The sequence below is a fragment of the Aegilops tauschii genome, chromosome 6 (assembly GCF_002575655.3).
Source record: "Aegilops tauschii subsp. strangulata cultivar AL8/78 chromosome 6, Aet v6.0, whole genome shotgun sequence".
Taxonomy (NCBI): domain Eukaryota; kingdom Viridiplantae; phylum Streptophyta; class Magnoliopsida; order Poales; family Poaceae; genus Aegilops; species Aegilops tauschii.
Genome location: NC_053040.3, coordinates 409822332 through 409966510, shown reverse-complemented (window position 1 = coordinate 409966510; position 144179 = coordinate 409822332).

The window sequence follows — 144179 nt, the reverse complement described above, 5'->3', positions numbered from 1 at the left end:
CCTGCAATCCTACATGCTTAGTATAGGATGCTAGATTTCCATCAGTGGCCCTACATTCTTGTCCGTCTGCTGTGCTATACTATCGGGCCGTGATCACCTGGGCGGTGATCACGGGTATATACTTATATACTACACACATGACACATGTGATGACTAAAGTCGGGTCGGCTCGTAGGAGTACCCGCAAGTGGATCTTTGTGGCGGAGCGACAGGGCAGGTTGAGACCGCCTAGGTGAGAGGTGGGCCTGGCCCTGGTCGGCGTTCGCGGATACTTAACACGCTTAACGAGATCTTGGTATTTGATCTGAGTCTGGCCATTTGGTCTATACGCACTAGCCATCTACGCGGGAGTAGTTATGGGTATCCCGGCGTCGTGGTATCAGCCGAAGCCTTCTTGACGTCAGCGACTGAGCGGCGCGCGCCGAATTGGACTGGAACGCCACTAGGCTAGGTCTGCTTCCGGCCGCGTACGCAACGTGTAGGTGTGCATAGGGCGATGGGCCCAGACCCCCTGCGCGCATAGGGTTAGACCGGCGTGCTGACCGCTCTGTTGTGCTTAGGTGGGGCTGCGACGCGTTGATCTTACGAGGCCGGGCATGACCCAGAAAAGTGTGTCCGGCCAAATGGGATCGAGCGTGTTGGGTTATGTGGTGCACCCCTGCAGGGAAGTTTATCTATTCGAATAGCCGTGTCCCTCGGTAAAAGGACGACTCGGAGTTGTACCTTGACCTTATGACAACTAGAACTGGATACTGAATAAAATACACCCTTCCAAGTGCCAGATACAACCCGGTGATCGCTCTCTAACAGGGCGACGAGGAGGGGATCGCCGGGTAGGATTATGCTATGCGATACTACTTGGAGGACTTCAATCTACTCTCTTCTACATGCTGCAAGATGGAGATGGCCAGAAGCGTAGTCTTCGACAGGACTAGCTATCCCCCTTTTATTCTGGCATTCTGCAGTTCAGTCCACTGATATGCCCCTTTACACATATACCCATGCATATGTAGTGTAGCTCCTTGCTTGCGAGTACTTTGGATGAGTACTCACGGTTGCTTCTTTCCCTCTTTTCCCCCCTTTTCTTTTCTATCTGGTTGTCACAACCAGATGTTGGAGCCCAGGAGCCAGACGCCACCGTCGACGACGACACCTACGGCACTGGAGGTGCCTACTACTACGTGCAGGCCGCTGACGACGACCAGGAGTAGTTAGGAGGATCCCAGGCAGGAGGCCTGCGCCTCGTTCGATCTGTACCCCAGTTTGTGCTAGCCTTCTTAAGGCAAACTTGTTTAACTTATGTCTGTACTCAGATATTGTTGCTTCCGCTGACTCGTCTGTGATCGAGCACTTGTATTCGAGCCCTCGAGGCCCCTGGCTTGTATTATGATGCTTGTATGACTTATTTATGTTTTAGAGTTGTGTTGTGATATCTTCCCGTGAGTCCCTGATCTTGGTCGTACACATTTGCGTCCATGATTAGTGTACGGTCAAATCGGGGGCGTCACAAAAGGGTGATGCACTAAAGTAGTGTAAGTATTTCCCCCAGTTTTTGAGAACCAAGGTATCAATCCAGTAGGAGACCACGCTCGAGTCCCACGCACCTACACAAACAAATAAGAACCTCACAACCAATGCGATAAAGGGGTTGTCAATCCCTTCACGGTCACTTACGAGAGTGAGATCTGATAGATATGATAAGATAATATTTTTGGTATTTTTATGATAAAGAGAAATAAAGATGCAAAGTAAAATAAACGGCGCCACAAATAGCTTGTTGTTGGGAGATTAATATGATGGAAAATAGACCCGGGGGCCATAGGTTTCACTAGTGGCTTCTCTCAAGATAGCATAAGTATTACGGTGGGTAAACGAATTACTGTCGAGCAATTGATAGAATTGAGCATAGTTATGAGAATATCTAGGTATGATCATGTATATAGGCATCACGTCCGTGACAAGTAGACCGAAACGATTCTGCATCTACTACTATTACTTCACACATCGACCGCTATCCAGCATGCATCTAGAGTATTAAGTTCATAAAAATAGAGTAATGCTTTAAGTAAAATGAAATGATGTAGAGGGATAAACTCATGCAATATGATATAAACCCCATCTTTTTATCCTCGATGGCAACAATACAATACGTGGCTTGCTGCCCCTGCTGTCACTGGGAAAGGACACCGCAAGATTGAACCCAAAGCTAAGCACTTCTCCCATTGCAAGAAAGATCAATCTAGTAGGCCAAACCAAACTAATAATTCGAAGAGACTTGCAAAGATAACCAATCATACATAAAATAATTCAGAGGAGATTCAAATATTGTTCATAGATAAACTTGATCATAAACCCACAATTCATCGGATCTCGACAAACACACCACAAAAGAAGATTACATCGAATAGATCTCCAAGAAGATCGAGGAGAACTTTGTATTGAGATCCAAAGAGAGAGAAGAAGCCATCTAGCTAATAACTATGGACCCGAAGGTCTGAGGCAAACTACTCACACATCATCGGAGAGGCTATGGTGTTGATGTAGAAGCCCTCCGTGATCAATGCCCCCTCCGGCGGAGCGCCGGAAAAGGCCCCAAGATGGGATCTCACGGGTACAGAAGGTTGCGGCGGTGGAAATAGGGTTTTGGCTCCGTATATGATGTTTCCAGGGTATATGGGTATATATAGGAGGAAGAAGTACGTCGGTGGAGCAACGAGGGGCCCACGAGGGTGGAGGGCGCGCCCCCTGCCTCGTGGCGTCCTCATTGATTGCTTGACGTCCACTCCAAGTCCTCTCGATCACGTTTGTTCCGAAAATCACGTTCCTGAAGGTTTCATTCCGTTTGGACTCCCTTTGATATTCCTTTCCTTCGAAACACTGAAATAGGCAAAAAAACAGCAATTTGGGCTGGGCCTCCGGTTAATAGGTTAGTCCCAAAAATAATATAAAAGTATATAATAAAGCCCATTAAACATCCAAAATAGAATAATATAGCATGGAACAATAAAAAATTATAGATACGTTGGAGACGTATCAAGCATCCCCAAGCTTAATTCCTGCTCGTCCTCGAGTAGGTAAATGATAAAAATAGAATTTTTGATGTGGAATGCTACTTAGCATAATTTTCAATGTAATTCTCTTATTTCTGGTATGAATATTCAGATCCGAAAGATTCAAGATAAAAGTTTAATATTGACATAAAAGTAATAATACTTCAAGCATACTAACTAAGCAATTATGTCTTCTCAAAATAACATGGCCAAAGAAAGTTCATCCCTACAAAATCATATAGTTTGGTCATGCTCCATTTTCGTCACACAAGAATGCTCTCATCATGCACAACCCCGATGACAAGCCAAGCAATTGTTTTATACTTTAGTAATCTCAAACTTTTTTCAACTTTCACGCAATACATGAGCGTGAGCCATGGATATAGCACTATGGGTGGAATAGAATATAATGATGGGGGTTATGTGGAGAAGACAAAAAAGGAGAAAGTCTCACATCAACGCGGCTAATCAACGGGCTATGGAGATGCCCATCAATTGATGTTAATGTGAGGAGTAGGGATTGCCATGCAACAGATGCACTAGAGCTATAAATGTATGAAAGCTCAACAAAAGAAACTAAGTGGGTGTGCATCCAACTTGCTTGCTCACGAAGACCTAGGGCATTTGAGGAAGCCCATTGTTGGAATATACAAGCCAAGTTCTATAACGAAAAATTCCCACTAGTATATGAAAGTGACAAAACAAGAGACTATCTATCATAAGGATCATGGTGCTACTTTGAAGCACAAGTATGGAAAAAGATAGTAGATTGCCCCTTTTTTTGGGCCTTTCTTTTTTTTTTGGCCTTTCTTTTTTTTTTGGGGACAATGCTCTATGAATGATGATCATCACACTTCTATTTATTTACAACTCGATACTAGAACAAAGTATGACTCTATATGAATGCCTCCGGCGGTGTACCGGGAAATGAATCAAGAGTGACATGTATGAAAAATTATGAACGGTGGCTTTGCCACAAATACGATGTCAACTACATGATCATGCAAGGCAATATGACAATGATGAACGTGTCATGATAAACGGAACGGTGGAAAGTTGCATGGCAATATATCTCGGAATGGCTATGGAAATGCCATAATAGGTAGGTATGGTGGCTGTTTTGAGGAAGATATAAGGAGGCTTATGTGTGATAGAGCGTATCGTATCACGGGGTTTGGATGCACCGGCGAAGTTTGCACCAACTCTCAAGGTGAGAAAGGGCAATGCACGGTACCGAAGAGGCTAGCAATGATGGAAGGGTAAGAGTGCGTATCATCTATGGACTCAACATTAGTCATAAAGAACTCACATACTTATTGCAAAAATCTACAAGTCATCAAAAACCAAGCACTACGCGCATGCTCCTAGGGGGATAGATTGGTAGGAAAAGACCATCGCGCGTCCCCAGCCGCCACTCATAAGGAGGACAATCAAAGAACACCTCATGTTTCAAATTTGTTACACAACATTTACCATACGTGCATGCTATGGGATTTGCAAACTTCAACACAAGTATTTCTCAAATTCACAACTACTCAACTAGCACAACTTTAATATCACTACCTCCATATCTCAAAACAATCATCAAGCATCAAACTTCTCTTAGTATTCAACACAGTCATAAGAAAGTTTTTACTAATCTTGAATACCTAGCATATTAGGACTAATTTCTCAATTAAAGCAAATTACCATGCTGTTTTGTAGGACTCTCAAAATAATATAAGTGAAGCATGAGAGAACAATAATTTTTATAAAACAAATCCACCACCGTTCTCTAAAAGATATAAGTGAAGCACTAGAGCAAAAACTATATAGCTCAAAAGATATAAGTGAAGCACATAGAGTATTCTAATAATTTCCGAATCATGTGTGTCTCTCTCAAAAGGTGTGTAAAGCAAGGATGATTGTCGTAAACTAAAAAACAAATACTCAAATCATACAAGACGCTCCAAGAAAAACACTTATCATGTGGTGAATAAAAATATAGCTCCAAGTAAAGTTACCGATGGACGAAGACGAAAGAGGGGATGCCTTCCAGGGCATCCCCAAGCTTTGGCTTTTGGTGTCCTTGGATTTACCTTGGGGTGCCATGGGCATCCCCAAGCTTAGGCTATTGCCACTCCTTGTTCCATAATCCATCAAATCTTTACCCAAAACTTGAAAACTTCACAACACCAAAACTTAACGGAAAATCTCGTGAGCTCCGTTAGCGAAAGAAAACAAAACACCACTTCAAGGTACTGTATTGAACTCATTCTTTATTTATATTGGTGTTAAACCTACTGTATTCAAACTTCTCTATAGTTTATAAACTATTTTACTAGCCATAGAGTCATCAAAATAAGCAAACAACACACGAAAAACAGAATCTGTCAAAAACAGAACAATCTGTAGTAATATGTTACTAACGCAAACTTCTGGAACTCAGAAAAATCCACAAAAATAGGACGACCTAGATAATTTTTTTATTGATCTACTGCAATTTGAATCAGTATTTATCACGTTCTGGTGATTTTTAACAATTGTTTTTGTGAACAGAAAGTTTCTGCAATTTTCAGCAAGATCAAATAACTATCATCCAAGAAGATCCTATAGGTTTAACTTGGCACAGACACTAATTAAAACATAAAAACAAATCTAACCAGAGGCTAGATCAAATATTTATTCCTAAACAGAAGCAAAAAGCAAAAAACTAAAATAAAATTGGGCTGCCTCCCAACAAGCGCTATCGTTTAACGCCCCTAGCTAGGCATAAAAGCAAGGATAGATCTAGGTATTATCATCTTTGGTGGGCAATTCTTCAATAAGACACCTATAACCCCTAGGAGTTTATTTCTTTTTATTAATTATCAAACTCCAAGGCACAAAATCAAGAAAATCATTTGTAGCAAACGGTTCCTTAATGATAGCAAAAAGATTGGGATGAACACTTATTGATTTTAAATCCGCAGTTTCCTTACTAGAGGATTCACCCTTATTTTTAGGAACATAAACAAGCTTGGCAATTTTGGTAGGAGGATTTGGAGTATTTTTAACGGAAGAAAAAGCGGACCCCAAGTTGGTGATAATTCCCTCAAGTTTATCGATTCTAGTAGAATCTTGATCTATTCTTTCATTAACTATGGGTTCTTTTTCCGTAAAACTTTTCAGAGTAACTCCCACCTTAGATCCATATTGGGTAATTTGGTTGTGGATATTTTTATCCAAATTCTCAATCAACTCTACAATAGCAACATTATTTTCAATAATTTCAAGCCTTTGCATCACATGTTCCAAAGTTAACATAGTTCCATTAACCAAAAGAGGTGGTGAGCCAAACAAATCTATCATAGCATTATAAGAATCAAAAGTATGGCTACCCAAGAAATTCCCTCCGGTAATGGTATCAAGAATATATCTGTACCAAGGAGTAGCGCCTACATAAAAATTGCGGAGAAGAACGGAAGTAGATTGCTTCCTGGTAGATCTATTTTGAGCATTGCAAATTCTATACCAAGCGTCTTTTAGATTTTCTCCCTCCCTTTGCTTAAAATTAAGAACTTCATTCTCGGGAGACAACAGAGAAGATAAGGGACTAGCCATAACGACAAGGCAAGCAAGAAAGCGACGAACAGAAAAGAGAGGGCGAATAAAACGGCAAGGGTGAAGTGGGGGAGAGGAAAACGAGAGGCAAATGGCAAATAATGTAATGCGAGGGATAAGAGTTTGTGATGGGTAATTGGTATGTCTTGACTTGTGCGTAGACTCCCCGGCAACGACGCCAGAAATCCTTCTTGCTACCTCTTGAGCATTGCGTTAGTTTTCCCTTGAAGAGGAAAGGATGATGCAGTAAAGTAGCGTAAGTATTTCCCTCAGTTTTTGAGAACCAAGGTATCAATCCAGTAGGAGACCACGCTCGAGTCCCACGCACCTACACAAACAAATAAGAACCTCACAACCAACGCGATAAAGGGGTTGTCAATCCCTTCACGGTCAGTTATGAGAGTGAGATCTGATAGATATGATAAGATAATATTTTTTGGTATTTTTATGATAAAGAGAAATAAAGATGCAAAGTAAAATAAATGGCGCCAGAAATACCTTGTTGTTGGGAGATTAATATGATGGAAAATAGACCCGGGGGCCACAGGTTTCACTAGTGGCTTCTCTCAAGATAGCATAAGTATTACGGTGGGTAAACGAATTACTGTCGAGCAATTGATAGAATTGAGCATAGTTATGAGAATATCTAGGTATGATCATGTATATAGGCATCACGTCCGTGACAAGTAGACCGAAACGATTCTGCATCTACTACTATTACTTCACACATCGACTGCTATCCAGCATGCATCTAGAGTATTAAGTTCATAAAAACAGAGTAATGCTTTAAGTAAAATGAAATGATGTAGAGGGATAAACTCATGCAATATGATATAAACCCCATCTTTTTATCCTCGATGGCAACAATACAATACGTGGCTTGCTGCCCCTGCTGTCACTGGGAAAGGACACCGCAAGATTGAACCCAAAGCTAAGCACTTCTCCCATTGCAAGAAAGATCAATCTAGTAGGCCAAACCAAACTAATAATTCAAAGAGACTTGCAAAGATAACCAATCATACATAAAAGAATTCAGAGGAGATTCAAATATTGTTCATAGATAAACTTGATCATAAACCCACAATTCATCGGATCTCGACAAACACACCACAAAAGAAGATTACATCGAATAGATCTCCAAGAAGATCGAGGAGAACTTTGTATTGAGATCCAAAGAGAGAGAAGAAGCCATCTAGCTAATAACTATGGACCCGAAGGTCTGAGGTAAACTACTCACACATCATCGGAGAGGCTATGGTGTTGATGTAGAAGCCTTCCGTGATCAATGCCCCCTCCGGCGGAGTGCCGAAAAAGGCCCCAAGACGGGATCTCATGGGTACAGAAGGTTGCGGCAGTGGAAATAGGGTTTTGGCTCCGTATATGATGTTTCCAGGGTATATGGGTATATATAGGAGGAAGAAGTACGTCAGTGGAGCAACGAGGGGCCCACGATGGTGGAGGGCGCGCCCCCCTACCTCGTGGCTTCCTCGTCTGTTGCTTGACGTCCACTCCAAGTTCTCTGGATCACGTTTGTTCCGAAAATCACGTTCCCGAAGGTTTCATTCCGTTTGGACTCCGTTTGATATCCTTTTTCTGCGAAACACTGAAATAGGCAAAAACAACAATTTGGGCTGGGCCTCCGGTTAATAGGTTAGTCCCAAAAATAATTTAAAAGTGCATAAATAAGTCCATTAAATGTCCAAAACAGAATATATAATAGCATGGAACAATAAAAAATTATAGATACGTTGGAGACGTATCAGGCCGCTTCAACGCCGATGGTCGACGCGAGTGGTGGGGCGTGCCAGGCCGCACCCTCGAGGCAGTCCTCGACCACATCGAGATCGGCAACGTGCCGCGCCTCGAGTACCCGCCGCGGCCGTCCTTCTCTCGATGCCGTGGTAGCTCTTGGACCCCGCGGTGGATGGAGCCGGGTTCGTCCTCATCGTCGGGTTCCGGCTCACCGGCCGCCCTCTGCCCCGTCAAGCCCGAGCCGGAGGAGACGCCGCTCGGGCGCCGCACCCGCAGCGGTGCCCTCGTCATCAACGAGGGTGCCCGGCCCTCCCCGCCTGGTCCGGCTCCGGGGAGGCGTTCCTTCCGCCTGGTCCGGCCGAAGCCCGAGCCGGGACTGCTCCCGGTGAAGTCGGAGCACGTCGAGATGGCAGCCCCGACGACGAGTCCGCCCTCAAGTTGGCGAAGGAGGACTATGTCCATGAGCAGGTTCGCCGCCAGCGCTGGGCGTATGCGGAGCTCCATGCCCGGCGCGCGGGCGCAAGGAGGGCGGCGTCATCGTCCTCGACAGTGACGAGGAGGGCGAGGCTGGGCCGTCCAGCGCGACACCGCGCGTCGCCAACCCCGGCGAGGGCTGCAGCAGGGAAGTCGCCGGCCCAAGCCAGCCGCGCGACGATGACGACGACGACTACACCCGCTTCTACAGGCTTCTCGACATGTAGACGGCGGCGGCGGACGGTGGCGGCTAGGCATAGTTTAGGCGTACTTTAGTCGTAGTTTGCATGTTTTATGTATAAATTTGAATGAAGTTTCGCCGAGTTCGTGCAAATGTCGCCGAGTTTGCATATATTTTGTACACAACATCTGCACCCGGGACGACCGGTGGGCCGATGACCGGGAGCTAGGTCGCCCCCACGCGCCAATCTAGCACCGGCTCGCCCCCAGGGGACTCTTTTTCGCCGCCCTGGGGGGCCGAACGGCTGGAGATGCTCTTAGGAAGATGCAGATCAATGGGCACCACTAAGGATCAGACTACTGATCCCTAGCAGTATATTAGACCAGTGGACAACCATTAGATTGATTACACTTAAAAGGCATGATTAGGTGCCCAGCGTGTGGCCCACTTCCCTCTAGTTAGTTTTCAAATTATACCCCTGTGATTACGATGCTTCCATATCTATTCCTATTTGCTTCCTCGAATTAACTTGTTCAGAAAATAACGCAAGGATATAATTTAAAGTCCATCTAAATTCTTACGTTTTCACACTTTATTCAACATCTTTTCTAGACAACTATTATTTTTTGCTTCTAGTGCATAGCAAATTTGCTCGATGAAAAATGCATCACATGTGCATTTTATTTTGTTTATAATGCAGCAAAACCTTGCTTCCACCAATGTGATAATTTGCTTCGATCTCAACCAAACTTTTTTGGACGTAACAATTTTTTTCCAAATACTTACTTCCATGTAACAAAATTTTGCATCTAAGAATATGTTTCCATATCATAAATTTGGGTCCCATGTATCTTTTTATCAAGTTTCCAACAAGAAACTTTGCTTCCGTCCAATAATAAAAGTGCTTCCATGGTAAAATTAATTTGCTTCTACTCGAACATAAGTTTGTTTCCCTGCTTTGTTCGTTCTTACAATAAGTTTCAGACATGGTACAAATTTATTTCGTTCAAATCACCAATAGTGTGTACTATGCTTCCATAAGTCAATAATTGTATGTTCCCTATAAACCGTAGACATGATTCCCTTCGCTTGCGGTCGACCTCATTGCAGGGCAGATCCAAGTGTCATGAGTCATCACATTTCCTAGTGCATGCATCAACCACCTCCATATATGTCACCGCTTGCGCCCATCAGTCCCAAAGCCAACACACAACTGCTTGAGATATACTCCCTCGGTCCCATAATGTAAGACGTTTTTGCAAGCTAACATAATCAGTTAGACATGATGCATAAGTATAGAAGGTATATAAGTATGAAGCAACAACAAGTATTACATGTATGGTATGGTAGTGATGAAGTAGAGATTCTCACATTCCCATGTAAGGAAGCATGAACTGTCGTTGATTTTTTGGATTTGATTTGGCAACAAGAAAAAACAAAAAAAATTGACTTGCCACTGTCAACCTGTAGATGAAATATAGGAAATATGATGGTTTTTTTTAAACACAAAATAATTCTCTACAACACAAATAGTACAAGTGTGTCTCTATTGCCCCAAACTATCTGGACTGAAGAATACATACAACAAATTTAGCATGGATATTAAGAAGCATCAATTTGTTGTTATCTCAACATAATTCATGCCTAGTGGGAGCATATAATGTTGTAACTAGAAACTAGCAATGAATGTTGCCACCATGTGTGTGCATCAATCAATTTGTAATCTACAAACCAATTTCACCCGAGATTCAAACAAAATGGGAAAGCACATATCTGATGCTTACAAAGCATGGTTACTAGAAATATCATAATGATAAGAATATGTGCGTGGGACATATGATGATGATGGGATGAAAGTTGGTTCAAGCAATGCAACGTGTCCTCACTCTCATATCGTTCTAGTAGTATCATGCTCATCATTAATAATCAACCTGTAAATGCCATGCTATTGTTTGTCTTGATTGCTGTCAGCTTGCGAGTACATTCAAAGTACTCACCTGGCATGTCATGCTAGATTGCAGGTGATGCCCATTGCTTGTCGAGGATCCTGATTCTGTGAGCTAGGTTGTGCCCCAGCCAGTGTCCTTGCGGAGTGGAGTCCTCCACCGTCGTCACCACTCCACTGCTATGAGTTATTCCACTGCTATGACGTTGTTTCACTGTTAGCATAGAGCTACCTTAGCAGGCGTAGTGTCACCGTGCCCCTGTAACCCTTGTAATATCAGAACTCTTGTACCCCTATTATTTCTAAAGAGTTGTTTTTGTATGCCAAGCAGTGTCATATTTCAGAAGACTGGATCTCTGGGTTGGAATGCGGGGTGTTCCGGTTCCTCTGGGCCGGGGTGCCATACCTGAGGCCGAATCCGAAGTAAGGTCCGACTCGAGGTCGAGTTTCGATGGGACAGCGGTCGGATCCGTACTCAAGGCGGGGTCCGATGTGGGGTCCACCCCTGATTCTAGATCAGAGGTTGGTTCGGAGATTGAGGTCGTGGTGTCCGAGGAGATCCCAAGCCGATCTGGACTCCAGCTAGAGAGGACGAGGTTGTTGAGTGAATCGACAGTGTATTCCAAGCTGCCAAACATGATGACTTGATTCATGACGAAGCTCTCGACGCAGTCGATGACCGGTCGTGTTGGCGTAAAGAACAATGTTGCCAAACGCAAAGAGCTGGCTGGGGACAAAGATGTCACCACAACCGATGTCTTTGTTGATATGGAGATGAGCCATTGATCATTTTCGACCACATAGCGAAACCTATATGGCCACCAATTTGGTACTAAAACAGGCAGATCTCGGGTAGAGGGTCCCAAGCTATGGATTTGGAATGATGGATAACAGGAGACGAGGGACACAATGTTTACCCAGGTTCGGGCCCTCTCGAAGAGGTAAAACCCTAATTCCTACTTTGATTGTACTGATGATGAAGTATCGAGTACAAGATGATCTACCTCGAGATCGTATGTTGTGTTCTTAACCCTAAGGTTGGTAATTGTGATTGTCCCTCTATGGACTAAATCCTCTGGCTTATATAGGCACCAAGGGTATCTAGGGTTACATATGATCGGTTGGCAACTAGGAATAAACACGCCGATAGCTGGAGTTATCCTTGAAGTATACGCCAAGTCTTCGGTAGTGTCCATCTTGATCATGCATGTGTTCGAGGCATCCGGAGTCCTTCCTTATTGAGATCGGCGGGTCATGAGGTCGGGCCGTGGACTGTGGGCCAACTAGGTTAGTGTTGGGGAACGTAGTAATAATTCAAAATTTTCCTACGTGTCACCAAGATCAATCTAGGAGATTCTAGCAACAAGAGAAAGGGAGTGCATCTTCATACCCTTGAAGATCGCTAAGCGGAAGCGTTACAAGAACGCGGTTGATGGAGTCGTACTCGCGGCGATTCAAATCGCAGAAGATCCGATCCAAGCACCGAACGGACGGCGCCACTACAAGAAATATGTCAACTAGTGACCTTCTGTCAGTGACCCTGGAAGAATTGGTCATAGATCTATGACCATTTCAGACCAATTGGTCAAAAGCTGTTCGGGGGGCTCCAAACCCTAAACTATAACGACCATTTTGGTCAGAAAGGTCGTAATTTCCTTACACGAAATGGTCATAAAGCAGATAGCACTAGTCCGCTGCCTTATTTCTAGCTGATCATGACCAATATAGATGGTCATAACCTTGTAAATTGTGGTGGGTTGCTATGACTAGGTGCCACCTCATCAGTTTTGCCTATGTGTCATGTCCATGTGGCAGTTTTTGCCCTAGGTTGTGAAGCAACCTATATTTCTGTCATTCCCAAAATTCCCAAAAAAATCTCATAAATTCTTTGGGTCATATCTTCGTCAAATATGTAAAAAACCTTCCTTGCCTAGTTCAATAATATTCATTTTCCTATTCTGTTCAGAAAAACACTTTGTGAAGGAAGTACCACTTTGGCATGTCCAAATGGTATCCATTTTCTACAGTGCTTTCCTATGCCCAAATAACCATCCTCCACCAAATGCCAGCTCAATCCATTCATTATTTTGAGCCCAGCTTCAACATTTATATTTATGTCTAGTGTGGTACTTTGCAAAGCAAGTACCACCTAGGCTCCTCCTTTTGAGCTGAAAATTTGTGAAGATGGTCTTCTTAGTAACTGATCATCCTTAGCCAAAACTCACGCCCATTAGGCATGTGCATTTCCCGTACCGCTAATCAAACACTTGGTTGCTTATTCATATTTGAGCATCGATCGGTCTCCTCGTGAGAATCTTATGTTGTGATTTTCTTCCTAACACCTACCTGGGGAGTGCCCAATCCACTAGACATGCCTAGGCCGCCCAGAACACATGGCAACGCCATGGTCACGCGGTGACCACGCGGCGGGCATGAGAGTTTACGCGCTCTAGAGTTGGGGCCCTCGGCCACCGTCCAAACCTTGACATATCGCGAACAAACCATGCATTTATGATTAAATAGGTACTTATGTAACTAGAAATGATTTTTGGAAAAAATAAATAACAAACTATGAGGCAGCTGCAGTTCAAATTTGACCTGCTTCCTGCTGAATCGGCGGAAATTTGTCTTCTTCACCAGAGGTGGATCAAAACTTTTGACACCCAACCATTTTGTCAATTGTGCATTAAATATGGCATAGTATTTTAGAAAATTGATTTGGTCCAATTTTGCAACAAATATATGGTAGGTCCTTCACAAAAAAACTCATTTCAAGCACTCGGAAAATGGAAAATGAATTTTCCGTGCAAAGAAAATGAAAACTCCCTTAGGCAACATTGTTTGGAATTCCAGGATGCACCCTTGTGCACAATATGAGATCATTTGAACAAACTATGCCATGAATGTGGCCATAAGATTGATCATTTGGCTTGTTAGCCATGAATCTTCACGCATGATAGCTCATTTTTGAGAACACTTTTTTAAAATAATTTCCGTATTACAAGTTTATTATTTTTCCTGGAAACTTGGTCACATATAATGACACAATGCGAAGGTTTTCCAATTTTTTTTTGAATTTTTTATGCCGGTTTCAAAATGCGGTCAAAACGGCAGGCTTGATCATTCCTAGCTAGTGGTTGAATCTTGGAAAACTTTTGATGTTTCTCTGATTAAATAGATACTTATGTACCTAGAAATGATTTTTGGAAAAAATAAAGACCAAACTGTGAGGCAGCTGGAGTTCAAATTTGACCCGCTTCCTACTGAATCGGCGGGAATTTGTCTTTTTCACCAGAGGTGGATCAAAACTTTGGACACCCAACCATTTTGTCAATTGTGCATTAAATATGGCCTAGTATTTTATAAAATTGATTTGGTCCAATTTTGCAACAAATATATGGTAGGTCCTTCACAAAAAAACCTCATTTCGGGCACTCGAAAAATGGAAAATGAATTTTTCGTCCAAAGAAAATGAAAACTCCCTTAGGCAACATTGTTTGGAATTCCAAGATGCACCATTGTGCACAATATGAGATCATTTGAACAAACTATGCCATGAATGTGGCCATAAGATTGATCATTTGGCTTGAAAGCCATGAATCTTCACACTTGATAGCTCGTTTCTGAGAACACTTTTTAAAAATAATTGCCGTATTACAAGTTTATAATTTTTCCTGATAACTTGGTCACATATAATGACACAATGCGAAGGTTTTCCAATTTTTTGATTTTTTTTGAATTTTGTATGCCCGTTTCAAAATGCGGTCAAAATGGCGGGAATGACTGTTCCTAGCTAGTGGTTGAATCTTGGAATTTTTTTGGTGTTTCTCTGATTAAATAGATACTTATGTACCTAGAAATGATTTTTGGAAAAAATAAAGAGCAAACTATAAGCTAGCTGCAGTTCAAATTTGACCCGTTTCCAACTAAATTGGCGGAAATTTGTCTTTTTCACCAGAGGTGGATAAAAACTTTTAACACCTAACCATTTGGTCAATTGTGCATTAAATATGTCCTAGTATTTTAGAAAATTGATTTGGTACAATTTTGCAACAAATATATTATAGGTCCTTCACAAAAAAACTCATTTTGGGCACTCGAAAAATGGAAAATGAATTTTTCGTCCAAAGAAAATGAAAACTCCCTTAGGCAACACTGTGTGCCATTCCAAGATGCACCTTTGTGCACAATATGAGATCATTTGAACAAACTAAGTCATGAACGCGGCCATAAGATTGATCATTTGGCTTGAAAGCCATGAATCTTCATGCATGATAGCTCATTCTCTGAGAACAGTTTTTTAAAATAATTGCCCTATTACAAGTTTATAATTTTTCCTGATAACTTGGTCACATATAATTACACAATGCGAAGGTTTTCCAATTTTTTGAATTTTTTTTGAATTTTGTATGCCCGTTTCAAAATGCGGTCAAAACGGCGGGAATGGCCGTTCCTAGCTAGTGGTTGAATCTTGGAATTTTTTTGGTGTTTCTCTGATTAAATAGATACTTATGTACCTAGAAATGATTTTTGGAAAAAATAAAGAGCAAACTATAAGGCAGCTGCAGTTCAAATTTGACCCGTTTCCCGCTGAATCGGCGAAAATTTGTCTTTTTCACCAGAGGTGGATAAAACCTTTTAACACCTAACCATTTGGTCAATTGTGCATTAAATATGTCCTAGTATTTTAGAAAATTGATTTGGTACAATTTTGCAACAAATATATTATAGGTCCTTCATAAAAAACTTATTTTGGGCACTCGAAAAATGGAAAATTGATTTTTCGTGCAAAGGAAATAAAAACTCCCTTTGTCAATATTGTTTGCAAATCCACGATGTAAACTGGTGCAAAATATGATATCATTTGAACAAATATTTGATAGGACTTTCACAAAAAAAACTCATTTTGAGCACTGAAAAATGGAATGAATTTTTTTTATCTTGAATCGATCACGACCAATTTATATGGTCATAAGGTCATCAAATGGTTTGCTGCATTCTGATTGGACCATGAGCATATCATGCGGATCACGCATCAACCACCGTCGGATGCTTCCGGATCCAACGGCCCAAACCCACCCAAGCCGAAACCCTAGGTCAGTCCTCATGGACATTTTCCACCCACCCCCACCTCCATTCTTTCTCTCCCTCCCTCCCCCGCCTCCACCAGCGAGCCCCTCTGCTCTCCCTCGCTCTGATCTGGTGGAGCCGCCGCCCCCAACCTCTCTCCGACTTTGATCCGCCGCCGCCTCTAACCGCTCCCACCCCACTCCTCTTCCCCTCCTCCTCGGGCAGCCCAGTCATCGTCGCGACCGAGGACCAGAGACGCGGGCGGGGAGCTCAAGGCGGAGGAGCAGCAGCAGCGGCGGCGGCGGCGAGTCAGGGCAAGGCCAGAAGCGATGGGGTTCGTCTCCTTCGTCGGGAGGGTGCTCTTCGCCTCCGTCTTCTTCCTCTCCACCTACCAAGAGTATGTGCGCGTGCACCCCCCTCTCCCCCCTCTCTCCCCGCCAGATCTCGCTCCTGCCGCCTCCCAGGGATGCCCGCGTGGGCCTCCGGCGGAGCTAGGCCCCGCGCTCCTATTCGTCGGCACCTGCGCTTGGGAGAATCGAGGGCTGGCTCGCGCCGACGCGGCGCCGTGGCGAGATCCGGCCGGGCGCCACGTCGCTGGATCCCTCCCGGCGCGGCAGATCTGGCCGACGTAGGGTAGGTGTCGGCCCGCCGTGGTAAATCGTAGAGGCTCAGAGGCGCACGGGGAGCACGCTGATGCAAATCATACATACACCTTACATATTTTTCCTGTTGCGTCGAGTGTTGACACATCAGTGGCAGGTTCACATCAGCGCCAACTAGTGCATCCGTTTGTGTAGGTCGCTCTCTGTGAATTGTCTTGGCCCCGTAGTGGGTTTGGTGATGCTTACCAGTTGCTCATGCGCATAGTTGGACTCTCTTTCCTCCACATGCCTGTGATGGAAAAGTATTACCGGGGCTTGTGGATCAGAATATTAGTTTAACCTGACAGCCCCTGTACTGTTTTAACCGAACGTAGACTAATCCCTGCACAGGTTTGTTAATAGAGTAGTAGGTTATTGGAGGAGACAGGCCCTGGTAGCTTTCAGTGGCACCGGCTGTTGACTGCTCTCCTGTCTGCACGTTAATGGCCGTCCCTTTCGGTTCGCATATATACACACGCACAAGAGAAGGCAAAGGCAAAGCACCAACCCCTCAAGAGACACATCCTTGCCTGCCTCTTGCGTTCTCTTCTCCGTAGCTTGTAGATAAGTAAGCTCGATTATGTGCTAGTCACTTCCTTCTGTCTTCAGTGTTTGCTCGGTGTCGTGATGACAATGTGATCGCCCCTGTGTTGGTTTCCGTGTCAGTTTGGCTAGTGCTCCACCTAGTTTGTCAGTTAGATTTTGAATTCAGTCGCTATGCAATGGCAGATCTATTGCCTGTGCTCAATTCGGTCGTATAAATCAAATATGATTACTGCTGGCTGTGGAGGGGCTTTTTTCTGGAGCAATCAGTCAGTCGGAGGGGCTTTTTTCTGCTGCTTGTTTTTTGCTTCAGTTGGTACATGAATCTCTGGTTATAAGGATTTCAGAGCCAGGACTTGTTCTGAATCTCTGGTTGTTTCATGATGCTAGTCCGCACTTGCAGTATATACTCCTAAGGTTATGCATGCCTGATCAGTACCTGTGTGAGATGTTGATTCATGTATCCTTGTTTGGTGCGACATTCATGCACCTCGTCGTGTGTAATTATTCAGTGTGTACGAGACCTACGGTATATACTTACCAGTACTGTCTACTGTGATTGAGTAATTATTGATGGTGCTCCGACTGCGTATTATTTACCCATTTGCATCTTCTTAATCTAGCATCAAAGGCCCCCCAAAAAACAAATAATCCTTTAAATCCTTATTTGTTCTATATGTATGTACTGTTGGCTGACATACTTACGTGTTCTTTTTTGTGGATTAACAGAGGAGGAAGCAAACTTGCTGAAGCAAACTTGCCCGGCAAGAAGGGACCCCTCAAGGTAACCCCAACATCTTCCAGTTTGCACTTTGCTCACCAACAATACTGATCGATCGATAGGTAGATGCTGACCCTCTCTTTTTGTGATGTGTGGCTATTGCAGCTGGACGAATGGGTGCTGTGCCGGCTGTACAAGAAGAAGAACAGCTGGGAGAAGGTCAAGGTGGAGCAGGACATGGCTGTGGAGGCATGGCCTGGACACTCGTCAACCTCGGCCACTTCTTGGTACCCGCCTCTCCCCCTCCCCTCCCTCCCTCGCTTACACATCCTCGACTCCCATGGATCTGAAGGCTTGCGGTTTGTGTTTGTTTACCTCGATTGCTTGCTTCGTGTAGTCAGGAATTGGGGTAGATCGTTCGCATCTGCTCACCCTTCGCCTCCCCTAGCTACAAATTGCTACGACACATTCGCCAATCCTGCCAACTAATAAAGTGTATTCTAGTTTGAAGGTTTACTGTTTCATAATAGCCAAATAAATAGCCTGCATTTAATCATTCTTTTGCTACTTTAAATATAATAATGTAGTGGCAAAATTCATGAAATCATTATGGTAGTAAATACTGCAGTTCTAGTTGGCCCAACCTCAATTCTGGAAGTACAAATTATTGCTATTTTTCTCATAAGATTATAGCATGAAACATACTATCTAGAAATTATTTCTCTATTGTCATTACTTTCCTAATCGAATCTTCATTTCAGATTACATACCACTTCTTCCCCTGGAAGAAGGGAACTCGATTCGCTGATGATCAGGGGATGTATAATAGATTGACTTGGTGGGAGCAAATGGACAACGGCAAGCAGCTTACTCGCAACAAAAAATTTCTTGTTATGGTTCCTGTAGTCCTGTATGTGTTATTCTGTTTCAATTTTATTAATACTGCTTTTGGGAGCTTACTTGGCAAGGAACAACATGGCAGGATGTATGCACAAAGATTGATTCTGGCTAGTCAGAAATACTACACTTATTCATTAATTATGCAAAGAACACTTGTTAGTAACATCTAGGTCTAACTTGCATATTCACGCCATTATACATGTGTAAGGATTGGGCATTGCTCTATTGCTCTATTCACGCCATTATACATGTGTAAAAATTGTTCAAGTAACTTCATTATCTTTAATAATTGATTATTCACTTCCGGTTAGTAGTAACTTAAACTTGGCGGCAAACTAGTTAAATACTTGGCTGTGATCACGTTTGTGGTTGGTGTGCGAGCAAGCAAAATCAGAAATGATCCCAACTGATCATATTATTTTTGCGTTTGCTAGAATTGTCCATGGACATTTAATCTATTTTGTGTATAGTAGGTAAAATAGCACAGTACACTAATTACCATTTTGTCTGCTGACATACACTTCCAAAGACCTTTTAGCGCAGAGTTCATATAGTTACACAATGCTTTTTAGCTTACATATCATACAGCTATGCAGTGCTCCCTACACTGTCTGTTTACTATATATATCATTCATGTATTCTTGGATAGTACTGACTACATACCAGGGCAATTAACCACAATTTGCCACAATTTGCAGCGGCCGTGCTCCACCAGCTGTTTTGTGGTTCTTGCAATCAGGGGAGTTCCTCGCAAGACAGGGCCCTCCCTCTTCTGCTTCTTCTACTACCTACTGTTGCTGCTGTTGCTGATTGGTCTATGCACGGTGGGTAATCCATTAATGTTTGTTTGCTACTGCTGTAGTAGCTGGTATGCTTGATGCGTGTATCTCTGTCTCCTTACTGTTTTGCTAGAACCATAAATCCTGATGCATGATGATTATAGTCTGGTTTGCTAGATCTGTTCTATTGGTGCTTAAAATTTGACATGCCTAGATTCTGAATGAACTTGTTCTTACAGTTCTTTTCATTTCTATGATCAATTTAGTTAGAGTTGCACATGTCAGTATACTATATACCAAAAAAATCCTAGCTAGTGAGAACATTTCACTCCATGAACATGTACTGGTTAGTGTTAGTCATACTATTTATCTACATGGCATTTGCTGTCAATTCTTGCTTATAAGTTATTGGATTCCTCATTGGCTATTGTTTGATGTTCTGTACACATTCTTATTCTTATATTTTCATTCTTATTCTTTGCACAGGTGAAGTGCGAATCAAAGTCCGAAGCTGTGAAGCATATCAACAAGTAGTAGCATATTATGTGTTGTAATTGTAGGCAGTAGTAGGCATATCTGGCTTGTAGTATATTGTAATGATTGTAATAGACTAATGTAGTGTTGTTTTGGATGAATTTCGATTGCTCTCTGGTCTGATAATTATTGTGTATGTGGTTTGAATACCTGTGAAATGGAAACCTGACAATGGAGTCCAAGATATAATGGTTGTTTGGCAAAGTTCAAATTTTTTGATGTGTGGGACCAATTTTGGGATAAGCATGACAAGTGGGACAAATCTGTGGTGGGACCAGCTGCAAAATAAAATGGCTGAAAATAGAAAATCAATAGACCGGCAAAAGGCCATGCCCTAGAAAATAAAAGGCCAAATTGTTGGTCCAGGCCCATGTAGCTAGAGAAAATTAACAGAAAAATATATATTAAAAAGGCTGAATTAATGGGCTCGGCCCATCTAAAGCACCGAAAATGGACCGGGCTGATTCCAAGTATCGACCTTTTCAGTTGGTCGTAATTTTGCCACATCAGATTGCCATGTCGGATCCGACGTGGCCTGGGCAGACAACCAGTGACCAAAACAAAAGGTCATGGGTTCAACGACCTTCTGTTTTGGTCGTAAACGTCTACGACCTTCTCACAGAGAAGGTCGTTAATTTCAGTTTACGACCGCCAGCTTTTGACCTTTTGTTTTTGGTCACAAAAAGGTCGCAAATGAAAAACAATGACCTTTCAGTGACCAATAGTCAAGGTCACAAGTTGACATATTTCTTGTAGTGCGCCTCCAAGTTCAACACACGTACAGCCCGGGGACATCTCCTCCTTGATCCAGCAAGGGAAGAGGAGAAGTTGAGGGAGAGCTCCGGCAGCACGACGGCGTGGTGGTGGAGCTTGCGGTTCTCCGGCAGGGCTTCGCCAAGCACTACGCAGGAGGAGGAGTTGGAGGGGGGAAGGGCTGCGCCAGGGGTAGGGTGCGGCTGCCCTCCCACCCCCACTATTTATAGGGTGAAGAGGAGAGGGGGCCGCCCCCTAGATGTTGGGGAACATAGTAATTTCAAAAAAATTCCTACGTACACGCAAGATCATGGTGATGCATAGCAACGAGAGGGGAGAGTGTTGCCCATGTACCCTCGTAGACCGTAAGCGGAAGCGTTATGACAACGCGGTTGATGTAGTCGTACATCTTCACGATCAACCGATCCTAGTACCGAAAGTACGGCACCTCCACGATCTGCACACGTTCGGCTCGGTGACGTCCCACGAACTCATGATCCAGCAGAGTGTCGAGGGAGAGCTTCGTCAGCACGACGGCATGATGATGGTGATGATGAAGCTACCGGCGCAGGACTTCGCCTAAGCACTGCAACGATATGACCGAGGTGGATTATGCTGGAGGGGGGCACCGCACACGTCTAAGAGATCAATGATCAATTTGTGTGTCTATGGGTGCCCCCTCCCCCGTATATAAAGGAGTGGAGGAGGGGGAGGGCCGGCCCTCCTATGGCGCGCCCCATGGGGAGTCCTACTCCCACCGGGAGTAGGATTCTCCCCTTCCCTAGTTGGACTAGGAGTGGAAGGAAGGGGGAGAGAGGGGGAAGGAAAGGGGGGGCACCCAATTCGGATTGGGCTTGGGGGGGGGGGCGTGCCCTCCTAGGCCTCCCTCTCTCTTGTCTCCCACTATGGCCCAATAAGGCCCATATACCTCCCGGGGGGTTCCGGTAACCTCCCGGTGCTCCGGTATATGCCCGAACTCACCCGGAACCATTCCGAAGTCCAAACATAGTCATCCAATATATCGATCTTTATGTCCCGACCATTTCGAGACTCCTCGTCATGTACGTGATCATATCCGGGACTCCGAACTATCTTTGGTACATCAAAACACATAAACTCATAATACCGATCATCACCACACCTTAAGCGTGCGGACCCTACGGGTTCGAGAACTATGTAGACATGACTGAGACTCATCTCCGGTCAATAACCAATAGCGGAACCTGGATGCTCATATTGGTTCCTACATATTCTACGAAGATCTTTATCGGTCAAACTGCATAACAACATACGTTGTTCCCTTTGTCATCGGTATGTTCCTTGCCCAGATTCGATCGTCGGTATCCCAATACGTAGTTCAATCTCGTTACCGGTAAGTCTCTTTACTCATTCCGTAATGCATCATCCCGCAACTAACTCATTAGTCACATTGCTTGCAAGGCTTATAGTGATGTGCATTACCGAGAGGGCCCAGAGATACCTCTTCGACAATCGGAGTGACAAATCCTAATCTCGATCTATGCCAACTCAACAAGTACCATCGGAGACACCTGTAGAGCACCTTTATAATCACCCAGTTACATTGTGACGTTTGGTAGCACACAAAGTGTTCCTCCGGTATTCGGGAGTTGCATAATCTCATAGTCATAGGAACATGTATAAGTCATGAAGAAAGCAATAGCAACATACTAAACGATCAAGTGCTAAGCTAACGGAATGGGTCAAGTCAATCACATCATTCTCTAATGATGTGATCCCGTTAATCAAATGACAACTCATGTCTATGGCTAGGAAACTTAACCATCTTTGATTCAACAAGCTAGACAAGTAGAGGCAAACTAGTGACACTTTGTTTGTCTATGTATTCACACATGTACTAAGTTTCCGGTTAATACAATTCTAGCATGAATAATAAACATTTATCATGATATAAGGAAATATAAATAACAACTTTATTATTGCCTCTAGGGCATATTTCCTTCAGTCTCCCACTTGCACTAGAGTCAATAATCTAGGTTACACAGTAATGATTCTAACACCCATGGAGTCTTGGTGCTGATCATGTTTTGCTTGTGAGAGAGGCTTAGTCAACGGTCTGCAACATTCAGATCCGTATGTATCTTGCAAATCTCTATGTCTCCCTCATAGACTTGATCGTGGATGGAATTGAAGCGTCTCTTGATGTGCTTGGTTCTCTTGTGAAATCTGGATTCCTTTGCCAAGGCAATTGCACCAGTATTGTCACAACAGATTTTTATTGGACCCGATGCACTAGGTATGACACCTAGATCGGATATGAACTCCTTCATCCAGACTCGTTCATTTGCTGCTTCCGAAGCAGCTATGTACTCCGCTTCACACGTAGATCCCGCCACGACGCTTTGCTTAGAACTGCACCAACTGACAGCTCCACCGTTCAATATAAATACATATCCGGTTTGTGACTTAGAGTCATCCAGATCAGTCTCAAAGCTTGCATCGACGTAACCATTTACGACCAGCTCTTTTTCACCTCCATAAACGAGAAACATATCCTTAGTCCTTTTCAGGTATTTTAGGATGTTCTTGACCGCTGTCCAGTGATCCACTCCTGGATTACTTTGGTACCTCCCTGCTAAACTAATAGCAAGGCACACATCAGGTCTGGTACACAACATTGCATACATGATAGAGCCTATGGCTGAAGCATAGGGAACACTTTTCATTTTCTCTCTATCTTCTGCAGTGGTCGGGCATTGAGTCTGACTCAACTTCACACCTTGTAACACAGGCAAGAACCCTTTCTTTGCTTGATCCATTTTGAACTTCTTCAAAACTTTATCAAGGTATGTGCTTTGTGAAAGTCCAATTAAGCGTCTTGATCTATCTCTATAGATCTTGATGCCCAATATATAAGCAGCTTCACCGAGGTCTTTCATTGAAAAACTCTTATTCAAGTACCCTTTTATGCTATCCAGAAATTCTATATCATTTCCAATCAACAATATGTCATCCACATATAATATTAGAAATGCTACAGAGCTCCCACTCACTTTCTTGTAAATACAGGCTTCTCCAAAAGTCTGTATAAAACCATATGCTTTGATCACACTATCAAAACATTTATTCCAACTCCGAGATGCTTGCACCAGCCCATAAATGGATCGCTGGAGCTTGCACACTTTGTTAGCATCCTTTGGATCGATAAAACCTTCAGGTTGCATCATATACAACTCTTCTTCCAGAAATCCCTTCAGGAATGCAGTCTTTACATCCATTTGCCAAATTTCATAATCATAAAATGCGGCAATTGCTAACATGATTCGGACGGACTTAAACATCCCTACGGGTGAGAAGGTCTCATCATAGTCAACTCCTTGAACTTGTCGAAAACCTTTTGCAACAAGTCGAGCTTTGTAGACAATAACATTACCGTCAGCGTCAGTCTTCTTCTTGAAGATCCATTTATTCTCGATGGCTTGCCCATCATCGGGCAAGCCAACCAAAGTCCACACTTTGTTCTCATACATGGATCCCATCTCAGATTTCATGGCCTCAAGCCATTTCGCGGAATCTGGGCTCATCATCGCTTCCTCATAGTTCGTAGGTTCGTCATGGTCAAGTAACAAGACCTCCAGAACTGGATTACCGTACCACTCTGGTGCGGATCTTACTCTGGTTGACCTACGAGGTTCGATAGTAACTTGATCTGAAGTTACATGATCATCATCATTAGCTTCCTCACTAATTGGTGTAGAAGTCACAAGAATAGATTTTTGTGATGAACTACTTTCCAATAAGGGAGCAGGTACAGTTACCTCATCAAGTTCTACTTTCCTCCCACTCACTTCTTTCGAGAGAAACTCCTTCTCTAGAAAGGATCCATTCTTACAACGAATGTCTTGCGTTCGGATCTGTGATAGAAGATGTACCCAACAGTCTCCTTTGGGTATCCTATCAAGACACATTTCTCCGATTTGGGTTCGAGCTTATCAGGTTGAAGCTTTTTTCACATAAGCATCGCAGCCCCAAACTTTAAGAAACGGCAACTTGGGTTTCTTGCCAAACCACAGTTCATAAGGCGTCATCTCAATGGATTTAGATGGTGCCCTATTTAATGTGAATGCAGCCATCTCTAAAGCATAACCCCAAAACGATAGTGGTAAATCAGTAAGAGACATCATAGATTGCCCCATTTCTAGTAAAGTACGATTACGACGTTCGGACACACCATTACGCTGTGGTGTTCTGGGTGGCGTGAGTTGCGAAGATATTCTGCATTGTTTCAAATGAAGACCAAACTCGTAACTCAAATATTCACCTCCGTGATCAGATTGTAGAAACTTTATTTTCTTGTTACGACGATTTTCCACTTCACTCTAAAATTCTTTGAACTTTTCAAATGTTTCAGACTTATGCTTCATCAAGTAGATATACCCATATCTGCTCAAATCATATGTGAAGGTGAGAAAATAATGATACCCACCGCGAGCCTAAACATTCATCGGACCACATACATCAATATGTATGATTTCCAACAAATCTGTTGCTCGCTCCATTGTTCCGGAGAACGGAGTTTTAGTCATCTTGCCCATGAGGCATGGTTCGCAAGTACCAAGTGATTCCAAAATTCCATCAGAATGGAGTTTCTTCATGCGCTTTACACCAATATGACCTAAACGGCAGTGCCACAAATTTGGTGCACTATCATTATCAACTCTGTATCATTTGGCTTCAATATTATGAATATGTGTGTCACTACTATCGAGATTCAACAAGAATAGACCACTCTTCAAGGGTGCATGACCATACAAGATATTAATCATATAAATAGAACAACCATTATTCTCTGATCTAAATGAATAACCGTCTCGCATCAAAGAAGATACAGATATAATGTTCATGCTTAACGATGGCACCAAATAACAATTATTCAGGTCTAAAACTAATCCCGAAGGTAGATGTAGAGGTAGCGTGCCGACCGCGATCACATCGACTTTGGAAGCATTTCCCACGCGCATCGTCACCTCGTCCTTAGCCAATCTTCGCTTAATCCGTAGTCCCTGTTTCGAGTTGCAAATATTAGCAACAGAACCAGTATCAAATACCCAGGTACTACTGCGAGCATTAGTAAGGTACACATCAATAACATGTATATCACATATACCTTTGTTCACCTTGCCATCCTTCTTATCCGCCAAATACTTGGGGCAGTTCCGCTTCTAGTGACCAGTCCCTTTGCAGTAGAAGCACTCAGTCTCAGGCTTAGGTCCAGACTTGGGCTTCTTCACTTGAGCAGCAACCTGTTTGCCGTTCTTCTTGAAGTTCCCCTTCTTCCCTTTACCCTTTTTCTTGAAACTGGTGGTCTTGTTGACCATCAACACTTTATGCTCCTTGTTGATTTCTACCTCCGCAGCCTTTAGCATTGCGAAGAGCTCGGGAGTTGTCTTATCCAGCCCTTGCATGTTATAGTTCATCACGAAGCTCTTGTAGCTTGGTGGCAGTGATTGAAGAATTCTGTCAATGACACTATCATCAGGAAGATTAACTCCTAGTTGAATCAAGTGATTGTTATATCCAGACATTTTGAGTATATGCTCACTAACAGAACTATTCTCCTCCATCTTGCAGCTGTAGAACTTATTGGAGACTTCATATCTCTCAATCCGGGCATTTGCTTGAAATATTAACTTCAAGTCCTGGAACATATCATATGCTCCATGACGTTCAAAACGTCGTTGAAGTCCCGGTTCTAAGCCGTAAAGCATGGCACACTGAACTATCAAGTAGTCATCAGCTTTGCTCTGCCAGACGTTCATAACATCTGGCGTTGCTCCTGCAGCGGGTTTGGCACCTAGCGGTGCTTCCAGGACGTAATTCTTCTGTGCAACAATGAGGATAATCCTCAAGTTATGGACCCAGTCCGTGTGCTACCATCATCTTTCAACTTAGCTTTCTCTAGGAACGCATTAAAATACAACGGAACAACAGCATGGGCCATCTATCTACGACAACATAGACATGCAAAATACTATCAGGTACTAAGTTCATGATAAATTAAAGTTCAATTAATCATATTACTTAAGAACTCCCACTTAGATAGACATCCCTCTAATCATCTAAGTGATCACGTGATCCATATCAACTAAACCATGTCCAATCATCACATGAGATGGAGTAGTCTTCAATGGTGAACATCACTATGTTGATCATATCTACTATATGATTCACGCTCGACCTTTCGGTCTCAGTGTTCCGAGGCCATATCTGCATATGCTAGGCTTGTCAAGTTTAACACGAGTATTCTGCGTGTGCAAAACTGGCTTGCACCTGTTGTATGTGAACTTAGAGCTTATCACACCCGATCATCACGTGGTGTCTCGGCACGACGAACTTTCGAAACGGTGCATACTCAGGGAGAACACTTGTACCTTGAAATTTAGTGAGAGATCATCTTATAATGCTACAGTCGAACTAAGCAAAATAAGATGCATAAAGGATAAACATCACATGCAATCAATATAAGTGATATGATATGGCCATTATCATCTTGTGCCTTTGATCTCCATCTCCAAAGCACCGTCATGATCACCATCGTCACCGGCGCGATGCCTTGATCTCCATCGTAGCATCGTTATCGTCTCGCCAACTATTGCTTCTACGGCTATCGCTACCGCTTAGTGATAAAGTAAAGCAATTACATGGCGATTGCATTTCATACAATAAAGCGACAACCATATGGCTCCTGCCAGTTGCCGATAACTCCGTTACAAAACATGATCATTTCATACAATAAAATTTAGCATCATGTCTGGACCATATCACATCACAACATGCCCTGCAAAAACAAGTTAGACGTCCTCTACTTTGTTGTTGCAAGTTTTACGTGGCTGCTACGGGCTGAGCAAGAACCGTTCTTACCTACGCATCAAAACCACAATGATTTTTCGTCAAGTATGTGATGTTTTAACCTTCAACAAGGACCGGACGTAGCCACACTCGATTCAACTAAAGTTGGAGAAACTGACACCCACCAGCCACCTGTGGGCGAAGCACGTCGGTAGAACCAGTCTCGCGTAAGCGTACGCGTAATGTCGTCCGGGCCGCTTCATCCAACAATACCGCCGAATCAAAGTATGACATGCTGGTAAGCAGTATGACTATTATCGCCCACAACTCACTTGTGTTCTACTCGTGCATATAACATCTACGCATAGACCTGGCTCTGATGCCACTGTTGGAGAACGTACTAATTTCAAAAAAATTCCTACGCACACGCAAGGTCATGGTGATGCATAGCAACGAGAGGGGAGAGTGTTGTCCACGTACCCTCGTAGAATGTAAGCGGAAGCGTTATGATAACGCAGTTGATGTAGTCGTACGTCTTCACGATCGACTGATCCTAGTACCGAAAGTGAGGCACCTCCGCGATCTGCACACGTTCGGCTTGGTGACGTTCCATGAACTCACGATCCAGCAGAGTGTCGAGGGAGAGCTTCGTCAGCACGACAGCGTGATCACGGTCCTAATGAAGCTACCGGCGCAGGACTTCGCCTAAGCACTGCAATGATATGACCGAGGTGGATTATGGTGGAGGGGGGCACCTCACACGGCTAAGAGATCAATGATCAACTTGTGTGTCTATGGGGTGCCCCCTCCCCTGTATATAAAGGAGTGGAGGAGCGGGAGGGCCGGCCCTCCTATGGCACGCCCCATGGGGAGTCCTACTCCCACCGGGAGTAGGATCCCCCTTCCCTAGTTGGACTAGTAGTGGAAGGAAGGGGGAGAGAGGGGGAAGGAGGGGGGGGGGGGGGTGGGCGGCCCCCCACCTAATTCGGATTGGGCTTGGGGGGGGTGTCCCCTCCTAGGCCTCCCTCTCTCTTGTCTCCCACTATGGCCCAATAAGGCCCATATACCTCCCGGGGGGTTCCGGTAACCTCCCGGTGCTCCGGTATATGCCCGAACTCACCCGAACCATTCCCAAGTCCAAACATAGTCATCCAATATATCGATCTTTATGTCTCAACCATTTCGAGACTCCTCGTCATGTCCGTGATGATATCTGGGAATCCGAACTATCTTTGGTACATCAAAACACATAAAATCATAATACCGATCATCACCGAACGTTAAGCGTGCGGACCCTACGGGTTCGAGAACTATGTAGACATGACCGAGACTCATCTCTGGTCAATAACCAATAGCGGAACCTAGATGCTCATATTGGTTCCTACATATTCTACGAAGATCTTTATCGGTCAAACCGCATAACAACATACGTTGTTCCCTTTGTCATCCGTATGTTACTTGCCCGAGATTCGATCTTCGGTATCCCAATACCTAGTTCAATCTCGTTACCGGTAAGTCTCTTTACTCGTTCCGTAATGCATCATCCCGCAACTAACTCATTAGTCACATTGCTTGCAAGGCTTATAGTGATGTGCATTACCGAGAGGGCCTAGAGATACCTATCCGACAATCGGAGTGACAAATCCTAATCTCAATCTATGCCAACTCAACAAGTACCATCAGAGACACCTGTGGAGCACCTTTATGATCACCCAGTTACGCTGTGACGTTTGGTAGCACACAAAGTGTTCCTCCGGTATTCGGGAGTTGCATAATCTCATAGTCATAGGAACATGTATAAGTCATGAAGAAAGCAATAGCAACATACTAAACGATCAAGTGCTAAGCTAACGGAATGGGTCAAGTCAATCACATCATTCTCTAATGATGTGATCCCATTAATCAAATGACAACTCATGTCTATGGCTAGGAAACTTGACCATCTTTGATTCAACGAGCTAGTCAAGTAGAGGCATACTAGTGACACTCTGTTTGTCTATGTATTCACACATGTACTAAGTTTCCGGTTAATACAATTCTAGCATGAATAATAAACATTTATCATGATATAAGGAAATATAAATAACAACTTTATTATTGCCTCTAGGGCATGTTTCCTTCACTAGATGCATCTAGAGGGGGGGCGGCGGCCAGGGGGGGAGACTTGCCTCCCAAGCAAGTGGGAGGCGCCCCTACCCCTAGGGTTTCCAACCCTAGGCACCTTGGGCCCTTGGGGGGAGGGGGGGCACCAGCCCACTAAGGGGCTGGCCACCCATATTCAGCCCAGTAAGTCCTCTGGGGCAGGTGGCCCTACCCGATGGACCCCCGGACACCTTTCGGTGGTCCCGGTACAATACCGATGACCCCGAAACTATTTCGGCGACTGAAACTGGACTTCCCATATATAAATTTTCACCTCCGGACCATTCCGGAACTCCTCGTGATGTCTGGGATCTCATCCGGGACTCTGAACAGCCTTCAGTAGCCACATACAATTTCCCATTACAACTCTAGCGTCACCGAACCTATAGTGTGTAGACCCTACGGGTTCGGGAACCATGCAGACATGACCGAGACATCTCTCCGGCCAATAACCAATAGCGGGATCTGGATACCCATATTGGCTCCCACATGTTCCACGATGATCTCATCGGATGAACCACAATGTCAGGGATTCAACCAATCCCATATACAATTCCGTTTGTCCATCAGTATGTTACTTGCCCGAAATTCGATCGTTGGTATCCCCATACCTCGTTCAATCTCGTTACCGGCAAGTCTCTTTACTCGTTCCGTAACGCATGATCCCGTGACTAACTCCTTAGTCACATTGAGCTCATTATGATGATGCATTATCGAGTGGGCCCAGAGATACCTCTCCGTCAGACAGAGTGACAAATCCCAGTCTTGATTCGTGTCAACCCAACAGACACTTTCGGAGATACCTGTAGTGCACCTTTGTGGTCACCCAGTTACGTTGTGATGTTTGATACACCCAAAGCATTCCTACGGCATCCGGGAGTTGCACAATATCATGGTCTAAGGAAATGATACTTGACATTAGAAAAGCTCTAGCAAACGAACTACACGATCTTGTGCTAGCTTAGTATTGGGTCTTGTCCATCACATCATTCTCCTAATGATGTGATCCCATTATCAACGATATACAATGTCCATGGTCAGGAAACCATAATCATCTATTGATCAACGAGCTAGTCAACTAGAGGCTCACTAGGGAGATGTTGTGGTCTATGTGTTCACACATGTATTACGGTTTCAGGTTAATACAATTATAGCATGAACAATAGACAATTATCATGAACAAGGAAATATAATAATAACCATTTTATTATTGCCTCTAGGGCATATTTCCAACAGTTAGTAACCCCTAGTCCAGAACACCGTCAACATTGGAGACGTATCAGGCTTCAGATATATTCAAGGGTTCAACGACAACGACTGTGACTCAAGGGCGCTGGTTCTTAGGGCACGTGCATGAAGACTTCCGGTTGTCATCGACAAGGTCAAGTCGGCTCCGGTAAGGAAGCAGTGACAACGGTGCATTGACGCCTCGTTATGGTAACGATAGCGGTCGTTCGTGGTCTCACAATCTCAATGTAATTTTTATAACATTTGAGGTGCTTTGTATTTTCTGGTGAACTTTGATCTGGATCATTTTTGTAAAAAAAATGTAAATAGAGGAAGGAAGCTGATAAATTTGTAAGGCCAACTCCAACGAGGCGACTGTCGGTGTCAAAACCGGCATATCTCGGGTAGGGGGTCCCGAACTGTGTGTCTGAGGATCAATGGTAACAAGGGACGATGGGGACACGATGTTTACCCAAGTTCGGGCCCTCTTAAAGGAGGTAAAGCCCTACGTCCTGATTGATTGTATTTGATGAGTATAGGGGTTACAAGAGTTGATCTACCTTGAGATCGTAATGGCTAAACCCTAGCATTCTAGCCTATGCATGAGAATTCTGATAGCCTCTACGGACTAAATCCTCTGGTTTATATATACACAAGAGGGGCCTAGGGTTGTACAAAGTCGGTTTACAGAGAAAGGAAACAACATATCTAGACACCAAACTTGCCGTCCAAGCATATAGGAGTCCTACCCGGACACGAGGGATAATATTCTACTTTATCTTCACGGCCCATCAGTCTGGCCCATATCAAATAGTCCGACACCCGAGGACCCCCTAATCCAGGACTCCCTCAGTAGCCCCTGAACCATTCTTCGATGATGATGTGTTCGGCTCGTGTATTATCTTCGGCATTGCAAGGCGAACTGTATCCGGCTCTGCACAACCCTTAGCCACGAAGGCAAGATGTCAAAATAGGAACAGTGTCTTTTACTAACAACTTTTTTGGCGAAGCGTCACACTTGATTCTTTAACAACTTGAACCGTTTTCACGCCTCCCATTTCGCGTTTCGAGGCCTAGCCCTCATTGGCACGTCTTGTCAAAGTAGAGATCATGCCCGCCCATTACGGGATTCACATCAATGTGGTTTGGGTAACCCAACCGCGCCTTACGCACGATCTTGTTGGGAACAGGTGAGTTTTACGACTCGATAGGGGGACGTTTGGCATTTTTACTGTCTATAAGAGGAAAAATGCCTTCTTCTAGCTCCTGCCTTCCCACCTTTGAGCTCTAGCGCCCAAAACTTCAACCTTTGCCACCGCCACTACCCTTCTTAGCCATGGCCAGATCCGGTTCCAAGGGCAAGTGGGAGGCCTTTTTCGTCAATGAGAAGGACATCAAAGATCTCTGGAGGGTGGGCTATCTGTCGGCGGACATCGCAAAGGCTCCCTGACAAAGATCAGGTTATCCCCACTCCGGAGCCTAGCGAGAGGGTCGTGTTCATCCCTCATTTCCTCCGAGGGCTTGGGTTTCCCCTCCACCCCTTCGTCTGGGGCCTCATGTTCTACTACGGGCTAGATTTCCATGATCTAGCCCCAATTCTTTCCTCCACATATCGGCGTTCATCGTCGTGTGTGAGGCTCTTCTCCACATCCCCCACACTTCGGACTATGGCTCAAGGTCTTCAATCTGAAGCCGAAGGTGGTCGACGGTCAGCATGCGGACTGCGGCGGGGCTATGGTAAGCAAGCTCCCCAACACCGTCTGGCCCAAAGGGGCATTTGTCGAGAATGTGAAGGTGTGGCAGCAGGAGTGGTTCTATATCACCGAACCCCGCGACGCCAACTGGGCGGCCACACCTGATTTCAGATCCGGCCCCCCCCACGAGACTCACCTCGTGGACTGCCAAGGGCCTTGATTGGGGGTCTAAACCGGAAGTGCAGATGCTGCACAAACGCATTTCCAGCGTGCTGGGCAAAAACACCAATCTCACAAACGTGATTCAGGTGATGCTCGTCCGCCGCACCCTTCCATGCCAACTCCGGGCCTTCCCCATGTGGGAGTTCAATCCGGAGGAGCCCCGGACCTTGAAGCGCTTCTTCGGTGCTACGCACGAAGATATTTGGAAATAACTCTTCAAGGCCTAGAAAAACTGGCCGCAGAAGACCGAGGACATTGGACTTGACATTAAGAATCCGGCCTCAGCGGTGAGCATAATCCGTCCAAAGACTAATCCGGTTAATACTTTGGATTTAACAAAGTTTATAATACCTATTTTCCGTACAGGGCTGGACGGCGAAGGCGGAGCGGATCAACTGTCCGGCACCGCTACCTGAGAACCCGTCCACACCCCAGCTAACAGAGATACTGGTCCCGACACCGTATCAGGCGCCGGAGAAGAAGGCCAAGAAGAAGAAGGGCAAGGAGGCCAAGGGCGGCCCCCGGCACAAAGGTCCTTCAGACAGTCCGGAGAGACCGAAGCCCTGTCCTCCCACGAGGGAGACGAGGAAGAAGATGAGGAGGAGGTGGAAAGCGACTCCCCTCGTAAGGGGAGGAAGAAGAAGAGGGCGGCCTCCGAGGACCCAGAGGGGGAGGCGCCCAAGAGAGGAAAGGTGATTGTCGGTGTCAAAACCGGCGGATCTCGGGTAGGGGGTCCCGAACTGTGCGTCTAAGGCGGATGGTAACAGGAGGCGGGGGACACAATGTTTACCCAGGTTCAGGCCCTCTCGATGGAGGTAATACCCTACTTCCTGCTTGATTGATCTTGATGATATGAGTATTACAAGAGTTGATCTACCACGAGATCATAGAGGCTAAACCCTAGAAGCTAGCCTATGATTATGATTGTTGTTGTCCTACAGACTAAACCCTCCGGTTTATATAGACACCGGAGGGGGCTAGGGTTACACAGAGTCGGTTACAGGGGAGGAGATCTACATATCCGAATTGCCAAGCTTGCCTTCCACGCAAAGGAGAGTCCCATCAGGACACGGGACGAAGTCTTCAATCTTGTATCTTCATAGTCCAACAGTCCGGCCAAAATATATAGTCCGGCAGTCCGAGGACCCCCTAATTGATACGTCTCTGTCGTATCTACTTTTCCAAACACTTTTGCCCTTGTTTTGGATTCTAACTTGCATTATTTGAATGGAACTAACCCGGAATGACGCTGTTTTCAGCAGACTTTCTATGGTGTTATTTATGTGCAGAAACAAAGTTCTTGGAATGACCCGAAACTCCACGGAACATCTTTTTGGAAAATATTAAAAATACTGGAAGAAAAATCCACGTCAGGGGGCCCACACCCTATCCACGAGGGTGGGGGTGCGCCTGCCCCCCTGGGCGCGCCCCCTGCCTCGTGGCCCCCCTGACGCTCCACCGACCTCAACTCCAACTCCATATATTCACTTTCGGGGAAAAAAATCAGAGAGAAGGATTCATCGCGTTTTACGATACGGAGCCGCCGCCAAGCCCTAAAACCTCTCGAGAGGGCTGATCTGGAGTCCGCTTGGGGCTCCGGAGAGGGGAATCCGTCGCCATCGTCATCATCAACCATCCTCCATCACCAATTTCATGATGCTCACCGCCGTGCGTGAGTAATTCCATCGTAGGCTTGCTGGACGGTGATGGGTTGGATGAGATCTATCATGTAATCGAGTTAGTTTTGTTAGGGTTTGATCCTTAGTATCCACTATGTTCTGAGATTGATGTTGCTATGACTTTGCTATGCTTAATGCTTGTCACTAGGGCCCGAGTGCCATGATTTCAGATCTGAACCTATTATGTTTTCATGAATATATGTGAGTTCTTGATCCTATCTTGCAAGTCTATAGTCACCTACTATGTGTTATGATCCGGCAACCCCGAAGTGACAATAATCGGGACCACTCCCGGTGATGACCGTAGTTTGAGGAGTTCATGTATTCACTATGTGTTAATGCTTTGGTCCGGTACTCTATTAAAAGGAGGCCTTAATATCCCTTAGTTTCCATTAGGACCCCGCTGCCATGGGAGGGTAGGACAAAAGATGTCATGCAAGTTCTTTTCCATAAGCACGTATGACTATATTCGGAATACATGCCTACATTACATTGATGAATTGGAGCTAGTTTTGTGTCACCCTATGTTATGACTATTACATGATGAACCACATCCGGCATAATTCTCCATCACCGATCCCATGCCTACGAGCTTTTCACATATTGTTCTTTGCTTATTTACTTTTCCGTTGCTACTGTTACAATCACTACAAAACTCAAAAATATCACTTTTGCTATCGTTACAGTTACTTCCATATTACTTTGCTACTAAATACTTTGCTGCAGATACTAAGTTATTCAGGTGTGGTTGAATTGACAACTCAACTGCTAATACTTGAGAATATTCTTTGGCTCCCCTTGTGTTGAATCAATAAATTTGGGTTGAATACTCTACCCTCGAAAACTGTTGCGATCCCCTATACTTGTGGGTTATCAAGACTATTTTCTGGCGCCGTTGCCGGGGTGCATAGCTCTATTCTTTGAGTCACTTGGGATTTATATCTGCTGGTCACTATGAAGAACTTGAAAGATGCAAAAACAACCGTTTATCCCTCAACTACGAGGGGAGGTAAGGAACTGCCATCTAGCTCCGCACTTGATTCACCTTCTGTTTTGAGTAAGCTTGCGACACCTAAACCTTCTTCTGCTATTAATTCTGATATGTCGCATGTTATTGATGATGCCACTTCTACTATGCATGATACTTATGATGAAACTACTTCTATGCTTGATACTACTATGCCACTGGGTGAATTTCTTGATGAACAACTTGCTAGGGCTAGAGAAAATGAAATTATTGAAACTGATTATATTGAAGATAGTGATGATGAAGACTCTCCCCCTAATAAATATGAATTGCCTGTTGTGCCTGAGGGTTATGTTCTGGATGAAGAATCTGCTAGAGCCATTCTTGCTTTCAATGATAGAAGTGATCTTAAGAGGTTATTAGCTAAACGGAAGCAACGATCTCTTAATGCTAGAATGAAACCTGACCCTGCTTTTGCTACTTCACCTATCTGTGTTACTGATAAGGATTATGAATTCTCTATTGATCCTGATATAATTACTTTGGTTGAATCTGATCCTTTTCATGGCTATGAATCTGAAACTGTTGTGGCACATCTTACTAAATTAAATGATATAGCCACCCCGTTCACTAATGATGAAAAATCCCGCTACCTTTATATCCTTAAAATATTTCCGTTCTCATTAAAGTGTGATGCTAAGATATGGTTTAATCCCCTTGATCCTGGTTGTGTGCGTAGTCCCCAGGATATGATTTATTACTTCTCTACTAAATATTTCCCTGCTCATAAGAAACAAGCTGCTTTAAGGGATATATACAACTTTGTGCAAATTGAAGAATAGAGTCTCCCACAAGCTTGGGGGAGGCTTCTCCAATTACTTAATGCTTTGCCTGATCATCCTCTTAAGAAAAATGAAATACTTGATATCTTTTATAATGGACTAACCGATGCTTCCAGAGATTACCTGGATAGTTGTGCTGGTTCTGTTTTCAGGGAAAGAACACCGGATGAAGCCGAAATTCTATTGAATAATATGTTGACAAATGAAAATAATTGGACACTTCCTGAGCCAATTCCTGAGCCTATTCCTAAACCAACTCCGAAGAAGAGGGGTCTTCTATTTCTCAGTCCTGAAGATATGCAAGAGGCAAAGAAATCTATGAAAGAAAAGGGTATTAAAGCTGAAGATGTTAAGAATTTACCTCCTATTGAAGAAATACATGGTCTTAATTTACCACCCGTTGAAGAAATATATGATCCTAATCCACTACCTATTAAAGAAACTCATGGTCTTGATAGCCCGACACAGGTAGTAAAGGTAGATTCTCTCTATAGATTTGATGAAGGTGATATTCCTCACTATAAGTCTGGTAGACAATGCTTAGAAGAGTTTGATAATTTTATTGTCAAACAAGAAAACTTCAATGCTTATTTTGGTAGACAATTGAAATACAATTCTGATACACTTGAACACTTGAGTAATTACATGGCTAATGTTAAAGGCGAACTTAAACTCATTACTAAACATGCTTCTATGGTTACCACTGAAGTAGAACAAGTACTTAAAGCTCAAAATGATTTGCTCAATGAATTGAATAGTAAGAATAATGATTATGCTGTTAGAGTGGCTACTAGAACTGGTAAAATGACTCAGGAACCTTTGTATCCTGAAGGCCACCCTAAGAGAATTGAGCAGGATTCTCAAAGAAATAATTTAGATGCACCTAGTGCTTCTAAAAACAAGGAAAAGAAAAATGATAGGACTTTGCATGCTTCTAGTGAACCTGTTGTTGAAACACCTAAGAATCCAAATGATATCTCTATCTCTGATGCTGAAACACAATCTGGTAATGAACATGAATCTAGTGAAAATGTTAATGATGATGTTCATGATGATGCTCAACCTAGCAATGATAATGATGTATAAATTGAACCTGCTGTTGATCTTGATAACCCACAATCAAAGAATCAAGGTTATGATAAGAGAGACTTTGTTGCTAGGAAGCACGGTAAAGAAAGAGAACCATGGGTTAAAAAACCCATGACTTTTCCTCCCAAACCATCCAAGAAAAAGGATGATGAGGATTTTGAGCGCTTTGCTGAAATGATTAGACCTATCTTTTTGCGTATGCGATTAACTGATATGCTCAAAATGAATCCTTATGCTAAGTATATGAAAGAAATTGTTACTAATAAAAGAAAGATACCGGAAGCTGAAATTTCCACCATGCTTGCTAATTATACTTTTAAGGGTGGAATACCTAAGAAACTTGGAGATCCAGGGGTACCAACTATACCATGCTCCATTAAAAGAAACTATGTTAAAACTGCTTTACGTGATCTTGGAGCCGGTGTTAGTGTTATGCCTCTCTCTTTATATCGTAGACTTGATTTGAATAAGTTGACACCTACTGAAATATCTTTGCAAATGGCTGATAAATCAACTGCTATACCTGTCGGTATTTGTGAGGATGTGCCTGTTGTGGTTGCAAACGTTACTATTTTAATGGACTTTTTTATTCTTAATATTCCCGAGGACGATAGTATGTCTATTATTCTTGGAAGAACCTTTTTGAATACTGCAGGGGCTGTTATTGATTGCAACAAAGGCAATGTCACTTTTCATGTTAATGGTAATGAGCATACGGTACACTTTCCGAGGAAACAACCTCAAGTCCACAGTATAAATTCTATTGGAAAAATTCCATCGATTATTTTTGGAGGTTTTGAATTTCCTCTTCCTACTGTCAAGAAGAAATATGATATTCTTATTATTGGGGATGTGCATATCCCCATTGAGGTAACATAGTGTTATTCAAAATTTCTCCGGTTCCATGTTATTCGGAATGAGTTTATTAACAAGACCTGATCAACCTTGTTAGTGGATTCCTTTTGATGAGCATGAGATGGATGAAACTAGAAGCACAACCTTCTGTACCCTCCTTTTAATTTCTGTTATTTAGTTGAAATAAAGTAAAATAGTATTTTTCTGTCTGTTTCCTGAATTATCCGTGCAATATAAAAATACCTCGAAAATAAAAGTTCTCCAAATGCCCTGAAAATGGAATATGATTTTTTCTGGAATATTTGAGAATATCTGGCACTGAGAACACAGCAGGGGAGCAAGCACCTGGCCACGAGGGTCCAGGGCGCGCCCACCCCTACATGGTGCGCCCCCTGCCTCGTGGGCCCATGGTGGATCCCCTCGACTTATTCCTGCACCCCCACACTTCTTCTTCCTCCCAAAAAATCACCATCCAACTCAAGCATGAGTTCTAGCTCATTTTGCTGCGATTTTCGATCTCCTTGCTCAAAGCACCTCTCACAAAACTGCTTGGGGAGATTGTTCCTTGGTATGTGACTCCTCCATTGGTCCAATTAGTTTTGGTTCTAGTGCTCTATTCATTGCAAATTTGTGCTTCCTAGGTGACCATGTTCTTGAGCTTGCATGTCAAATTTATATGGTTCCAAGTAGTTCTAATGCATGATTTAGTCTCTAGGCACTTGTAGGAGTAGTTGCTATCAATTTTGTTGAGCTTGGTTCACTTTTGTTTGAAGTTACTAAAAATTTCAGAATTTTTTAGAAAATAATGAAGAGATTTTTGAGGGTCTCATCGAGCCGAAGCTCGAAGGAAAAGCAAAGTGAAGAGGCACAGAGGCCCAAATATAATTTGCCTCGCACCGCGGAGGTTCGGCCGTGTGAATGGCCTTCCAATGATTTCTTGAGAGCAGCCGGGATTTATGATGATTTTTATGAATTGGCTGAGAATGCAGGCCTCGCCGACTTCCTCCGCGACCAACGCAAACAGTATCTCTTACTCACCAATACTTTTGTGCAAAACTTCTACTATTATCCTAAGGAATCACCTCCTTCAGTAGAGTTTCATTTGTATGATGTGGTTAAGAAGATGCCACTAGATGAATTTTGCAAGATTTGCAAAATACCTTTTGAGGGTAGTTTAGATGAACCACATCGTAAAGATGTGGATGGGTTTATTGACACTATCACTGTAGGGGAAACAAGGAAGGTTTCCGATGCAAGAATCACTAGCATACATTTTCCTGTTTTACGCTACTTTGCCATATTTTCTAGTCGTTGCTTAATTGGTCGCGGAAACTGTGGAAATCTTAGTGTTCCTGATATTATTTTTTTGTTCCATGGTTTATTCTGTGATAATACTGTTAGTATGGGCGGTATTGTTGCCAAACGGTTAAGTTTGAACCGTACAAAGGGCCCCATCTTTGGAGGTATTTACGCTTCACGCCTTGCTGCACATTATAACATACCTATTAGGCACTATGAAAAAGAAGAAAAATTGTTGCCCACTGTTTATTTAGATTATAAGAGTATGGTAGCACATGACTTTATTGTTAAGAATAGGGAAGGGGCACTTAAATACAAATTGTTCTTTGATAAACATCACCCTGAGACTATTACCTTGCCTTCTCCTTCCTTGTTTGATTTATCTGCAGGTCCGTATCTCGTTCCGCTGGTGGCCATTCACGCCTACCGGAACCCTACATCAGTCACGGAGCCGGAACCACAATTTGAACCTCCACGACAGTCTAACTACCAGTGGGATCCGGAGATGATTGCCAACCAGTGGCAGTCAGAGTCTTCTTCATCTCAGTACGACCCCGGCTACAACTATGGATATCCGCTAGGCCATCCGTGGCAATAAACCAATTTAGGCCAAAAGCCTAAGCTTGGGGGAGTACGTATTCCTCACCGACATTACATTCATGTTCACACACACTCATTGCTAGATGTCGGTGCTCATACTTTTTCACTGTAATATCCATGCTAGTTTATTTTCTTTTTCTTGCTTTCTTCTTGTGTGTTTGTTAAACCTTAAGAAAAACCAAAAAAATTAGTGTAGCTTTTATCTAGTTTACTTTTCTTGCTGTAGTAGTAATAATTAAAAAGAAAACCCAAAAAGATTTCCCGTTCTTGTTTTGCTTGTTGGGAGCTTTCCTGTGTAAATAGTTTTATTTCTTTTCTTTTCTTTGGGGGTCGATAGGAGAAGACCTTGATTAAATTGTTGAAGTGGCTCTTATATGCATTATTGTTGATTTAACCAAGAGCCCATATTGCCTTGTCTTTTCCTGTTTATTGAATGCTCGCAGATTCCAGCTTAGTCCAATGCACGTGCACTCTTATTATTTTCACATCGTTCGGTCGTGCAAGTGAAAGGCAATTATGACGATATATGATGGGCTGACTGAGATGAGAGAAGCTGGTATGAACTCGACCTCTTTTTTTTGTAAATATGATTAGTTCATCGTTCCTGATTCAGCCTATTATGAATAAACATGTTTGCAATGACAATTGGAGATTATAGTTGCTCGTGCCATGCTTGATTAGCTATGAGTTATAATGGTTTACCTTGCGTGCCAACATGCTATTCAAATGGTTGTGATGTGGTTTAGTGGGGTGGTATCCTCCTTTGAATGATTTAAGTGACTCGACTTGGCACATGTTCACACATGTAGTTGAAACAAATCAACATAGCCTTCACGATATTTATGTTCATGGTGGATTATATCCTACTCATGCTCGTACTCAATGTCTATTAATTTTGACGCATGTTCATGACTCTTGTCGCTCTCTAGTTGGCCGCTTCCCAGTCTTTTTCTAGCCTTCACTTGTACTAAGCGGGAATACTACTTGTGCATCCAATCCCTTAAACCCCAAAGTTATTCCATATGAGTCCACTATACCTTCCTATATGCGGTATCTACATGCCGTTCCAAGTAAATTTGTATGTGCCAAACTCTAAACCTTCAAATGAAATTCTGTTTGTATGCTCGAATAGCTCATGTATCAACTAGGGCTGTCCGTATCTTCCATGCTAGGCGGGTTATTCTCAAGAGGAGTGGACTCTCCTCCTCACTCACGAGAAAATGGCTGGTCACCGGGATGCCCAGTCCCATGCTTTATGCAAATTAAATCAAAATAATTGCAAACAAAACTCCCCCGGGGCTGTTGCTAGTTGGAGGCACTCGTTGTTTCGAGCAAGCCATGGATTGATGCTTGTTGGTGGAGGGGGAGTATAAACTTTGCCATTCTGTTTGGGAACCGCCTATAATGTGTGTAGCATGGAAGATATCGCCATCTCTTGGTTGTTATGTTGACAATGAAAGTATGCCGCTCAAAATATTATTTATCTCTATTTCAAAATCGAGCTCTGGCACCTCTACAAATCCCTGCTTCCCTCTGCGAAGGGCCTATCTATTTACTTTCATGTTGAGTCATCACCCTCTTATTAAAAAGCACCAGCTGGAGAGCGCTGCTGTCATTTGCATCCATTACTATTAATTTATATTGGGTATGACTGGATCTCTTTTACCATGAATTACAATATTTAGTCTGTCCTTGATCTTTAAAGGTGCTCTGCATTTATGTTTTGCGGTCTCAGAAAGGGCTAGCGAGATACCATCTTACTATATCATATTATGATTGTTTTGAGAAAGTGTTGTCATCCGAGATTTATTATTATTGCTCGCTAGTTGATTATGCCATTGACATGAGTAAACATGAGACCTACGAGTTATTGCAAATGTGGTTAGTCATAATCTTTGCTGAAAACTTGAATGCTGGCTTTACATATTTACAAAAACAAGAGCAAACAGAGTTTGTAAAAGTTTTTCTTTATCACTTTCAGTTTATCAACTGAATTGCTTGAGGACAAGCAAAGGTTTAAGCTTGGGGGAGTTGATACGTCTCCGTCGTATCTACTTTTCCAAACACTTTTGCCCTTGTTTTGGACCCTAACTTGCATGATTTGAATGGAACTAACCCGGACTGACGCTGTTTTCAGCAGACTTTCTATGGTGTTATTTATGTGCAGAAACAAAAGTTCTTGGAATGACCTGAAACTCCACGGAACATCTTTTTGGAAAATATTAAAAATACTGGAAGAAAAATCCACGTCAGGGGGCCCACACCCTGTCCACGAGGGTGGGGGGCGCGCTTGCCCCCCTGGACGCGCCCCCTGCCTCGTTGGCCCCCTGACGCTCCACCGACCTCAACTCCAACTCCATATATTCACTTTCGGGGATAAAAAAATCAGAGAGAAGGATTCATCGCGTTTTATGACACGGGGCTGCCGCCAAGCCCTAAAACCTCTCGGGAGGGCTGATCTGGAGTCCGTTCGGGGCTCCGGAGAGGGGAATCCATCGCCATCGTCATCATCAACCATCCTCCATCACCAATTTCATGATGCTCACCGCCGTGCGTGAGTAATTCCATCGTAGGCTTGCTGGACGGTGATGGGTTGCATGCGATCTTTCATGTAATCGAGTTAGTTTTGTTAGGGTTTGATCCCTGGTATCCACTATGTTCTGAGATTGATGTTGCTATGACTTTGCTATGCTTAATGCTTGTCACTAGGGCCCGAGTGCCATGATTTCAGATCTGAACCTATTATGTTTTCATGAATATATGTGAGTTCTTGATCCTATCTTGCAAGTCTATAGTCACCTACTATGTGTTATGATCCGGCAACCCCGAAGTGACAATAATCGGGACCACTCCCGGTGATGACCGTTGTTTCAGGAGTTCATGTATTCACTATGTGTTAATGCTTTGGTCCGGTACTCTATTAAAAGGAGGCCTTAATATCCCTTAGTTTCCATTAGGACCCCGCTGCCACGGGAGGGTAGGACAAAAGATGTTTTGCAAGTTCTTTTCCATAAGCACGTATGACTATATTCGGAATACATGCCTACATTACATTGATGAATTGGAGCTAGTTCTGTGTCACCCTATGTTATGACTGTTACATGATGAACCGCATCCGGCATAATTCTCCATCACCGATCCAATGCCTACGAGCTTTTCACATATTGTTCTTTGCTTATTTACTTTTCCATTGCTACTGTTACAATCACTACAAAACCCAAAAATATTACTTTTGCTATCGTTACCGTTACTTCCATATTACTTTGCCACTAAATACTTTGCTGCAGATACTAAGTTATCCAGGTGTGGTTGAATTGAGAACTCAACTGCTAACACTTGAGAATATTCTTTGGCTCCCCTTGTGTTGAATCAATAAATTTGGGTTGAATACTCTACCCTCGAAAACTGTTGCGATCCCCTATACTTATGGGTTATCACTAATCCAGGACTCCCTCAGTAGCCCCTGAACCAGGCTTCAATGACGATGAGTCCGGTGCGCACATTGTCTTCGGCATTGCAAGGCGGGTTGCTCCTCCGAATACTTCCTAGAAGATCTTGAACACAAGGATCATGTCCGGCTCTGCAAAACAAATTCCACATACCACCGTAGAGAGTATAATATTTTCACAAATCTAATCTGCCGACAACTTTTCATAACGTGGCATCCTGATGTGGTTCGGTCATTACGGACCGTTTTTCCCAGCCTGCCACTCCACGTGTTGCGAGGCATTTTTCTTGGCACGTCTTGTCGAAGCAGAGATCGTGTCCCCTTATCACGGATTCTCATCAATACGGGTGTGGGTAACCCAATCGCGCCTGCTGGTATGACTCCTCGATTTTAGGCAAGTTCCGAACGGCCACGCGGAGGACGCTTAATATTCACCCTCTTTATAAAGGGGCCAAGGCCTGTCCTTTTCTTCTCGCGTTCGATCCTTCCCTTCCCCCACCTCGAATTCCCACACCCAAGGCTCAGGCTAAGCACTTCGGACCTTCAACCATGTCCGGATCCAACCTTCAAGGCCGGTGGATGGCCTCCTCTGTCACAGAGGAGGACATCAAGAAGCTAAGAGAAGCCAGGTATCTGACCGCCGAAATCTCGCACAGACTGCCTGCTCAAGGGCAGGTCATCCCCACTCCCGAACCCAACGAGAGTGTCGTATTTGTTTCCCACTTCCTCCGAGGGCTAGGCTTTAGTCTTGATCCCTTTGTTAGAGGGCTTATGTTCTATTACGGGCTCGATTTCCATGATTTGGCTCTGGATTCCATCCTTCACATCTCGTCGTTCATCGTCGTATGTGAGGCCTTCCTCCGCATCACCCCACACTTCGGCTTATGGCTCAAGACCTTTAATGTGAAGCCGAAGATGATTGATGGGCGACACGCAGAATGCGGAGGTGCCATAATAAGCAAAGGCGCCGATGCTCCATAGCCAAAGGGTTCCTTCCCGGAGCTGTCCAACTTATGGCAGCGGGAGTGGTTTTACATCATAGCTCCCTGAAGTGCTAAGTGAGTAGCTGCCCCCGCCTTCCGTTCGGCCCCCCCGCCGCAACTGGCGTCATGGGTCAACAAGGGGCTGGACTGGGGGCCAGTCAATGACGTGCCGACATTGCAGAGTCGCATCCGAGATCTCCTCCAGTGAGATGTCAGCCTTGTCAAGGTAATGCAAGTCATGCTAGTTCGTCGGGTCCTGCCATGCCAACGTCGACCTCTCCGTATGTGGGAGTTCAACCCGGAAGGACCGCGAACTATTCAACAATTCTTTGGCGTGACGCTCGAAGAGATGTATGGATTGTTCTTCAGATCACGAATAAAGTGTCCGGACACCATCGAGGATGCGGGTCTGAACTGTAATCGTCCAGATACCCACGTAAGTAATTCTGCGGCCCAAAATGCTGTCTTTTTATTTGTCACAATATCATTCTGAAAAAATCACTCTTTAACCAGGACTGGATAAAAAAGGCGAAGATGATCAGGTGTTCGGCCCCCCTTCCCGAAGGCTCACCGGATCCTGTACTAGCCAGGATGCTTGAGCCCGCACCTTATCAAGTGCCATGAGGGGAAGATAAAGGGAGGAATAAAGAAGCCGAAAGCGGGCCTCATGCATTACTCATCCAAACCAGGGGAATTAACGTCTCCGCGAAGGAGGATAATCGGGAAGAAGATACTAAAATTCCCTCTCCCCAAGGAAGGAAAAGGACCGCCTCTGAAGACTTGGAAACAAGGGTTTCCAAACGAGGGAAGAAACCTTTGCCAGGGGGCCCTGCCCCGGAGGGCATCCTTATCGCACACTGCCCGCAAGGGGATCAGCCCTCCACCAAGCTGTAAGTGAACAAAAGTACTTTTGGTAAATATATCCTGCTTCATCGCCAAGGACAATAACCGAGACGTATGTCTTGCAGTTCGGATCATAGCCCTTCTCGACAGAGTTCGTCTTCGGGGGATCTTCTTCCGGAGATGATGGAGAGCGAAACGCCTCCCCCTGTCTCCCCGCCTCATGAGGCGGACGACCCTGAGGTATCGTCACGGAGGATTTCTCCTGATCCGCCAAGGCCAACAGGTGACCCTTCGGCCACCCGAAGTCCGGAGTATTCAGCTCCTAAGGAGAGCAACAGAAAGAGTCCGGGATTGTCCGGTACACGACCGGACGCACTGATGGGTCTTCTGGAGCAAGCGGCTATCTCAGAGGCGCATCGTACTTTAATGGGTGCGGTGGTTGAGAGGATTTCATCCGCCAAAAGCGAGTTGCATGAAGCTTTTATAAGCCTGCTAAGAGGCTTTGAGGTATGCAAAGTAATATATGTATTTTTGACGGTACCGCACACACTAGGCGTGCCCTATACAGATAGTAGCCCTTGAGACTCTGGTTGCTGTCCAAAGGCGGCAAACAGAGGATCATAGTCCCAGGTAATGATCATGCTGCTTCAATGTGCAGGCGGCTGAGGGTCCGGTGGCTGGCCGGATTGGTGAGTTTGCCGAACTGAGGCGGCAACTTGATGTGGCAGATGCCGACATCGTGCTTGTAAACAAGCGGCTTGACGAGGCACAGGGTATGTATTCTCCGGTGGTCAACAGATATTAAGAGGAGCATGATGCTAGTATCTATAATATGCTGTGACTGCAGATGGAGCTGCCGCCGTGGAGACCCTTCGGGCGGAGCTTGCCCGAGCCAAGGAACAAGCCAGGAGAAGTGATGCGGCCGCCCTAAAGGCGGCTGAAGAGTTAAGAGCCGAACAGGCTGCTCATCGCCAGAGCGAAGATAAAATAGCCAAGATGGCTGTTGAGCTGAAGGATGCCGCCGACCGGTATGAGATTCTTGAAAAGGAAAGCCAAGTGAAAGCGGCGGACCTGAAGAAAGCCATGGTAGCAGCCAAGGAAACCCGCTCTAAAATTAGAGCGGCGAAGGAGGAGCTTCGTCAAGCCGAAGATATCACGGCTGGGAAGCCCTTTTTGTTGCGGACGAAGTTCGAAGATCCGAAGTATGCCCCTCTGGATCAATTATGGAGTGCTGCAGACGCATACTTGGACTTGGCAACGAGTGCTGCTGATGCGACTGAGTTTTTCAAAGATCAAAAGGATCACGAAGTGGAGAAGTTGTTGTGGTCGCAGTTCAGTGCTCCAACGCGTCCGCTGCTGTTAAATGAGCAAATGGCCGAGTGGGCTGAGCTCCATAGGTTCTCCGGGCTTGCCATGAGGTCTGTCGTGGATCATCTTTGGCCGGAAGGACCAAGGCCGAATAGTTATTTTGGTTTAGTGCAACGGTTCCTTGGTGCTGTGCCGCATATCGATGCTGTAAAGAGGTCAGCATGCATAGAGGGTGCATGGATGGCTCTTGCCCGTGTTAAGACATACTGGGCAGAGATGGAGGCCACCGCTATTGCAACCCGGGGTCCGGCCGTAGGCCAGGTCTCGGCCGAGCACTATTTTGAAGAAGTCCTAGAAGGCGCTCGTTTAATGGAGGCTCAGTGCTCGAAGAGTATCGTGTTCGAGTGACATGTATCCCAATTGTAAAAATAATGCTATTTGGATTATAAAGGCTGTGTTTATACTTTTGCCTGAAAGTATTATGATGCCTCCTGTGCGGCCATTTATGTATGTATATAACCTGAAAGTTTGCAGTCGTCGGCTTCAGCCCCCCCCCCGCATATAATGCGGGGGTGTTCGGAAAAGCACGTATTCACACTTGATCCAACGTCTTGGTCCATTAAGGAGGTGATGGCGCAGCGAACAAGGCAATCAGACTATATAGCTTTAACACTTGCACTTAGCCATAGGAGTTTGACGGTGGGGCTACTATATAGCCCCTGGTACGTCCACGCTCATCCGAATATGGGGCGCGTACATACATGACCGGGAAACCGGCCCTTCGTTAATGCGGAGGAATCGCGAAGATTCCGCTGAGTCATCGAGTGGTTGACCAGTCTCGCGCTTTATCATAACAGTCAGTTTTCGGCTTTCTCTACTGAGGTGCTCGTCTAGATGAACCAGGGCACAATCGCAGTAGTTCTCCTGGTGCCACCTTAGCCGATAGAGCGGAACGTAAGGTAGCAAAACACGGGAGCCGGGCAAACCCAACTATTGACCAAAGACATGATTAGGAGCTGATGCATATAAAGCCAAACTCGCGACGCCGAACACTCCCTAAGGTATTCGGTTTTTACAACGCATACTGGGCTGAGTAACGCCCTCGATAATAAGCCCTGAATTTCCAGGTACGTGCATTAGTCTGACGTGACGAAATGCCAATAACGCCAGCATCCCTCTTGGTTATGTTGAGTATCCGGAGGGTGTGAAGCAACAAGAGACAGTAAAAAAGGTTTACACAGGGTCTTAATCTAAAAAGAAACCTTTGAACGGGGCCCTGCTGCACGTCCGCGCCTATGTCTCTGTTGTGCCGTATCCTGGAAGGGTGTAGCACGTTGATCATCTGCAAGAGAGAAAAGCCCAGGTGAAAGTTTTCGTGCGGAAAATTGGTTATTCTTAATAAACCATTAAAATTCAATCTAAATAAGGTCAAGCCGAACTGTAGTGCTTTTTACATGCGGGAAGCCCCTAGCGCCACCTATGGGGGTATATCCATCGACCCAATCTCAGGTTTATCCGAGCTGTTTTAGCTAGTGGTGTGCTGGACTCGTCTAGCCATGTCCGCGGTCTTGACGACCGATCATTTATTCTGGTTGGAGAGGCCATTCAGTGTTCGGCTGCTAGAGCCGCCACACATTCTTCCGCATGTAAGGAATGCTCTGTGTTTCCGCTAACTATAATGATGCCACGTGGAACGGGCATCTTAAGCTTAAGATACGCGTAATGCGGTACTGCATTAAAACAAGCGAAGGCCGTTCTTCCGAGTAGTGCTTGATAGCCGCTTCGGAATGGAGCGATGTCGAAGGTTAACTTTTCACTTAGGAAGTTGTCGGGAGAACCGAATACAACCTCTAGTACTAGAGAGCCCGTGCAACGGGCCTCTGGGCCTGGTATTACTCCTTTAAAGGTAGTATTGCTTTGGCTAATTCTTGTCGGGTCTATCCCCATTTTGCGGACTGTGTCCTGATATATCAGATTAATACTACTGCCGCCATCCATAAGGACCCGGGTGAGATGGTATCCGTCAATTATTGGGTCTAGTACCAAGGTAGCCGATCCTCCGTGCCGGATACTAGTCGGGTGATCCCTGCAATCAAAAGTGATCGGGCAGGCCGACCAAGGGGCGAACTTGGGGGTGACGGGCTCCACGGCGCATACGTCTCAGAGTGCGCGTTTGCTCCTCCTCTTCGTTACGTGAATCATGTTCATTGTTTTGACCTCTGGTGGAATTTTTTCTGTCCCCCAGTGTTTTTCTGGCGAGGCTCATCCTCGTCTTCACTTGGTGTCTCCCTCCCCTTGTGTTCGGCGTTTAGCTTGCCGGCCTGCTTGAAGACCCAACATTCTCTGTTGGTGTGATTTGCAGGTTTGTCGGAGGTGCCATGAATCTGACATAATCTGTCTAGATCTTGTTTAGGCTGGACGGTCCATCTCTGCTGCCTTTGAATGGCTTTTTCCGTTGACCGGGTCGAGAGCCCCTGAATCCGGCGTTTACCACCGTGTTGTCTGGGTTGTCTTCATTGCTTCGACGCTTGCCTTTATTGCGTCATGGTTTTCCATTCCCACCCCTGACTTCAGATGTGCCTGGGTCGCTGGTGCCGCTACGGGACAGCCAACTATCTTCGCCCGCGCAAAAGCGGGTCATAAGGCTTGTTAGGGCTGCCATTGTCCTTGATTTTTCTGGCCGAGGTGTCTGGCGAGCCATTCGTCCCGGACACTGTGTTTGAAAGCCGCTAAGGCTTCGGCGTCCGGGCAGTCGACAATCTGATTCTTCTTAGTGAGGAATCTGTTCCAAAGCTTTCAGGATGACTCTCCGGGCTATTGAATTATATGACTTAAATCGTCTGCATCCGGAGGTCGGACATAGGTCCCTTGAAAATTAGCCCTAAAAGCATCCTCAAGCTCTTCCCAACTTCCAATTGTGTTTTTGGGGAGGCTCTTCAGCCAGTGCCGAGCTGGTCCTTTCAACTTGAGGGGCAAGTATTTGATGGCGTGGAGATCATCTCCGCGAGCCATGTGGATATGAAGGATAAAGTCCTCAATCCAGACCCCAGGGTCTGTCGTTCCGTCGTATGCCTCTATGTTCACGGGTTTGAATCCCTCTGGAAATTCGTGATCCAGCACCTCATCGGTGAAGCATAGGGGGTGCGCGGCACCCCTATATTTGGATGTGTCATGGTGTTCTGACGGTTGTAGTGTTCGGTTTTGATTCTGTGCCGGAGCGCGCTTCCTAGATCCATAGATGGACCTGGTCATACCGGCTTTTTGGTGCAAGTCCTCACGTAAATCGTGTGCTGACTTATGTGCGACATCGTTAGCCGCCCTATCGCGGCCACGAGGTGGTCGATCCGGCTGATTGGCCGTTTTATTTTACGGCTGTATAGGCTCTAAAGCCTCGTCATCGAATTCAGGCAGCAACTTGCGCTTTGGATAGCTCTTTGTGTGTCGACTGCCACCGTACTTTTCTTCAGTGTCGAGCACTTTGTTCCATCCACTGTTGAGTGTATTTTGCGCGGCCTTAAGCCTTTGCTTCTGCTTCTTTAGACTCCTTGCGGTGGCAATAAGCCTTCTATGGAGGTTCTCTTGCTCCAAGTGCCTTTCCGGGATGATGTGTGCATCATCGTCCGGACTGTTCTCCTCTCCGGAGACATGTTGATTAGCTTTACCCTCGGCGTCGCCGTGATCGGACAGTGGCTCCGTACTATGTTCGCCGTCCGCTGGTTCATCCTGCTCTGTCGCTGGGTCCATGTGGTCGTCGTTTCCTTTCGAGTCGGCCGGGGTATTATTCTTTCTTGCGCTGTTATCGCTGTTTTTGCCGAGGTGGGATTTGGAGCGGCGCCTACGTCGTCGCTTTGGTTGCTTCTCGAGGGGATTATCCTTCGCTGCATCCTTCCGTTCCTCGTCATTGTTTTCTTTGGGTGTATCCACCATGTATATATCGTTTGATGAGGTGGCTGTCCAGCGCCCTGTGGGCGGTGGTTCCTGTTCCTCTCCCACATCGTCGTACATACCGTCGATGTCTTCGGAGTCGAAATCGAGCATGTCGGTTAAGTCGTCGACAATGGCTATTATGTGGGTGGTGGGTGGGGAATGAATTTCTTCGTCGTCTGCTTCCCACTCGAGCCGGACATAGTTCGGCCAAGGGCCTCCTAACAAGGAGAGAGACCTTAATGAATTTAGCACATCGCCCAAGGGCGAGTGCTGAAAGATATCCGCGGAGGAAAACTCCATGATCGGCGCCCAATCAAATTCGATAGGCACGGACGCAGGAGGTTCAGAGCCCGTGGCCGGGGACGAATCCAAGGATCCGACAACACAGGTCTCGTATGAGGTGAAGTCAGTATTCGGCTCTATCGCCGCTGAGTGTGCGGTCTTCGCGGCGGGTCCATCCACCCGTCCACGGACGGCGCAATCTGCTCCGGATTGAGGGCCAGAGTTGCCACAGGTGTGATCTCTCGAATACCGTCCGACGGCAGAGCTAAGTCATGCTCGTCGTGACTGTGCGGCGCACCTGACATGGGCTCGAATCCGTCAAAGACCAAGTCTCCGCGGATGTCGGCGGTATAGTTTAAGTTTCCAAACCTGACCTGACGGCCAGGGGCATAGCTCTCGATCTACTCTAGATGGACAAGCGAGTTGGCCCGCAGCACGAAGCCGCCGAATACGAAGATCTGTCCGGGGAGAAAAACCTCACCCTGGATCGCATCGTTGCTGATGATCGAGGGAGCCATCAAGCCTTTATCGCGACGGCACAGTGGAACTCTCAATGAAAGCACCAATGTCGGTGTCAAAACCGGCGGATCTCGGGTAGGGGGTCCCGAACTATGCGTCTAAAGAGGATGGTAACAGGAGGCAGGGGACATAATGTTTACCCAGGTTCGGGCCCTCTCGATGGAGGTAATACCCTACTTCCTGCTTGATTGATCTTGATGATATGAGTATTACAAGAGTTGATCTACCACAAGATCGTAGAGGCTAAACCCTAGAAGCTAGCCTATGATTATGATTGTTGTTGTCCTACGGACTAAACCCTCTGGTTTATATAGACACCGGAGGGGGCTAGGGTTACACAGAGTCGGTTACAGGGGAGGAGATCTACATATCCGAATTGCCAAGCTTGCCTTCCACGCAAAGGAGAGTCCCATCCGGACACGGGACGAAGTCTTTAATCTTGTATCTTCATAGTCCAACAGTCCGGCCAAAATATATAGTCTGGCAGTCCGAGGACCCCCTAATCCAGGACTCCCTCAGTGATCCTCCAGGATAGTTTGGACTCAGATGTCGAACCAGTCCCCAAAAGACCTCCCAGGGCGAAGCCCCTGGCCGAATCGTAAGTATTCAAATACTCACTGTTTATCTTCGGTCTTCCCCTTTCCATTATATAAGTTATTTTGCTATGTGCCTTTAGCCCTCCCCGCAAGCTCCGGCACACTCCGTTATCGGAGGGGAACTCTCTGCCTCCCGAGATGGCAGAGAGCGAGACGCCGCCACGAGCCCCCTCGCCTATCACCATGGAGGACACCGTGGTGTCGTCCCGAAGGACCTCTCCTAACCGAGGGGGGGTGAGAAAGGTCGTCGAGAAGGCGCCCAAGGTTAATACCTCGGTCGCCGAAGAGCTAGGGAAGGCGGCCCCTATGCCCACCGACAGCGGGGAGCCCGAACAATACGACCCCTAGCCGAACACCATTCCGGAGACCAACACGGCTCCGGGATTGGATAAGCAACCCCCTTCGAAAGAGGGGGGAGGAGCATCAGCTCCATCGGCGGCCTCCACTAATCTGGAGGCGCCCAACGCTCTGGAGGAAGGACTGCAACGTGCTTCCATCGTGGAGGAGCACCGCACCCTGATGGGTGCAGTAGTGGAGAAGGTTCAATCTGCTAATAGCGGACTGAACGAAGCCTTTCACAGCCTACTGACAGGCTTTGAGGTACGCGACGTAATGTTCAAAAAACTTTTCATATAGAGGAATATACCTGTGTACAGACCGTAGCCCCTGAGGCTATGTCCGATTTGAAAGAAACCGGACCGAGGATCCACATAGTATTTGGGAGAGTAACATGATGTGTTGTTATTGTGACAGGCTTCCCTGTTGGCGGCAACCACCCAGGCCGCAGAAGTTTTCGGACTCAATCGAAAGCTTCAGGTGGCCGGTGATGAAATCGACCGCATTAATAAGCGATTCGATGAAATGCATGGTATGCGTATAGAGGTTTAACTCATGGAATGCTTTGATGATGATCAAAGCGGCGCATCCGAGGTCGAAACCCTCAAAGGCGCCCTTGCCCAAGCCAAGAAAGAGGCGGAGGCGAATAAGGCAGCCGCTGATAAAGCAGCTGCTGAACTGGAGGCCGAGCAGGTCGCCCGTTGTCGTCATGAAGCTCGGGTGGCCGAAGTCGAGCAAGAGCTGCATGATGCCATCTGCAAGTGCGAGACTTTGGAGGAGAAGACTTCGGCCTAGTCCTCGAGCTTGCCAAGGCTCTCCGTGATGCCAAAGAGGCATGGAGCGAGTCCCAGAGCGCTCGCGAAGAGATCCAACAAGTAAGGCAGATAGCAGCTGGTAAGGCCTTTCTTTTGCAAAGTATCTTTGGGGGTCAGAGGTACGCTTTGCTCACACGAGTGTGGAGTTCTCCAGGCATGTTTGCGGATCTTCTGAAGAGTGTCACCGATGCCACATAGTTCTTTCGAGCCCAGGAGGGGAACTCGACGGAGAAGCTGTTCTGGTCGCAATATCTTGCACCAGAACACCCGCCACTTCTGAACGACCAGCTGAAGTAGCTGACGGAGCTTCATAGGGTGGCTGGCCTGGCCATGAAAGACTTAATAGTCCAACTCTGGCCGGCCGAGCCTATTCCTAGCAGCTACTTCGGCCTGGTTAAGCGGCTTGTCGATGCGCGGCCACAGATTGAAGCTATAAAGTGCTCAGCCTGCATAGAGGGTGCTCGGATGGCCTTCGCCCGCGTCAAGATGCAATGGGCGAAGATGAAGGCCACCGAAGTAGCAACCGCAGGCCCGCCCGAAGGCAAAGTTCATCGGAAGCCGGAGAGGTACTTCGACGACGTCCTAGAAGGGGCCCGAATAGTAGAGGGCCAATGTTCTAAGGACATAATATTTGATTAAGTGTGTTCGGGTTGTACAAACTATGTGATGAACCCACGATGTGATATATTTATCCTTGCGCCTTTTGTTTCAAGCAATATTTCCTCCCGTGCGGCCGTTTATTATTATATTTCTGAAAGTTGCTATTCGCCAGCTTCAGCCCCCACGTAGATGCTACCGGGGTGTTCGGCATAACGCGTGACCATGCTTTATCCAACGTCTTGGTCCATAAAGGAGCTGTACGCGAGGTGAACCAGGCAATCAGACTATGCGGCTTTATTACTTTCACTTAGCCATAGGAGTTTGATGTGGAGCTAAGTACTAGCCCCTGGTGCGTGTGCGGCTATCCGGACTACGGTGCCTTTTCCACGCGGCCGGACGAAGACCAGCCCCTCGTATAACACGGGGTGAATTACTAACGATATGTAGTATAATACTAACTCACCGAATTGCCGACCAGCTCTCGCCTATCACGATAGTCAGTTTTTGGCTTTCTCTACTGAGGTACTTGACCGGACGAACCGGAAATACAATCGCAGTACTTCTCCCTTTACTACCTTAGCCGAATGGGCGGAACGTAAGGTGGTAAGCACAGGAGCCGGGCAACCCAACTATAGACCAAAGACATGATTCGGAGCCAATGCATATAATGCAGTATCCGGGACGCTGAAGAGTTCACTATAGGTGTTCGGACTTTGAAGTGTGCAGGGCCGAATACAGCCCCCGGTGTGAAGGCCGGACTAAAGCACGTGTGGCAGCCTGAAGCAGGGAGGGAATACAGATGATAAGAAAAAAATGAAGTGAAGTCCAAACAAAAGTGGAGATCAACTGTTTCCTTTATACCATGATTAATACGTCGAACCGTGTTTTTATAGATAATGCCGTGAATATCTAAGCCATTTTACATGTCGAGAGTTTACACAAGGGAAAGTTTTACACATGGCCTAAAAGTAGTTGTTTGAAGATCCCATGCCCTGCCGCACGTCTGCGTTGTTTCTCCTTGGTGAGAAATCCTTTGAGAGGAGGAGTCGATGGTAGTCTGCAAGAAAGAAGGACCTAAAAAAGGGCCCTTGCACAACCATAGAGTAGGCAAATTTTTAGCGAACCTGCAGTGGGGAAATATTAAGGTCCGAATAGTGTCAAGCCGTACTATAGACCTTTTCCGCGGTGTGCCTCCGGCGCTACCCAAGGTATTTTAAGTGCATAATTACATACGCGCGGTACATATGCCGCAACCTTATGGGGCGATCGGCGGAGGCTAAATTGCTATTCAAGCTCCGGATCCACCGAGCTATCGCTCTATAATGCGGATCGAACTCGCTTAGCAGTGTCATGGGTCTTGACGGCCGATGAGCTATTCGGCTTAGTGAGGCCGACCTATACCTCAGCTGCTAGGGTCGCGGTATGCTCCTCCGTATGGAGGGAGTGCTCCATATTTCCATTTACTGTGATGACGCCACGCGGTCCGGGCATTTTGAGCTTCAAATAAGCATAGTGCAGGACTGCGTTAAAGCGGGCGGAAGCAGTTCGTCCAAGCAGTGCATAATAACCACTGCGAAAGGGGACGATGTCGAAGACCAATTCTTCACTTCGAAAGTTGTCTGGAGAGCCAAATACTACCTCCAGTGTTAAGGAGCCGAATACTACCACGCCGGGTATCACTCCTTTAGAGGTAGTGTTGCTAGGCCTGATTCTGGATAGGTCGATACCCATCTTACGGACAGTATCTTGATAAATCAAGTTGAGACTACTGCCGCCGTCCATTAGGACTCGGGTGAGATGGTGTCCGTCGATGATGGGATCGAGCACTAGGGCCGCCAAACCTCCGTGACGGATACTGGTTGGGTGGTCCCTGCGATCAAAGGTGATCGGACAAGCCGACCATGGGTTGAATTTTGGGGCGACAGGCTCTACAACGTGGACGTCTCTTAATGCGCGTTTGCTCTCCCTCTTGGGGATGTGAGTGACATATATCATGTTCACTGTTTTCACCTCGAGGGGAAACTTCTTCTGTCCCCCGGTGTTCGGGCTTGATAGTTGCATCATCTTTTGTTTTAGGAATCAGAGTAACCACCCCATAATTAAGTCTTCTAAGTTGCAACTCCTCAGCATGCGGGCTATCAAGCATTCTTTTGACCATCTCTTTAACCATCTCCCAAATTTTTTTCTAAAAGGGCGGGGCTCATCATCGTCCTCGCTTTGAGGTCCTTTCCCCTTGTGTTCGGTATTTAACTTACCGGCCTGATTAAAGACCCAGCAGTTTCTGTAGGTGTGGTTGGCTGGTTTGTCAGGGGTGCCATGGGTCTGGCAGGGCCTATCTAGTATTTTGTTCAAATTGGATGGACCGTCTCTATTTCCTTTGAACGGCTTCTTTCGTTGATCGGGTTTTGAGCCACTGAATCCGGTGTTTACTGTTGTACCCTCTGTTTCTTCAATGTTGTTCCGACGCTTATTTTTGCTGCGACGTGGCCTTCCGTTGCCATCCCTGGCCTTAGAGGTGCCGGGGTCGCCGATACTGTTGCTTCTACGAGCCAACCAGCTATCTTCGCCCACACAGAAGCGGGTCATGAGTGTAGTAAGAGCTGCCATAGTCTTCGGCTTTTCCTGGCGGAGGTGTCAGGCAAGCCATTCGTCACAGATGCTTGTGCTTAAATGCCGCTAAGGCCTCGGCGTTCGGACAATCAACGACTTCGTTCTTTTTGGTTAAGAACCGATTCCAAAGTTTGCGGGCCAACTCTCCGGGTTGCTGGACTATGTGACTTAGGCCATCAGCATCCGGTGGCCGGACATAAGTGCCCTAAAAGTTGTCCCGAAAAGCGTCCTCTAGTTCTTCCCAACTTCCAATGGAGTTCTCTAGGAGGCTGTTCAACCAGTGTCGTGCTGGTCCTTTTAGCTTTAGAGGGAGGTATTTGATGGCGTGGAGATCATCTCCGCCGGCCATGTGAATGTGGAGTAGAAAATCTTCAATCCATACAGCGGGGTCTGTCGTTCCATTGTAGGGCTCGATGTTTATGGGTTTAAACCCTTCCGTAAACTAGTGTTGCATTACCTCGTCAGTAAAGCACATGGGGTGTGCGACACCTCTATACCGGGCGACATCATGCCGGAGTTCGGATGACATATGAGTTCGGTGCTGATCCTGGATTTGATTATGTTTGTCGCGCCAGGCTTGATGGCCGTCATCTCGTGTTGGGGCACGTCCTGTTGATCCGTAAATTGATCTGGTCTGGCCGGCTCTATTGGTCAAGTCCTGACGTAAGTTGTACGTGTAGCCTGGAGCCACTGTCTCTCTGCCTCTAAGGCGAGGGGGCGCAAGCTGGTATTCGACATAATTGGTTGTTTTATCCCATCCATGTGGTGGTCGGTCCGGTTGATCATCATGATTGTATTTTGACGGTATTGGCTCAAGGGCTTCGTCGTTGAATTGTGGCAGCAACCTGCGTTTGGGGTAACTTTTTGTTTGGCACTCAAGATCGTATCCTTGTTCGGCGGCCAGGACCTGGGTCCATCTGTCGTTGAGCGTATCCTATTCGGCTTGGAACTGCTGCTGTTTCTTTTTCAGGCTCCACGCGGTGGCGATCAGCTGTTGCTTGAAGCGTTATTGTTCAAGGGGTTCCTCTGGGATGATGAATTCTTCGTTACCGAGGCTAACATCCTCTTCGGAGACAGGTAAGTAGTTGCTATCTTCCGAATCCTCGTGATCGGCGAGTTCATCAGGGTTGACTTGACCCTCTTCCATCTCATCCTGCTCGAACACTGGCTCCACGGGGTGGTCGGAGTCTTCGGTGTTGTCCGAAGTGTTATTATCTCCGGTGCCGGTGTTGCTTTCTGATGTAGGGTAGAACCCTAGTGGCCCGATCTTTCACGATTCGAGGGGATCCTATGAAGAACACGAGGGGAAAACACGAGGGGAAATACGAGATAATCACTCAAACCAACAAATTCGCTTACACATGCGCTAGATCCTTAAAACACAAAGAGATACACGATCCAAATCCAACAAAGGACGATACAAGAGGTAACTAGTTCATATCCATGAGGAGGCCTTGAGGGGGGTCTGTCGGCGTTCTGGGAACGGGGGTCCCCGGACTTGCCTACCTGCGGCCCACGGCGTGGCTCAACCAGCGGGCCCGTACGGCCCATCTTCATCAACATGCACTCAAGACCCTCGCGAGGGGCCAAGCCTCGCGAGGCGGACGACGCAAGACCTCCTCAGGAGCGGCCTCACCAGGCTGGCTCGCGAGGAGCAGAGAGATCAAGGCAGGGCGAACCTCGCGAGGTTCCAATGACGCAAGCAATGACGACCGCAACCAGGCAGGCGCCAGGCGGGCGCCCGCGCGCGCAGTGTCCTTGTTCCCTCTTTGGTCCTAAAGGGGCAAGCATAGGCGCGGAGTCCCGAGGCATCAGGGAAAGGTTTCGATATCGGTGCAACGAGACCAAGACCAGCAGGATGGCAGGACGGAGGTCGCTGTGGAGCTAAAGACGGCGTCACCACCAGAGCCTTTGGCAGGCGAAGACCGCTTTTGTCAGGATAAACTGTACTAGTTGTTCCCCATCAAAATTGGCCGTTGTGGGATCCCTTCCCGCTCAATATTTGGGAAGAGGACCCGAGCCCCTATAAATAGGACTAGCCACCACAGAAGAGGGGGACGAACCCTTCTCCAGCTCACCAGCACAAGAACACCTCGCCTCAGGAGGCTGTTCTTCCCCTTGTACTGTTCATCCCCAGCCCAAGAGGCAATCCACCACACACACTGGAGTAGGGTATTACACCACATCGGTGGCCCGAACCAGTATAAATCTTGTGTCTCTGTGTTCTTTTGGTTCGGCGAGTTAGTCCGCTAGATCGTGGAGTGCGAGAGCTTGGGAGAGGAGAGATCTTCATGCGCACCCCAGTGTTTGAACCTTGAGGGTTTTGCCGGAACCCGTGATCCGACATTTGGCGCGCAAGGTAGGGGTGCGCTGAAGCTTTCCTCTCGTCAATCCGTGTTTTGCCGCTCCACCACAACCATGTCGGACGCTCGTCGCACCTGCGCCGAGCATTGGGCCGCCCTCGCCGCCCGCATCGCTCAAACGGTGATACGTCTCCAACGTATCTATAATTTTCTATTGTTCCATGCTATATTATATTATGTGTTGGATGTTTAATGGGCTTTATTATATACTTTTATATTATATTTGGGACTAACCTATTAACCGGAGGCCCAGCCCAAATTGCTGTTTTTTGCCTATTTCAGTGTTTCGAAGGAAATGAATATCAAACGGAGTCCAAACGGAATGAAACCTTCAGGAACGTGATTTTCGGAACAAACGTGATCCAGGGGACTTGGAGTGGACGTCAAGCAATCAACAAGGAGGCCATGAGGTAGGGGGCACGCCTACCCCCCTGGGCGCGCCCTCCACCCTTGTGGGCCCCTCGTAGCTCCACCGACCTACTTCTTCCTCCTATATATACCTACGTACCCCCAAACCATCAGCAGAGGAGCCAAAACCCTATTTCCACCACCGCAACCTTCTGTACCCGTGAGATCCCATCTTGGGGCCTTTTCCGGCGCTCCGCCAGAGGGGGCATCGATCACGGAGGGCTTCTACATCAACACCACAGCCTCTCCAATGATGTGTGAGTAGTTTACCTCAGACCTTCGGGTCCATAGTTATTAGCTAGATGGCTTCTTCTCTCTCTTTGGATCTCAATACAAAGTTCTCCTCGATTCTCTTGGAGATCTATTTGATGTAACTCTTCTTTTTGAGGTGTGTTTGTCGAGATCTGATGAATTGTGGGTTTATGATCAAGATTATCTATGAACAATAATTGAATCTCCTCTGAATTCTTTTATGTATGATTGGTTATCTTTGCATGTCTCTTCGAATTATCAGTTTGGTTTGGCCTACTAGATTGATCTGTCTTGCAATGGGAGAAGTGCTTAGCTTTGGGTTCAATCTTGCGGTGCTCGATCCCAGTGACAGTAGGGGAAATGACACATATTGTATTGTTGCCATCGAGGATAAAAAGATGGGGTTTATATCATATTATATGAGTTTATCCCTCTACATCATGTCATCTTGCTTAAAGCGTTACTCTGTTCTTATGAACTTAATACCCTAGATGCATGCGGGATAGCGGTCGATGTGTGGTGTAATACTAGTAGATGCAGGCAGGAGTCGGTCTACTTGTCACGGACGTGATGCCTAGATACATGATCATACCTAGATATTCTCATAACTATGCTCAATTCTATCAATTGCTCGACAGTAATTCATTTACCCACTGTAATACTTATGCTATCTTGAGAGAAGACACTAGTGAAACCTATGGCCCCCGGGTCTATTTTCCATCATATTAATCTCCCGTCAACTAGCTATTTCTGTCGCTGTTTATTTTGCTTTCTTTACTTTTACTCTTTACCATAAAAATACCAAAAATATTATCTTATCATCTCTATCAGATCTCACTCTCATAAGTGACCGTGAAGGGATTGACAACCCCTTTATCGCGTTCGTTGCGAGGTTCTTATTTGTTTGTGTAGGTGCGTGGGACTCGAGCGTGGTCTCCTACTGGATTGATACCTTGGTTCTAAAAAACTGAGGGAAATACTTACGCTACTTTACTGCATCACCCTTTCCTCTTCAAGGGAAAACCAACACGGTGCTCAAGAGGTAGCAAGAAGGATTTCTGGCGCCGTTGCCGGGGAGTCTACGCACAAGTCAAGACATACAAAGTACCCATCACAAACTCTTATCCCTCGCATTACATTATTTGCCATTTGCCTCTCATTTTCCTCTCCCCCACTTCACCCTTGCCGTTTTATTCGCCCTCTCTTTCCCTTCGCCTCTTTTTCGCTTGCCTCTTGTGTTCCGTGTGCCATCATGGCTACTTCTTTATCTACTCCTTTGTCTCCCGAGAGTGAAGTTCTTAATTTTAAACAAAGGGAGGGAGAAAATCTAAAAGATGCTTGGTACAGAATTTGCAATGCGCAAAATAGATCTACTAGGAAGCAATCTACTTCCGTTCTTCTTCGCAATTTTTATGTAGGCATCACTCCTTGGAATAGATATATTCTTGATACCATTACCGGAGGAAATTTCTTGGGTAGCCATACTTTTGATTCTTACAATGCTATGATAGATTTTGTTTGGCCCATCACCTCTTTTGGTTAATGGAACTACTTTAACTTTGGAACATGTGATGCAACGGCTTGAAATTATTGAAAAAAAAGTTGCTACCATAGAGTTGATTGAAAATTTGGATAGAAAGATCCACAACCAAGTTACCCAATACAGATCTAAGGTAGGAGTGGCTCTTAAATTTTTTAAAGAAAAGGAACCTATGGTTAATGAAAAGATAGATCAAGATTCCACTAGAATTGATAAAATTGAGGATATTATTTCCAACCTAGGGTCTGCTTTTTCTTCCGTGAAAAACACTCCTTCTAATGCTAAGATTGCCAAATTAATGTATGTTCCTAAAAATAAGGGTGAAACTTCTAGTAAAGGAAATGCGGACCTCAAATCCATATGTGTTCACCCCAACTTTCTTGCTATCCTTAAGGAACCTTTTGCTACAAATGATTTTCTTGATTTTGTGCCTAGGAGTTTGATAATTAATAAAAAGAAAGAGACTCCTAGGGGTTATAGGTGTCTTATTGAAGAATTGCCGACCAAAGATGGCAATACTTAGATCTATCCTTGTTTTCATGCCTAGCTAAGGGCGTTAAACGATAGCGCTTGTTGGGAGGCAACCCAATTTTATTTTAGTTTTTTGATTTTTGCTCCTGTTTAGGAATAAATTTTTGATCTAGTCTCTGGTTAGATTTGTTTTTATGTGTTAATTAGTGTTTGTGCCAAGTGAAACCTATAGGATCTTCTTGGATGATAGTTATTTGATCTTGCTGAAAATTTCAGAAACTTTCTGTTCACGAAAACAATTGTTTAAAATCACCAGAACGTGATAAAATACTGATTCCAATTGCAGCAGATCAATAAACAAATTATTTAGGTCGTCCATTTTGGCAGATTTTCCTGAGTTCCAGAAGTTTGCGTTAGTTACAGATTACAACAGACTGTTCTGTTTTTGACAAATTCTGTTTTCCGTGTGTTGTTTGCTTATTTTGATGAGTCTATGGTTAGTAAATAGTTTATAAACCGTAGAGAAGTTGGAATACAGTAGGTTTAACACCATTATAAATAAAGAATGAGTTCAATAGAGTACCTTGAAGTGGTGTTTTGTTTTCTTTCGCTAACGGAGCTCACGAGATTTTCTGTTAAGTTTTGTGTTGTGAAGTTTACATGTTTTGGGTAAGGATTTGATGGATTATGGAACAAGGAGTGGCAAGAGCCTAAGCTTGGGGATGCCCAAGGCACCCCAAGGTAAATCTAAGGACACCAAAAATTCAAAGCTTGGGATGCCCCGGAAGGCACCCCCTCTTTCGTCTTCGTCCATCGGTAACTTTACTTGGAGCTATATTTTTATTCACCACATGATATGTGTTTTGCTTGGAGCATCTTGTATGATTTGAGTCTTTGCTTTTTAGTTTACCACAATCATCCTTGCGGTACACACCTTTTGAGAGAGACACACATGATTCGGAAATTATTAGAATACTCTATGTGCTTCACTTATATCTTTTGAGCTATATAGTTTTTGCTCTAGGGCTTCACTTATATCTTTTAGAGCACGGCGGTGGTTTTGTTTTATAGAAACTATTGTTCTCTCATGCTTCACTTATAACATTTTGAGAGTCCTACAAAACAGCATGGTAATTTGCTTAAATTGAGAAATTAGTCCTAATATGATAGGCATCCAAGATTAGTAAAAACATTCTTATAGGTGCGTTGAATACTAAGAGAAATTTGATGCTTGTTGATTGTTTTGAGATATGGAGGTAGTGATATTAAAGTTGTGCTAGTTGAGTAGTTGTGAATTTGAGAAATACTTGTGTTGAAGTTTGCAAGTCCCGTAGCATGCACGTATGGTAAACGTTGTGTAACAAATTTGAAACATGCGATGTTCTTTGATTGTCCTCCTTATGAGTGGCGGTCGGGGACGAGCGATGGTATTTTCCTACCAATCTATCCCCTAGGAGGATGCGCGTAGTGCTTGGTTTTTGATGACTTGTAGATTTTTGCAATAAGTATGTGAGTTCTTTATGACTAATGTTGAGTCCATGGATTATACGCACTCTCACCCTTCCATCATTGCTAGCCTCTTTGGTACCGTGCATTGCCTTTTCTCACCTTGAGAGTTGGTGCAAACTTCGCCGGTGCATCCAAACCCCGTGATATGATACGCTCTATCACACATAAACCTCCTTATATCTTCCTCAAAACAGCCACCATACCTACCTATTATGGCATTTCCATAGCCATTCCGAGATATGTTGCCATGCAACTTTCCACCGTTCCGTTTATTATGACATGTTTCATCATTGTCATATTGCCTTGCAGGATCATGTAGTTGACATCGTATTTGTGGCAAAGCCACCATGCATATTATTCATACATGTCACTCTTGATTCATTGCCCATCCCGGTACACCGCCGGAGGCATTCATATAGAGTCATACTTTGTTCTAGTATCGAGTTGTAACCATTGAGTTGTAAATAAATAGAAGCGTGATGATCATCATTCATAGAGCATTGTCCCAAATAAAAAAAGAGAAAGGCCAAATAAAAAAAGGGAGGCCCAAAAAAAAGGAAAAAAAGAAAAAAAAGAACATAAAGAAGGGACAATGCTACTATCCTCTTTTCCACACTTGTGCTTCAAAGTAGCACCATGATTTTTATGATAGAGAGTCTCTTGTTTTGTCACTTTCATATACAAGTGGGAATTTTTCATTATAGAACTTCGCTTGTATATTCCAACAATGGGCTTCCTCAATTGCCCTAGGTCTTCGTGATCAAGCAAGTTGGATGCACACCCACTTAGTTTCTTTTGTTGAGCTTTCATACATTCATAGCTCTAGTGCATCCGTTGCATGGCAATCCCTACTCCTTGCATTGACATCAATCGATGGGCATCTCCCTAGCTCGTTGATTAGCCGCATCAATGTGAGACTTTCTCCTTTTTTGTCTTCTCCACATAACCCCATCATCATATTCTATTCCACCCATAGTGCTATTTCCATGGCTCACGCTCATATGTTGCGTGGAAGTTGAAAAAGTTTGAGATTACTAAAGTATGAAACAATTGCTTGGCTTGTCATCGGGGTTGTGCATGATGAGAGCATTCTTGTGTGACAAAAATGGAGCATGACCAAACTATATGATTTTGTTGGGATCAACTTTCCTTGGCCATGTTATTTTGAGAAGACATAATTGCTTAGTTAGTATGCTTGAAGTATTATTACTTTTATGTCAATATTAAACTTTTATCTTGAATCTTTCGGATCTGAATATTCATACCAGAAATAAAAGAATTCCATTAAAAATTATGCTAAGTAGCATTCCACATCAAAAATTCTGTTTTTATCATTTACCTACTCGAGGACGAGCAAGAATTAAGCTTGGGGATGCTTGATACGTCTCCAACGTATCTATAACTTTTGATAGTTCCATGCTATATTATATTCTGTTTTGGATGTTCAATGGGCTTTATTATATACTTTTATATTATTTTTGGGACTAACCTATTAACCGGAGGCCCAGCCCAAATTGCTGTTTTTTTTACCTATTTCAGTGTTTTGAAGGAGTCCAAACGGAATGAAACCTTCGGGAATGTGATTTTCGGAACAAACGTGATCGAGAGGACTTGGAGTGGACGTCAAGCAATCAACGAGGAGGCCACGAAGCAGGGGGCGCGCCTACCCCCTGGGCACGCCCTCCACCCTCGTGGGCCCCTCGTAGCTCCACCGACCTACTTCTTCCTCCTATATATAACTACGTACCCCCAAACCATAAGCAGAGGAGCCAAAACCCTATTTCCACCGCCGCAACCTTCTGTACCCGTGAGATCCCATCTTGGGGCCTTTTCCGGCGCTCCGCCGGAGGGGGCATCGATCACGGAGGGCTTCTACATCAACACCATAGCCTCTCCGATGATGTGTGAGTAGTTTACCTCAGACCTTCGGGTCCATAGTTATTAGCTAGATGGCTTCTTCTCTCTCTTTGGATCTCAATACAAAGTTCTCCTTGATTATCTTGGAGATCTATTTGATGTAACTCTTCTTTTTGCGGTGTGTTTGTCGAGATCCGATGAATTGTGGGTTTATGATCAAGATTATCTATGAACAATATTTGAATCTCCTCTGAATTCTTTTATGTATGATTGGTTATCTTTGCAAGTCTCTTCAAATTATCAGTTTGGTTTGGCCTACTAGATTGATCTTTCTTGCAATGGGAGAAGTGCTTAGCTTTGGGTTCAATCTTGCGGTGCTCGATCCCAGTGACAGTAGGGGAAACGACACGTATTGTATTGTTGCCATCGAGGATAAAAAGATGGGGTTTATATCATATTGCATGAGTTTATCCCTGTACATCATGTCATCTTGCTTAAAGCGTTATTCTGTTCTTATGAACTTAATACTCTAGATGCATGCGGGATAGCGGTCGATGTGTGGAGTAATTGTAGTAGATGCAGGCAGGAGTCGGTCTACTTGTCACGGACGTGATGCCTATATACATGATCATACCTAGATATTCTCATAACTATGCTCAATTCTATCAATTGCTCGAGATTAATTCGTTTATCCACCGTAATACTTATGCTATCTTGAGAGAAGCCACTAGTGAAACCTATGGCCCCCGGGTCTATTTTCCATCATATTAATCTCCCGTCAACTAGCTATTTCCGTCGCCATTTATTTTGTTTTCTTTACTTTTACTCTTTACCATAAAAATACCAAAAATATTATCTTATCATCTGTATCAGATCTCACTCTCGTAAGTGACCGTGAAGGGATCGACAACCCCTTTATCGCGTTGGTTGCGCGGTTCTTATTTGTTTGTGTAGGTGCGTGGGACTCGAGCGTGGTCTCCTACTGGATTGATACCATGGTTCTAAAAAACTGAGGGAAATACTTACGCTACTTTACTGCATCACCCTTTCCTCTTCAAGGGAAAACCAACGCAGTGCTCAAGAGGTAGCAGACGGCTCCTGTCGGCGGGCCTCCCCGTTGTTCTCCGTCACCCGCCGCCAATGCTGCCAGTGGCCCGGCCAGAAACAACAGCAGGCGTCCTCGCTGCACCCCTCGGTGCGGCGGGACGGCCGCACCGCCACTCCGTCGCTGACTCCAGTCGGCTCGTCGTCTCACGCCCGTCGCGCTCCTACGGACACGCAGGCCACGCTGCTCATGGCGTGCGAGCTCCTGCGTTACCGCCCGGTCGACGACCTCTACAAGGACTGGCTCGACCGCATCGCCGAGCTCGTCAGCGCTGCAGGGGGCTCCCCAACGCCGTCCCTCTCGCTTCCTTGTGCACCGCCGGCTACGGGCGACGTAGCTCACGGAGCACCTCCACCACCTCCGCACCAAGACGGTATCCTGGCGCCAAGACACGCGGCCCCGCGGTGTAACCCACCGCGCCCGGCGCCCGCACATGAAGAAAGAAGCTGCCAAGAAGTTCCTCGACCGCAAGAGAAAGCTCCACCACTCCCGACACCGCCACGTCAGGATCACTTGCCGTGGCAGGGCCATGCGCCACTTGCCATGGCGGCGCGAGGCCACCAAGATCTAGCTCCGCTCCCACGGCGGGCCCCGGTGGCGACGGCAGGTTGCCGCACCTTCACTCCGGAGCTGCGCAGTGTCGTCTGGCGGGGCAAGTTCAAGCTAGACCTGCCTCCTCGCTACGACGGCAGCCCTGACCATGCAGAGTTCTTGCAGCTCTATGAGCTGAGCATCGAGGCGGCCAACGGTGACGAAAAAGTCATGGCGAACTGGTTTCCCATGGCTCTCAAGGACGGCGCACGCTCTTGGCTCCTGAACCTGCCCGCGGGATCCGTCTCCTCCTGGGGTGAGATGTGTGACCGCTTCATCGCCAACTTTCAGGGCACTCGCGACCGGCCGCCGGCCGCGGGTGACCTGCGCCGCGTCAAGCAGCAGCCTGGAGAGACTCTGCAGAAGTACATTCAGCGCTTCAACTGCGCCCGCCTCAAGATCCCCAAGGTGACGGACGAGGCCATCATCTCCGCGTTTTCCGATGGCATCCACGACATCAAGATGAAGGAGGAGCTCGCTATCCATGAAGGCCTGTGCACGGCTCTGGAGTTGTTCAACCTGGCGACCAAGTGCGTGAGAGCCGAGGAGGGGCGTCTCTCCCTCGTCGAGCTCCCGACGGCAGATCCAGAAGACAAGAAAGCCAAGGCTAAGGACGTGAAGTGCAAGGGAGTAGCCGTACTCGCAGCAGAGCCGGATACGAAGCGCGGCCGGGACCTTCCTGAATCGTCCAAGAGCATCCGACCGTTCTGCGCCTTCCACAACGTGCACATCCACAACACAAATGACTGTCAAGAGCTCAGGGCCATTCGGGATGGACGCTTCGGTCGATGCCCCGAGCGCAACGACCGGGGCTACGGCCGAGGAGGAGGACGAGGCAGAGGACGTTGGGACGACCGCGGCCTTCGCAAGGAGTGGCACGACCGACCTCGTGAGGACCGCTGGCTGGACCAACCTCGCGAGGACCGCTGGCTGGACCAACCTCGTGAGGGCCACTGGAGGGATCAGCCTCATGAGGATCGCCCTCAGGGCAACGCTGGCCTTCCTCCGCTGGCACCACCACCAAGGAGGAACGACGACCACCATCAGGATGAGGGGGCTGGGGGATTCAAGGAACCTCGCGCCATCACCTGCATCTTGGGCGGAGCTCAAGCCCCAGCCTCCCAGCGAATCTTCAAGCAGTTTGCTCGTGAGGTGAACGCGGCTCTTCCCTGGCTCGAGGCCACACGCCCGCTTAGGTGGTCCAAGTGTGCCATCACCTTCAGCTCAGCTGACCAGCTCAAGTGTGCCGCAATTGCCGGCGCCCTCCCGATGCTCTGTTCGCCCGTCATCAGCAACATTCAAGTCACCTAGACCCTCATCGACGGCGGAGCAGGACTCAATGTCCTGTCTGCCGAGACATTCGACAGCCTCCAGGTGCCATATGAACAGGTGCAGCCTACCAAGACGTTCTGAGGGGTGACTGACGGCTCCACCACCCTATAGGGCAGGTCCGCCTTCCTGTCACCTTTGGAGAACGCAAGAACTACCGCACCGAGCTCATCGGCTTCGACGTCGCCCATATCCGCCTACCGTACAATGCCATCCTCGGGTACCCAACATTGGCCAAGTTCATGGCGGTCACTCATCACGGCTACAACGTCCTCAAACTACAAAAAATACACTTCCGTGATGATACGTGTTTGTCACAGTAGGTCGCGTTTTTTGTCATGCATGTACATCCATGACGATTTTATGACAGAATCAAGATAGTCATACCTATGCTGTCGTAGAAGTGTTCCATGACATTACCAAAATTATCATCACCGAAGTGTCCACTTCCATGACAATAAATCGCGCGTCACAGAAGTGCTTTTGTCAAGGGTGACCGACACGTGGCATCCACCATAACAGAACGCCGTTAAGCTATCGGGTCGGGTTTTGGATCCGATAACCCGTTAACAGCCCCGACCAATGGGAAATTTCCACGTGTAAAATTCTTATTGGCCGGACGAAACACGTGTCAGCTCGTCAGTGGGTCAGATAGGCGCCTATGATATGTCGACACGTGCCACAGCCCACCACTGGCCCATTTAGCTTACAAAGCCGGCCCGTTTGACTTGGTCAAAAGTTAACAGGCTGGCCCATGAAAAGCCTATTAACGGTCTCTTCGCAAATAGCCCATTTTACGGCCTGTTAACTCATGGCCCGTTAGTCCCTAAAGGAAATCAGCCCAACAACGTCATGTGGGCCGTCGAATATAACACCAACCCATTTCACTTTCGTCCCATGTATGGCCCACGACGTCTTTCGGCCCATATGAGGCCTTCGTATCTTTCGGCCCTTTACAGGCCCACGGTGACTCTAGCCCATAATGAACAGTAATTTTCTTTATACCCGTTAACGGCCCATGATTTAAATGGGCCGTTTCCAGCCCGTGTTAGCTTTCGGCCTATTGACGGCCGATACATTCTTGGGCTCCTTTTCGGCCCTCGATTACTTCCGGCCCGTTACTGGCTTGTTCCCCTAATGGGCCAAATTCGTCCCATGGCAAGAGTCGGCCCGTTACTGGCTTGTTCCCCTAATGGGCCAAATTCGGCCCATGGCAAGAGTTGGCCCGTTACTGGCCTGTTACCCTAATGGGCCAAATTCGGCCCATGGCAAGAGTCGGCCCGTTTCTGGCCTGTTAACCCGTTGCGCCGTTTCCAGCCCGTCCTATATTCTGGCCCATTAACGACCCGTTATGCCTGTGACAGAATTAAGCCTTTGCTGTCCTACGGCCTGTTAACAGCCTGTTACCATGCTGGGCCGATACCAATTATGCCCGATTACGGCCCATTTAGACCCATATCCGACGGCCCGAGGCCCACCGATTATAGGCCCATTTATTGACGGCCCGTAGGAGACCCATGGATCCTACGGCCCGTATATGGCCCATGTTAGTTGCGGCCACTAGCAAACCAGGGAAAAAGAAGACTAGGAAATAAATAAGGCCGAAACTAACGCTAGGCTATTAAGGCGATTGCACAGATTACATCCACTCGGCATCAAAGATCGCCACCAGTGAAAATATAGGGAACACCCTACACTATACAAAAATGGCTTGCTGTTTTCTTCAGCCGGTGGCTGCACGTTAAGAATAAATTTTGTATCGCACCAAAAGAAATTACAACTATATAACAGAAGGAAGGTTGGCATAAAACTTAACAGTCTAGCAGATAAATGCACCACCAGAAGTTTAGAAGCTCAGTTCATTTGACCTGACTGTTACGTTTTCATGCTGTATTGTCCGATTGAGCACCATAACCCTCGCCTTCATTTCCCCTAGGCTCCTGAACAACATAGCAAATGTCTGATAGTCTAGTTTCAAAACCATGCATATCTTGACGACATTGAGCAATGTTTCTCCTTGTTTCACAAAGGGTCTCTGTTAGGGAATGGACTTGTGTCTGGAGCGCAGATACAACATTGCTTTGAGCTTGCATATCTTGATCATGAGGCAGTTTGGACGATATTGCCTTAACAACCAACCTAGTATTACGCAGGAACGTGCTTTTGGCACTGTTAGTGGACATGTACTGACCCACTGCAGCAAGAGCTGACATTGCGGTTATAGTTGCCTCGCCACCTTCAGAAGGTGGCGGTTCCACCATTTTTTCCATAGCTTGCTGAAAAGTTGAGGTTTTACATTAGTAGTACTAGAACAGAAGATATTAAGGAGGCAGCAAAACCAAACAAAATAGCTTTGGTCTATATACAGAACTTATTCTGGTGAAGCCATGTAAAATATTAGTTGCATTTTATTGCAAAGTACATAATAAAACCAGGTTCCAAACATATGACCATGTACCATCGCTAATGTATTGTCTATTTCTTCACATTGTATTGAGGGCTAAGGATAAAGAGACGGAGTTTATAATACGGTAAGCATAGTATGACATCATTCATATCACAAAACAACTGAGAACAGACAAACATGCAATTGTAACGTTGTGTGGGCAAGTCCAGCACGGAACTAGATTACGGGTCAAGATCAAAGGAACATCACTCCTCTCTTTTAAACCTTGTAAGGTGCAATGGTACGCTAAGACAATTATGTATAAAATTGAAAACAATAATAGACATTGGCTGCAAACCATGCAGTTCAAGGCACAAGTCAGTGTAAGTAGTAGTTAAAAGGCATGAGGATTAAGGACTTACAACAGCGGCTTTGACTGGTGTAGTCATGCCCTTCTTCTTGCTGGTGTGACAGTCTTTGAAGATTTCCACAGCATTTGGTTCAGGTACTTTTTGGTCCTTGCGGGCTTTCCTCTACATTTTGAACAAGTCAATATAGATGTGATAATATGGTACAACAAAAAGAGTGAAACAGGAGCTAATTACAAGAGCCTCGCAGTGTGCAATATAGCTACGAGATCCTGTCGTCTGTTGGAATTTCACTTTCGTACGGTTGGCCTTGTTCTTTGAGCAGTTCACCTACAAGAAGATAGATTTGTGTGGCACATGCGTAAATAGGACTTCAACATGTGATCTGATCACATATATATATATATAATGTACCTGATACTTCGGATCAGACCAGTGTTTAACAAGGCCCCTCCAGTCTTCATCCGATATATTTTCCACTTGAGATGTTTGGGAAAGTTCACCGTTAGCCTTGCCTTCAAAGTGAGTTTTACTCAAGTTATACCGATACTGTCACAGAGCAGACTTGAAAACATGGGTGCAAGCTTGTCTGGTTGCATCATCTTCGCTATCCAACTTGAACCTCATCTGTTGAAAATTATGGGAGTCTCATTATCAGCAACCTAGAAAGTATGGGACAGAGCAAGACGATATTACTAGTTTCCATACATAACCATACTTACAGATAAATGGTCGAGGAAGGTGTTGAACTGGGTTTCGTCTTTGTCATTCCTGTACTGAATCCATGTTGGGAGGATACGTACATGACACCTAACGGCAACCGCTGCCTCTGATACTAACTTGGCTGACTCTGTAGCATCACGTGGCCTTTTTAAACCTGCCTCAAAACGGATCTCCATTCTTCCTCCTCTAGATTTAGTTAACCTATCAAGCATTATCCCTGATGTTTGTTTCCTCTTGCGCCTAGGTGCTAGTCCAACAACGAACATAGGAAGTGTTAGTGTACATCAAACTGTGAGACTACATATAAAGAAGCATGCAACTGTAACTTGACTCCAGCAACTACCTTCTTGCTGTTGAAGCTCACAAGGTTCATCTGATATTGCCAACTCGTCTTGTGTCAAGAGTGCTTGGGAAGTAGTGTCAGGTGGCAAGGGAGCTTGGGAACGTGCTGCTAGCTCAGTTGACGCACGAGTAAGTCGTGCAGCTGGTAGTACTGTGGTAGGTGTTGCAAGAACTAGGGTTGTCTCTGCTTGTTTGGTGGCAGCTATTTGTTTCTGTTTGGCTTTTTTTGCAACTCGTGTAGCATGGGATGCCGTGTTTGTAGAATTTTCTGCTAGACTTTGACCTTCTATTGCACCATCAGTACCAGCAGAATCTGCAGGATTCATCCGCTTCTCATTCCCTGCCATTCTGTGTTTCTTCCTCTTTCTCTGTGCCATGTTAAGTCAAGCCGACAAGAAAACGAATAAAAATTTAGTTCTTCAGAACAAATTGATGCGTGATGCAGACGAACTGAACTTTGATGTTAGACAACCACATGATAGGAGGATGTAATATGTATGAAAAACAGGACGGAAGAGATAACCAGAACTATGATGTGTAAACTAAGAAGAAGACATTTCACCAAATTAGAAGCAATGCAATGGAAGGTAGACACCATATGAAAGATGCTACAAATATCGCTCTGCCAAGTTAACAGTGTCTCATCATAAATGGCGTTTAAACAAATGTGAAGCAGTACAAGAAATAAATCATATGCAAGATGCAAACAACATCACACTACCATGTTAGAGGTCTCTCGTCATTAGTGCCATGGCATATTCACAGCATTGCATATTCACAGCTTATGATGTGTAAACTAAGGAGAAGGCATTTGAACAAATTAGAAGCAATGAAAGCTAGACACCATATGAAAGATGCAACGAATATCACTCTACCAAGTTAAAACTGTCTCCTCATAAGTGCCATTTCAACAAATTAGTAGTACAAGCTAGAAAAGAATATGAGATGTAACCTATATCACACTCCAAAGTCAAACATGTCTTATGATAAGTGATTGTTGCAGGTTACACAACAGTAGTAATTTGATGTAAGAACATGGTGTGATAGACAGATATTGTATATTCTAGAAACAGGAACACGTGTCTTATTCAAGTATAATGTGTAAAGTAAGCAGATGGAATTCAACAAAATTAGAAGCAATACAAGCTAGACATCACACATAACATGCAACCACATATAACAGTGCCAAGTTAGAGGGAGCACCGGTGATGCTGCACTAGGGGAGACGTGCTCATCATAAACACATCTTTGTTGAGTGTCTATGCATGTGTTGCCTTGGAAATCATCTTGGGGATGTGGAGGAGTAGAAACTGTAGAGGCCCTCCGTTCGGAAGGAGCACCTTTATCCGCTGCCTTGCTAACTTCCTTCCGCTTTATTGATTTTGAATTGTCAAGTAAAACCGACAAGAAAAAGCAATAAAATTCTCTCTTCAGAACTCATTCATGCATGATACTGACAATCACTACTTTGATGTAAGGCAAACACATGATACCAGGATGGAATATGTACAAAAAACAGGACGGCATGGCATGTTCACAACTGTTTGTGTAAACTAAGCAGAAACCATTCCAACAAATAAGAAGCAATGCAAGCTAGACACCACATGAAAGATGCAACCAATATGACTCTGCCAAGTTAAAAGCGTCCCATCATAAATGGAATTTCAACAAATTAGAAGCAGCGCATGCTATAAATCATATGAAAGATGCAACTAATATCGCACTGCATATACTAAAGGTGTCTCGTCATGTTGATTGATGCGGGATACAACAAAACAATAGTTGTATGTAAGGACATGCTTAATAGACAGATGTACTATGTACTAAATACAGGAAGGCATGTCACATTAACAGGTATAATGTATAAGCTAAGCAGACTAGCACATGCAGTTTAACCAGATTGGAAGAATTACAATCTAGACACCATATGCAACATGCAACCACATATCACGCTGCCAAGTTAGAGCAAGCACCTGCGATGCTAGTGTAGGGGAAATGCTGTAATCAACTACAGAGCTACGTTCACTATCTTCATCTAGCATTTCTGTTTCTTGAGAATCATGTCGGGAGGCTGACGCTGCATTCCTTAAATGAGGAGTAGTCCCCTTGCCTGCCTGCCTCGTCATAAGTGATTGATGAGGGATAGACAAGAACATTAGTTTGATGTAAGAACATGGTTAATACACAGATGTACTAGTATGTACCAAAAACAGAAAGGCATGTCATATTCAAAGGTATAATGTGTAAGCTAAGCAGATGCAATTTAACCAAATTGGAAGCAATACAAGCTAGACATCTGGCTGGAGTGGTGAGCATGATCATCTAGGACCCGAGAGCCTGGTGGGAGGCGGGCTGCTTCGCCACCATCGCAGCTTTTTAGTTGGCTTCCAGGTGATGCCTATCTTTGCTGGGCTTGTCACTGGCTCGGCCAGTGCCCTTACTAGCTATTTGTCTTCTGGTGCTCACGGGATGGTGGTTCATGTAAAAAAATATCTTTCCTTATCTTATCGACTTCGGCCTTTCGAATAATAGCTAGACACCATATGGAACATGCAACCACATATGACACCGCGAAGTTAAAGCAAGCACCTGGGATGGTGGTTCATTGCGAGCGAGGTCATCAACTCCAGAGCTACGTTTACCGTCTCCATCTGCTGACACTGCGCCCTTTATAGCGCTGTAACGTGTCTTGCCTACCCGCACACGAAGCTGGAGCGACTTCTCTCTTTTCTTTTTGGCTTCTCTCATGGCAGCAGAGCCTGAAATACCCTTGCATAAAAACACAATAGTGAGAGTAAGGGTGAAGTGTGTGCAGAACTAGTGCACTGTAAAAGTAGCAGATAGCAGGTGGCTGAAAAATAAATGACAGGAGACATATGATAGCTCTACAACATTGCATGGCAAACAAAATTAGATTCTACTCCGTATGATTTTGTAATATATAAGCATAGGAAATGCAGGTACTCCTCCAGCACACCACCACATGTGGTCATATCTAAGATAACAGTCGACTGAAAATAAATAGGCCAGTCGATTTTTTTAATGAACCGTCCGATCTATAAGGAACGGGCAGATGGCCTTCGTCTACCTCCCGCCAGTCACTGTTGATGATCTTTCTCGAACCGCCAGCCACCATCGGCCCAGACCCCTGCCTCCGCCGCCCCGCCCTCCCATCGACCTCACACCACCGCCGTGCTTGGCAGCGCCCCCAGGCCATCCCTTTAATCCCGGCCGACCTCCAGATCGGGCGCCAGTAGCTCTAGGCCGCACACGCCCCTAAGATAAACACCAAGGCACTGCTTCCCCGGTGTAATAGGCGTACTAGCACCTGTTACGCCAGGGAATGCTTCCGTTAATTGGGAATCAACTGGCCAGAAATTGAAATTCAGGGGGGCGACGGACCTCTAGCTAAGGTGAAATAGTATATGAGGAGAAACCTTGTGCATCGCGAGTTACTAGGAACATCTAGTATCAAGAAGAAGCGGTCAACTAGTGGCTTCTGTGGGATGAATACCGTGCAAGCAGAGACGTAAGATTTGCACGAATAAGGGAAGAGGAGTACCTTTTTCGGTTGCCGGTGTGGTCACCTCCACATGTCGCGCCGATCTTCTTCTTTTTACCGGGGAAACCGATGTTCTGGAGGGTGCAGGCTTGGACGAACCCATGGCCAAATTGTTGACTGTGTTGCCGTGGCCGTATGTCGGCGGAGGGGAAGCAGATCCGAGGCGGCGAAGGACTGCGTAGCAGGAACAACTCCGGTGCGGTGGAGGGTGGCGAAGTTGGAGCGGCAGCGGTGAGGTGCAGGATGGCGTGGTTGAACTGGCTCGGGTATGGACGGCTCGGCCTCGACTTCAACTACTAGTCGTGGAGGGCGTTGTGGTTGAGGTTGCGGTGGACGACGACGTCGGGGTATCGGCTCCGGCGTGATGGAGGAGGGCGGCAGTTGATGGGTGGGATGGAGTGGCGGACGGAGGACGCCGGGGTTTCGCGGCTGGTGGAGAGGTAGTTTTGGCGCCTACGGAGTACGAATGGGGAACCGGACGGGTGGGGGGAACCATGTTTCTGTCTGGGACGCGCTTGTTTTTGGCTTTTTTGAATAGAAGATGGGATGCGCTTGTTTGAAATTTGGGGAAGTACAAACTTTGCCCCCCTCTTAAATTTCGGACCTAGTGTGGGTCGGGGGTAGGATAGTAATCCCAGGTGTCCCAAATAGTGGGCGGGAGCGATTTCGGCCGCGCGCATGTGTGCTTAGGCGGCCATTGTGTATGAGTGTTTTTCGGATGCGGTTGCGTGGCGTCTAGATGAGGCTACAAACCTACCCCGGTTTAGACCTTTGGACATCGGGCCGGTAGGTTTCACAGGTCGGAGTTATTAGAAAAGTAATTCCCTTGTACTACCAACCATTGGTCTCACGCAGTTTCGGGCGAGTAGAGGCTCTTTTGGCGCTTCGTTCGAAATTTTGAAACACAAGCATTCACGTTTAGAGTACTCTTGAACTATGAGGATTGACCTAAATAGACAACGTTATATTTGACCTTGTATGTTTGAAAACCTCATTAAATTATCCGCTTCTTTTTGAAATTTTGACACTTGAAAATCCTATAACTACGATTATTTTGGAATGGAGGAGCTAAATTTGAATCTATTTTGTACACGACTACATATGCTATTATGTACAAAATCAGAGCAAAGATTGGTGCCCCCATAATTTAGGTATGGTTTACAAATGCCATGATATCAAATTCAAATAATTGAATGGACTTCATGTTGAATTCGATTTTTTTAAACCACCTTAAGTTGAATTCAAATGTATGCTAGTTCATAGGTAGCTATTTATAATGTCCATTGTGTAACTTTCGTATGTATAATGTGCTTTACACACACAACATGAACTCTACTCACGTTTATATTCAATTGCTAAAGCGATGCATTGTCTGGAGTTCAAAATACTAACTATGTGGATCAATTGTGTCGAATAATAACATAAACATGCTCAAATTCGATAGAATCTAGATGTCTGATGGATCAATGACCGCTCCTTACGCGAATTGCAAATATCATGATCCCATCCTAATATTTGGATACAATTTATATCTTTAATCAATGTGTAGAGCAGTCTTTTACGTGTAGTTTCACTCTCCATCGGTGGTCTCGCACACATGCTCACACACTCTCTCCCGAGGTGTCTTTCTCGCACACATGCTCTAGATATAACCCTCCCTCCCTCTCGTAACCATTTACAACTGTTTTCACTAACCTTTATCACAAGCACTCTTCCTCTCGCAAACATACAAACGCACAATCCTCATCGACCCTTTCTATATACATGGACCTGCCTACGTGTCTCATGTACGCACATTATCTTTACGCCTGTCTCTCACGCATTATCTCACACCTCTCTTACTAATCGACGAGTATGATTCTAGCAGATCATTCTGTAGGATGCCCCTTAAAGTTAGGTTGGATGAATAGTAATATCAGAGTTAAAGGGGTTACCTTAGTCCGAGAACCTAGGGTTACAAATCCTAGCCGGCTTTGTCAGTGGACATAGAGTCCTTCACAATTCTGCTATCTTTGTCTTGTACGACTAGTCATCCATGGGTCTTCCTAAATGCGTCACGGGCCGACCAATGTGGCACAGGTCGGAACCGAACGAAGGGCCTCACCTCGACCCACCGGACCTCATGCGGTGACACACCCTCTGCCCCCACGTCTCATTATCTTCTCACACCCACACATACCAACACAAACACCACACACACAGAAAATTTCTCCTGGTGCCTCTGTTCCCTCCCCCTTGCATATACACACTCAAGGGAATGGAATCTCTTGTCGTGACGTCATATTCGTCTCTCTGTCTCTCTAGACCACTCTCATTTCTCGTGCTATCTCTCCCACGCCCCCCATCGGCCCCTCTATCCATGCCTCTCTCGAATACGTAACACACACACATACCTCTCTAGGCCCCGCCAAATGCATCAACTACACATTCACACATGTTACATCACGTACCCCATTGATCTAAAAAGCCCTCTCTTCACGTTTATTTCGCATACAACATTCCTTTTGAATAAAGTGTGGCCAAAAAATTATTTTATAGTTTCTACATATATACAACATTACAAAGTTATATGGAGGAGTATGAACGCTAATTTGCATTGCATGGTGCCCACAATGATATTTATTCCGCACTGTGAATTTGTATATTTTTATACTATATACAAAGTTAGTCATAATAAAGAGAAATGAAGAGCATCTCTCTCTCCATCGCATACCCCTCCTGTACGCCCCTTTCACGTATGCACACAAAACTATCTCCAGGTCCTCTAAAAGTAAGCCCCCAGAAAATTCACGCATGTTTCATCTTTCTCTCGCGATATATGCAATGACGATCATTGTATTTGAAGCGAAAGCACGATACATACATTGGACTTCAGAATCCACTCATTACGGTCACCATTTACGTTTAGTGGTTATTATACAGTCACGGGCACACCGTACAACTCTGTATTTGCTCATGACATGACTAGTTGACCAGTTAAACGCTCCACGTGGCACCTCTAGTGTTGCATCACATTATCTCACTACCATCGTGCCCACCTGTCGACTTGTATCTACTCTACATCTACACTCTTATAAAATACATAAAATACACTCTTATAAAAAACAGAGTTGGTGATGATGGTGTGCCTGCCATCCTGCAATATAGGCCGTCCGATTTATATCTGACGGATTGGAAAGAAACTATGGCAATTTTGCAAAAAGGTACCCACACACCTCTCCACATTTCCAAATAAGGCCTTCCTTCATTCATCCTTTTCTCTCACAAGATAAACAAGTCATACATCTGCATCTTGATGTTACGTGCAACGCACGGGCATCTTGCTAGTAAGAATGAAAACAAACGACAAAAAATATATTTGGACGGTGGTTCGAAGTCATGACCGCGGGCACAGCGGACAAGGTGGCCTTGTATTGGTATGCTGAGCCGTCTGTTTTAACACACAGGAGCTGGTGTGGTGATTATACACACATGCACGCATGCACACGAACTGCATCCACGCAACACTCACACAAACACATGCACCCACGCACGCACGCAACACTCACACGTACACACGCAGCCACGCACGCACGCAACACTCACACGCACGCACGCAACACTCACATGCACACACGCACGCATGCATGCACACACCAGTACACCACACGACCAACACACACTCTCATGCTCAAGTGCTCAACCTACACGTGCATGCGCACACATCAGGCCCTGACAGACACATACACAACCAGGTGATTCCCGCGCACGGGTTGGAGCCTTGTCGCGCCTGCGTAAATTTGTGTTTATCTGACCTTTTGCCTATGCGAATTGATAGGTGGGACCCACAAGGTACATGGTCAATTTAACTAGTCAACATGGCACCACGCGCACTATTTGGCCGGTCAACAGAGTGCAATCCGATGCTGAACTATGAGCAAGTGACCGTATAATCACCACAAAACGTATATAGTGACCGTAATCAGCTTATTCTGAAGTTCGGTGACCGTATTACGCTTTTCTCTCCGTAGGCCCTCCAAAACTACATCTCTACACGTTCTCGCATGTTACATCTAACAACTATGCAATACAGCACTACTACTACACTCTAACACAATAAATCATATGTGTTTTTAGTTTTACTAGATATCATATTGTTACTTATAATTATTCAGTTTGCATACATTAAAATTGCCTTTGAAATGTATGGCCAGTATCATCTACCGCGCGGGAAAAACCCCGCCCTTTCCTGTTTAATCGGGTTTGTATCGATGGATCGTGCGAAACAGCAAAACTATAGTACTATACAGTACTACAAGTGACAGTTCACTGGGCCGTCGTGTCGTCTACTCCTCCGTCGTAAGAGTGGAGCGCTCGCTTTCATAAATCTTCTAGTCCCTTTCACCGACATGTGGGACATCAAGCTACCGGGTCCACGTGCCATACCGGAATACAGTGCAGAGCAGCCGGGGTGAAGCACCCCAGTCATGGCGCCGACGTAGTAATGAGCAATGAGGCGTCAAATCACAAGCTGCACCTTTCCCGCAGTTAAGTTGGAGGGACGAAGCAACCATCATTTCACTCGTTGCTGAATCCGCTTCTCCTTCATCTTCTTCAACTTAACCACGTGTTGCTTCTGCCATTGTTCTGCCTCATGTGGGATGCGGATCGGCTTGGTAAAGCACTGACACGTGGGACCGCATGTTAGCGAACCGCCAGGACAACGTCCTCCGAAAATAAGAAGCCTAATCCTAGACTTACAAAGGGCTACATAGCTGCTACGTATACTTTCCATCTAATCTATATATGCCCCCCTGATTTTCAGGTGGGGTGGGCCTAATCCTCTCCTTTAATCCAATCAAATAGTCCCACATCACATAAGTTCGTAACTTTACGTAAACCATTACGTGGATGTAGCATTGCTCAAATAAGAAACCTCCCCCACCATCCGCGCGGCAAAATCACCTCCTTTTTACTAATCTTGATTCTACAATTTTTTAGATCAATATAATTGAGATTTGTATAGATAGCACACAGGAGCAAAACCAAGTGGTACGGTTAAGGTCATCCACAATGTGTAGCCAAATGTGAAAATAGCTTTTGGCATCGTGGGAACCATTGTGGACGGTGTTGCCAAAGCCAAAAACATGGAACCGAAGCCCCCTGATTGATTGATTGATTGAAGGAATAGAAAAATGCAACGTCTCTCCTCTTTCTCCCATGCTTGGACGCATGTAGTACAGTATAGAGCATAGAGTCTACTCCCCTGTCCCTTCTATCACAAATCACAAAGCAGTGAGGCGTCAAATCACAAAAGCACGGACGAAGCAACCATCATTTCACTCTTCGCTGACTCCGCTTCTTCATCGTCTTCTTCGAGAAACCATCTCACCGCACTAGTACTCCTAGTAGTACTAGTAAAGGACTTCCTGGATGCAAATAAGGCGGTTGTCTCGGCTTGCAGGCGGCACTTGCGAACGACTTACCGTGGTCTCCCTCAATGGTGTTCTCCGTCGAACGCACTTCGCCAAACCACCAAAAAAAGAAATCGTCGATGTCACCGCAATGGGGAAGGAAGTCAAATATAGTTACTACCTCCATTTTTTTTGTACACAAGGCCAGTATATCAAAATTACAATTTGCAAAGGGCCACTAACACTAATCGAGGCAAAATTGATGGGGTTAGCAACCAAGGACATTAATATCCCCTGCATGCATGCGGAAGTGAGAAGGTTGGTTTGCATGGCGCTGCATTAATCAAGCGATGAGGAGTGAGATGGTTAGCTCTTTGGTCTTTGGAGAAAAAAAATACGCATTAATTGACACGTGAAACGAGGATTTTTATCGATTAAATCCCGTGAAGGAAAACCCCGCCTTTTCATTTTTAACACTAGTACTCCTAGTACGTACGTACTTATCCTGTTTGGGTCTAGGCCTTGCATTGCCAAACTTCACCACACATTTTTGCCAAGCTTGCCTAAAGTTTTCAAAATGAGAAGGAGGTACACTTGCGCACGGCTGTCGCGGTCGCACCGCACCTTCACACGGTCGCTCCTGCACGCCGCGGTCGCACCGCACCCTCACACAGTCGCTCCTGCACGCCGCAAACCCAACCAAGGGAACGCACCCTCACTGACACGTGCTGTCGCATGTGAACAAACCAAACTCAGCCATCCTATCGCTGACACATAATTTTCGTTCATAGAGTATGTTTATCCAACCGCATGTTGGGGAGTATCCGTACGGCCCGTGCGGTGGTCTGTTGGGGAAGAAGAAGAGGCGAGGAAGAAGGAAAGAAGGGTTAGGAGAGGTAGGATATTCATCCAACCGCCTGAAATGGTAGACTGACCCAAGTCAGGCGACTTGCATAACAAATATATGTTTTTACACAGCAAAAGATCCATAAAAACAACAACATAAAGAAAAACTATCACTGCTCGTGTAAAGAGACGGCCTCGTCGTCTTTGGCCGCCGGCGCGAACCAGCCGTCGCTGCCAACGTGTGTCTCCGCACCGTGGTTGTCCTCGGCCTCCAGCTACTCGTTCAAGCAGAGCGTGCGGGCGCTCTGCACGGACGAGAGCACAGCCCGGTTCAAGTCGAGGACGTCTGGTTCCGCCTGCAGGAGGGCCTCGGTGGCAGCGGCATCCGCGCGCTCTGCGTCGAGTCGAGCCTCCGCCGCCCGGTTCAAGTCCAGGACGTCCGGTTCCGCCTGCAGGAGGGCGTCGATGAGAGCGGCATCCGCGCGCTCTGCGTCGAGTCGGGCCTCTGCCGCCCAGCTCAAGTCCAGGACGTCCGGTTCCGCCTGCAGGAGGGCCTCGATGGCAGCGGCATCCGCGCGCTCTGCCTCAAGTTGAGCCTCCCCCGCCCGGTTCACATCCACGACATACGGTTCCGCCTGCAGGAGAGCCTCGATGGCAGCGGCATGCGCGCGCTCCGCGTCGAGTTGAGCCTCTGCCTCCCGGTCCTCCTTTAGTATCGCCATGTTGAACCGCTGGTCCGCCTGCACCATGGGGGACTCGGACGCCGGCACGAAGTCGACGTCCATCGTCTCATACCCATCGGGGGTCTTCTGCGCTGCGACCTCCGCCATGAACATTGGATCGGCTTCCTCCTCCTTGTAGCTTGGCTCCAGTGAACTCGGGGATTGGCCCGCCGCAAAGCGAGCTTGGGAACAGAGGTCTGTGGCGCCGACCGCCGCCACGATTTCTGCGCGGCGCTCCGGCGTCAGCATCTTGTAGTAAGTGATCTTGCGGCGCACCATGGCTTTCCGGCGAACTAGGGGACGCTTGATGTGGGCTAGGGGATCGAAAGGTGGGGGAATGGGCTGGAGATTTGGTGTGGTTTTAGGGCAGTGGCTGGCGTAGGCCGAGCAGCGAAGGTTCTGGTGTGAACAGTGGTTCCGGTGACGACCGGTCAATCGGTTTTGACTGTACATCGCTCTTGTCGCGTTCGCGTTGAAGCCCGGCACGCTGGACCCTCCACGTTGTTCACCGAATGGAACGCGCTTCGTCTTGTGTTTTCGCTCGCTTGTGGGACCGCAGTTGAGAGCAAACTGACTTCCCTCCCCCTCCCCCGCCCGTGTCATTTATTATACCACCACTCCCTCCGTTTTATGTGGAGTAAATAAAAATAGAGGGAGTATACTACGGATGAGGATCCCCTGACGTGGCCGAACCCATTGAGTAACTGACATGCGGGGCCTAGCAAGCATGGGGTCCACCAGTAAGTGACCGAAAGGGAGGGTAAGGCAGGGATACCTACGTCATAGGATCCACTTCCACTATACTACTTTGACCAAATGTTAGAGTAATAATATATGACATGCAACTTACACAAATGTTAGAGTAATAATATATGACATGCAACTTACACAAAGCATACAGGGTCTAATGCGTTTTTCGAGGCTAACTTTGACCAAATGTTAGACTAATAATATATGACATGCAACTTACACAAAGCATACGGTCAAATTCGTATGTGAAAGGAGTTTCCAATGATATAATTTTCACATTATACATCTCATGTACTATTAATCTAGTCAATAGTCAAATTGGAAACCATTTCGAGTACAAATCTAGGAGTACGTACGAATCTAACAATATTGATTGGGCATTGTTGAATGTTGATACCTTTTTGATCAAAGTAGAGATACTTTGACTACACATAAAACTTATATGTAAACTTGAAAGGACAGGGGGAGTATATTGTATGTTCAAAAACGAAACGAGCATTGAATACCCTTTATATATGATTTGCGGATGCTATGATCACCGGTTCAAAATTTTGAATCCGCCTTAGGTATCACGTGCCCCCACTCGTTCCCTCTCGATTTTATCTCGGGGTCCGGAGATCTATTGAAAGAGGACTAGGGTGGGTACATGCGAATGATACTCGGCGGAATGTTCAAATGAGGCATGCGGGAGGATGGACTCGACTGGAGGGCGACATGATCGATGGAGAAGAGGGTTGGAGAGGAATGAGAAATAAGCAAATGCCACATGATTATACTTGAACGGCTCAAATAAATAATAAGTTGTCTCGCTTGGCCTACATAGTGAAAGGCCTAATGCGCAATGCGGAGCACTGACGCTCGAATATGGCCGGGAAAACAGGGAAACCGACATGTGGGGCACACCCGTCGGGACGATGTAGCGCAGACTAGTCCAATGGAGGAGCTGGCCCACGACCACCTCGCCACCGACAACCGTTCATGTGGGTCGTTGGGGCCAACAACGGGGCGCAGCTCCAGCACCGCCTCTGGACACGGCGACCGCGGTGAGCGACACGCTCATATCGTCGCTAGACACGGTCGGTTTCAGTGTGCCGAGGGTGGCGTTAGTGCTGTGGCACGACCAACGGTATGTTTGGTTTGTGCCCAAGGTTGCCCCATTAAAGCATTGGGTAGCCAAAATTTTGGTTGAGGTATTGGTTGCCCATGATTTGGCCGACATTGGCAAGAAAAATGAACTAGAGTTGGCTAGAGTTCATTGGCATGCCAAAGAAATGGCAACCATCCAAACAAAGACCAATCTTTGGGTCATGACCAAAATTTTGGTTGAGGTATTGGTTGCCCATGATTTGGCCGACATTGGCAAGAAAAATGAACTAGAGTTGGCTAGAGTTCATTGGCATGCCAAAAAAATGGCAACCATCCAAACAAAGACCAATCTTTGGGTCATGACCAAAATTTTGGTAAGGTGCACTTTGGCCACAATCCAAACACACCCCAACACCCGGCTCGTCGTGGATGCACGGGGCGCCGCGACGCGTCCGCGAAGTGGTGTAGTGCGGCCAACTGCATCCTCTGGACCTGAGACCATGCCGGGTCGTCTTGCTTTTTCAATGACATGCGGGGATCGCATGTGAGCAAAGGGCATCTCCAACGTTGCCACGACCGCAGCTGACTACCCTGGCACACCAAAACCCTCGTCCCTCGCGCCATCGCGCGGTGCGTTCCCAGCCGGCACCAGCTGCCCGCGTTCATGCCGTCCGTTTGTATGTCGTCGTTAAGAGGCTCGGTGCCCGAGGAACCAACTCCGGTGACTTAATGACGCACCCGGACGCTTGGCCTCACCGGAATGCGCTACTTAAAGCGGCAACGCCCAGCTAACCTCCACACCATAACGCATCGTCCTCCTACCTGGCACCACATCCGCCATGACCGCAAGTGCGAACGCTCTGCGGGAGAGCTTGTCTTCGGGGATGAAGCTGGAGGTCGCCGCCCTCGCTCAAGTCGCCTCTCGCGACGCAATAGCGGCGTAGCTGGACGCGGACGCGACCGCACAAGCGGTGGCCACCCTGGTGCCCGATGACGGGAGCACCGTCAGCCACGCGTCCTACTTGCCGCCGTCCAACGTCCGGCACCGCCGAGGTCGGGGACTCCTCCGAGGATGAGTAGGGCATGGGAGGCGGCAGGGCATGGTGTGCCAACTGGCCGGTCCGTATCCTGTGTTCTACTCTTCCTCGCCGGAGACCGCACCTTCACTTCACGGGTCTTGAACCCCGCCCCCGTACATAGAGATCGCAGATGGAGGACGTCGGTCACCGCCGTAGAATAGGTTTAGGGTCGGGTTTCTTTTATTTTTCTGTCCTATAAGAGTTCGAAATGTAATGAAAATCTGCCGTGTTTGCATTAATCTCGGCCGGTGTATATGAACTTTCACAATAATATACATATTGTAGGAGTACTAGTAAGATGCCCGTGCGTTGCACGGAAGATCAAGATCTTGTGGGAGAAAAGGATGAACGAGGGAAAGCCTTATCTGCAAATGTGGAGAGGAGTGCGGGTAAATTGTCATAGTTTCCTTCCTATCCGTTAGATATAGATCGGACGGCCTATATTGCAGGATGACAGGCACACCATCATCACCAACTCTGCTTTTTATTGAACCGAGACAAATCTAACATGCGAAGTAAAATAAACACATAGGGTCTATACATACACAAATTATCTTAGGCACTCCAATAGTACGTCCACTACACATTCACGCATTTCACATCTTTCTACATCTACGGGAACCTACGAAAGGGTTAACATAAATTGCCTCTCTCTCTCCTCCCCTGATTTTCATGGTGGTGGGCCCCTCCCTCCCCCCAATCTACAATCAACAGCTCACACATTTCACATTACGTTAACTACGTAACTGGGATTACGTAGGTGTAGCATTACTCGTCCTAAAAAACCCAACTAAGCCAACCTCCCAGCATATCGCGCGGGAAAAGACCCGGCCGCGCCGTTTTAGTCAGGATTACCGGATTACTAGTAGTAGTATCGATGGATCGCGCGAAGCAACACATTTTTTTTGAGGGGGCGAAGCACCTAGTTTAAAAGGAAAAAAGGCGGTACACTCACAGCACTCCTGTCGCGGTCGCATTGCACCCCACACACGTTCGGTCCTGCACACGGCTCACGCAAACGGAACGTGCTTCGGCTTGCCTCTTCACTGACACGTGGGACTGCACTTGGAGAAACCAACCATGCGCCAAACTCCCCCCGCCCACTGCGCAAAAATCCTCCCCCCCCCACACCCAAAAATTCCCCCCAAATCTGATTCAACCGCCCTTCGGCCAACTAGCCAATAATATTCTCCAAACCCCCCTCCCCCCTGTCCCCCTCCACTCCATTCGCTCCACCAAAGCCGCCCTCCCCGCCGCGCCGATACGTCGGCGCCGCGGCTCGGCGATCCTCTCGCTCCCACAGTATGCTCTCGTAGACTGCCGTCCTCTAGCCGCGCCGCCACCTCTGGCTACGTTCTTGTGGAGGCGCACGGCGGTCAGCGCCGCCACCGCTGGCGACGTTCGTGTGGAGATGCACGGCGGTCAGCTTCTCCCGCGGTACGCGCATTCTAGACTGAGGCCTCGTTCATGTCGGTGTAGCGCTGAATGTTAGCTGATAGACGCTGTTAATCTCACTGTTTGCCGAAGTAGTTTACTGTCAATATGCTCTGCTTAAGAAGCTTCCTTGCCCTGTTCTGCACTCAATTTGCTTAGCTGAGATGGCATGCCAAGGCCGATTAGTTGCTAAAATATCCTGCCATATATTTATTGTGACGTAGATTGCCATGGTCTAGTAGCCAATCTGTTAGGTGAAATAGCTCTACACCGTTTTATACTCGATCTTTGTTGCTGCGATGGCCTTCGATAGTTCGATGGCTGTGTGCTCGGCCTCATTGACCGCTGAAACAGCCTGCCATAATTTGGCACTCAAATCTGTTTGGTGAATTAGCTTTACATATATTTCGTTACTTAGATCTGCTCGTCCAAATATCTTGCCATAGCTTTGGACATCGACCTAGGTATTTTTTTCTGGACTTCATAAAAAAGCATATATGTTTTTCCTGTAATATCTAGTAGAAGAACTAATTTGTATGTCCAACAGATGGACAAGACTTGGATAACTTTTGCTCGAAGATTCTCCGATGCATATGTCGAGGGGGTTGAAAACTTCATGAACTTTATCAGAGCTGAGTACGGTGGTCCAAAATCAGATGTGCTCTGCCCGTGTAGCAGTTGTATGAATTCGGTTACAAGACCCCAGTCAACTGTGCAAAATCATCTACACTTGTATGGGATGTCGATCACATATACTAGGTGGGTTCATCATGGTGAAGCTGTGAACGTCAATGTTATTGACTACGTGGAAGCAGCAGATCACCATCTTGATCTGCCTGATGCTCAGGTGGAAGAGGAGGAGGAGATGGTGGTGGCAGAGCTAGTGAGTTTGACCAACATTGAAACAATGCTACAAAATGCTCGTGCATTTCGTGAACTTTCACCTGCAGAAGAAAAACGGTGGGCCCGCATGTTGGAACAATGCAACGTTGCTGTCACCCCAGGAAATAAGCTGTCAGTATTCTCAGCTATGGTCACCTTTCTTCAGGTGAAGACATCTGAGCGGATGACCAACAAATCATTCGATGCGATGTTGGCTGCTTTCCGTGAATCTTTCCCAGATGCGTCTGAGCTGCCACACACCTACAGTAAAATGAAGAATTTCCTGCGTGCAGTTGGAATTGGATATGATATGATCCATGTTTGTAAGAATAATTGTGTGCTGTTCCGGAAGGATTATGCCAACTTAAGTGAATGCCCAAAATGCAAATCATCAAGATGGAAAGATGGCGATGCTGTGAAGAGGATTCCTCATAATGTTCTGAGACATTTTCCAATTATACCAAGATTGCAGAGGTTGTTTCATGATGCTGAAACAAGAGAGGATGTATTGTGGCATTCTAGGAACCAGGAGTACAGAGATCAGAATGTAATGAGCCATCCATCTCATGGTAGTGAGTGGAAAAGCTTCAATGATAAACACAAAGAGTTTGCTACTGACCCGAGACACATTAGACTTGGCTTAGCTTCAGATGGATTTAACCCATTTGGCCACCAGAGCGCCACATATAACATGTGGCCAGTGCTTGTTATCCCTTACAACATGCCTCCAAATGTCTGCACCAAAGAATCAAACTACATGATGGCCTTGCTCATCCCAGGTCCAAGAAGTCCTGGAAAGGATTTTGATTTGTTCATGGAGCCTCTTGTGGAGGAACTTCAACAGCTATGGAAGGGTGTTCTCACTCGAGACCTATATAGCAGCCCACCAGCTGATTTCTTTCTGCGTGCTGTTATAATTTGGTGCATCCATGATTATCCGGCTTTGGGCACTATGTCAGGGCGAATGACACATGGTTACAATGCATGTGTTCGCTGTGACAGGAATCCGCTGTCATACGCAATACTTAGCAAGATCTGTTACATTGGACACCGCCGTTTCCTTGCCAAGGACAAGCCGCATCCTAGAAAATACCGAAGACATGTGTTCAATGCAAAGCATGAAAACCGTGATGCGCCAAAGAGGCTCACCGCCGATGAGTTGCAAGTGGAATTAGAGAAGGTCAGGCATATTACACCAGGAAACCATCCTGGTAATGGTAGCGGGAAAAGGAAGCGTGGCAGGGTAGAAGAGAGATTATTGTTTACCTGCAGGTCCACTTTGTGGGACTTGGAGTATTGGAGAGATTTGGATCTGCGGCATAATCTTGATGTGATGCACATCGAGAAAAATATATGTGACAGCATTATCGGCACACTTCTTAATATTGAAGGCAAGACGAAAGATACCTTAAAATCTAGGATTTATTTGACACACCTGGGTATCAGAAAGGATTTGCAGGTGCAAGATGAAGGTAAACCACGGGATATGGCACCAGCTGTGTACGTCTTGGACAAGGTAAAAAGAAAAGAATTCTGCGAGGTCCTATCACGTGTGAGATTCCCACATGGATTTGCTTCCAACCCTGAAAGGAGAGTCAGTGCAGATGGAAACAAGGTACAAGGGTTGAAAACTCATGACTGCCACGTCCTACTTCAAAGGGTTTTACCTGTTATCCTTAGAGGATTGGGCCGCCCTGACTTATACAAAGCAGTTGCAGAGTTGGGACAATTCTTCAGGGAACTCTGTAGTAGGAATATCAGGATAGATGCTTTGGAGCGTCTTAGAGACAAGATACCAACTATCCTATGCGACCTTGAGAAGATATACCCTCCAGCCTTCTTTGATGTGATGGTGCATTTGGCTGTTGAAAGAACATGCGGTGCCCCCATGTTTGGTTTTGGTAATTGATGACAATCTCTATGGACTAATGGTTGCCTTGAGTTATATTTGAAGGATTTGTCCATAGGCATTTCTTGAAGTCCATGTGTTGGTTTCAAGGAGTTTATGTGGTGACCAAGGTGTTATTAAGGAATTATCCAAAGATTGGTCATGTGAGAGTAGAACTTATTGCAAGCATGTCTTGAAGAAGAAGATTGTGTGATCATTCATGTTTACCTTCAAGACATCATCCAAATGAAGAGAGTTGGAAAGAGTCAAGGTTGATCAAGACTAAGTCAAGAGTGAATCAAGTTGATCAACACACAAAGCGCACAAGATGTACCGAGAGGGATCAAGCGATCCCATGGTGTGGTAAGCATTGTCAATTACGCTTTGTGTACTAACCCATGATCTTCGTGAGAGTTCTTTGTGGGGTTAGGTTGCGGTGTGCAAGTTCAAGTGAAGCATCATGAAGAGATCAAATGCTTGAAGCTTGCCGTCCATTGTGGCGACAATGGACTTGTGAAGATGTTGCGGTGCGCAAGTTCAAGTGAAGCATCATGAAGAGATCAAATGCTTGAAGCTTGCCGTCCATTGTGGTGACAATGGACTTGTGAAGATGTGCGGAAGAGTGGCTCACCCATAGTGGAGTATGGGGGAGCAATCAACTAGTCTTCATCGAGCCAACACAACCAAGAAAGGTGGTCCAACTTGAGGGAGTCAAGATCGTCATCATCTAGCTCAAGTGGACCATGTGCAAGGCAAAGGTTTGCTCTTGATAGGTTTTCTATGTTACCGGTCTCATGATGGTAGTTGGGAGACCGGGTTATAGGATCGATTGCCGTACTATCAAGGGGGGCTCTCGATGAGTAGCTTGATCGTATCGTTCATAGAGAGCTCAAACCATTGCATCCTTGCATCATCTTTGTTGGTTCTTGTTTGGTTCTTCTCTTTGTGAGTTTTGGAGCTTATGGTCATCTTGATGACAAGCTCGAGTTCATCGAAAACGGAGTTCACTCGCATCTTCTATGATGTTTTCGATGTTGGAGGTTATGCCGGTTCTTCTCGGTTGGAGGTTTCACTCCTCTATTTTTTGGCATACCTCCCCTGCCTGTTTTGATGCTACTCGTCTTTCTCAATCCAACAAGCTTGAGTTTGCTCAATTCGGAGCTCATATGCAGAAGTTATGGCAGTTTTGGTTTCCTAGCGGTAGTACCGCGGCCAGAGCGGCAGTACCGCTTATCGCCCCAAGCGGTAGTACCGCTGTCCAAAGCGGTAGTACCGCCTATGGCCATAAGCGGTAGTACGGCTACGGTTCCGCGCTGGTACCGCCTCGATTTTGGGTCTTGCTTTTTTTGTGTCGAGTTTTGCAGTAGTTGCACGGCAGTTCCACCTATAAGCGGTAGTACCGCTCCGGTCGGGCGGTAGTACCGCTACTGCATTTTTGGTCCCGTGTTCTGCTCCTCCGGCGGTAGTACCGCTGGGGTGCGCGGTAGTACCGCTTATAAGCGGTACTACCGCCCCAAGGTTCATGTTTGGTTGCTCCTTTTCCCTGCTTCTTCCGCCAGAGCGGTAGTACCGCTCGTGGAGCGGTAGTACCGCTCGTGTGCGGGCTGAGCACATAACGGTTGGATTTTTCCCCTTCTATAAAAGGGGGTCTTCTTCCCCATTGAACCTTATCCTTTGAGCTCGTGTTCTTCCCCCATTGTTGACCTTCTTCGAGCTTGCTAACTCTCAATCCCTCCATGGATTCTTGCTAGTTTTTGAGGGAAAAGAGAGAGAGGAGATCTAGATCCACATTTCCACCAATCACTTTCTCCTCTATGTGAGGGGAACCCATTGGATCTAGATCTTGGAGTTCTTGGTGTTCTCCTTCTTGTTCTTCCTCTCATTTTCCTCCCTAGCATTAGTTGCTTCGGTGGGATTTGAGAGAGAAGGACTTGGGCACTCCGTGTGCCCTTGCCATTGCATTTGGTGCATCGGTTTGAGTTCCCCACGGTGATACGTGGAAGTTACAAGTTGAGAAGCTTATTACTCTTGGGTGCTTGGTGCCCTTGAGCTTGTTCCTCTTGGGTGCTTGGGCACCCTAGACGGTTGGTGGTGTTCGGAGCTCAATCATTGTGGTGTAAAGCTCCGGGCAAGCGTCGGGGTCTCCAATTAGGTTGTGGAGATCGCCCCGAGCAATTTGACGGGTAACGGTGACCGCCCCCAAGGGTTGCCAAAGTGTACGGGTTCGGTGACCGCCCCCAAGGGTTGCCATTTGTACGGGTTCGGTGACCGCCCTCAAGGGTCCCTTAGTGGAATCACGGCATCTTGCATTGTGCGAGGGCGTGAGGAGATTACGGTGGCCCTAGTGGCTTCTTGGGGAGCATTGTGCCTCCACACCGCTCCAAATGGAGATTAGCATCCGCAAGGGTGTGAACTTCGGGATACATCGCCATCTCCGCGTGCCTCGGTTATCTCTTACCCGAACCCTTTACTTATGCACTTTACTTTGTGATAGCCATATTGTTTCTTGTCATATATCTTGCTATCACTTAGTTGTTTATCTTGCTTAGCATAAGTTGTTGGTGCACATAGGTGAGCCTAGTTGTTGTAGGTTTTGTGCTTGTCAAATTAACCGCTAGGTTTATTCCGCATTTGTTCAAGCCTAAACCGTAATTATTTTAAAGCGCCTATTCACCCCCCCTCTAGGCGACATCCACGATCTTTCAGCTGTTCATCTACCTGATGAGGCACTACTTAGAGGTCCAGTACAGTATGGCTGGATGTACCCTATTGAAAGGCGGCTAGGCACTTTCAAGGGCTATGTTAGGAACAGAGCTAGACCCGAGGGTTCCATTGCAGAGGCCTACATTGCTACAGAAGCGTTGACATTCTGCTCAAAATACATTGAAACAGCTGATCAGCTTAGCAAAGAGGTGGGTGAAGACAATCCCGGGCTCAATGTTTTCGATTATTCTGTTCGAGTTACAGGGAAGAGTCGACAAGAGGACAAACCTAAAGATTTGGACAAAATGGTTTGGTATGTGTTGAATAACTGTCCTGAGATACTACCTTATATCAAGTAAGTGCAGTACTGCAGCTTATACATCGTAATCTACTAAACTTGCATCACATTCTTATATATTTAGATGTTTGACGCGATCACTATGTTGTGCAGCATCTACAAAGAGGAGTTACTGCCGCAAAATCCAAGAAACATTGACAAACTGGTTATGGCAGGATTTGTGAAATGGTTCAAGAACCATGTAAGCTATTGAAGTGCACTGTTAGTTTTTTTAATATATTGAGTACATAAGATGATCAGCTTGTCTATTTTCTAACCATAGGTTAAGAAGATGCGGGAGGATGGGAAGGCAGTTGATGACGCCCTTTACTCACTAGCAATGGGTCCTGATACTCGGGTAAGACATTATGAATCTTGCGTTGTTGGAGATGTGCGCTACAACACCCTTGCACGAGACGAAGGCAGGAAGACACAAAACAGTGCCATCATGAGCACGGATACGTATGACAAAGAGACAACTGAAATGTATGCTAACATAACAGACATTGTTCAGTTGCAGTATATCTCCAGTTTCGAGGATCATCGGTGTGTGGTTCTGTTGTGCTGTCGTTGGTATAATCTGTTTTCCAGGATCGCAAAACCCAGAGCTAATGATTATTTCAAATCCATCAATGTCAAGGCGGCGTACCAGACCAACGAGCCTTTTATTTTGGCAAATCAAGCAACACAGATATTTTTCTTGGAAGACACATTTGCACGTAGCGATGACTGGAGAGTATTGCAAAGGTTTGAGCAGAGGAGTTCGTTTAATGAAGTTGCACAACAAGATGATGCTTACACTGCTCCTGATGTACAAGATAACACAGATATTCCTAATATCTTTGAGAACCATCACGTCAATGACGCCGGCGAAAAGATTGCCTGTCGTGCTGTGGACATACAAGAGTTGATCAAGAAGAAGCCAACGTTCGAGGACGTTGAGGATGAAGAAGAAGATGACACTGTGGGGAATTACGATTCAGACTGATACACATGGCAAAGATGTTGATGCTGCTGCTGCGGATGATGATTACATTGCTTTTGTCGTATTTGCCTGTCAGAAGACGTTTTTTTATCTACTATGTGAAATTGTGTTTGCTATGACAACTGAAACCTGATGAACATGTTTTTTAGTATTTTGCTGTGAGAACATCACTTGTTACGTATGCTGATTTGTGTTTGGTGATTGTATGACAACTAAAACATGATGACATTGTTGTTTAGTTGTACTCATATTTGGTTGTGAAACTTGAATTTGATGGCATAGTTTGCTGTTGGACTGCAATTTGCTCGACGTCTTCGAATGAGAACAAAGCTGACCCGACAGGGCCTCTGCTATTTTTTTATTTATATGAGCAAAAGGGGATACCCCCTGATTTCCGTTAACAGAAATCATTAGATGTTCACAACACTACGCCCAGCCTGTTACACAGGTTTCATTCATTACTAGTTTCAGCAAAGTGCTCATGTCGTAGCCACTAAATACATCACGAGTGCTACATACACTGCAAATAAAGAGACAATCATCCTACAAAGCACATCGATTTTGCCCATTATCTTCGCAAGCTCTTTCATCTCCTCATTGCTGTCAAGGCCGTTCAGCAGCTGTTGCTTGGCCATGATCAGAGGAACTGCATCTTTAACCTTCTGCTCTGCATCTTCCTCATCTGCCGTTCCTTCAGTTACTTGTCCAACACCCCAACCTGCTGGTATTGGGATTCCTCGGCTAACCAAATAATCAGCGTAGTTGCATTCCCCCACATCAGCAACTTCCCAGAAATACAAATCACACGAATCTTCCCTTTTCTGCACGAATCAAATTGGAAGATCATCAACCAAACTATTAAAAAAATCAGCAACTAAAAGCAGCAGAACAACACTTAAACATATTATTACCCCATGATTCGAGCATTTGTAGAAGACTCGGCCAGGGTTGCGGATTGTGGTTGAGACGCGACGGATGACTCTGCGTGATTTGCAGCAGTGGTACCACACCAACGACAGCGGGTTGCGATGAGCAATCGGCTGCGGTGCGCGTGCCGGCGGGGGTGTGATGAGACCCACAGCCGATGGTACGGGTGGCGACTTGGCGCATATCTGGTTGTTGCCTGCTGAAGAGCAGGTGGATGAGCAGCCAGCGGACATGGTTGCTGCGGCCAGAGTTTCTGATGCTAGGAAGAGTAAGTAGAGAAGAGGAGAAGCGAACGTTGGATATGTCAGTTTCATTACTTGCAGAGTAGCATAGCACCATATATAGTCATAGTCTATGTTTGGATTCGAACCAGCTACAGGAGGGACCTCCTTGTTTTGCGAAAAAAATTATTTCTCCACCTGACAGCTGGGACCCACCGGCTGTATCTTCGCACGGAAGGAAGTGCCTCCTTGTTTTGCGAAAAAAATTATACATCCCATTGACAGCTGGGACCCGTCAGATTTGGTGACTGACTTGTGGGCCTACTAACCGGACGACTTTGTCAACTTAATCAACAAATGATTCTACCAGCTGGACCGTTGGATGTTAATCCAACAGCCGTGCTCCTTCTTCAACCTCTGTTATTGCTCCTGTCTCCCGTGGGCGGCACCGCGGCTGTGCTGCCACGCACCCGAACCAGTGATGTTTCCCACTCCTCTCCATCTGCGACTCCACTGCCCCGTCTTCCCCATCTCTGGGTCGTTCCAGTCTGGGTGCGCTCGGCACAGTGTGGCCAACGTGGTCAACAACCGAGAGTCATCAGAAGATGACTGTATGTGAGAGGCTGACAGTGGGGACGCACCACGCCCATGGACGCATGCATGCAATGGAACGCGGCGAGGTCAACGTGGTCAAGGAACGACTTCCATCGGAAGTATACTATACGTGGAGTGTCTCAGCTGGGTCCACGGCCGCAGCAAGTAAGTGCCTCCTTATTACGCGGAAAATAATGATTCCTCCAACTGACAGCAGGGACCCACTGGACGGGCCACTGTATTTTGCGAAAAAACGTTTGCCCCCTGACTGCTGGGACCCACCTGACGGGCCACCGTATTTCACGAAAAAAACGTTCCCCCCACTGTCAGCTCGGACCCACCGGAAGTGCCTCCTTATTACGCACAAAAAAAATGAATACTCCCCCGGCTAGCTGGGACCCACCTTGGTGGGAGGCTGACTTGTGGGCCTACTAAGTTGACAGGGACGAAGGGCTTTGTCAACTTAGTCAATCTGAACGATTCTAGCTCCAGTGACCGTACGATGTCCATCCAACGGCCGTAGTGCTTCTTCAACCTCTGGTCTTCTTGCTCCAGCCGCCCAAAGCAGCGCCGGTCGTGCCGCATGCTCCTGCCTCCCGTGGCCGGCTGTGCTGCCGCGGAGGCCTCACCGCCCCCTACTATTCCCACCGCTGGTCAGGCCCTGCGGCGACGACAACCTCAAACCGCAGCCGAACCAGTGAACCCTCGTACTCCTCTCCGCGCGGGCTTCCACTGCCGCGTCTTCCCCGACTCCGCATTGTCCCCTTCCTAGGCCTCACCGTCTTCCACCGCCATGGTGCTCTCCGCGCGGTGTGGTCAACGTGGTCAAGGAACGACTTCCATCGGAAGAGTACTGTACGTGGAGAGGCTGACAGCTGGGTCCACGGCCACAACCCAGTTTTTTTGTGATTTGCCAAGTAAGTCGCTTTGTCAGGCCTGTTGGGCTGCAAATCTTTCAAGACGAGGAGAGCTTTCATTCGGCGGGCCGAGAAAATGGCCCGTCAGTAATGAGAAACGGGCTGTACATTTTTAGAACACATCAAACCGGCAATTAGTTTCAAATATCTTTTTTTTCATTTCGAGATTTTAAATTACATTAATTTTTATGCGTGGAGAATTTCTTGGATTTTATATTGATATACATTTATTTTTAAAATCAGTTTGAATGTGAGTCGAAATTTCGAGATTAAAAATAGTTCGGACCGCACCGAAATATGCAAAATTTCGTATAATTTTTTAACCGTGGCCACAATATGGGCTGTAATGCTAACAAAAAGAATATGGGCTCCAAAAAAACCTTAATAATTAGCAAATGGGCCGTAAATTATTAGAAATAATGGCAGATGAGCTGTATGCTGTTTTCCACAGATTTGAGGCTTTCCTAAAAAAAGGTTGACGCACAAGCAGTGACTGTTGGATGGCCATCCAACGGCCGTCGTGCTTCTTCAATCTCTGCTCTTCCTGCTCCAGCCGCTCAAACAAGCGCTGGCGGGACTGCCTGCTCCCTCCTCCCCACGGCCGGCTCTGCTGCCGCGCAGGCCTCACCGCCCCACCGTACTCCCATCGCTGGCCTAGCCATCCCTCTACTCACCCACACCTGCTGTTATTCTCCGGCGACGGCAGACGAACCAGTAAACCCTCGTACAGTCGTACTCCCCTCCGCGTGGGAAACAACTGCCGAGTCTTCCCTGCCTCCGTGTCGTTCCCTTCCTAGGCCTCGCCGTCGTCCACCGCCCTGGTGCTCTCGGCGCGGCCTGGTCAACGTGGTCAACGACCAACATGCATCTGAAGTGGACTGTACGTGGAGAGGCCGACAGCTGGGTCCACGGCCGCACGCAAGGAAATACCTCCTTATTACGCGCAAAATAATGATTCCTCCACCTGACATCAGGGACCCACCAAAAGGGCCTCTGTATTTCGCGAAAAAATGTTACCGCCGCTGACAGCTCGGACCCAGCAGCTATATCTTCGCACGCAAGGAAGTGCCTCCTTATTACGCACAAAAAAATGAATACTCCCTCTGTTAGCTAGGACCCAGTATAGTGGCAGGCTGACTTGTGGGCCTACTAAGTTGATGGGGACGGAGGGCTTTGTCAACTTAGTCAATATGCACGATTCTAGCTCTAGTGACCGTACGATGTCCATCCAACAGTCGTAGTGCTTCTTCAACCTCTAGTCTTCTTGCTCCTGTCGCCCAAACCAGCGCCGGTCGTGCCTCGTGCTCCTGCCTCCCGTGGCCGGCTGCGATGCGGCGGAGGCCTCATCCCCTACTACTCCCACCGCTGGCCAGGCCATCCCTCTACTCACCCACACCCCCTGTTATTCTGCGGCGACGGCAGCCTCACACCGCAGCGAACCAGTGAACCCTCGTACTCCTCTACGTGTGGGCATCCACTGCCGCGTCTTCCCCGGCTCCGCGTTATCCCCTTCCTAGGCCTCGCCGTCGTCCACCGCCTTGGTGCTCTCGGTGCGACGTGGTCAACGTGGTCAAGGAACGGCTTCCATCGGACGTGGACTGTACGTGGAGAGGCTGACAGCTGGGTCCACGACTGCAACAAGGAAGCGCCTCCTTATTACGTGCAAAATAATTATTCCTCCACCTGACAGCGGGGACCCACCGGACGGGCCACCGTATTTCGTGAAAAAAACGTTTGCCCCTAACTGCTGGAACCCACCAGCTACATCTTCGCACGCAAGGAAGTGCGTTCTGGCAAAAAAAAACGATTCGCCCCCCTGACTGCTGGGACCCACCAGCTACATCTTCGTAGGCAAGGAAGTGCCTGACAGTCGGGACCCACCTGGTCGAAGCATACGTAGCGTTGTCATTCTGGTCACGAACGTGTACGTACATATATACTGGTGGATGTAGAGGCGCGCACGTGTCGTAGTAGAGGCGCGTACGTGTCGTAGTAGAGGCGCGCACATAGCATGTACACGTACGTACAGCGGCCAGGGTGCAAGAAAGAAAATATGGCCACGTATGTGTACATACGGGTGGGGTCTCGAACGCCTACTCGCGCATACGTACGGCCAGGGCTCGTGTACATGGCTGGGTCAGAACGGAGAAACATCGTCGTCGTCGTGTTCATGGGGAGGAAACGGAATGCGTCGTGTTCATGGGGAGGCAACGGAATGCGTCATGTTCATGGGGAGGGGTGTGGCGTACTGCAAAACGGAGGAAACGGACCTCCTACGGTAGAAATGGGGGTCCTGTTGATCGGGAGGAGTGTGGCGTACCGCAAAACGGAGGAAACGGACCTCCTATGGTCAAAACAGGGGTCCTGTTGATCAGGAGGGGTGTGGCGTACCGCAAAACGGGGGAAACGGACCTCCTACGGTCGAAACGGCGGTCCTGCTGATCGGGAGGGGTGCGGCGTACCGCAAAACGGAGGAAACGGACCTCCTACGGTCGAAACGGGGGTCCTGCTGATCGGGAGGGGTGTGGCGTACCGCAAAACAGAGGAAACGGACCTCCTACGGTCGAAAGGGGGGTCCTGTTGATCGGGAGGGGTGTGGCGTACCGCAAAACGAAGGAAACGGACCTCCTACGGTTGAAACGGGGGTCCTGTTGATCGGGAGGGGTGTGGCGTACCGCAAAACGGACGAAACGGACCTCCTACTGTCGAAACGGGGGTCCTGTTGATCGGGAGGGGTGTGGCGTACCGCAAAACGGACGAAACGGACCTCCTACAGTCGAAACGGGGGTCCTGTTCATCGGGAGGGGTGTGGCGTACCGCAAAACGGGACTCCACGGGATACTGTTCATCTCTACCGTCGACCTCCTCCAGCCTCCACGGGCTACCGTCGACCTCCTCCAGCCTCCACAGGCTCCTGTTCATCAAGCCTCCACCGCGCGCTACTCCACCGGCTACTGTTCAACCACCCCTCCATGGGCACCCCTCCACTGCTTCGCAAGGAGACGAGTACTGAGAGAGCTGCTTCTAGAGAGGAGGCTAAGCTGGAGCAACTGGTGATAGACTCGAACACTCCATTGTATGATGGTTGCAATCCTGAGGTGACCCGCTTGAGTTTCACACTCCAACTCCTTAAGACGAAGGCTAAAAACAAATGGACCGACACTAGCCTCGATGAGCATCTCAAGTACCTAAAGGATGTTCTTCCCGCGGGGAATCTATGTCCTACTAGTGTTGATGAGGCCAAGAAGATCGTGTGCCCTCTTGATCTGCTGCACGTTAGATACCATGCATGCATCAACGATTGCATAATTTATTGGAAGGAGCATGTGGAAAAAACAAGTTGTCCGGTGTGCAATGCTTCTCGATACAAGAAGGCCGGGAAGAAATGTCCCCAGAAAGTTGTATGGTACTTTCCGATCACTCCCCGTCTCCAGCGGTATTTCGTAGATCCCAAGGAAGCAAAGCTAATGCGCTGGCACGCGGAGAGGAAGAAGCCCGACGATGGAGATGATCCGAAGTTGAGACACGTCAAGGATGGAAGCCAGTGGAGAGCGTTGAATAGCTTCTATCGGTATTTCGAATGTGATGCAAGGAACATTGTGCTCGGCGCGTGTACCGATGGCATGAATCCGTTTGGCAACCAGAACACCAACCATAGCACATGGCCTGTGTTTGTATGGATGTACAACCGCCCCCCTGGTTGTGCATGAAGTCGAAGTACATTCACATGAGCATGCTTATTCAAGGGCCGAAACAACCAGGAAATAATATTAATTTGTATCTGGGGCTACTTCAAGAGGAGTTAGACACGTTATGGAAAACACCGGCCAAGACATGGGACGCCAGCAAAGGCGAGTATTTCTACATGAGAGCCACGCTGATCACGACAGTGCACGACTATCTCGGTTACGGATATGTCGTAGGCCAGGTGTGCCATGGATATTACGGATGCACGCGGTGCATGGATGATACGACGTCTCAACAGCTAACGGCAAGGAAAGATGGCGGGTCTGGGAAAATCGTGTACATGGGGCATAGAAGATGGCTCGAACAGGACGACCCATGGAGAAACCGTGGAGATCTATTCAATGGTCACGCTGAGCATCGAGGACCTCCACGTAAGTGGAGCGGTGCTGAAATCGATGAGCTGTTGAAAAACCGGAAGGAGTGCCCCGCGCCGGGAAAGACGATGAAAAAGGCGCCGGAGCCGCCGCTGAAGGTATGGAAGACGAGGTCTGTGTTCTGGGACTTGGAGTACTGGCACAAACTCGATACACCTCATTTCCTTGATCAAATGCATATCTGTAAGAATGTCCTTGAGAGCTTGCTCGCGACACTGATGAACATGTCGGATAACACCAAGGATGGGCCGAAGGCAAGAAAAGACTTGCAAGATTTGAAAATCAGGGAAGATCTGCACATACCGCCCCATAAAAAGTCAGACGAGACAGAGACGGAGACAGAGGCGCGGGAGAAGAAGGGCAAGAAAATAAAGAAAGAGGATTATTAGCCCCCTTCTTGCTTCACCTTAAGTCAGGCTAAGATCAATCAATTCTTTAAGTGCCTTACCGGAGTCAAAGTTAGTTCCGGTTACTATGGCAAGATAAGCAGATATGTAGACACGGACAAGAAAAGGTTCAGCAGGATGAAGTCCCATGAATGTCATGTGATGATGACGCAGATACTACCTGTTGCCCTTAGAGGGATAATGGACAAGCACGTCCGTGACACGCTTATTGGTCTCTGCAACTTTTTCGATGTCATCTCTCAAAAGTCGATCAGTCTGAAGCAGCTCCGAAGGCTACAGGAAGAGATCGTTGTGCATCTGTGTGTCCATATTTTGGACGACATAATAGACCCAGGGCCGTCCGGATGGAAGCATCGTCTAGGGCTATCTGACACAAGAGTGCATCTCTTTCTGCGAGAATTTTCTATATGGCGCAGACCAGCCGCCTAGTGTTAGTGTTGGTTTGCCCGTTAACAAGCACGATGGGAGGCTCGAAGGAGAAGGTCACTCCAACGGTCGCAGGGAACTGCACGTGGCATACTCAGATCGACGCAGCGACGTTGACATAGCAAACTTGGTAGTGCTACAACACCTAGACGAGGTAGATCCTTTCGTGGCACTACACAAACAAATTATCGCAAAGAAGTATCGTGACCGGGGGGTATGCAGGACGGACGCCGAAGTTACTAGAGAGCACAACTCCACTTTCCTGCATTGGTTCAAAGAGCATATTATTGCTAATCCCCCGGAGCAGGGCTGTAAGGATGGATTGCTCATATACGCCTTAGCACATGGCCCCTCGCCCAACCTCCTAACCTATAAGGCATACGATATCAACGGATACACATTCTACACGGAGGCCAAAGATATGGACAGTGATGATCAGAACTCAGGGATGACGATGGAATGCATGACTGGCAGCGACAACAGCGCAACTGAAAGATTTTAGGGAAGGGTCGAAGAGATCTGCGAGCTTGACTACTCTAGACTGCACAACACGACGATGTTTCGTGTCAGATGGGCTAAGAATGTCAAAAGAGAAAACCGGAATTTCACTACCATGACTATACCCGACGCCAAGAGCGCTACCTTGAACGCTATTGCAAAAAACGAGCCATGGGTACATGCTAAGCACGTGACACAATGCTTCTTCATAACCGACCCGCGCAATCCCAGTCGTTTTGTCGTGAGGAGAGGCAAAAGGAACATCATTGGAATGGATGAAGTCGCCAACAAGGAAGACTACGATCAGTACGGCAACCCAATGAGGGAAGATGATGATAATGAAGTATACGTCAAAAGAAGAATCAATACTACATTACCTAAGAAAAATCATACTCCATGGAAAAGGCAAAGTCACAATGAGGGGCTCAATTATTCTTCAACGAACAAGAAGGGAAAGAAGCGGACTCAAAAACGAAAACGTCAACGCTGAGGAACAGTATGTTATCCGTCAAATGATGTAATATATATGTTCTTATTTTGTATACACACTTAGCCATTATTATGCATGGGTCTAATGGTGTAATATATATGTTCCTACTTTTTATACATATTTAACCGTCAAATGATGCAATATATATCGCCTTCAATTCCCTTCGTTCACTGCTCTCGGAAAAAAGAAAAGAAAAGTGAGAGAAAATAAAGGAAAAGAAAATAGAAGGAAACAAACAGGAAAACTGTTATATAGGTACTGGTTATGGTCGCAGCACTTTTGTGAGAAAAGAGCTACAACTAGTCAAGATAACAGTAGCGCTTTCTACACGAAACCGCTATAGCTACCTGGAGTACCTATATCGCGTTTTGCCTAAACGCGCTACTACTATGGCCACTTAACCCCCAAAATCCCCACTCCTCTCTTCATCCCGCCTCTTTCCCCCAAATCCCCACACTCTCTCTTCCCCCGTCGCGCCGCCGGAGCCCTGCCCTCGCCGCGCCTCTGCGCTCGCCCCCGACCCCGACCGACCCCTGCGCCGGCTCTGGCCCCGGACCCCGACCCCGACCCCGACCCCAGCCTCGACCCCGGCTCCGGCGCTCTCCCACGGCCCCGGCCTCGACCCCGACCCCGACCCCTCCCAACCTCGGCCGTCGTCGGGCCTGCACCCTCTGTAAGCCCCCCACCGCTCCTCCTCTCTCTGGTAGCTAGGTTTTTTGGTTAATTTACTTAGGTTTTAGTTAGGGCAGATGGTTAATTAGGCTATATATTTAGTTATGAATTTAGCTAGGTTTTTTCTTCAAGTTCTATATTTTTCTTCCTTTTATATGCAAATTTGAAGTGGACATGTGATATGTGGACATGTGATGTTTTGGACATGTCATATTTGGAAATTTGGACATGTCATTTGGACATGATGATTATGTGCAGGGTAAATGATCTGACTGGCCTATGTTACGCCGAAATGTTGATTCATTTCCGTTCCGGTGAATTTCAGGCGCTCGATATGTCCATTTTTTAGCAAAGGTCATGCCGAAATTTTCCGTGAATTTTGGCATGATTTGTGCTACATAGTAGGCATGTCGAGTGCTGGGAAACGACATTCCGGCAAACATAGATTTCTTTTTTATGTCATTTCTCATTTTTTCATTGTTTTAGAATTAAACGAGGAGACTTAATCATAGGAAACATGTCGAACAACGAAGAAACTGGGCCTTCTGACCAAGATGCAGACGAGATGGATTATGAGGGTGAACAAGAGTACCTCGACTATTTGACTGCTAAGAAATCGCATAGTCAAGGTTTGCAGGTCGGCCTCGATGATGGTACTGACGCCGACATCGACACCGACAGCGCCGAGACCGATGGCGGCGCCAACAGCGGCGGGGAAGATACCGGCGGGGAAGGTACCGGCGCCAATGCCGCTACCGAAAAGAAGAAGCATAGGATACGAAAACCTAACAAACTAGGGATTGGATGACTGGTGATCACAAAGATGGCACCTGGCAAGTTTGAGCCATTAGAGCCGGAGGAACCTCGCAAGTGCTATGGGAACCAAGTAGGATGCATCCTACGGGAATGCACGAGCATCAACGACGATGACTTAAGGAGTAAAGAACATTTGACGCAGTTGCTCCTGACGAAGTTGCACAAGAGATTCAAGTTCCCCGACCGGGATGATAACATAGAACAACCGTGGGATGATCCGAAGATGAAAAAGATTAACAATCACGCCATGGGCATGTTCAGCAATGATTTGGCCTCATAGAAAGGGAGGGTGAAACGAGCTATTGAGGCTGAGGAACCCCTGTCCAAGATTCTAGAGGAAAATCCGACACTTACGGAAGAGGAGTTCGAAAAGTTCAAGGACACTTGCGCTACTGAGGCAGCCAAGGCTAAGGCTGCGAAATTCAAGAGCCTTCAGCAAAGGAACACGGGGAAGCATCGCCTCCGAAGCCGTGGCTACCTTGGTAAAAGGCCCGTATGGGATAAGGAGGATGCAGAACGTGAAGTCGCGGGTATCCCAAACCCCTTCGCGAAGTTCACCAACCCCTTGGAGCGTGACTTCATCAGGGCCCGCTACAAGTGGGACAAGGAAAAGAAGGTTTTTTACATGGACCAGATCACGAGGAAATTGATTAGACTACTGGTAATTATTCTTTTACCACCTTACATTTAGCTCCAGATCTAGTCGACTACACATTCCTAAACGGTTCACGCTCCTTCTACAGGAGAAGCAACACCAACTTGTAGCCGAAAGCCCTACTTCTCCGATGAGGCCCAAGTGGGGCACCCCTCTCAACTGGGCCTTGAACGAACTTAAGGGACTCCCTTTGGGCCGGCGGCCGCAATATGGTCGTGTGCACGGCGCTGGAGACGGCGCCACCTGGAAGGTGTTTTACAACGAGGGCCCAGAGGCCAAGAAGCAGAAAAAGAAGTTTAGTCAGGCGGACATCGACGAGAAGGTGAAGCTTGCGCTCGAGAAAAAGCAGCTGAGGATGCGAAAAAAACAGCCGAGGAGAAAAATGAGTTGCTACAGCAGGCAGTCAATGCAGCTGTAACTGCCTGCAGAAATGATTTTGCTACTAACTTGGTTCCAGCTATCATCAACTGGATGAAAGAAAATCCAGACAAGACGGTACATTATTTCCCGTTGCCCAGTTTATCACGAGCAACTCCATGAACAACAACAACACCGCACCATCACTTGCTCACGCAACCGGGCCTCCTCTTGCAGTCGCTCCCGCTCATAGCAGCCCGTCCCCAGTCTCTGGCACGCTAGGTGGGCCTTCGTCTTTGGCTGAGCTCGACGCCCTCACGGTAATTACATGTCGCACCAACACACACACACACACACACATATATATAGGGAAATTCATCCTACTACCTAGTGGTATTTACCCCATATGTCTCATATACTACCATGTGGTACTATATATACTATATTATCATTTTAAATATGTTCATATACTATATCTAAGATATTTCAAAGCAAGTTACATGAAAAATTGCATATGAACCCATAGTTTTTGTTATATTTATGAAATACGTACATATTTATACGTAAAAAAGAGCATACTCAAAATATGATACGTACTACCTAAAAATTAGTATACATACTACCTAATCATTATTATACACTACATACTACACGCACATACTCTCGATTTTGACAGATACTACATACAACATACAAAACGCAAGTGGTGGTAACTACCACTGCTTGTAGTAAACATTTGTCCTATATATATACATATATATAGAATATTCCATTTTCGTTGCCTTTCGGATGTTTTACGCCACAGACATATGTGTTTGCAGGCCGAAGAAACCCCGTGCACCATACTCTACTTGATCAAAGGCCAGAAGGTGGACGTGGGAAAGGGGATGATAATGAACCCCTTGCAACCCATGTTCCACAACCAGCCGATCCCTGCTGGGCACTTCAGGGTTAACTTGTCCAGTGTGAAATCAGGGCACGAGGCTTTGCCTCCTCCAGTACAGCATGTGGGAGAGGACGATGAGACCCCGCCGCGGATTGGAAGCTGCAAGGGTTGGGTGCTGCTATGGCCGAAGAATCTTATTCGTCTGGAGCCGGCCGAGAGCACACCAATAACCACACATCAACAAGCATGTGCGGAGACCACCACCCCGCCTACGCAATTACCAGCTCCTATAGTGTCGGGTGAGAGCGGCGGACGACGTGATGAAGGGGGTGCAATAGTACTGGCTGATGTAATCGGTCCTGTAGAACAGAGAATGGATGATGAGACGGAGGTCGACCCAATGGGTTTCCTCAATACAAACGCGTATGACAGTGACTTAGATATGATGAGTCAACCATATGATGAATCGGGCTATCAGCATGCTAATGAGGATATGGATGATCTGCCCGGGCAGGAAGGTCGTAGCAGGGATTGCAAAAAGTCTCTCTTCATGAAATCCTCACAGGACACGCCTGAAGATGCTGCCTCAACACAGGCTCAACTAGCGGGGGGTCGTACAGTGCTTAGCCTGGGGACACTGGGGCAGGGGTTAAGGAAGGGTCTGGAAGGTGTGCCCAAGAAAAAGGAGAGGAAGAGATCTTGAAAGAAAGCTGCCTCCAAACAAGCCAGAGCACATAGCAGCTAGACGATGGATTCTGAAGAGCGTGTACCCGTGAAAGGTGCGGCCATGTTCCATCTCACGGGCGAGCCGATGCTACAGCCGAAACCGCTGGAGGCACTATCAGAGGATCTCAGGAGGCTGCACGACCATGTGCTGTCGACTGAGAAAAGCCTACTAGCCTCGAAGGATCCAGGATATTCGACATACGCGGCTAGTGTGCCTGAGGGGAAGTGCTACGTCGACACACGACCCGTGGAGGTGTTCTTCCTATAGTTTGACCATATCTTTGAGATGTTTCTGACAAGGCGGCTCGATTTTACAATCGTCCGCCTTTTTGGGCTACATATGAGCTCTTTCATGAAGAGAGAAGAAGTCTCGCAAATCTGTGTGGCGGATCCGTACTACATGCACGAGTCTTTCTTGAGTCTCGGCGACTTTGAGCGTGAAACTGCTAGGGACAACCTCCAAAACTTCATGGTACAGAATAAGGACCAGGAAATTGTCCTCCTGCCTTATCATCCAAAGTAAGTCAGTTCCGGACAACCCTTTCGTACATTTCAATCATTCCTTCTCGCTCATATGGAGAATAATTTGAGGTGTCTTTTCCCCGCAGCAACGGGCGCACCGTCCTTATCGTTCTTTACCCGCGAGTCTCCTACGCCGTGTATTTCAACCCTTCCAGAGACTACGAGAAGAAGGACTACACCCACATAATGAATATTCTAGATGATGCTCTCCAAGGCTTCAGCATTAGAGGTGGCCACATGCAGATCAGGAAACAAAGGAACAAGAAGATGGGTTTCGCGCATAAAACTAACTTCAGCTGCATCCATGTCCCAAAACCAAGCAAGAAGGATGGATTCTACATCCTCCATCTCATGATTGAGTTCAGCACGGATCACAAAAAGCTTCACATGACAAGTAGAAATGATGATCATATCCACAAGTGGCTAGAATCTCATGGAGAAGCGGATTATAAACTTAGAGATGACTTCTTTCGCATCCAAAGGGAATTGCGATGATCATCATGAAAGAAGTCGTCGATGAGAAGGGGATGTTCCACCACGGCCCTATATTGCGAGCTGATGTCCGAACTCGCATAGGCATGCAACGTCAAGACCTCACGCCGTTCAAGAAGCTAGGGTCCATCCTTGATGATATGGAAGGATGGAACTTCTAGTGATTTACGATGCCGATGATATGTGTCGGTTGAACTTGTATACTTTCTGTAGCGATGAAACTTTGTGATGTCCATGGTCCCTGCCGAACTTGCGTAACGCTACTTTGTTAGTTTGGGTACGATGACCTGTGTACCTCTAGTTAATTAGTTTGCGTACTGTATGTTGCATCTAGTTTCTAACCCTTTCTTTTTCGTGTTGCTCTAGTATATTTTGTTGCATATGATTGACATCCTCTTGATGAAGCTGCATCTCTAACAGGTACCTAGTTTCTTGATGGCGAGACGACAGTGCTATGTCGTGTACAAAGGGAAGGTTCCGGGGGTTTACAACGAGTGGCCTGAGTGTCAGGCGCAAGTGAATGGGGTCTCGGGCGCCATCCATAAAGGCTTCAAAAGCAGACAAGAAGGAGAAGCTAGTTACTTGAGGTTCACGCTAGCGCGAGAGAGGACTCGTAACCGCTGCCTCATGCACTGCATAGTTCGTCTCTCACTCATAGTGATAGCTCTTCTCGCGTATACCATTGTTTAGATGGATGACGTTGTAGTTGCAAGTATTTGAGACTTGCATGTATCGCTATTTTCGAGATGATGACGAGATACCACTTTGTGTTGGATGATGATTATGATGAGACTATTTGTATGTATATGCTATGATTACATTTGTGGTCTCGTAGCCATTTGTATGTGTATCATGATGACATTTGGATCTGCTAAAGATTCTTGTATAAATCCTGTTCAAATACAAAACAAATATGTAGAAAAAAGTCAAAAACTACTAAAATTAGCAGTAGCGAGTGGAGAAAAGTTAGCAGCAGCGTGACAGTAGCAGTAGCGCGTCCAGGCAAAGCGCGCTAGAGCTATTAGCAGTAGCGAGCTTCCAGGCAGCACGCTGCTGCTACACTTGTATAGCACTAGCGCGAGCATGCACACGCTGCTGCTACGGGTTAGCTGTAGCGCCTTATTAGTAGCGCAGGTCCCCGCGCTACTGATATACCTAGAACCTGCGCCGCTGCTAGGCTTTTCCCTAGTAGTGTGTGGATGGTATGCTGTGGAGAATAGTAGCTTGATTCCGAGCTTGGCGTATAAGGTCTTCCAAAGTAACTCAAGAACTTGACGTCGCGGTCCAAGACAATCGTCTTTGGCACTCCATGTAGGCGCAAGATTTCCCTACAAAAAAGATTTGCAACATGTGAAGCATCGTCTATCTTGTAGCATGGTATGAAATGCGCCATTTTAGAGAATCGGTCCACAACAACAAACACGGAATCCTTTCCATTTCTAGTCCTAGGCAAACCAAGCACAAAATCCATGCTAATATCTTCCCATGGGTGATATGGAATTGGAACGGGTGTATATAGACCATGCAATTGAGCTTTGGACTTAGCTTTGCGACATGTAGAGCATCGGTTGGTGAAGCGTGAGACGTCGCGGAACATCTTGGGCCAAAAATAGTTCTTAAAGAGCGTAGCAAATGTCTTGTCGCGTCCAAAGTGTCCCATTAGTCCTCCTTCACGGCTTTCTTGCAAAAGTAACAAACGAAGAGAAGACTTAGGGATGCAAAGTTTGTTAGCTCTCATAAGATAATCATCTTTGATGTAATAGCGTTCCCAAGATGTATGCGTCAAACATTTGGCATAAGGAATAGCAAAAGCAGGATCATGCGCATACAAGTCTTTTATGTGCTCAAAGCCAATGACATTCAATTCAAGTTTAGTAACAAGCATGCATATACGGGAAAGCGCATCCGCCACAACATTTTCCTTGCCTTTGATATACTTGACGACATAAGGAAAAGACTCAATGAATTCACTCCATTTAGCATGACGCTTGTTCAACTTAGTTTGACCCTTAAGATACTTAAGCGTTTCATGATCAGCATGAATGATAAATTCATGATGACGAAGATAATGTTCCCATTCAGGCAAAACTCGCACTAAAGCATATAACTCTTTGTCATAGATGGGATAATTGAGTTGCGCTCTGGAAAGTTTCTCACTAAAGTATGCTATGGGGCGCTTCTCTTATGTTAACACACCTCCTATGCCATTACCACTAGCATCGCAATGAACTTCAAAAGGTTTGTCAAAGTTGGGTAATGCAAGCACGGGAGCATGAGTAAGCAAATTATTAAGCTCATTAAATGCGGTGTCTTGGGATGGTCCCCAAACAAATGGTGCATTTTTCTTACTCAAAGCATGCAAAGGGGATGCAATGGTGCTAAAATCCTTGACGAACCTACGATAGAAACCGGCTAAACCAAGAAAACTACGCACTTGTTGCAAGTTGGTTGGTTGGGGCCAAGTTTTAATAGCATTGATCTTAGATTCATCAACATGAACACCCTTAGAATACACAATGAAACCCAATCAAACAAGCTTATCAACACCAAAAAGGCATTTGTCCATATTAGCATAAAGGCGCTCTTTCCTAAGGGTTTGCAACACGGTTCTAAGATGGGTGAGATGATCTTTGAGAGATTTGCTAAACACAAGAATATCGTCAAAATAGACCACAACAAATACGCCAATATAGGGTCGAATAAGAAAATGCATGACTCTCATGAAAGTGTCGGGTGCTTCAGATAAACCCATTGGCATAACAAGACATTCATATAAGCCAAATTTGGTCTTAAACGCGGTTTTCCATTCATCACCTTCTTGGATGCGTATTTGATAGTAGCCACTTTTAAGATCAATTTTAGAGAAATGGTGGCTCTGCTAAGCTCATCTAGCATATCATCTAGGCGTGGAATAGGGTAACAATAACGCATGGTAATAGCATTGATAGGATGACAATCGGAACACATGCGATATGTACCATCTTTCTTGGTAACAAGGATTACCGGGACGGCACAAGGGCTCAAACTTTCTCGTACATGGCCGTTGTCGATGAGGTGTTGTACTTGCCGTTGGATCTCCTTGGTTTCCTCGGGGTTGACGCGGTAGGGAGCCTTGTTAGGAAGGGGTGCTCCGGGGATGAGGTCTATTCGGTGTTCGATGCCTCGTAGTGGAGGTAGACCCGGAGGTAGCTCGTCGGGGAAAACATCTTGGAATTCCTGCAATAGAAGATAACACTAAAGGTAGATTGTGAGAGTTGCTAGTTTTTGGTGCTTCGTCCTTGCACAAAAGGACATAGTGCATGACACTTGATGGGTTCTCACACACTTCTCTTATCTCACTTTTGGTGGCAAATAGCACTAAGTTTTTCTTGTCGCTCATCATGGAGGCACTCAATTTGGGCTTGTGGCGCTCACTCTCTTTTGGGTGGTTTGCTCTCTTGCTATTCTCTCCATGATGGGTGGCTTGCTTGTCGGCGATCACTTGGCTTGGAGACATTGGTCGTAGCACATATTCCTTTCCTTTCATCTTGAAGCTATAGTGATTTGTTCGCCTGTTGTGGATGACACCTCAGTCAAATTGCCATGGTCGTCCAAGAAGGAGGTGGCAAATGGACATCGGAACGACATCACACTCCAAAGTGTCTTCGTAAGCTCCGATCTTGAAGGAGACTTGCACCATATGCTCGACTTGAATAGTGCCGGAGTCGCTAAGCCATTGAACTTTGTAGGGATGTGGGTGCTTCATCTTGACCAATTGGAGCTTGGAACATAGTTCTTCACTTGCCAAGTTATGACAACTCCCTCCATCGATGATGACCTTCACGGACCTTCCATTGATGCCGGCTTTGGTGTGGAAGATATGGCATCTTTGGTCTTCGTCTTGTTGATGTTGAAGTGTCAAGACCTTGGAGACAACAAGAGCGGGACTTGAATCTTCATCACAAAAGACTTGATTATCCTCATCGTCATTCACTTGCCGGTGCATGGCCACTTGCTCAAGGGCTTTCATTTCCTCTTCACTCATGGAGTCATAGGTTACGTCGTCGTTGAGGATCATGGTGCGCTTGTTGGTACACTCGAATGACTTGTGGCCTCGGCCGCCGCATGTGAAGTACTTGAGTGAACTTGTCTTAGTGGTCTCATCGGTTGGAGTAGATGATGATGAAGCTCTCGGCTTGAAGTTGCTTGTAGTAGGAGGACGACTTGAGGTTGTCAAAGTTTTCTTGTAACTTGACTTGTCGCTGTTGCTTGTAGATGGCTTGGTTGGGGTAGAAGGTGTTGGACTCGTTGAAGCTTGGTTGTTGGAGAAGTTGTAGCTATTGGAAGAGTACTTGGCTTACTTGAAGTCATCTTGCACTTGGTGTTCCTCCTTGGTAGCTTGATGTACTAGCTCGATGAGCTTCGAGTAAGGTTGGAAGTCGGCGATCTTCTTGATAGGATGATTGAGTCCATTCAAGAAACATGCCATAGTTTGCTCATCATCTTCCGTGACATTTGCTCTTATCATGGAAATCTCCATTTCCTTGTAGTATTCTTCAACGCTCTTGGTTCCTTGCTTGAGGAGTTGGAGTTTCTTGAAGAGGTCGCGGTTGTAGTATGTTAGCACGAAGCGTGCTCTCATGACATCCTTCCTTTGATCCCAAGTGGTGATAGGTGATTCACCTCTTACCTCTCGGCGCTCAATGACTTGTTCCCACCAAATGAGGACGTAATCTTGGAAGTCAAGGGATGCCATAGCGATTTTATTCTCTTCCTCATAGGTGTGGAAGCGAAAGATCTTGTCGACCTTCAATGCCCATGAAAGGTACTCTTCGGGATCATTGCTTCCAGTAAATTTGGGCATGGTGAACTTTAGTTTGCCGTAGCGTTGCTCTTCATTGTGTTGGGGTCGAGGGTGATGACGACCTTGACAAGGAGGATTGTCTCCCTCAACTTGCTCTTATCATGGAGGGTTGTCAACCTCATTTTGTTCTTGGCGAACTTGAGGTTCTTGTCGAGGAGCTTGTGGAACTTGACGATGCAGTCGAGCTTGATGGTTCCTCTCTTGAACTTCCTCGCGAAGCGCTTCTTGTTGCTCGCGCGTGTGACCGTTGCGGTCGGCGATGGCGCGACTTGTTTCATGGAGGGCACATTGGGCCTTGAGTGCTTGAGCTGCACGTCGTTGTTGTTGTTGTCGGAGCGCCTCGGTGTCTTGCTCCTCTTGATGTCGGCGCGCTCGTTCTTCCTCTTGTTGGTGTAGACGTTGACGTTCTTGTGCTTGCGCGAATGTATCTTGGTTTTGACGATGTCGATGCTCTTGCGCGTTGCTCTTGATGATCGGTGTCGTGTAGGGGATTGCGATCTGCATGACGATATTGATGCATGGCTCGTCGAAGAGTGTTCGATGTCAGAGTACTTGAGCCAGTGATGGTGTCGTCGGAGTGTCGACTCAAGCGGCTCCATCTTGAGTAGGACGAAGAGGTAGAAGAGCGGTTGACCAACAAGGCGTGAATCTCGTCCATTCTTGCATTGCTCTCTTGCTTTTGTTTGTCGAGCTTGTTGTCGAAGTAGTCTCTTGTACGTTGCTCGGAGAGTTGCAAGTCGGTGGCGAGGTTGTCGATGCGGTCGCTCATTGCTTGTTGTTCTTGATGCAAAGCTCGTTGTGTGCCAAATAGGTGTATCTTGGTGACTTAGTTGTTCGGGTCGTCGTCTTGTTCTAGGAAGAGTGGGTTGGTAGAAGAACTTGACCTATCCATCATTCCAAGCAAATATGTGAGTGGGAGAAAGATAAGAACTTATACCAAATGTACATTGACCGATGTTGAAGATGGATCAATGATCACTCAAATGTGTAATAAGGAAATAGCACAACTGGTACCAATTCTTGTCGGTTCTCACACCTACACAAATAAAGCTTATAGTGGAGCTCAGTTAGGATTGTGGCACAAAATTTGATGCAATTGTTAGTGAGCCTCAATAATGTTGGAAAAGATTCACAAATTTGCAAATGCAATAAGTAGACCAATAGCAAGATATGGTACACGGAAACACACACGCAAATAGATAAGTGGGTTGTGCAACCAAGGAATGAGCCAAAATGTGGAATCCACGAAAATGCTCTTGTTGCACAACACTAGAGAGACGCTAGCACGATTGCACAATAGGCGGATACGAAACTTATGCACAACCTACTAAGCAAAAATGCAACGACTTCTATCCCAAGTATGCTATATGCATGGTATTTTGATGATATGATCCAAGATGATCGAGTATGAAAATCTTAATGTAGTGTGATTGTAAGTGAATCTAGTGCCACCCCTAGTTGGTTTCGGAGTACGACAAACTTGGTTGAGGGACTAATGTGTTTGTGAGAATTGCAGGATAACACAGGTAGTAGTCCCTTATTGATTCGGTTTACCTACCAGAGATGACCCCTAAAAATGTGTGAAGACATTGAAGACAATGGTGGTTCGTGAAGACATTCATGATGAAGATTATGACTTGTGAAGACATTCACTTGAAGAATATGGAGTGCGAAGACATAGTTGTTTCGTAGTTTTCTTTTCTTCTTTGTTGAGTCATAGGAACCACCGTACTGTTAAGTGGGGTCCAAGTGAACAAAGTCAGAGTGACTGAAGTGATGCTCAACCAAAATCATATGTCTTCGAGCGAAGACAGTGAGAGCAAATCTCATCCAGAGCTAGATGAGTCAGCTTTGCTTGTAGCCCAAGTAAAGGTGCCACGGTGTTTTGATACGTCTCCGTCGCATCTATAATTTTTGATTGTTTCATGATAATATTATACAAGTTTCACATATTTTTGGCGCCTTTTTTATATGATTTATTGGACTAACCTATTGAACCAGTGCCCAACGCCAGTTCCTGTTTTTTTGCATTGAAAGTGCTAGTTATCGACTAGAGGGGGTGTGAATAGGCGATTTTTATGAAAGTCTTCAACACATGGGAGTTTCGAAGACAAACAATAGAAATGAACCTATTTACATGCAGCAGAAGGTAGACTACACTAGACAAACCATAGTCAAGTATTCAATGAAGTGAGAGCACGAAGACTCTTAGCAGCTCGGTAGTATGGATCAGGATGGAAGATAGTGTGAAGCCAAACAACAATAGTCGTCACACAGTGAAGTCAAACAGATAATGCAAGCAGGCAATGACTTCACAATTACAAACTGTGAGTAAAGAGAAGTAAGAGATAGAACTAGTTGCTTGGTGAGGACAGTGATTTGTTGGACCAGTTCCAGTTGCTGTGACGACTGTACGTCTAGTTAGGGAGACTGAGATTTAACTCAGAAGACCGCGTCTTCACCTTATTCCCCTTGAGCTAAGGACACTTAGTCCTCGCCCAATCACTCTGGTAAGTCTTCAAGGTAGACTTCCAAACCTTCACAGACTTCGTTCACCGGCAATCCACAATGACTCTTGGATGCTCAGAACGCGACGCCTAACCGGCTGGAGGATTCACGGTCCTCAAGTGTAACAAGTCTTCAGATCACGCGGACAGAAAGACTTCTGTGATGCCAAACACTCTTTGGGCTCTGGGTGGTTTGGGCTTTGTCCTCGCAAGGATCTCTCTCTCAAATGCTTCGGGGGTGGGTTGCTCTCAAACGACAAAAGCCGTGCACTAACTCTAAGCAGCCACCAATTTATGGTGTAGGGGGTGGGCTATTTATAGCCAGGAGGCAACCCAACCTGAGTTGTCTGAAATGAACCTGGGTCACTAAGGAACTGACACGTGTCCAACGGTCAGATTCAAACACACGCGGCAGCTTGACTTGGGCTACAAGTAAAACTGACTTATCCGACTCTGGATAAGATTTGCTCTCATTGTCTTCGCTCAAAGACATAGGATTTGGTTGAGCATCACTCCAATCACTCCGACTTTGTTTACTTGGACCCCACTTAACAGTACGGTGGTTCCTATGACTCAACAAAGAAGAAAAGGAAACGACAAAACAACTATGTCTTCGCTCTCCATAGTCTTCATGCGATGTCTTCTTATGTCATAGTCTTCAATGTGAATATCTTCACAGACCACCATTATCTTCAATGTCTTCACACATTTTTAGGGGTAATCTCCGGTAGGTAAACCGAATCAATGAGGGACTACTACCTGTGTTATCCTACAATTCTCACAAACACATTAGTCCCTCAACCAGGTTTGTCGTCAATACTCCAAAACCAACTGGGGTGGCACTAGATGCACTTACATGCATGTTTTTTGTATCGCAGAATATCCATATCAAACGAAGTCCAAATGCAATAAAATTTCATAGAGAATTATTTTGGAATATATGTGATTTTTGGGAGTTGGAATCACCGCAAACGGAGGCCCACACAGGGCACAAGACACCAGCGCACCACCCCTGAGCCACGCGCGTGGTGGTGGGTTGTGCTCAATTCGTACGTCGGTTGGAGCTCTACTTCGGGTGCAAGGAAGCTTATATCCAGAAAAAAAATCATGTTAAAATCTCAGTGCAATCGGAATTACAGATCTCCGGGAATATAAGAAACGGTTTTCGGCTAGATCAGAGGAACGCGAAACAGAAGAGAACAGAGAGGGAGATCCAATCTCGGAGGGGCTCCCGCCCCTCCGCCTCCATGGATGCCATGGACCAGAGGGGGAACTCTCCTCCCATCTAGGGGGAGGCCAAGGAAGAAGGAGGAGGGGGGATCTGTCCCCCTCGCTTCTGGTGGCGCCGGAGTGCCGCCGGGGCAACGATCAGGACGGCGATCTACATCAACAATGTTGCTACCGTCAACACCAACTCTCTCCCCCTCTATGCAGCGGTGTAACTGTCGGTGAGAAACGACACCTATGGGATCACAAGAATCCCTACTACGGTTGCCGGGGCGCAGGGTTGTGAGAAGAGCAGGATTAGCAGTCAACACAAGGATCGTTTACCCAGGTTCGGGCCGCGAGGATGCGTAATACCCTAGTCCTGCTTGGGTGGCTGTATTTCAGAGAGTTCTTGAGCTCTCGAACTAGCTATGGTGGCTGCATGGTCCAAAAGAGCTGAATCCCTCTCCAGTACGCCATGGGCCTCCTTTTATAGTCGAAAGGGGCTGCCACAGTGGCACACAGGAGGTGGAAAGGCATACAGTACTGGGAGCTTATCGCCCGTATTACAGGATAAGACGCATTTAATGCTCCACTGAGGTGTCCCCTAGCTTTATCGGGGACGGGAGCGCGGACCGTCCCGTCCGTCGCCGCTCCTCCTCGCTTCGACACGTGCCCTGGCCAGCGATGTGTGTTGCGCCATGTAGGCAGGCAGGCAGCTGAGGTGGCGCGGTGGTAAGATCTTAACGAAGATCTGCATGCCGCCACGCAGGCGCTTGCCGATCGGGCCTGGAAGCAGCATGTTGCCACGCAGGTGCCAGCCCAGCTGGTTGGGCTGGCAGCTGCATGCGAACGGCGGTGGAAAACTTTGGCTGGCGCGGGCCTGGCAGTGGCCCCGCTGTTGTCCTCGGCAAGGGCCTTGCTGGGGGCCCGACAAGGGTCTTGCCGAGGCGCGCAGTCATCCCCGGCAAGGATCTTGCCAGGGGTCTTGTGGCTTCCCTCGGCAAGGATTCCGCCGAGGGTCGCCGTCTTCTAGTCCTCATCTGATCTCATGTACTTATGATCTTGACGAAGATCTGCATGTCACTTACAGAGGTGCCTCCCGAGCCTGGGTTCCAACACAGCTGTTGGTGATACTTGGAACCCCTGGGCTCAAGGGTGGCTCGCTCTGTGGGTGCTGGGCAAGTTGCCCCGGCAAGGCTCTTGCCGGGGCCGCGGAGGCCGCCCCGGCAAGGATCTTGCCGGGGGAGTCCACCTCACCCCTTTGCTCTCAGTGCTCCTGGTCCTGGCGTTGTCGTGGTTGTCTTGGGCTTCGGCTTCTCTCCGGCTGCCCTCCTCTGCCCTGCTTAGTGTGGCTGTGGCGCGTGGCTCCGACTGCCCGCGCACAAGTAAAGGGGTACAAAGGTGTGCCCCTACTTTTGTACACCGACAGGAGCCCCCGGGCCTGGGCCACACATAAGCACGACACGTTGTTGGGCCAGGCCTAGAACGGTGCGCGGGCAGGCGGGGCGGATTTTACCGCAGTAACTGCTCATCCGCTGCGCTTCCCCAATGCCCGCGTGCAACATGGAGGGTCGTGCGTGACGTGGGGGTCATGCGTGATGCGGTTTCCGCACGCATGCGTCACGTCGTAGTTAATGGGAAAGGAGGCGGCCCGCGCCTTCCCTGTAAAAAGGAATAACCGCGGGCGCGCTGCTCACTTTACCCCTTCCGCGCCTTCTTCCAATCTCAGAGCCGCCGCCCCCTTCTCCTTCCTCCCTAAGCTTCGCTCTTGCTCGCCACCGCCGTGTCCCCGTCGTCTTCTACCTCTTGCTCCCCTAGCCGCCATGGCGCCCAAATCCACCAAGGGCAAGGCCAAGGACGCCGGAGCGACGGAGCCGCCGGAGAGTGCGCTGGCGGCGCAGCGGACGCAGCTCGCCTGCTTCCCCTCGACGGTCGACGTGTTCGAGCTCTGGGAGGCCTTCAAACCCTTGTGGGGGGTCAATACGGGGGAGAGAAGACAGGGCATCCAGCCACGCGCGTCATCCCCGCCAATTGCACCGAGGCCGCTCCAAATCGGTACCCTTTCTTCATCGACTACTTCTCCTGCGGGCTATGTCCCCCCTTCTCTGATTTCTTCAGCGACGTCATGCACACCTACGGCTTCCACCTTTTGGATTTTACTCCAAACGTCGTGGTGTGCATGGCTCTTTTCGCGCACCTCTGCAAGGGCTTCGCCGGGGTGCACCCCAACCCGGCGCTTTTCCGCCACTACTTCTCCCCTCGGATCCAACCGGGGGGCGCCATCTCTCGCTGCATCACCTGGATCCCACGGTCCAAGGGGGCATACCCGGAGGGCGCCATGAAGGAGAGGTGGGAAGAATGGCGGGGCCGGTGGTGCTGGATCGAGGGGAAGGACCCGCCGGCGTTCTGTGAGGTTCGCCAGGCGCCGCCGGTCCGCAAGAGCGACTGGAGCGACGTCGACTCCAACGACGAGAAGCTCACGATCGCTACCACCAGGATCCTTCAGCTTACTGAGGCCGGGCTCACCCTCGAGATGATCGGGGCAGATTTCATCCGCCGCCGGATCACTCCACTGCACAACAAGGGTAGGCCGGCCTGGCTCTTCACGAACACCACCGACATCATGACGCTTCGCCCTGGCCTCGACCACAACTTCACAGTGATGGGGCACGCTCACTTCTGCCAGCAGCTCTTCCAGCTCGACGTGAACCGCGATGGTGAGGTCGAGCGGACCAGCAAGGCCGCGAGGGCCGCTGCGAAGGCCGGCAAGGTCGCCAAGGGGCCCTTGTTGAAGTTGCCGGCAGGAGTGGTCCCGCTGAGCAACAACTCGCGCCGGACCGAGATCATTGCCATGATGCCGGACTTCAGCGCGCATGGCCTTGATCCGAGCTGGGTCGAGCCGGAGGTGATTAAGGTGCAGGAGTTCTTCGACACCTTGCATGAGGGGTACGTCACCGCCGAGCCGTGGCTTGTCCAGGACACCACCCAGTGGAGCTAGACTACATGGCCGCGGAGGAGGAGGAGCTTGCCCGGTGGGCAGAGGCCGCTGGGGAAGCTAGCAGCGCCGGCACCGAGGCTCCTCTTGTTGAGGATGCGGCCGACGAGTCGTCGTCGGAGGAGGCCGGGGCTGTTGACCCTCCGGCCATGGGGAGAGGGCGAGTCCTACGGCGGGCCACTTCTGGCGAGCCGGTACGGCCCGTCAAGGCCGCACGTGGGCCAAAGTCTCCGGAGGAGTCCGCACGTCAGACGAGGGTTGCGGCGGCAAAGAAGGTGGTGAAGGCCGCTGTGGCGAAGAAGAAAGCATCTGCCTCCTCTTCGTCCAAGCGCGCCCAGACTCCGCCCTCCTCCCCTCTTCCGGCAGACACCGACGTGGGGGTCACCTTTGACTTCGGGTCACTCAGCCCCAGAAGAAAGAGGTAGGCAACAGAGGAGGAGGTGTACGACGAGTGAGTATCCTGTTCCTCTCTGTCATCTCCGTCTCCTCAATCTATGCCGCTTGTGTTGATTTGTTTCCGCCTTCGCAGGGACGCGGAGACGCTGGCCCAGAGGGTGAAGAGGGCCAAGGCCTCGGCGGGCGGCCAGCCCCCGGCGGGTACTTTGAGGGCGCCATTGGTGGTGCTGAGCAGCCCGGATAGCAGCCCCCGGCACAGCCCCCAGCGTAAGTTCATCACTCTCCCCTCGTCGACATGTGTCGGGGGTATGACGCTTTGGTACTGACCTTGCCGGGTGTGCAGGAGGAGAGTAGCAGCAAGAGGAGCCACAGAGGGCTACTCCCAACACGCCGCCCCCATCGACCATGCTGCCCGAGGGGTGTCCCCGGCAAGGGCGCCGAGCACCGAGCCCACGCACATGGAGGAGGAGGAGAACTCGGGCGCCGGTGGCTTCGCCTCGGCGCCAAACATTGGTAGGGAAGGGACTTCTGCTTCCCAGCCTGGCACTGGTAAGTTGTTCGCCTTTCGTCCCTGTTCTTTTTTCTTTCCGACCCTTGGTCTTGGCCTTGCCTCACTCCCTCCTTTGGTGCCCAGATCCCTCCTCGACGGACCCAGGGGACGTGGACGCCATCATTGAGGACATCGCCAAGGCCGCCGCGGGGGAGGCCGAGGAGATCACCACCGAGGAAGCCGCCAAGGGCGCTGCTGAGGACGCCGCCAAGGACGCCGCGGCAGAAGCCGAGAAGGTCGCCACCGAGGAGTCCGCCAAGGGCGCTGCCAAAGACGCCGCCGAGGAGCCTGCCGTGGAGCCCAGCAAGGGGTCTGCCGGAGCCTGCCGGCAAGGCCGCCACCGAGGAGGAGGTGGTCGATGACCAGCCCTCCTCCTCTGCTGCCTCCGGCTCCGGCAGGTATCTGAGGGTGACCGACGACCTCTTCGTCCACCTCCCAGGGGCGTCCAGCTCCAGGGCGCCCGTCGAGGGAGAGGTGTTTGACGAAGAGGTGCTTGCCGCCGCCGGGCTCGAGGTCGTCGACGAGCCGAGCGCTGGCGGCGATGACTCTTAGGAGGAGCGGCTTCTCCAGGCCATGGGTGCCCACTTCCGCAAGCTCCAAGCCCTCCACCGCGCCCGCCTGGACAAGGCCAAGTCCAGGATGGCAACGGTGGACCAAGCGGAGGCGGACCTCAAGGTGCGCATCGCCGAGGCGCAGGCTTGGTTCCGCCAAGCTAGCAAAGAGCTGAAGACCTCCTAGGGCGAGCTGGCCAAGCGCGACGTGGAGCTCACCATGAAGCTGGCCGACATCGAGAAGGCCCTGGAGACGGTGGAGGGCTTGGCCGCAGCAGCCGAGTGCTACCTCTTGAGCAGTGCGTTGGTTTTCCCTTGAAGAGGAAAGGGTGATATAGAAAAGTAGCGTAAGTATTTCCCTCAGTTTTTGAGAACCAAGGTATCAATCCAGTAGGAGGCTACGCGCGAGTCCCTCACACCTACACAAAACAAATAAATCCTCGCAACCAACGTGATAAGGGGTTGTCAATCCCTACACAGTCACTTACGAGAGTGAGATCTGATAGATATGATAAGATAATATTTTTGGTATTTTTATGATAAATATGCAAAGTAAAATAAAAGCAACGGAAATAACTAAGTGTTGAAAGATTAATATGATAAAGATAGACCCGGAGGCCATAGGTTTCACTAGTGGCTTCTCTCAAGAGCATAAGTATTTTACGGTGGGTGAACAAATTACTGTTGTGCAACTGACAGAATTGAGCATAGTTATGAGAATATCTAGGTATGATCATGTATATAGGCATCACATCCGAGACAAGTAGATCGACTCCTGCCTGCATCTACTACTATTACTCCACACATCGACCACTATCCAGCATGCATCTAGAGCATTAAGTTCATAAGAACAGAGTAACGCCTTAAGCAAGATGACATGATGTAGAGGGATAAATTCATGCAATATGATAAAAACCCCATCTTGTTATCCTCGATGGCAACAATACAATACGTGCCTTGCTGCCCCTACTGTCACTGGGAAAGGACACTGCAAGATTGAACCCAAAGCTAATCACTTCTCCCATTGCAAGAAAGATCAATCTAGTAGGCCAAACCAAACTGATAATTCGATGAGACTTGCAAAGATAACCAATCGTACATAAAAGAATTCAGAAGATTCAAATATTGTTCATAGATAAACTTGATCATAAACCCACAATTCATCGATCTCAACAAACACACTGCAAAAGAAGATTACATCAAATAGATCTCCACGAGAGAGGGGGAGAACATTGTATTGAGATCCAAAAAGAGAGAGGAAGCTATCTAGCTAATAACTATGGACCCGAAGGTCTGAGGTAAACTACTCACACTTCATCGGAGAGGCTATGGTGTTGATGTAGAAGCCCTCCGTGATGGATGCCCCCTCCGGCGGAGCTCCAGAACAGGCCCCGAGATGGGATCTCGTGGGTACAGAAGGTTGCGGCGGTGGAATTAGGTTTTTGGCTCCGTATCTGATCGTTTGGGGGTACGTAGGTATATATAGGAGGAAGGAGTACGTCGGTGGAGCAACATGGGGCCCACGAGGGTGGAGGGCGCGCCCCCCTACCTCGTGGCTTCGTGGAAGCTTCCTTGACGTAGGGTCCAAGTATCCTGGATCATGTTCGTTCCGAAAATCACGTTCCCGAAGGTTTCATTCCGTTTGGACTCCGTTTGATATTCTTTTTCTGCGGAACTCTGAAATAGGCAAAAAACAGCAATTCTGGGCTGGGCCTCCGGTTAATATGTTAGTTCCAAAAATAATATAAAAGTGAATAATAAAGCCCAATAATGTCCAAAACATAAGATAATATAGATGGAGCAATCAAAAATTATAGATACGTTGGAGACGTATCAAGCATCCCCAAGCTTAATTCCTGCTCGTCCTCGAGTAGGTAAATGATAAAAACAGAATTTTTGATGTGGAATGCTACTTGGCATAATTTCAATGTAATTCTTCTTAATTGTGGTATGAATATTCAGATCCAAAAGATTCAAGATAAAAGTTCATATTGACATAAAAATAATAATACTTCAAGCATACTAACTAAGCAATTATGTCCTCTCAAAATAACATGGCCAAAGAAAGTTCATCCCTACAAAATCATATAGTTTAGTCATGCTCCATCTTCATCACACAAGAATGCTCTCATCATGCACAACCCCGATGACAAGCCAAGCAATTGTTTCATAGTTTAGTAATCTCAAACTTTATAAACCTTCACGCAATACATGAGCGCGAGCCATGGATATAGCACTATGGGTGGAATAGAATATGATGATGGGGGTTATGTGGAGAAGATAAAAAGGAGAAAGTCTCACATCAACGAGGCTAATCAATGAGCTATGGAGATGCCCATCGATGGATGTTAATGCAAGGAGTAGGGATTACCATGTAACGAATGCACTAGAGCTATAAATATATGAAAGCTCAACAAATGAAACTAAGTGGGTGTGCATCCAACTTGCTTGCTCACGAAGACCTAGGGCACTTGAGGAAGCCCATTGTTGGAATATACAAGCCAAGTTCTATAATGAAAAATTCCCACTAGTATATGAAATTGACAAAACAAGAGACTCTCTATCATGAAGATTATGGTGCCACTTTGAAGCACAAGTGCGGTAAAAGGATAGTAACATTGTCCCTTCTCTCTTTTTCTCTCTTTTTTTGGGCCTTCTCTTTTTTATGGCCTTTCTCTCTCTTTTTTATTCCTCACTTGGGACAATGCTCTAGAAAATGATGATCATCACACTTCTAGTTATTTGCAACTCAATGATTACAACTCGATACTAGAATAAAGTATGACTCTATATGAATGCCTCCGGTGGTGTACCGGGCTACGCAATGAACCAAGAGTGACATGTATGAAAGAATTATGAACGGTGGCTTTGCCACAAATACTATGTCAACTACATGATCATGCAAAGCAATATGACAATGATGAACGTGTCATGATAAACGGAATGGTGGAAAGTTGCATGGCAATATATCTCAGAATGGCTATGGAAATGCCATAATAGGTAGGTATGGTGGCTGTTTTGAGGAAGATATAAGGAGGTTTATGTGTGAAAGAGTGTATCATATCACGGGGTTTGGATGCACCGGCGAAATTTGCACCAACTCTCAATGTGAGAAAGGGCAATGCACGGTACCGAAGAGGCTAGCAATGGTGGAAAGGTGAGAGTGCGTATAATCCATGGACTCAACATTAGTCATAAAGAACTCACATACTTATTGCAAAAATCTACAAGTCATCAAAAACCAAGCACTACGCGCATCCTCCTAGGGGGATAGATTGGTAGGAAAAGACCATCGCTCGTCCCCGACCGCCACTCATAAGGAGGACAATCAAAGAACACCTCATGTTTCAAATTTGTTACACAACGTTTACCATACGTGCATTCTACGGGACATGCAAACTTCTACACAAGTATTTCTCGAATTCACAACTACTCAACTAGCACAACTTTGATATCACTACCTCCATGTCTCAAAACAATCATCAAGCATGAAACTTCTCTTAGTATTCAACACACTCATAAGAAAGTTTTTACTAATCTTGAATACCTAGCATATTAGGAATTTTTTAAGCAAATTACCATGCTATTTAAGACTCTCAAAATAATCTAAGTGAAGCATGAGAGATCAATAGTTTCTATAAAACAAATCCACCACCGTGCTCTAAAAGATATATGTGAAGTGCTAGAGCAAAAACTATATAACTCAAAAGATATAAGTGAAGCACATAGAGTATTCTAATAATTTCCGAATCATGTGTGTCTCTCTCAAAAGGTGTGTACATCAAAGATGATTGTGGTAAAATAAAAAGCAAAGACTCAAATCATACAAGACGCTCCAAGCAAAACACATATCATGTGGTGAATAAAAATATAGCTCACAGTAAAGTTACCGATGGAAGTAGACGAAAGAGGGGATGCCTTCCGGGGCATCCCCAAGCTTTGGCTTTTTGGTGTCCTTAGATTATCTTGGGGTGCCATGGGCATCCCCAATCTTAGGCTCTTGCCACTCCTTGTTCCATAATCCATCAAATCTTTCACCCAAAACTTGAAAACTTCACAACACAAAACTCAGCAGAAAATCTCGTGAGCTCCGTTAGCGAAAGAAAACAAAAGACCACTTCAAGGTACTGTAATGAACTCATTCTTTATTTATATGGGTGTTAAACCTACTGTATTCCAACTTCTCTATGGTTTATAAACTCTTTTACTGGCCATAGAATCATCAAAATAAGCAAACAACACACGAAAAACAGATTCTGTCAAAAAAAGAACAGTCTGTAGTAATCTATAACTAACACAAACTTCTGGAACTCCAAAAAATCAGCCAAAATAAGAAGACCTAGACAATTTGTTTATTGATCAGCATCAATTGGAATCAATATTTTATCACTATCTGGTGATTTTTAAAAATTATTTTCGTGAACAGAATGTTTCTGGAATTTTCTGCAAGATCAAATAACTATCATCCAAGAAGATCCTATAGGTTTAACTTGGCACAAACACTAATTAAAACATAAAAACACATCTAACCAGAGGCTAGATCAAATATTTATTCCTAAACGGAATCAAAAAGTAAAAAACTAAAAAATAAAATTGGGTTTCCTCCCAACAAGCGCTATCGTTTAACGCCCTTAGCTAGGCATAAAGGCAAAGATAGATCTAGGTATTGCCATCTTTGGTGGGCAATCCATAAGTGGCTCTCATGATAGATTCATATGGTAGTTTTATTTTCTTCCTAGGGAAGTGTTCCATGCCTTTCTTTAATGGAAATTGGAATCTAATATTCCCTTCCTTCATATCAATAATTACACCAATCGTTCTAAGGAAAGGTCTACCAAGAATAATAGGACATGAAGGATTGCAATCTATATCAAGAACGATAAAATCTACGGGCACATAGTTCCTATTTGCAACAATAAGAACATCATTAATTCTTCCCATAGGTTTCTTAATAGTGGAATCCGCAAGGTGTAAGTTTAAAGAGCAATCATCAAAATCACGGAAACCTAGCAAATCGCACAATGTTTTTGGAATCGTGGAAACACTAGCACCCAAATCACACAAAGCATAGCATTCATGATATTTAATCTTAATTTTAATAGTAGGTTCCCACTCATCATAAAGTTTTCTAGGGATAGAAACTTCCAACTCAAGATTTTCTTCATAAGATTGCATCAAGGCATCAACGGTATGTTTGGTAAAAGCTTTATTTTGACTATAAGCATGGGGAGAATTTAGCACGGATTGCAACAAGGAAATACAATCTATCAAAGAGCAATTATCATAATTAAATTCCTTCAAATCCAAAATTGTGGGTTTATTAATATCTAGGGTTTTGTTCTCTTCAATCCCACTTTTATCAATTTTAGCATCAAGATCTAAAAACTCCGAAGTTTTGGAACGCCTTCTAGGTAAAGGTGGATCATACTCAGTCCCATCATTATCAAGATTCATATTGTAAACAAAGATTTAATAGGGGACACATCAATAACTTTTAGATCTTCATCTTTATTTTCATAGAAATTTGAAGAACACGCTTTTATAAAGCAATCTTTCTTAGCACGCATCCTAGCATTTCTTTCTTTGCACTCATCAATGGAAATTCTCATGGCTTTGAGAGACTCATTGATATCATGCTTAGGAGGAATAGATCTTAGTTTTAAAGAATCAACATCAAGAGAAATTCTATCAACGTTGCTAACCAATTCATCAACTTTAAGCAATTTTTCTTCAAGCAAGGCATTGAAATTCTTTTGCAAATTCATAAACCCCTTAACACTAGTCTCAAATTCAGCGGGCATCTTATTGAAATTTCCATAAGAGTTGTTGTAGGAATTACCATAATTATTAGAGGAATTACTAGGATAAGGCCTAGGATTAAAGTTTCCTCTATACGCGTTGTTACCAAAATTATTCCTACCAACAAAATTCACATCCAGAGATTTATTATTATTCTCAATCAAAGTAGACAAAGGCATATCATTAGGATCAGAAGAAACACTCTTACTAGCAAATAATTTCATAAGTTCATCCATCTTTCCACCCAAAACATTAATTTCTTCTATCGCATGCACTTTTTTATTAGTAGATCTTTCAGTGTGCCGTTGAGAATAATTAACCGTAATATTTTCTAGGAGTTTAGTAGCTTCTCCTAAAGTGATTTCCATAAAAGTGCCTCCCGCGGCCGAATCTAAAAGATTTCTAGAAGCAAAATTCAATCCGGCATAAATTTTTTGTATAATCATCCACCAATTCAAACCATGTGTAGGGCAATTACGTATCATTAATTTCATCCTCTCCCAAGCTTGTGCAACATATTCATGATCAAGTTGCTTAAAATTCATAATCTCGTTTCTAAGAGAGATAATCTTAGCGGGAGGAAAATACTTAGAGATAAAATCATCTTTGCACTTATTCCAAGAATCAATACTATTTTTAGGCAAAGATGAAAACCAAGCTTTAGCACGATCGCTAAGCGAAAAAGGAAATAGCTTCAATTTAACAATATCATTATCAACATATTTCTTCTTTTGCATATCACACAAATCAACGAAGCTATTTAGATGAGTAGCAGCATCTTCACTAGGAAGGACGGTGAATTGATCTTTCATAACAAGATTCAACAAAGCAGCATTGATTTCACAAGATTCAGTATCGGTAAGAGGAGCAATCGGAGTGCTAAGGAAATAATTATTGTTGGTATTGGTAAATTCACACAATTTGGTATTATCTTGAGCCATCGCGACAAGCAAGCAATCCAACACACTAGCAAACAAAAAGCAAGCGAAAAAGAGGCGCGAAAAAGAGAGGGCGAATAAAACGGCAAGGGTGAAGTGGGGGACAGAAAAACGAGAGGCAAATGGCAAATAATGTAAAGCGGGAGATAAGGGTTTGTGATGGGTACTTGGTATGTTGACTTTTGCGTAGACCTCCCCGGCAATGGCGCCAGAAATCCTTCTTGCTACCTCTTGAGCACTGTGTTGGTTTTCCCTTGAAGAGGAAAGGGTGATGCAGAAAAGTAGCGTAAGTATTTCCCTCAGTTTTTGAGAACCAAGGTATCAATCCAGTAGGAGGCTACGCGCGAGTCCCTCGCACCTACACAAAACAAATAAATCCTCGCAACCAATGCGATAAGGGGTTGTCAATCCCTACACGGTCACTTACGAGAGTGAGATCTGATAGATATGATAAGATAATATTTTTGGTATTTTTATGATAAAGATGCAAAGTAAATTAAAAGCAAGGGAAATAACTAAGTGTTGAAAGATTAATATGATAAAGATAGACCCGGGGGTCATAGGTTTCACTAGTGGCTTCTCTCAAGAGCATAAGTATTTTACGGTGGGTGAACAAATTACTGTTGAGCAATTGACAGAATTGAGCATAGTTATGAGAATATCTAGGTATGATCATGTATATAGGCATCACGTCCGAGACAAGTAGACCGACTCCTGCCTGCATCTACTACTATTACTCCACACATCGACCGCTATCCAGCATGCATCTAGAGTACTAAGTTCATAAGAACAGAGTAACGCCTTAAGCAAGATGACATGATGTAGAGGGATAAATTCATGCAATATGATAAAAAACCCATCTTGTTATCCTCGATGGCAACAATACAATACGTGCCTTGCTGCCCCTACTGTCACTGGGAAAGGACACCGCAAGATTGAACCCAAAGCTAAGAACTTATCCCATTGCAAGAAAGATCAATCTAGTAGGCTAAACCAAACTGATAATTCGAAGAGACTTGCAAAGATAACCAATCATACATAAAAGAATTCAGAAGATTCAAATATTGATCATAGATAAACTTGATCATAAACCCACAATTCATCGGTCTCAACAAACACACCGCAAAAGAAGATTACATCGAATAGATCTCCACGAGAGAGGGGGAGAACATTGTATTGAGATCGAAAAAGAGAGAGGAAGCCATCTAGCTAATAACTATGGACCCGAAGGTCTAAGGTAAACTACTCACACTTCATCGAAGAGGCTATGGTGTTGATGTGGAAGCCCTCCATGATGGATGCCCCCTCCGGCGGAGCTCCGGAACGGGCCCCAAGATGGGATCTCGTGGGTACAGAAGGTTGCGGCGGTGGAATTAGGTTTTTGGCTCTGTATCTGATCGTTTGGGGGTACGTAGGTATATATAGGAGGAAGGAGTACGTCGGTGGAGCAACATGGGGCCCACGAGGGTGGAGGGCGCGCCCAGGGGGGTAGGCGCGCCCCCTACCTCGTGGCTTCCTGGAAGCTTCCTCGACGTAGGGTTCAAGTCTCCTGGATCATGTTCGTTCCGAAAATCACGTTCCCGAAGGTTTCATTCCGTTTGGACTCCGTTTGATATTCTTTTTCTGCGAAACTCTGAAATAGGCAAAAAATTAGCAATTCTGGGCTGGGCCTCCGGTTAATAGGTTAGTCTCAAAAATAATATAAAAGTGAATAATAAAGCCCAATAATGTCCAAAACAGAAGATAATATAGCATGGAGCAATCAAAAATTATAGATACATTGGAGACGTATCACCGAGGCTGCCCGGACCCAGCACCAGGCCACGCCGAACTCCCAGGAGGAGGACCTCGCCAAGCGCGAGGCGGACTTCGACACCAAACTCCACGCCAAGGACAAGGAGGTGGAGAAGCTTGCCGCGCAGTGGACCCAAGAGCTAGAGCAGAGGCACAAAGAGACACTCGATGCCCAGGCTCTGGTTCACGCCGGCAAGGTGAAGGAGCTGGAGGTGGAGCGGGATGGGCTAAAGGAGCAGGCCTTGAAGCTGTCCCAGGAGAAGGACACGCTCAATAGCGCCTCGACGGAGGCGCAGGGCGCGGCCGTCAGCAGGGGCGGGGAGCTCTCCGAGGCCAACAACTCCATCAAAGACCTCAAGCTGAAGCTGGAGGGTCTCGAGAAGATGTTGTTGGAGGCCAGGGCCCGGGAAGGGACCCTGACCAAAAACCTGGAGACCGAGAAGTAGCTGCGGAAGAACGAGGCCCTCAACTTCAAGGAGCACGTGGAGGGCGAGAACCGCTGGCTCGATCACCTCGCCGCCGTCGCCAACCAGGCCGCCGCGCAGCTGGCCACCATGGGGATGCCGGACGTGAGGTACGCCCCGGAGCGGAGTGTGAGCGCCAACTGTAGCCTGACCTAGTTCTTTGAGAAGGTCATCGGCGCTTTGGAGCGTCTTCACACCAACCAGGTGAGGGAGTCCTGGATTAGGGGGTCCTCGGACAGCCGGATTATATACTTTAGCCGGACTATTGGACTATGAAGATACAAGACTCAAGACTTCGTCCCGTGTCCGGATGGGACTCTCCTTTGCATGGAAGGCAAGCTTGGCAATATGGATATGTAGATCTCCTCCCTTGTAACCGACTCTGTGTAACCCTAGCCCCCTCCAGTGTCTATATAAACCGGAGGGTTTAGTCCGTAGGACAACAACAATCATAATCATAGGCTAGCTTCTAGGGTTTAGCCTCTACGATCTCGTGGTAGATCAACTCTTGTAATACTCATATCATCAAGATCAATCAAGAAGGAAGTAGGGTATTACCTCCATTGAGAGGGCCCGAACCTGGGTAAACATTGTGTCCCCCGCCTCCTGTTACCATCCGCTTAGACGCACAGTTTGGGACCCCCTACCAGAGATCCGCCGGTTTTGACACCGACATTGGTGCTTTCATTGAGAGTTCCATTGTGCCGTCGCGATAAAGGCTTGATGGCTCCCTCGATCATCGACAACGATGCGATCCAGGGCGAGGCTTTCCTCCCCGGACAGATCTTCGTATTCGGCGGCTTCGTACTGCGGGCCAACTCGCTTGGCCATCTGGAGCAGATCGAGAGCTACACCCTTGGCCATCAGGTCAGGTTTGGAAACTTGAACTATACTGCCGACATCCGCGGAGACTTGATCTTCGACGGATTCGAGCCCATGTCAGGTGCGCCGCACAGTCATGACGAGCATGACTTAGCTCTACCGTCGGACGGTGTTCGGGAGATCACACCTGCAACTACTTCGGCCCTCAACCCGGAACAGATTGCGCCGTCCGAGGACGGGTGGATGGACCCCGCCACGAAGGCCGCGCACTCAGCGTCGATAGAGTCGAATGCTGACTTCACTTCCTATGAGACCCGTGTTGCTGGACACTTGGATTCGTCCCCGGCCACGGGCTCTGAACCACCTGCGTCCGTGCCTATCGAATCTGATTGGGCACCGATCATGGAGTTTTCCTCCGTGGATATCTTTCAGCACTCACCACTGGGCGACGTGCTAAACTCATTGAGGTCTCTCTCCTTGTCAGGAGACCCTTGGCCGAACTATGTCCGGCTAGAGTGGGATGCGGACGACGAAGAAATTCGCTCCCCGCCCACCACCCACTTAGTAGCCACTGTCGACGATTTAACCGACATGCTCGATTTCGGCTCCGAAGACATCGACGGTATGGACGACGATGCAGGAGACGAACAGGAACCACCGCCCACAGGGCGCTGGACTGCCACCTCATCATATGATATATACATGGTGGACACCCCCAAAGAAGGTGATGGCGATAAGGCAACGGAGAATAATCCCTCCAAGAAGCAATCCAAGCACCAGCGTCAGCGGCGCCGCTCTAAGTCCCGCCATAGCAAAATCAGCGATACCGGCACAAGAACAATAACGCTCCGGATAGTGCCGAAGACGAAGACAATCCCCTCCAGCCAGACCTCGAGCGGGAGGATGAACAAGCTAGCCCTCAAGAACAGGCAGCAGACGGAGAATCAGAGGATGACAATTACATGCCTCTCTCTGAAGACGAGGTGAGCCTCGGCGACGAGGATCCCGTCGAGCAGGAGCGCTTCAAGCGCTGGCTTATAGCCACAGCAAATAGCCTGAAGATAAAGCAACAACAGCTTCGAGCTGATCAAGATCTGCTAGCGGATAGATGGACTGAGGTCCTGGCGGCCGAGGAATACGAACTCGAGCGCCCAACCAAGAGTTACCCAAAGCACAGGTTGCTACCCCAACTCGAGGAGGAAGCATTGAAACCTGCATTACCAGCGTATCATGCGGCTGATCGGCCACCTCGTGGCCGAGACAAAAGGGGTATATCAGCCCGAAGTCCAGCCCGCACCCCGTCGCCAGACAAACAAAAACACCAAGGCCCGGGGCAACACGCAGGACCTGCGTGACGTATTGGAAAACAAAGCAGGACATACAAGATCGATCTACGGATCACGGGGGTGCGCCCCAATGCGTGACCATGATCGTCACGCCGGATACACTAAAAGCAAATCCGGTCGGGCTGAATACAACAGACAAGACTCATATGAACTGCGTCGCGACATAGCCCGACATAGAGGTGCCGCACACCCCCTATGCTTCACTGATGAAGTAATGGATCATGAATTCCCAGAAGGGTTTAAACCCGTAAACGTTGAATCATATGATGGTACTACAGACCCCGCGGTATGGATAGAAGACTTCTTCTTCCACATTCACATGGCCCGCAGGGATGATCTGCACGCCATCAAGTATCTCCCGCTAAAACTGAAAGGGTCAGCTCAGCATTGGCTGAATAGCTTGCCGGCAAACTCCATTGGATGTTGGGAGAACCTGGCAGACGCATTCCTGGACAATTTCCAGGGCACTTATGTGCGACCACCGGATGCTGACGATTTAAGTCACATAACACAACAGCCCGGAGAGTCAGCCAGGAAATTCTGGACTCGATTCCTAACTAAAAAGAACCAAATTATCGACTGTCCGGATGCCGAAGCCCTAGCAGCCTTTAAACATAACATCCGTGACGAGTGGCTTGCCTGACATCTCGGCCAAGAGAAGCCAAAATCCATGGCAGCCCTCACGACACTTATGACCCGCTTTTGCGCGGGCGAAGATAGCTGGTTGGCTCGTAGCAACAACACAGCAAGCAAACCTGGCACATCTGAGGCCAGGGATAGCAACGGCAAACCACGACGCAACAAACACAAGCGCCGCAAATATGGTGAAAACACCGAAGATACGACAGTTAATGCCGGGTTTAGTGGCTCAAAGTCCGGTCAGCGGAAAGGGCCACTCAAAAATAACAATTCGGGTCCATCCATTCTGGACCGCATACTCGATTGCCAATGCCAAATTCATGGCACCCCAAGAACGCCAGCCACCCATACCAACAGAGAATGCTGGGTCTTCAAACAAGCCGGCAGGGCAGGCGCCAAAAACAGAGAAGGGTGGTCTCAAAGCGATGATGGCGACGAAGAGCCCAGATCATCGAACACAAGAGGGCAAAAGAAATTTCCCCCGCAAATGCAAACGGTGAACGTGGTAGACACCACCCAAATTCCCAACCCGGACCGGATACGCACCCTTAGGGATGCCAACTTAACGGAACTAGTCGTCCCACAATATAAACTAGGGCCGGTCACCTTCAACCGCATGGATCGTCCGGTTAACGCCAATCAGGGCAATCCAGCTGCACTAGTCCTCGACCCAACAATTGACGGGTTCCACCTCACACGAGTCCTTATGGACGGAGGCAGCAGTCTAAACCTGCTTTACCAGGACACAGTGCGCAAGATGGGCATCGATCATTCGGTGATCAAACCCACTAAAGCCACTTTAAGAGGCATTATACCAGGTGTGGAAGCCAGCTGTACAGGCTCCATCGCCCTTGAGGTAGTCTTCGGATCACCAGACAATTACCGTACCGAAGAGTTAATCTTCGAAATCGTCCCTTTCCGCAGTGATTATCAGGCACTGCTCGGACGAACCGCGTTCGTTCGATTCAACGCGGTGCCACATTATGCCTACCGTAAGCTCAAAATGCCCGGTCCACGCGGCGTCATCACGGTTAATGGCAAGGACGAACTTTACTTCGGCACCAACGAGTACACCGCTGCCTTAACAGCAGAAGCAACGAGCAGCACCTTGCATGTAGCGACCAGACCTCAAATGGCCTGTGCTGCTGTGCACCAGTGTCATCCCTGGATCAGTAATGCTGACACGCACAGTACAAATGGAGGATTTATAACAGAGTAGTAATCACACACTTATTACATCGAATATCTCCGAAGAGATTAAGTATGATAAACATGGCTTAAGGCCATCTAATAACGATAACAGCGGAAGACTTGGAAGATAAGTGAGTCCATCAACTCCAGCGGCATCACTGAGTATAAGACAACGACCTAAGGCACCTTACTCGTCGTCTGAAAAGTCTGCAACATGAAACGTTGCAGCCCGAAAACGGGTCAGCACATAGGATATGCTGGCAAAGTAACACATAGAGAGCAATGAACAATAATAATGCTATACTATATGCATGTATGGCTGGTGGAAAGCTCTATGGTTACAGTTTTGCGAAAAGCCAATTTTATCCTACTTCAAAGGAATAAATTTTATTTAACTATCATGGTGGTTGTGAAACATTGAGAAGGTACCTCCAACTCAATCCCAATTAAGTGTCATCATTAACCCAACAAAATTAATTATAAGTAACATGGTGATGAGATTCAAATAATAATCCAGGTACTAGATACTCAAGTTGTCCATAACCGGGGACACGGCTAACCATGATTAGTTTGTACACTCTGCAGAGGTTTGCGCACTTTTCCCCACAAGACTCGATCGCCTCCGCTTGATTCTCGCACTGCATGATGTTTGGGAAACGGATGACCGAGACACAGCCTTTCAGAAACAATCACTCTTTACTCTGGATGGACCGGTACACCTACTTTCCCCTACATCTGCTAGCCCACCTCTTCAAGAGATCTTGTAACCTACTCAACTATGCTAGAGCCCATAATAGCTTGTGGTTGCACACGGAAGTTTCTAGCATGAATAATCTTATGATCCCTTTGAGCCTGGGTGGCGGTCCTTATACAAACAGACAACACTGGGTTCTCCAGGTGCCTCAATCCACCCAGATGTGAGTTTTAGTTGCCACCTTAAGTTGAACCATTATTAACAATCTCACATCTGTCGTGAATATCACTCAAACCCAAATCCACATCTACGAGCATAGCACGGCAATAATAAAAGCAACGTAGAAGTAGATCCCAAGAGTTTGATAGGAAAAACAGGTAATAGGTACTACCTCAACTACTTCCCAATACCCTCAATTTAATTAGATCCTAACCATGCAAGTGTTTGAGGAAAACAGATCTAATGCAGTAAAACTGGGTATGAACGGGATATGATCAAAGTGTTACTTGCCTTGCTGATGATCCGCAAAACCTAGCGAGTCGAAGTAACAAGCGGCACACTCCGGGTACTCTATCGCAAACAAACAAGCATACAATCAGTACTCATCTAATGCACAGGTAAAACTCGAATGAAAGATCCAACCAGAAAGTTCAACTTAAGAACTCCGGTTTGCAAATAGAATCAACTCGAAAGAAGCAACGAAAGTCAAACGGCGAAAGAAAGAAACTTCGTTTGCTAATCTGGATCTAGGTCAAATTTTACTGTAGCAAAAACTTGTTTGAGTAGGTTAAACGGAAAGAGAATTTCGAGACGAAACTCTAGACGCTTGAATCGCCTGATTCCGATAACAGAGCGAGAAGTTAAACAGAATCGAAGATTTGATCAGAAATCGAATCTGAGAAAATAACGAGAAAAATCCGACGAAAAAGAAAAACGGACGAACGGTTAAATAACGGACGTTCGTTAACAGAGAAAAACCGACGAACGCGTTCGTTAAAACGAACGGTTCGGTGAACGCTCGCAAAATAATAAAACCGAAAAAAACCGATCTAGGTTTTTTTTAAAACGAACGTGTTTTTTAAAAGAAAACCGGCAACGGCGAGGTGCGGCTACCTCGGGGACGGGCTCCGGCGAGGCTCCGGCGACGGGGCTGCGGGGCTCGGGGCTCGGGCGGCTCGGGGGCGAGGGGCGGGGCTTCGGCGGCGGCTCCGGCGAGCGGCGGCGGCGGCGCAAGGCGGCGGCGGCGCGGATCCCGTGCGGGCGGCGGCGGGCGAGGCGAGTGCGGCGGCGGCGGCTTGTGGTGAGGGAGAGGGGGGGGGGGGGGCGGCGGCGGTATAAATAGGGGGGGTGGAGGTGACTTGGGGGAGGGGGTGGCCGGCGGGAGCCGTGCGGGAGCCGGACTCGGCCATGGCGGCGGCGGCGTCTCGTGCGCGAGGAGGAGAGGGGCGCGGGGTGGGCCGGCGGCCTGGCTGGGCTGCGGCCCGGTCGGGCGCGCGCAGTTTTTTTTTTAAAAAAAATTCCGCGGAAAACAATTCGTAGAAAAATAAATAAAAATCAGAAAAATATGAAATAAATTTTCCCCGTTTAGTTAGAAAATCTAGAATAGGCTGAACATTTTTTAAATCAAAATAAATATTTTGAAAACATGCAATATTTCTAATGCAATAAAAATTGCAAATAAAATCCAAATGAATTCCAATAAATGATTTTATCATTTTTCCTCCAGTATTTCAATTGTTTTGGAGAAGTCATGTTTTCTCCTCTCGTTTAATTTAAAATGAAATATTTTTCCGGAGAGAAAATAATTAAAACCAAAATCCTCGTCTTATTATTTGATGAAAATCAAATATGAAAATTTAAGAAAAATCCTCAACTCTCTCCGAGGGTCCTTGTGTTGCTTAGGATTTATCGAGGATTTGTCAAAATGCAATAAAACATGATATGCAATGATGATCTATGTATAACATACCAAATTGAAAATTTGTGATGTTACATTGCAGCCGAACTTCGAGTCGACGGCCAGGTTCCCGGACACCGTCAAAGGACTCCGAACTACTTCGCGGCAGGATAGCCCGGCTCGTCTAGAGCTCAATTAAACACTCCGGCGAAGGCCAGGACAGGCCGCACTCTACGGCTCAACCGCTCTCCGGCACGCAAACATTTCTTACATTTCCTTCGCAGGTTCACCTTTGCGCCGACCAGGACGGGCGATGTGGAGGCAGCTCGAACGCGCAAGGGAATCTGTAGATATTCCCTGCGATGACTATCCGACTATACTCCGGATCCGCACACAACTTCTTCCCCCCTGGTCTCAGCAGGTTCCACAGTCATGTCTCCTTTTTATCACATTACCTGTACTTATACGCATCGACGTACTATTCAAATACAACATATGGATTCATATGACGCTTATTTGCTGCTATTTCTTATTAAAATTCTTTTGTCAAGTGGCATCCGTACACAACGATATGCCTTCAAATATGCCAGGGGCTTCATTTTACCCATAATACGGCAATAAAGTCCGAACACCTTCACGGAAGTTCGGCACCCCGAACCTATAGCATTATATGCATCAGCTCCGAATCATGTCTTGGGCCAATAGTTGGGTTTTCCCGGCTCCCACGTTTTGGTACCTTACGTTCCGCTATATTGGCTAAGGTAGCACTGGGAGAACTACTGCGATTGTGTCCTGGTTCTTCCGGACGAGCACCTCAGTAGAGAAAGCCGAAAACTGACTGTCATGATACGGCGAGAGCTGGTCAGCTGTTCGAGAGGTTGTAAAATCTTTAAGGATTTCTCCCGCATAATGCCATAACCAATGCAGCGTGCGATGGATCGGTTTTTTCTTCCTATCAGGTGCTTATAGAGCCCCTCGTGCGGTCTTCGGAACACCAGGGGCTGCGCCTACCTTCCTAAAGCTCCTATGGCTAAGTGAGAGCGATAAAGCCCTATAGTCCGATTGCTTGGTTCGTTGTGCTGAACACCTCCTTCGAAGGACCCAAAACTGGGATAAAGAGTGATCAGGTCTATCCCGAGCACCCCCGTACTTCTTACGTGGGGGCAGAAGCCGACGACTGGCCAACTCTCAGTATTAATATATAAAACGGTCGCGCAGGAGGATAAACTTTTATATAACAGGCAATAAATAATATGAATGACCTTGTTCAAACATTACAGAGGACAACATGATTTGCATTCATGGAAATATAATGTCCTTGGTACATAGCTCCACTGCAAGGTAGGATCCTTTCAGGACACTCTCATAATATAATTCGGGCTTGCGGTGCTCCTTCCCCTCTGGCGGTCCTTCGGTCACCAGCTTTTCAGCATCCATCTTCCCCCAGCGCACCTTTGCGCGGGCGAAGGCCATTCGCGCACCCTCTATACAGACCGACTGCCTGATGACATCAAGTCAAGGGCAAGCACTCACAAGCTGCTTCACGAGCCCGAGGTAGCTGCTTGGAATCGGCTCGGCGGGCCATAGCTGGATAATCAGATCCTTCATGGCTAGTTCCGCCGCCTTATGCAGTTCGATCAGCTGTTTCAGTTGATCGAGAAAAGGCACCGGATAATTCGGTGCCAAATACTGCGACCAGAAGAGCTTATCCGCAGTGTTCCTTTCTTCGGCTCGGTAGAATTGGGCAGCATCTGATATGCTGCGTGGCAGCTCGGCAAATACCCCTGAGAAATCCGAATTCAAAATTAGAAACATGATTTTCTCCTCAAATACTTGCTTTACATGGAAAAAGCCTTACCCGCCGCGATCTTCCTTGCCTCTTGGATCCCCTGCAGGGCGCTTTGGGTTTCCCCCCGGGCATCGCTCGTGGCCTGATGCACCTTGGTGAGTTCGGATTCTTTCTCCGTTAAACTCTGCTCCAAGGTCTCGCATTTCTTCACGGCCTCTTGCAACTCCTGCTCAGCTTCAATAACCCTGGCCTCATGCTTCTCACGAAGAGCCTGCTCTGTGGTTGCCTTTTTCTCGGCCTCGGCCACAGCCTTCTTAAGAGCCTCGACTTCGGTCATCATCCCTAGCGCAAATCATGAAACATATTTTATCATACTGAAAATTCATTCGCAATAAATGCGAACAAGACTTGCGCATACCTTGTTTATCTCCCAACTGCATTTTCAACTGGCCAAGTTCTTCTTTGGCCCGCTCCAGACTTTGATTCAGTCCGGAGACCTCCGCAGTATGAGAGGCAACAGCCGCTACAGACGCCTGCTTATAACAGAAGAGAAATAGATGTCATCCAATGAGTCTTCCTGTGAACATAAATTTGATCCTCTGTCCGGTTCTTTCTTTCACCGAACAGTGTATCAGGGGCTACTATCCATACCATGACACTCTTCGAAACCTCATAAAACATACCTCAAAACCTCCTATAAGGCCGATACAGGCTTCATTCAGTCTACTCTCAGCAGACTGAATCTTCTCAATCACAGCACCCATAAGGGCACAGTGTTCATCGACGATGGAGGCGCTCTTCAGCGCCACCAACAAAGCATCCGACACCTCTGGTTGGACAGAGATTGTCGATGGAACAGGCATGCCCCCTCCAGCTGAGAGAGGCTGTCTGCTTGATTCTGGAGCCGTATTGGTCTCCGGAATTACATCCGGCTGGGAGCCGAATTCAAGATGGCCCCTACCGTCAGCTCCCATGGGAATTTTCTCCCCCATGTGTCCGGCCCCTGAAGTTTGACCTCCAGGCGCCGCCTTCACGGTCTTTCCCTCTCCTCCTTGGCCGGGGTCCCTCTGGGACGAAGCCTCGGTGTTATTCACCTGTTTGGAGGAAGGGGCCTTCGGGGGCGTCCCGCTCTCCATAGCATCCGAGCTCAGCGAATCCTCTGAGGAGGATTGTTTGGTACGGGACCTCGCCGGACTACAAAAAATATGGCTCAGGTTAAAATATTTGCCATGATGAGTCTAGACGCATAAAACGTACTCGGATTCAATATACTCACGAAATCACCAAGGGCTGGGCCCTGGGATCCCATGCCGGGCCGCTGTCGGCGGCGGTAGTAGACTCCTCCGGAAGAGGAGCTTTTCCCCTTTTAGGCGACTCGGCCTCCAAGTGTGCGAAGGCCGTCCTCTTCTTTCTTCCCCCCGCAGGGGATTCATCTTCCTCCTCCTCCTTGTCCTCTTCGGAGGCGGAACGGGCATCAGAGCCTTCGGATATTGTGTCCGAAGTGCCGCGGCGACGAAGGCCGCCCCGGGTCTTTTTGGCCTCCTTCTCGGCCGTCTTCTTTGGCACCTTGTAAGGCGCCGGGACCAGCATCTTCGTCAGATGGGGGACGGCCAGTTCTTCGGGCAGCGGGGCCGGACAATGGATCCGCTCCGCCTTCTTCGTCCAGCCCTAGGAGGGTTGTTGAAAACACATTAAGCGCTTCCTTTGGGTTATGCGGATAAAAAGTATGATGACTTACCGAACTTCGGGGCGGGACAGTTGGTACCCGCGGTCTTCGGCTGAGTCCGGCCATGATTTGCTGGACTTGAAAAGCACCTTCCAGATGTCTTTGTGCGAGGAGCCGAAAAGCTCTCGCAGGGTTTGGTGCTTGGCCGGATCGAATTCCCATAGATTGCAAGTCCGGTGTTGACAAGGCAGGATCCGGCGAACTAACATCACATGGACTACAGTGACAAGTTCAATGTTCTTGTCTCCCATATCTTTTAACGCGCGTCTGGAGCACCGACAATTCGTCGGACGAAGACCAGTTCAGGCCCTTCTTGACCCAGGATGTAAGCCGCAAAGGGGCTCCGGATCGAAACTCGGGAGTAGCGGCCCATTCCATGCCGCGCGGCTCGGTGATGTAAAACCACTGCTGTTGCCACTCCTTGACAGAATCGTTAAAGGTGCCTGTTGGCCATGTGACGTTGGGCATCTTGCTCACCATAGCGCCCCCGCACTCGGCGTGCTCGCCGCCCACTACCTTGGGCTTCACATTAAAAATCTTCAGCCATAAGCCGAAGTGTGGCGAGATGCGGAGAAAAGCCTCGCACACGACAATGAATGTCGAGATGTTGAGGGATGAATTAGGGGACAGATCGTGAAGATTGATCCCATAATAATACATGACGCCGCGAACGAACGGGTGGAGGGGAAACCCTAGCCCGCGGACGAAGTAAGGGAGGAAAACAACTCTCTCGTGGGGTTCCGGAGTAGGGACGATCTGTCCCGCCGTCGGGAGACGGTGGCTGATTTTCTTGGCCAGATACCCGGCTTTCCGAAGCTTTTTGATATCCTTCTCCCGGATGGTAGAGGCCATCCACTTGCCTCCTGCTGCGGATCCGGACATTTTCGGAAGGCCTTTGTGGGCAGAGAAGATGAATGCTTGGGCGTTGGAGCTCGAGCGAAGGGGAATGGATCGGGAAGAAGAAAGCGTGGGTGCGAAAGGGAGTCCTTATCCCCTTATAAAGGCAGCTGGGATTCTGCGCCTCCCCACTTGCCTGGTAAACCCGCTTATTCCCCAAGCGCCGTAATTGATGGCGCAGTTGGGTTACCCACACCCGTATTGATGAGAATCCCGTGATAGGGGGACACGATCTCTGCTTCGACAAGACGTGCCAAGAAAACCGCCTCGCAATATGTGTAGTAGCTGGTTAGGAGAAACGGTTCGAATAATGACTGGGTCGTGGCGTGATGTCACACTATGAAACTTGTCAGCAGATTAGATTTGGGAAAATATTATACTCTCTATGGTGGTATGTGGAATTTATTTTACAGAGCCGGACACGATCCTTGTGTTCAAAATCTTCTATGGAGTATTCGGAGGAGGAACCCGCCTTGCAATGCCGAAGACAATCTGCGCGCCGGACTCATCGTCATTGAAACCTGGTTCAGGGGCTACTGAGGGAGTCCTGGATTAGGGGGTCCTCGGACAGCCGGATTATATACTTTAGCCGGACTATTGGACTATGAAGATACAAGACTCAAGACTTCGTCCCGTGTCCGGATGGGACCCTCCTTTGCGTGGAAGGCAAGCTTGGCAATACACATATGTAGATCTCCTCCCTTGTAACCAACTCTGTGTAACCCTCGCCCCCTCCGGTGTCTATATAAACCGGAGGGTTTAGTCCGTAGGAGAACAACAATCATAATCATAGGCTAGCTTCTAGGGTTTAGCCTCTACGATCTCGTGGTAGATCAACTCTTGTAATACTCATATCATCAAGATCAATGAAGCAGGAAGTAGGATATTACCTCCATCGAGAGGGCCCAAACCTGGGTAAACATTGTGTCCCCCGCCTCCTGATACCATCCGCCTTAGACGCACAGTTTGGGACCCCCTACCCGAGATCCGCCGGTTTTGACACCGACACCAGGCGGCCTCGCTGGCCGACGAGGCCCGGAGGCTTTGCCAGGGCGCCATGACCAAGGTTCTCACCAAGGTGGCGTACTGGTACCCGGAGCTCGACTTTGACGCCGCGCTGGAGAGCTTCCGGAGGATACTGACCTCGCGCCGCTCAGGGAGCGCATCAAGCCCGTCATCAGCGGTGTTGGCGGAATTCTGAGGGTGGAGGGCCAGTGCCGGGACAAGGCACTCCGTTTCTTTTCGTCGGTGCAAGTTCACAACCAAGACGATTTTCATCTTTAGTTAGAACTGCGGCAACAAGTGATGTAATAGTACTTCTGCAGTACTTTTGATATTATGCATGTCATTCTCCTGTTTGATTTTCCTTTGTATGTCCACCCTACGTTAATCGGGTAGGCTCGCTGGTGCGTAAACCCAGGGCGGCGTCTTGAGGATGAATCCCCATTGGCCTGCCGGGTGTGCTTGCTGCCGGGCGAACCACCTTATCGCTCTTAGCGCGGCCGCTCGAACTATCGATCTTGACTCGAGTCAGAATCGAGAGCGTTGCTAATTGTGGAAGGCTACCCTGCCACTCTCGACGCGGCCACTCGAGCTGTTGAGCGGACTCGAAACAGAATGAGGGCGTTGCCAATTGCGGGAGGGCCCCTTTGCGTACAGGTTTTCCATACATAGGCAGGATCTCTGAAGACAATAACCTTACGTATAAAAGGAAATAGCTCAAGGCTCGGAATGACTTAGCTTTTCTTCTTTTGGTTGCCGCGCTGGCGTCCTTCGCGCTCGCAGGCGGCGCCGTTTTCTCCTGGCCGTCTTCTTCTTCAAAAACCGCGGCGATGAAGAACTGCTAGGCCAACTACCAGACCAGATTCTCACAATTGCGCCCCCTACCTGGCGCGCCAAAGATGTCGGTGAGAAACGACACCTATGGGATCACAAGAATCCCTACTACGGTTCCCGGGGCACAGGGTTGTGAGAAGAGCAGGATTAGCAGTCAACACAAGGATCGTTTACATGGGTTCAGGTCGCGAGGATGCGTAATACCCTAGTCCTGCTTTGGTGGCTGTATTTCAGAGAGTTCTTGAGCTCTCGAACTAGCTATGGTGGCTGGGTGGTCCAAAAGAGCCGAATCCCTCTCTAGTACGCAATGGGCCTCCTTTTATAGTCGAAAGGGGCTGCCACAGTGGCACACAGGAGGTGGAAAGGCATACAGTACTGCGAGCTTATCACGCATATTACAGGACAAGACGCATTTAATGCACCACTGAGGTGTCCCCTAGCTTTATCGGGGACGGGAGCGAGGCCCGTCCCATCTGTCGCCGCTCCTCCTCGCTTCGACACGTGCCCTGGCCAGCGATGCGTGCGGCGCCATGTAGGCAGGCAGGCAGCTGAGGTGGCGCGGTAGTAGGGTCCTCACGAAGATCTGCATGCCGCCACGCAGGCGCTTGCCGATCTGGCCTGGAAGCAACATGTTTCCACGCAGGTGCCAGCCCAGCTGGTTGGGCTGGCAGCTGCATGCGAACGGCGGTGGAAAACTTTGGCTGGCGCGGGCTTGGCAGTGGCCCCGCTGATGTCCTCGGCAAGGACCTTGTAGGGGGGCCGGCAAGGGTCTTGCCGAGGCGCGCAGTCGTCCCCGGCAAGGATCTTGCCGGGGGTCTTGTGGCTTCCCTTGGCAAGGATTCCGCCGAGGGTTGCCGTCTTCTAGTCCTCATCTGATCTCATGTACTTATGATCTTGACGAAGATCTGCATGTCACTTACAGGGGTGCCTCCCGAGCCTGGGTTCCAACACAGCTGTTGGTGATACTTGGAACCCCTGGGCTCAAGGGTGGCTCACTCTGTGGGTGTTGGGCAAGTTGCCACGGCAAGGCTCTTGCCGGGGCCGCGGAGGCCGCCCCGGCAAGGATCTTGCCGGGGGAGTCCACCTCGCCCCTTTGCTCTCAGTGCTCCTGGTCCTGGTGTTGTCGTGGTTGTCTTGGGCTTCGGCTTCTCTCCGGCTCCCCTCCTCTGCCCTGCTTAGTGTGGCTATGGCGCGTGGCTCAGATTGCCCGCGCACAAGTAAAGGGGTACAAAGGTGTGCCCCTACTTTTGTACACCGACAGTAACACCCCTTCTCCCCGTTGTAATCTCTACTTAAACATGGTGCTCAATTCCATATATTATTTCCCAATGACATTGGCTATCCTATGATGTTTGAGTAGATCTGTTTTGTCCTGTGGGTTAATCGTGATCTTGGTTGGTATGATTGTATATTTTATTTATGGTGCTGTCCTATGGTGCTCTCCGTTCTCGTGCAAACGTGAGGGGCCCCCGCTGTAGGGTGTTGCAATATGTTCATGGTTCGCTTATGGTGGGTTGCGAGAGTGACAGAAGTTTAATCCCGAGTAAGTGGGGTATGACGTATGGGAGTAAAGAGGACTTGATACATAATGCTATGGTTTGGTTTCACGACCTTAATGATCTTTAGTAGTTGCGGATGCTTGCTAGGGGTCCAATCATAAGTGCATATAATCCAAGTAGAGAAAGTATGTTAGCTCATGCTTGTACCTCATATAAAATTACAAGAATGATTACCGGTACTTGTTACCGATTGCCTAGGGACAAATAACTTTCTTGTTGACACAGACCCTTTTACTAAACACCTAACTTTTATTATCTTGCAAAGTACTTCTAGTTTTATTTTTGCAAAGTAGTTCTAGCATCACTCCTAAAAACTAGTTTCATACTTGTTTTCGGTAAAGCAGACGTCAAGTGTGCGTAGAGTTGTATCAGTGGTCGATAGAACTTGAGGGAATATTTGTTCTACCTTAGCTCCTCGTTGGGTTCGACACTCTTATTTATCGAAAAAGGCTACAAACGATCC